A 144179-nucleotide genomic window follows, 5' to 3' on the forward strand; every position below is an offset into this window, starting at 1 on the left:
CTATTCAGGCCCCTTATCCTTACACAGAAATTTGATGGTTGGGTTTCATTTCTGTAAATAAGTCTCCTCAAGTTTTAATTGGGATTGTGTTGAATCTGTATTTCATTTTGGATAGAATTGACATTTTAATAGCATTCAGTCTTCCAGTCCACAAACAGGGAAAGTCCTCCCATTTATTTAGGTCTTCTTTGATTTCTTTAAGTAATATTTTGTAGAGTTCTGTGAGTAAGAAATTTATATCCTCATATTTATTCCAAATATTTGAATCCTTCGGTAGCTACTGTACATGTTTTTTCTTGATTTGCTCTTCAGATTGTTCTTTACTAGTGTATAGAAACACTGATGATTTTTGCATGTTTTGCTTATATTCCACCCCCTATTGAATTTGATTTTTAGCCCTACTAGCTTTATTGTTGTTTTTTCAAGATTTCCTTATATATAGGATAATGCCATCTGTAAATAGGGAAAGTTTTCTTTCTTCCTCTCCAGTTTTGATACATGTTATTTATTGTTCTTGCCTCATTGCTTGGGTTAGAACTTCCAGTCTATTGCTAAATAAAAGTGGTGGCAGTGGGCATCCTTGTCTTGTTCCTGATCTTAGAGGGAAAACTTTTGGCAATTTACTCAATTTTTTTTTAAATTGAGAAATATCCACACACGTACGGTCCAACCATGTTATAAAATTAATGGCTTACAATATCATCACATTGTTGTGTATTTTTCACCATGTTTAGAATATTTGTATCACTTCAGAAAAAGAAATAAAAAGGAAAAAAGAAACTCATTCATCCCTTATCCCTTGTCTCTCTCTCTCATGGGCCCACAATATTTCAGTCCACTCAATTTTTACCCTTCATCTTCTCTTATTATTTATTTATTTTTATCCTTTTTTTTTTTTTGCTCATCTTTCCATACCTTAGATGAAAGGAGCATTGAACACAAGGTTTTCACAATCACATAATCACACTGTAAAAGCTATGCAATTATTTAGTCGTCTTCAATAATCAAGGCTACTGGACATAGTTCAACAGTTTCAGGTGCTTTCCTCTAGCCACTTTGATACACCATAAACTAAAAAGGTATATCTATATAATGTGTAAGAATAACCTCTATGATAACCTCTCAACTCTCTTTGAAATCTCTTAGACACTGAGACTTTATTTTGTCTCATTTCTCCCTTACCCCCTTTTGGTCAAAAAGGCTTTTTCATTGATGTGATGCTTGGCCCTTGCTCATTTCAGGCAGACAGGTTCCATATTGCCAGGGACTCATGTCCCATATGTGGGAAGGGCACTGAGTTCACCTGCCAAGTTGGCTTAGAGAGAGTGAGACCACATCTGAGAAACAAGAGATTCTCTTAGGATGACTCTTAGGCTTAACTTCTCCTTTGTAGGAATGAGCTTCATACAGGCAAGCTCCAAGATTGAGGGCTTAGCTTATTGAATTGGTTGTCCCCACTGCTTGCAAGAATATCAGGAATTCCCCACATAGGAAAGTTGACTATTTCATCTTTTCTCCCCCATCTTTGCAATCCTTTTTTATTCTCTGTCCAAAGTATTCTGGGATATATTGGGGCATCACACTAACCTGGACAAACCAACAAAATCTCACACCTTATTCAAGATTCCATGTACTTATGGTGTTCAAGTAAACGGACTGTACAAGTTAAATTAGATAATATGCTACCCAAAATATAAATTTTGCAACAATTTTGCACCAAGTAAACATCTCTCCCTTTAGTCTCGCATAGAGTTTGAAGTTTGAAAATGTGGGTCATATCATCCCTTACCCAGTATTCTGGTAATACCTTAGTCGTATCTAGATGAGCTTTATTCATATCTCTAGATGAAGTCTGAACACTTTTTCAGCTTTTTAAATAGTTGCTGTATGGGGTGATGCTGACTTTCATAGCTTCAGTGCTCTAACTCTGAATCTCAGGTGTCATACAAATACCTGAGATATATACAAATAACCAGGTTATATACAAATAGCTCAGTATCTCAAAATTTAGCTATCTCAGTTACAATTAAATATGTGTGACTGCTATGAGAGCTTACAATCCAGGAACCTTTACAATAGGCCCCAACCTGATAACCCATTCTCTCAACTTCAATTCTGCCTTTGTATATTATAGCTAATCCATATGAGTGAGGCATGATAATATTTGTCTTTTTGTTTCTGAACTTTTATTCAGCATTCTGCCCTTAAGGCTTACCTAGGACATTCACCTAGTTGCGTGCCTCACAACTTCATTCCTTCTGGCAATCACTCAGTAGTCTGTGATATGTAAATACCACAGTTACCCCTTCTATTCCTCAGTTGTTGTACCCTTGACCACCTCCACCCATTGTGAATATCAAAAACTGTCACCATAAACACCAGTGTACAAATGTCCATTCCTGTCCCCACTCCCAGTTCTTCCAGATATATACCTAGCAACAGGTTTGCAGGATCATCTGAAAATCCCACCTGTAGCTTCTTATGGAACCACCACGCTGCTCTCCAGAGGGGCTGTACCTCTCATCTTCCCTAAGAAAAGTAGCACTTGTTTCTCTCTGTCCATTTTTAAGCAATTTTGTTCACACATCATACAATCCAATCTAAGCATATAGACTTGCCTTCACCACCATAATCTATATGAAGACATTTCCTTTTCTTCCACAAATAATCCATACTCCCTCCCCCATGCTCCCTGCCTGTTTGCATTTAGTTTTGGCATAATGCCTTTGTTGCATTCAGGGGAAGCATATTACAATGTTTTTGTTGGCTATAGGCCCTAATTTGCATTGATTGTACCTTTTCCTGTATACCATCCATTTTCAACCCCATACAATGTTGATGTTCATTTGTTTTCCCTCATGCATAAATGTTTTTATATTTGTACATTTAATCATGATCATTGCCCACTCTAGGCATTCCTATGTTATACTGTCTCAGTTTTTATCCTTAATATTTCCTTCATATGTGCCCTCAGTCCTTCTGCCTCAACCATACTCACATTCAGCTTTATTCAGTATACTTATATTATTGTGCTACCATCAGGTGTTATTGTGCTGTCCATTTCTGAATTTTTACAATTGTTCCTGTTGTACAGTCTGTATTCCTTCAGTGCCAAATGCCCAATTTCAATCCTCTTTCTCTCTCTTGATAACCTGTGTTCTTAATTTAACTCTCAAAGTTTGTTCATTAATATTAGTTCATATTAGTAAGACCATATAGTATTTGTCCTTTTGTTTCTGGCTAATTTCATCCAGCATAATGTCCTCAAATTTCATCCATGTTATTATATGCTTCATGACTTTGTTTGGTTTTACAGCTGCTTAGTATTCCATCATATGTATATCCACAGCTTGTTTAGTCACTCAACTGTTGATGGACATTTGGGCTGTTTCTATCTCTTGGCAATTGTAAATAATGTTGCGATAAACATTGCTATGCAAATGTGTGTTTGTGTCCTTATCTTCAGTTCTTCTGAATATATATATCAGCTCTAGTAGCTTTGCTGTAGATTTTTGGGGATTTTTGACATAGAGTATCATGTCATCTGCAAACAGTGAGAGTTTTCCTTCTTCCTTTCCAATTTAGATGTCTTTTATTTCTTGCTCTTGTCTAATTGCTCTGGGTATAACTTCCAACACAGTGTTGTATAACAATGGTGACAGTGGGCATCCTTGTCTTGTTCCCAATCTTAGAGGGAAAGCTTACATTCTTTCCCCATTGAGGATGATGTTAGCTATAGGTTTTTCATATATGCCCTTTGTCATGTTGAGGAAGTTCCCTTCTATTCCTGTCCTTCAAAGTGTTTTTATAAGACAGGATGTTGAATTTTGTCAAATGTCTTTTCTGCATCAATTGAGATGATCATGTTTTTTGTTTTGTTTTGTTTTGACTTATTGATATGATGTATTACATTAATTTTCTTGTGTTGTACCAAACGTTTATACCCAGAATAAATCCCACTTAGTCATGGCGTAAAATTCTTTTAAAGTGTGGCTGAATTCTATTTGTAATTATTTGTTAAGGATTTTTACATCTATATTCATTAAAGAGATTAATCTGTAAATTACTTTCCTTATATCTTTGTCTGGCTTTGGTATTAGGGTGATATTGGCTTCATAGAATGAGTTAGGATGCTTTCCCTCTTCTTCAAGAATTTGAGAAGAATTGGTACAAATTCTTTCTTAAATGATTGGTAGAATTCACATGTGAAGCCATCTGGTCCTAGACTTCTCTATCTCTGAGCTTCTTAATGACTGATTCAACCTCTTTAGTTGTGATTGGTTTGTTGAGGTCATCTATTTCTTCTTGAATCAATGTTGGCTGTTCATGCCTTTCTAGGAAGTTGCCCATTTCATCTACATTGTCTAGTTTATTAGCATATAGTTTCTCAACTTACCCCGTTCATTTCTGTAGGTGAGTGGGTATGTACCATCTTCCATTTCTGACTTTATTTATTTGCATCTTTTGTTTCTTTTGTTTTACAGGCTAGCTAAGTGGCATTGATTTTATTGATTTTCTCAAAGAACCAACTTCTGGTTTTGTTGAGTTTCCAGATTTTTTTCATATTCTCAATTTCTTTTATTTCTGTGGTGATCTTTGTAATTTCTTTCCTTTTGTTTGCTTTGGGGTTAGTTTGCTGTTATTTCTCTAGTTTTTCCAAGTGAGCAGTTAATTTCTCAATTTTGCTCTTTCTTCTTTTTTAATATAAACATTTAAAGCAATAACTTTCCCTCTCAGCACTGTCTTTGCTGCACCCCATACATTTCGATATGTTGTGTTTTCATTTTCATTTTCTTTAAGATATTTACTGATTTCTCTTGCAATTTCTTCCTTGACCCACTAGTTGTTTAAGGGCATATTGTTTAGCCTCCATATACTTGTGAAATTTCTGGCCCTTTGCCTGTTATTGATTTCCAGCTACATTCAAGATGATCCAAGAAAGTGATTTGTATAATTTTGATCTTCTTAAATTTATTGACACTTGTGGTCTATCCTTGAGAATGATCCCTGAGCACTTGAGAAAAATGTGTATCCTGCTGTTGTGGAGTGTAATGTTCTGTAAATGTTTGTAAAGTCTAGTTCATTTATTGTATTATTCACAATCTCTGTTTCCTTATTGATTCTCTCTCTAGATGTTCTGTCCATTTATGAGGGTGGGAAATTAAATTCTCCAGCTATTATGTAAGAGGTGTCTACTTCTATCTTCAGTGTTTGCCTCATGTATTTTGCTGCACTCTGGCTTGGTACCTAAATATTTGTGATTTGTTATGTCTTCTAGTTGAATTGTTCCTTTTATTAATACATAATATCCTTCTTTGTCTCTTTTAATTGTCTTACATTTGAAGTCTAATTTGTTAGATATTAGTATACTACCCCTACTCTTTTCTGATTGTTGTTTGAATCAAATGTCTTTTTCCAACCTTTCACGTCAACCTATTTTTGTCCTTGGGTCTAAATTGAGTCTACTGTAAATAGCATATAGATGATTTCTGTTTTTTAATCCATTCTGGCAGCCTACGTCTTTTGATTGAAGAGTTTAATCCATTAAATGTAAAGACAGTACTTTCTTCTAACATTTTGTCTTTTAGGTTTTATATGTAATATCTATGTTTTAAATTCTTTTTACCCTTACTGATAGTCTTCATTTCTACACTCTTCTCCAGACCTCTCTCTCCTGCCTTTCCCTATCTGCCTGTAGTGTTCCCTTTAATGTTTCTTCAAGAACTGGTCTCTTAGTCATAAATTATCTCAGTGACTTTCTGAAAATATTTTAATCTCCTCCTCATTTTTTTTTTTTTTTTTCTTTTTTGCATGAGCAGACACTGGGAATCAAGCCCGGGTCTCTGGCATGGCAAGCAAAAACTCTGCCTGCTGAGCCACTGTGGCCCACCTGCTTCCTCTCATTTTTGAAGGAAGTTTTTCTGGGTATAGAATTCTGTTCTAGTTTGCTAGCTGCTGGAATGCAATATACCAGAAACAGACTGGCTTTTAAAAAGGGGAATTTAATGCGTTGCTAGTTTACAGTTCTAAGGCTGAGAAAATGTCCCAATTAAAACAAGTCTAAAGAAATGTCCAATCAAAGGCATCTAGGGAAAGATACCTTGGTTCAAGAAGGCTGATGAAGTTCAGGGTTTCTCTCTCAAGTGAGAAGGCACATGGTGAACATAGTCAGGGCTTATCTTTCAGCTGGAAGGGCACAACTCTCCTGGCTTCTGGTTTCATGAAGCTCCCCGGGAGGTGTCTTCCTACTTCATCTCCAAAGGTCGCTGGCTGGTGGACTCTCTGCTTTGTAGTGTTGCTCTCTCTGAATCTCTCTGAATGTATTTCTCCAAAATGTTTCCTCTTTTATGGGACTTCAGAAACTAATCAAGGCCCACTCAAATGGGTGGAGACATGTCATCCCCTAATCCAGTTTAACAACCATTCTTAACTAAATCACGTCTACCAGGGAAATGATCTCATTACAGTTTCAAATATACAGTATTGAATAGGGATTATTCTACCTTTAAGAAATGGGATTTATATTAAAACATGGCTTTTCTTAGGGGGCATACTTCCTTTCAAACCAGCACAAATTCTTAGTTGGCAGTTTTTCTCTTTCAGAGTCTTATAGATATATCATACTACTGCCTTCTCACCTCCATGGGTTCTGCTGAAAAATCCACACATGCCAGTTGAGCTTCTCTTGTATGTGATGAATTGGTTTTTCTCTTTCTGCATTCAAAATTCTCTGTCTTTGACATTTGACAATATGCTTAGTAAGTGTCTTGGAGTATGTCTATTTGAATCTATTCTGTTTGGGGTATACAGGACTTCTTGGAACTGTAATTTTATGTCTTTCATAAGAGATGGGAGATTTTTATATAATTATTTCCTCAATTTGTCTTTCTCATCCTTTTCCCTTCTTTTCTCTTTCTGGGACACACTAAATATTTATATTCATGTGCTTCATGTTGTCATTCACTTCCCTGAGACCCTACTCTTGTTTTTCTATTCTGTTCCATATATTTTCTTTTTTCTATTCTGTTCCCTATATTTTCTTTTTTGTGTTCCCTATATTTTTCAGATGTCCAGTCATCTAGTTCACTAGTCCTTTCTTTTACTTCTTCAAATCTATTGTTGTAGGTTTCCATTGTTTTTTTTAATCTCTTCTATTGTGCCTTTCATTCCCATAGGTTTTGCAACTTGTTTTTTCAAACTTTTGAGATCGTCTTTATGTTTGCCCAGTGTGTTCTTTATGTCTTCCCTCAACACATTGATTTTATTTTTATGAGATTTTTTTCATGTCTTTTCAAATATCCTGAATTAGCTGCTTCATTTCCTGTATTTCATTTGAAGAGTTGGTTTGTTCCTTTGACTGGAACAATTTTTTTCAATTTTCCTAGTATGACCCATAATTTTTTGCTGGCATTTATACATTTGATTTTCTTAATTATTTTATCCTGGAGGTTGTATTAAGTCATTTACCTAGAATTTTCTTGATGGATGGTTTTGTTCTCTAACTGTTCTTTTTTATTATTATTATTAATTAAAGAAAAAAAAAGAAATTAAACCAACATTTAGAAATCATTCCATTCTACATATGCAATCAGTAATTCTTAACATCATCACATAGATGCATGATCATCATTTCTTAGTACATTTGCATCGATTTAGAAGAAGAACTAGCAAAAAAGCAGAAAAAGATATAGAATGTTAATATAGAGAAAAAAAATAAAAATAATAATAATAGTAAAAAAAAAAAGACAAACAAACAGACAGACAAAAAAAAAACCTATAGCTCAGATGCAGCTTCATTCAGTGTTTTAACATGATTACTTTACAATAAGGTATTATTGTGCTGTCCATTTTTGAGGTTTTGTATCTAGTCCTGTTGCACAGTCTGTATCCCTTCAGCTCCAATTACCCATTATCTTACCCTGTTTCTAACTCCTGCTGGACTCTGTTACCAATGACATACTCCAAGTTTATTCTCGAATGTCGGTTCACATCAGTGGGACCATACAGTATTTGTCCTTTAGTTTTTGGCTAAACTCACTCAGCATAATGTTCTCTAGGTCCATCCATGTTATTACATGCTTCATAAGTTTATTCTGTCTTAAAGCTGCATAATATTCCATCATATGTATATACCACAGTTTGTTTAGCCATCGTCTGTTGATGGACATTTTGGCTGTTTCCATCTCTTTGCAATTGTAAATAATGCTGCTATAAACATTGGTGTATAAATGTCCGTTTCTGTCTTTGCCCTTAAGTCCTTTGAGTAGATACTCAGCAATGGTGTTGCTGGGTCGTGTGGCAATTCTATATTCAGCTTTTTGAGGAACCACCAAACTGCCTTCCACAGTGGTTGCACCATTTGACATTCCCACCAACAGTGGATAAGTGTGCCTCTTTCTCCACATCCTCTCTAGCACTTGTCATTTCCTGTTTTGTTGATAATGGCCATTCTGGTGGGTGTGAGATGATATCTCATTGTGGTTTTGATTTGCATTTCTCTAATGGCCGGGGACATTGAGCATCTCTTCATGTACCTTTTGGCCATTTGTATTTCCTCTTCTGAGAGGTGTCTGTTCAAGTCTTTTTCCCATTTTGTAATTGGGTTGGCTGTCTTTTTGTTGTTGAGTTGGACAATCTCTTTATAAATTCTGGATACTAGACCTTTATCTGATATGTCGTTTCCAAATATTGTCTCCCATTGTGTAGGCTGTCTTTCTACTTTCTTGATGAAGTTCTTTGATGCACAAAAGTGTTTAATTTTGAGGAGCTCCCATTTATTTATTTCCTTCTTCAGTGCTCTTGCTTTAGGTTTAGGATCCATAAAACCACCTCCAATTGTAAGTTTCATAAGATATCTCCCGACATTTTCCTCTAACTGTTTTATGGTCTTAGACCTAATGTTTAGATCTTTGATCCATTTTGAGTTAACTTTTGTATAGGGTGTGAGATATGGGTCTTCTTTCATTCTTTTGCATATGGATATCCAGTTCTCTAGGCACCATTTATTGAAGAGACTGTTCTGTCCCAGGTGAATTGGCTTGACTGCCTTATCAAAGATCAAATGTCCATAGATGAGAAGGTCTATATCTGAGCACTCTATTCGATTCCATTGGTCAATATATCTATCTTTATGCCAAGACCATGCTGTTTTGACCACTGTGGCTTCATATTATGCCTTAAAGACAGGCGGCACGAGATCTCCAGCTTCGTTTTTTTTCCTCAAGATGTTTTTAGCAATTCGGGGCACACTGCCCTTCCAGATAAATTTGCTTATTGGTTTTTCTATTTATGAAAAATAAGTTGTTGGGATTTTGATTGGTATTGCACTGAATCTGTAAATCAATTTAGGTAGGATTGACATCTTAACTATATTTAGTCTTCCAATCCATGAACATGATATGTCTTTCCATCTATTTAGGTCTTCTGTAATTTCTTTTAACATTTTTTTGTAGTTTTCTTTATATAGGTTTTTTGTCTCTTTAGTTAAGTTTATTCCTAGGTATTTTATTCTTTTAGTTGCAATTGTAAATGGGATTCGTTTCTTGATTTCCCCCTCCGCTTGTTCATTGCTAGTGTATAGAACTGCTACAGATTTTTGAATGTTGATCTTGTAACCTGCTACTTTGCTGTAATCATTTATTAGCTCTAGTAGTTTTGTTGTGGATTTTTCCGGGTTTTCGACGTATAGTATCATATCATCTGCAAACAGTGATAGTTTTACTTCTTCCTTTCCAATTTTGATGCCTTGTATTTCTTTTTCTTGTCTAATTGCTCTGGCTAGAACCTCCAACACAATGTTGAATAATAGTGGTGATAATGGACATCCTTGTCTTGTTCCTGATCTTAGGGGGAAAGTTTTCAATTTTTCCCCATTGAGGATGATATTAGCTGTGGGTTTTTCATATATTCCCTCTATCATTTTAAGGAAGTTCCCTTGTATTCCTATCCTTTGAAGTGTTTTCAACAGGAAAGGATGTTGAATCTTGTCAAATGCCTTCTCTGCATCAATTGAGATGATCATGTGATTTTTCTGCTTTGATTTGTTGATATGGTGTATTACATTAATTGATTTTCTTATGTTGAAACATCCTTGCATACCTGGGATGAATCCTACTTGGTCATGATGTATAATTCTTTTAATGTGTTGTTGGATACGATTTGCTAGAATTTTATTGAGGATTTTTGCATCTATATTCATTAGAGAGATTGGTCTGTAGTTTTCTTTTTTTGTAATATCTTTGCCTGGTTTTGGTATGAGGGTGATGTTGGCTTCATAGAATGAATTAGGTAGTTTTCCCTCCACTTCAATTTTTTTGAAGAGTTTGAGGAGAGTTGGTACTAATTCTTTCTGGAATGTTTGATAGAATTCAGATGTGAAGCCGTCTGGTCCTGGACTTTTCTTTTTAGGAAGCTTTTGAATGACTAATTCAATTTCTTTACTTGTGATTGGTTTGTTGAGGTCATCTATGTCTTCTTGAGTCAAAGTTGGTTGTTCATGTCTTTCCAGGAACCCATCCATTTCATCTAAATTGTTGTATTTAATAGCATAAAGTTGTTCATAGTATCCTGTTATTACCTCCTTTATTTCTGTGAGGTCAGTAGTTATGTCTCCTTTTCCATTTCTGATCTTATTTATTTGCATCCTCTCTCTTCTTTTTGTCAGTCTTGCTAAGGGCCCATCAATCTTGTTGATTTTCTCATGGAGCCAACTTCTGGTCTTATTGATTTTCTCTATTGTTTCCATGTTTTCAATTTCATTTATTTCTGCTCTAATCTTTGTTATTTCTTTCCTTTTGCTTGCTTTGGGATTAGTTTGCTGTTCTTTCTCCAGTTCTTCCAAGTGGACAGTTAATTCCTGAATTTTTGCCTTTTCTTCTTTTCTGATATAGGCATTTAGGGCAATAAATTTCCCTCTTAGCACTGCCTTTGCTGCATCCCATAAGTTTTGATATGTTGTGTTTTCATTTTCATTCGCCTCGAGGTATTTACTAATTTCTCTTGCAATTTCTTCTTTGACCCACTCGTTGTTTAAGAATGTGTTGTTGAGCCTCCACCTATTTGTGAATTTTCTGGCACTCCGCCTATTATTGATTTCCGACTTCATTCCTTTATGATCCGAGAAAGTGTTGTGTATGATTTCAATCTTTTTAAATTTGTTAAGACTTGCTTTGTGACCCAGCATATGGTCTATCTTTGAGAATGATCCATGAGCACTTGAGAAAAAGGTGTATCCTGCTGTTGTGGGATTTAATGTCCTATAAATGTCTGTTAAGTCTAGCTCATTTATAGTAATATTCAGATTCTCTATGTCTTTATTGATGCTCTGTCTAGATGTTCTGTTCATTGATGAGAGTGGTGAATTGAAGTCTCCAACTATTATGGTATATGTGTCTATTTCCCTTTTCAGTGTTTGCAGTGCATTCCTCATGTATTTTGGGGCATTCTGGTTCGGTGCATAAATATTTATGATTGTTATGTCTTCTTGTTTAATTGTTCCTTTTATTAGTAGATAGTGTCCTTCTTTGTCTCTTTTAACTGTTTTATATTTGAAGTCTAATTTGTTGGATATTAGTATAGCTACTCCTGTTCTTTTCTGGTTGTTATTTGCATGAAATATCTTTTTCCAACCTTTCGCTTTCAACCTATGTTTATCTTTGGGTCTAAGATGTGTTTCCTGTAGACAGCATATATAAGGATCCTGTTTTTTAATCCATTCTACCAGTCTATGTCTTTTGATAGGGAAATTCAGTCCATTAACATTTAGTGTTATTACTGTTTGGATAATATTTTTCTCTACCATTTTGCCTTTTGTATTATATGTATCATATCTGACTTTCCTTCTTTCTACACTCTTCTCCATACCTCTCTCTTCTGTCTTTTTGTATCTGACTCTAGTGCTCCCTTTAGTATTTCTTGCAGAGCTGGTCTCTTGGTCACAAATTCTCTCAGTGACCTTTTGTCTGAGAATGTTTTAATTTCTCCCTCATTTTTGAAGGACAATTTTGCTGGATATAGGAGTCTTGTTTGGCAGTTTTCTCTTTTAGTAATTTGAATATATCATCCCACTGTCTTCTAGCTTCCATGGTTTCTGCTGAGAAATCTACACATAGTCTTATTGGGTTTCCCTTGTATGTGATGGATTGTTTTTCTCTTGCTGCTTTCAAGATCCTCTCTTTCTCTTTGACCTCTGACATTCTAACTAGTAAGTGTCTTGGAGAATGCCTATTTGGGTCTAATCTCTTTGGGGTGTGCTGCACTTCTTGGATCTGTAATTTTAGGTCTTTCATAAGAGTTGGGAAATTTTCAGTGATAATTTCTTCCATTAGTTTTTCTCCTCCTTTTCCCTTCTCTTCTCCTTCTGGGACACCCACAACACATATATTTGTGCGGTTCATATTGTCCTTCACTTCCCTTATCCCCTGTTCAAATTTTTCCATTCTTTTCCCTATAGTTTCTGTTTCTTTTTGGAATTCAGATGTTCCATCCTCCAAATCACTAATTCTATCTTCTTTCTCTTTAAATCTATCATTGTAGGTATTCGTTGTTTTTTCCATCTTTTCTACTTTATCCTTCACTTCCATAAGTTCTGTGATTTGTTTTTTCAGTTTTTCTATTTCTTCTTTTTGTTCAGCCCATGTCTTCTTCATGTCCTCAATCAATTTATCGATTTCGTTTTTGAAGAGGTTTTCCATTTCTGTTCGTATATTCAGCATTAGTTGTCTCAGCTCCTGTATCTCATTTGAACTATTGGTTTGTTCCTTTGACTGGGCCATATTTTCAATTTTCTGAGCGTGATCCGTTATCTTCTGCTGGCGTCTGGACATTTAGTCAGATTTCCCTGGGTGTTGGACCCAACAGGTTGAAAGATTTTTCTGTGAAATCTCTGGGTTCTGTTTTTCTTATCCTGCCCAGTAGGTGGCGCTCGTGGCACACGTTTGTCTGCGGGTCCCACCAATAAAAGGTGCTGTGGGTCCTTTATCTTTGGAAAACTCTCACCGTGGGGGAAGTTCGCCAGCCGAAGCGGCTTGGAAGAGTACCAGTCAGCCCAGGGATCCGAACACGGGGAGGGTTGCTGGCCACCGCAGCCTGGGAGAGCACCCGTCCGAATTTCCTAGTCAGCCTGGGGTACCAAGCGTCGCGGGAGGGTGCCAGCCTCCACGGCCCGGGAGAGTGCACCGTTCTCAACCGGACCGGGAAGTCACGTGTTTGGAAGAGACCCTGGTCACTGTTCTCTGCGGCCTGGGGATCTCCGATCCAATTCTCCCAGTTGGTCCGGGGGGGCGCGCGTGAGGGGGGCACCAGCTGCCACGGCTTGCGGGGACTACCTGTCCAATTCTCCCAGCTGGCCCGGGAAGTGGGAAGGGAGGGAGTCCGGCCGCTTGCCGCCCCATCCCGGGGAAACCTGCGCCCCTCGGCTATCTCACCGGAGCGGGTTCTCCCAGACAGTCAGCCGTTCCAGGGTGGGGTACTCTGTCTTTTTGATCTCTGTCGTGGCTCTGGGAGCTGTTCTGTATCGTTTCTACTCCCCTAGTAGCTGTTCTGGAGGAGGAACTAAGATCCGTGCATCTTACTAAGCCGCCATCTTCTCAGAATGACTTTTAAAAAGGGAAATTTAATGGGATGCTAGTTTACAGTTCCAAGGCCAAGAAAATGTCCCAATTACAACAAGTCTATAGAAATGTCCAATTTAAGGCATCCAGGAAAAGGTACCTTGGTTCAAGAAGGCCAACGATGGTCAACGTTTCTCTCTCAGCTGGAAGGGCACATGGTGAACATGGCGGCGTCTGCTGGCTTTCACGTGGCTCCACCAAAAAGCTCTAACTGTTCTTTGACATTCAGTTTAGCTTATTCTTGACCTCTACATAGGTTCTGTTGAACTGATCAGTATTGTTCAGTTCTTGTTTCTCTGTTTCATGCCCTGCCTGTATTGTTTTGAACAGGGTCTCTTCAGATATTATAAATCCTAGTCAGATTTTCTCAGCCAAGACAGTCCCATGTCTCAGGAGGAGAGAGTAGCCAGCATCAGTTTTCTTTGAGCGTGAGACCCAGCAGGCTTTCTCACTTTCCTTGAAGCCCCTAAACTCTGTGCTTTTCCTATCCTGCCCAGCTTGTGGTGTTTTTCTGCTGTGACATTTTTCTGTTTGTGGCATTTTTCTGCTTCTGGCCTTCCACCAGCTCAAAGTCATGTAATTCCTTTCATTTCAGCAGCCTCTCCCTGCCAGAGGTGTGGTTGAGTCAGAGGTGAGGCGGTAGGTGGGTTTTGGTTGCTTCTGTTTTCCAACTCCTGAATTCCTTAAAGGAGGAATTCCACTTGAGCTGGGCCCTGCCCCCTTTTTGGAGGAAGATATGCCTTTAGGAAACTAATGCCTTTAGGAAACTAACACCTTTCTCCTGACAGATACCTTGTCTCTTAGATATGCCTTAATTTCACCTTTGCCTGGGGCAGTGCTGGAGACTGAGAGAGCTTACATTTCTATCTAATGAGCTGTTAAGAAGTAAAAAAAAAAAAAAAGGCCTTTTCAGAGCCAGACACCTACTGCTCAGTTTGACCAATCAAGAACTTGAGTTGGCACCACCCTCCCCCTCTCTACGTGAGACATGACTCCCAGGGGTATGAACCTTCCTGGCAACGTGGGACAGAAATTCTAGAATAAGCTGAGACTCAGCATCAAGGGATTGAGAAAACCTCGACCAAAAGTGGAAACAGTGAAATGAGACAAAATAAAATTTCAATGGCTGTGAAATTTCAAACACAGTCCAGAGGCTATCCTAGAGGTTATTCTTATGCATTAAATAGATATCACACTTGTTAGTCAAGATGTAATAGAGAGGCTAGAGAGAACTGCCTGAAAATGTAGAGCTGTGTCCCAGTAGTCACGTTTCTTGAAGATGATTGTATAATGATATAGCTTTCACAATGTGACTGTGTGATTGTGAAAACCTTGTGTCTGATGCTTCTTTTATCTACCTTATCAATAGACAAGTAAAACATATGGAATAAAAATAAATAATAGGGAGAACCAATGTTAAAATAAACTTAGATTGAAATGCAAGTGATCAATGAAAGGGAGGGGTAAGGGGTATGGTATGTATGAATTTTTTTTCTGTTGTTTTTTTTTTTATTTCTTTTTCTGAATTGATACAAATGTTCTGGGAAATGATCATGATGATGAATATGCAACTATGTGATGATATTGGGAATTACTGATTATATATGTAGAATGGAATAATCATATCTTAAGAATGTTTCTGTTTCTTTCTGGTCATATTTTTTTAAAAATTTAAATAAATTTTTAAAAATTAAAAAAAAAAGTACTTGAGTTGGTACTTGGCTCTGTGTATCTCCAGGCTCTATATGCACCCTTTTCTTGGGGTCCAACCCTTTTCCAGTATTTTTTTGCTGTCTAACTCAAAAAGACTTTTTCTTCTTTTTTTTTTTTTTTTTTTTCTTTCAGCCCCATCGTATCTCCATTGGGACAAAACCTGCTAATTCCTTTAGTGTCTATTCCAGGTTTATCTGTGCTGAGGGCCTTTTTAGTAATCAAAATTTGTTAATTAATTCTGCAATTTGTGCTTGGTTGAGCAAAGCCCTTGCTACTACAAAAGTCTGTTTCTTTTTCTTGCAGGGAACCAGCCGGCTGTGCCCTTGTGGGAGGGGTGCTTGCCTGCATGGCTTGGGGGACTTACATTCTGTGTGGGATCTCAGCCATTCCACCTGGCCCTGACTAGTGTATTCCTTTTGTCCAGCCACTAATGCTCCCCATGCCATTGGTTTGTACCATTCCTGGCTATTAACTAGCTGCTCTGGCAGATGAACTAAATTCCATACCTCACTATGCTTCCATGTTGCCCCACCTCCAGTAATTTGCTTTTGAGTATTATATTGTCTGTGAGTTTTTTATGTATTCTTTATATTGTTGATGAAGTCCCCTTTTTAAATTTTCCTGAATGTTTTTTATCACAAAGCAGTGCTGGATTTAGTAAAATTCCTTTTTCTGCATCAGTTGAGATGAACAACTGGTTTTCCTCCTTCTTTCTATTAGTATGGGTATTGCATTAACTGCTTTTCTTATATTGAAGTACCCATGTATACCTGTGTAAATTCCACTCATTCACAGCACATAATTCTTTTAATGTGCTTTTGGATTCAGTTTGTTAGTATTTTGTTGAAAATTTTTGCATTTATATTAATTAGAGATATTGATCTATAATTTTCTTTTCTTGTAGTATCTTTATTTGATTTTGCCATTAGGGTGACTTTGGCCTCATAGAATGTGTTATTAAGTGTTCGCTCCTCTTCATATTTTTGGAAGAGTTTGAGAAGGACTGGTCTCAGTTACTTTTGGAATGATGAGTAAAATTCACTAGTGAAGACATCTGGTACAAGGCTTTTCTTCATTGGGAGAGTTTCGATTACTAATTTGGTAGCTTGGAATTTTATTTACATAGAAAATCATTTTCTTAAAGCTAATCTATTCCTGTTGGCATTTCCATTTGTTCAATAGTAACGTTTCCCCCTTTCATTTAATTTTAGTTTCCATCTGCTCTCTCTTTTTCTTATCAACCTACCTAAAGGTTTATCTATTTTAATGTGCTTTTCATAGAACCAGTTTTTGGTTTCATTGATTAGCTATATATTTTTTTAATTCTCTATTGCATTTATCTCCACCCTAATAATTTTTATTTCCTTCCTTCTTCTTGCTTTGGGTGTAGTTTGCTGTTCTTTACTAGATCCTCCAGTTGTGAGATTAGGTTTCTGATTTGAGATCTTTCTTCTTTTTTAACGCATGGGTTTAGAGCTATAAATTTCTCTCCCATCTCTGACATGGCTGCATCTGATAAGTTCTGATATATTGTGGTTTCATTTTCATTCACTTTAAGTTATTTCCCAATTACCCTTGTGATTTCATCTTTGACTCATTGGTTGTTTAGAGTGTTATATATTTTGCATATATTTTTAATATTTTCCGTTCTCCCTTTGTCACTGAGTTTAGCTTAATTTCTGCTGTTGTTGGAGAAAATAAATTGTTTGATTTCAATAGTTTTGAATTTCTTAAGCCTTATTTTGAGACCAAAATATAGTCTGTCCTGTTCTCTTTTATCTTATCTGTTTGAGCCCAGCCATGATCATTTTTTAAAAATCTTTATCTGGGTGTACAAAGTTTGGTCATCTTCATTGATGGTTCTAAATTTTTATCTTATTCCTTTGTATGCACCATCATTTCTTGTTTCTTTGTTTCTCTTGGAATCTTTTGTGGCACACTGCAGATTTTAATATTTTAAAGTGTTTGCTCTTGGATTTAATCTCTATGTTCTTTACATTTGTATCCAGCTAGTGTTATGATAGAGATTTCTTTAGTGCCTACAGTTAACAACAACAGAAAAAAAAGAAAAAAGACTTTTACCGTATTTGCCTCTTGGCTCTGTGTTGTCTGGTGTCTTCCTTCAGAGTATAGCTGTACTATTAGGAAAATCACCCCAAAGTAAAAGTGAAGTTCAGGAACCTCACTGTCTTTTTTTTTTTCTTCAAACTTTCTGTTGTCCTGTGTTTTGTTTGCTAGTACCCTTAGGCATTCCCCTATTTCTGGAAACCTGAATGCCCACCCCCACCCCAGACACTATGAAAGAGACTCCCTTCACCCCCATCCTGGGTGCTCTATTATAATTCTTAAGGCAGGTAATCCTTTATGCCAAACTAATTTGGCCTAGTTGTGCTTTACATTGCATTAGCTGTCTTCAATTTATTTCTCCCTGCAGGGAAAATTCTTATAGGGGGACCCAGAGACAATTTTCCTGATTCAATCTTTTAAGCTGCCATCAGACAGATTGGCAGTCACATATAGGCAATCAGCATGTCTATGGGGTAACTCTGCTGCATCTAGAACAGAGCCTGGGACCCACAGTGGGAACATAGGCTTACCCCACACTGTGCCTGTGAGGGGATGAGGAAGGGGCAGCAAGGGCCACAACCTTCTTCTAGCATTTTTTGTTTGTTTTGTTTTACGTGGGCTGGCACCAGGAATGGAACCCAGGTCTCTGGCATGGCAGGCAGGAACTCTGTCTGCTGAGCTACCATGGCCCTCCCCTTCTAGCATTTTTTAAAGCTAGGATTTCTTAGTTTGGCATTTGTCCAGTTACTGCAATACTTTTTTTTTTTTTTTAATTTCTAGGAAAATGGCTCTGCCATTTTTTTACTAGTTTTTCAAAGCATCTTTCACCGCCTCTTGGTTAACTGGACCAACATGTAATCTGCTTCTTCCTACTTTTTTTCTCATGTACCATTTTCTTCTAGTAAGCTTAGAGATGTTTGATTGAATGTATACTGTTTATTAATTGTTTTTAATTTTCTCATCCTGAGGAAGAAATAAGTGGCGTAAACGTGTTCAAAAAATCTCGTATTTTTTGGAAAATAATAATTGTACCAAAATATATTAGGTTTTTATAAATGAAGAATGTTTATTGTAATTGCTAGAGTAATCACTGAAAAAGAGTAAGAGATATAAATCTCACAAACTAGAACAAAGGTAAAAAGTACAGTAAGAAAATTATTTAAATGATCCAAAAGAAAGCTCTCTCTGTATTGTAAGTTATATGGTAAAACAAAAGCAAGAATTGTTCATCTAGCCTTGGTAAGGGTTTTACAAAAAATGAATCACTTTAATTCTCAGTGTATCTAATATTTTAAATTTCTACAAACTAAATAACAATAGTTTACCATTTTTATCTTCCCTATAAATTTACAACCAACAATCAGAAGTTTTTATGTTTAAAGGTCAAAATATTGACATTTTTAAATGTCACAGGAGAATCATATACTAGCCATTGAATATTAATATGGCTTTGCACAGTTTCAGCTTGCATGATCGTGTCTACAGCTTCACGTATAAGTAAATCTTCTTCCCTTCTTGCCACTGTAAATGTAAGGGGATTCTGCAAGGGTAGGAGATGTGCAAGTGCACCTGCCTCTCCTGTTTATGTTTCATGTGGTATGAGGCGCGCGAATTAAGAATGTCTTTTGTGTGGCATTGATTCTGACAAAAAGTATGTGTATTCCTTGCATCATATTTTTTCCCAAAATAACCTATTGACTCCATGAAATTAGTTACCAGTACTAACCATGTTTTCATTATATGGATAACAAGTTGACAATTCAGAAAAATCCATGCCTGTGCAGCAAATTCTTGGAGAGGGTTTAAAATTCTATACTACTGTTTGATGCATTGATGGCATTCAAAGTGGCATTATATGTATTCATATAAAAGCTACCAAATGCTAATATATTTACAATAATAATGTATTGCTTTGTTTATAATAAAGGTGTCTAAATGATTAGGTTGGAGCAACATTGCAGAGGGACTTAAATGTCAACTTGGAAAATGTGTACTTAATTTGGAAAAAGAATGACAAAAATTTTAGCAGTACTACTTAGAATATTAATGGCTGATACTTAATAAAACTTAATCTTTGCAAGGCACTCTTTTCAGCACTTGACATGCACTTATTAATTTTATTCTCATATTTATTAGGTGTTATTATTCCTATATTAGATATGAGGAAATTGGGCACAGAGTCTAAATGATCTGATCAAATATGCACAGCTAGGTGTGACAATGCTGGAATTTAAACTCAGGCTGTTTGGTCTAGAGTATGTGCTCTTGGTACTATATCTTGTCATGACCTATCACTAAAGTACATCATGCAATCTCTAATCCTCTCCAGTACACTATCCTAGGTCATCTTCAGAAGATAGTTTATAGGCAGAGATTATAAGTATATGATAGTTGAGAAATATTTTAGTTTTGTATGATCTAGGAGATTATAATCAATTTTAAATTGAAAGATCATCAGAGCAAGATATAATGACATAACTGGAAAAAAGAAGAATATCACTTTTTCTCACTTTTATTTCCAATAGTTATAATCAAATAAGATGTTATTGCTTGAAATATTTCTTTCAACATAAGAATGAGCATAATTGCATTTTCGTTAGTTTTTATTTGTCCTATTTTGATTTACCAGTGTTATCCATTCTTCTATTAGCCATTCTTATTTTCTTTCATTTTCTTCCAGTGCCTTGGCTAAATGCCTGCAATTGAAAATAAAATTCAAATGTCATTTAGAGTCCAGCTTCCCCTGAGAAACCCCAGACCTACCAGCCTGCTGGTGTACCAGTCATGAACTCCCAGAGGCCAGGCTGCATCACATTTGGTGGCCCATAGGACACTAGCATCTGATTTTTAGGAAGACTGACTCCTTGAACACCTTTAAAAGAAAAGTACAGTTTCAGAAAAGTTCTGTTATCTTATTGGTATTAAAATGCCCAAATTTAAAAAAAAAGTATAATTTCAGCAAAGTACTATTATCTTATTGGTATAAAATATTCAAATTGTCTTAATTTTGAAGAAACCCACAACCCATATCTCCACTGACCAACATAAACAAATGTGCTGGGTTTGATGTACTTTCTGTGGGTTTTCTGAATTATGGAGATGTAACTGCTGTGCAATCATTTATATTCTCAGTGATCATGCAATAGAGAAGAGTAGACATTTTCTTTACCATTTGGCAAGTTAATGACAGCATGCCAGAGATCAATAAAGTTCACTTTTTTTCAGATTAAAAAAAGAGAAAGATGCATCTCATTGTTTTAAAATGACTGTGGCTACCTTACAATGAAAAAAAAATTAACTGAAAGCACCGCAGGCTAGTGAGCGAAGCTCTTCTTTAGATGCCTCAGGGAAACAAAGAACGTGATGTGTCCTCTTATGAAAACCTCGACAATGTTGAGAAGACATTTAAAAATGTTTCTTGGGAAACTAAGAATAACATTCAAATGCTATGCGCATGATATCTGGATGCAATACTTTAAAGAAAGGAACATGTAATCCTTTCTAAGGATAGGTCACCTCTGCCTGAATGTGGTAAAAATTACTCAGTTCTGATCTGGAAGCTGAGCTTCTAGTGGGAGTTGACTGCTCCAGAGACTGGCAGACAGAGGATAGTGGACAAGGGATGTTAAAATTTCAGTGACCTTACTCTGTGACGGGCCCTGGCAGTACCACACAGGACATACTCTGTTCGTCTCACTTGTTTCTAATTTAGAAAAAGGACACTGTTTGGCTTGCGTATGGTTAGGTCTGGGATTTTCTTATAGGTACTTGCACTCTTTCTCCCTTTTAACTGAGTTACCATCTAGTTTATTTGATCTCCATTTTATTTTTCACTTTTAAATGAGGACTAGAAAGTGGCATCTGCAGTGATGTTATGAGGCCACTCCATGCTCCAGCCAGCAAAGCAGGAGAGGGACTGTCCCTTTTTCCCAATGTATGGAATCTTCCTGAACCTCTAGGAAGATTTCCTAAGCTAGTTATATAAATTCCTAAACTTGAACTCCACCATTTTTGTTTAAAGTTACTCATCTAAGTGTGTGTTCATACAATGAATAATTATTTGTGGAGTAACTAAAATGGACAGGACACTTTTGGTGCTCAGACAACAGCAATAAACAAGATAGGCCAAATAAATGATTTAGAAATGACTGTATTAACTTTTGGGGGATTTAAAGTCTACTTCTTATCCATAATTTATTTACTTTATAATTTCATCATGAGAATCAATATTTATTTCCATTTCTATTCTAAGACAATGAAATATTCATTATTTATTTTTTTACTTACAATATTAGTGAATGTCTTAGTATATATTTCTCCAAGGTTGGTAGCCATGTAGACTATGAACTCAATGTTTAATAAAAAATAATATTTAAGCATCATGGTGAAAACTAGGCTATTTATTTCATTTGTGAGATCCACAGGTTTTTTTTTTACATGTCCTTTTATATAATGTCAACTGTCTTCAGTTACTATAGATACAGTTTGTAATGAGAGATTACAAGTGGAAAAAAAATCAAAACTATGAATAAGTATCAGGAAAATAAAGTACAGGTAAAGACTGAGGAAGTACAACCAAGCAGGACAGTGGTTCTCTCTGGAAGAGGAGCTTCAGAGAGGCATGAATTTGAAAGAGGCCTTCAGCAATTCCTACAGATACTTAAAATGTTAAAACCCTAAACGATAACAGCCTGTATATCTTTTGTTAAATATGGCTGACATGGATACAGGTGTTTGTTATATTATTCCTTATGGTTTTAAAATAATTTTATTCACACTTTTACAGTTTACTCCTTACCTGGAACCATTAAAACAACAAGAAACACAAAATTTTATTGTCAGTGATTAACATCTGTAAATCTAAAAGCTATTTGGTAAGCAGTCAGTTTTCATTTTTCTTTTATTTCCCATGCCATGTACCAACTTGCAGAGAATCTCTAATGTGAATATTAAACAGCAATGGATTTATTTAAAACACTCCCTTTGTCTTAAACACCACCCCTTCCCCCAGGCCATGATTAACATACATATAATTTAGTGTATTGTTTTCCTTCTCCTAAAAATCTAAGGAAAATTGTTTCATTTAACTTTTGACCTTTACGTCTTAAAACTTTTAATGCGCAAGAATCTGGCTGCAATCTGCTATCATGAGATTCATCCCACCACATTGTTTTGAATGAGACTGTATAGCCAGGCAGCCTTAAACCTCTAAAATATGTTCTACCCTAGGCTGCAAGGCCCCAATTTACTAAGAGTGCATGACATATGAAAAAGTTGTAACCATTACTGGAATTCAGGTTAACATAAAGGAAGATATACCTCCATACCTCAATTCAATGAAATCCTCACTTTCTGCTCTCTGGTTTAGCAAAGTGAAAACTCGGCTGTATTTATGTTTAGGTCAAGATCACACTGCATTAATGACGGACTTGGGATTCAAGCACTGACAAAGTAGGGAGCAGCAAGGGTGCCTTCAAGCCAGTCGGACAGAATTTCCACTTAATACTGAAATAGATTTATTTTTTAAGAGATGCTGGCTTGTCATCCATTTTCATTTGTTGAGTACATATCACATTTCCTCATCTAAGCAAGTATCACTGACATTCAATATGAAGAAATGAGATACTTCCCCTGTCTTCCAAAATTAGAAAACATGAGAGCCTGGAGTAAGACCCTGCTGTCTAATTACACAACCTCTGATGGATGGGCTGTGTCATTCCCAGATTACTGATGGTATGGAGCTCTTTGGAGTAGACTCACTACAAAGATTTACAACAAGCCAAGTTCTCAATCTGTTTGGAAGATTGTTGGATTGTGCAATAATCAGTTTTCTTTTTTCATTATATGACACTTTGATTTTTCAAAATATACGTGAGAATAATATTGTATATCATACTTACACATATTTGAAGAGAAACCAGGAAGATTGTGCTTTCTCTTTCATCTTGCATACTCTTATTTTATTTGCATAAAAACCTAGCCTAGCATAGATTAAAAATTGGTTGCTTCATAGGTATTAAAAATGTCTTTTTTTTCTTTTTGGCTACAATTCTTTCTGCAGCCTTCTCTTACTCTTTCCTCCATTGTTAGCTTGTCTATCTTGTTCTTCCTTTTCTTTTTATGATGTTATTAATTTCTGGCATAGAACAAATAGCCTTCAGGTCTTTTTTTTACCCAGAGTTCTGTAATTTCATTTTTGTGTGTGTGTTCAAGTGTTCATCCCCTACAAGCAATTACAAATGCTCTGCCAGCACCAAGTAATTACATGCTTTTACTGATTACTTGGTAATTATTCCTGACATTACTAAGTTCTTTCAAATATTAATGTGTACCATTCTTGGAATTTATGACAGCAAAAGATTTGATCATATTTTTGAAAGAGAAAGAAATGTACGTTGAAAAGTATTTGTGCTCCATTTTCTCCATTTGTTCATGAAAAAGGAATAAGTGCATGTGTAGCTAATGTGATGTGCAGAAGATAAAATGATTCCTCACTGAAAGTAAGTGATCTTGATTTTTGCAAAGAACAATGCTAGTCATGGATAAAGACTTTTGAAGCCAGCAGATTTATCACATTTTTATTGATTGATTCATTTGACAAATATTTATGGGATGCTTACCATATGGCAGGAAGAGTGCTATAATCTAGGGATTCATTGATAAAGGGAAAAAAAAGTTGGATCTCCCTCTCTTTGCTGCTTTCAGATTGTTTACCATTGTTGACCAGATAGTCAAATGAATAGAGTATTGAAGTTGTAACTTTGATAAGGACTGTGAAGGGGTGGCACATGGTGCCAGGATACATAGTATGAAGGGTTTACCTTGTCTGTTTTAAGGGGAAGGAAAGAAAATTGATGAATGATTCAATATTTAAAGGATGCACTGGGAATAAATTTGCAAAGAGAATTGTGGGCAAAGACTGATTTTTGAGAAGGAAAGCTGCAAGGTAGAGTGCAGAGAGTGAGACTGAGTCTGAAGCAAGATCCAAGAGAGACAAGCCCATACTGGGCCATACCCTAAATTAAAATTATTCACAGAAGTTTAATGAGACATCTTTTCAAGCTTTTAAACAGGCTGGAAATATGATCAGATTTGAAAGTGCCTGGCTGGAGATCTAGGAAGAGAACTGAAGAACCTATTGCAGTACTTTAGGTGAAGGTTAATAAGGGAAATTACAATGATAATAGTGGAGAAGGAAAGATGCGTAAGAATTTAGAAATAATAAGACGGGACTTAGTAAAATGGAAAGGGAGGTGAAAGAATGTTAAGAATATCTTCTAGATTACTGACTTGCACAACTGGATATTTAATACATTGGAAGAGATTGGATTTTGGGTGAAAGATCGTGATTTCCCTAAGTGTGTCTTTGAGTGTGTTCAGTTTGAAAGTACTTAGGACTTCCCAAGCAGAGTCAGATAAACAGTTGACTATATAAACTAGACTACAGGTGGAAATTTGAGCCAATCTTTGCTTAACAAATGTTTAATGAATGAAGAAAGAAGCACTTGTTTGAATTAATCAAGCATAAAAGTAGAGGTAAGTCCTATTTTGGTCTTGTGACCCTGAACCTTTTTCACTATGCCATGCTGCTACATCTTGACATTTTATTTTTATGAGAGAGCTCTTCAACAGCTCTTAATTAGACTCATTGACAGTTATATCAAATTTATCCTGAGATAATAAATGCTTTCAGTGACCCATCCAGATCCCCGGGCTGCTCTAAGTATTGACTGGTAGGTCTTATAAATCATCCTTTCCATAGAGTCTCTCTTCATCAAGTAAAGCCAGCTCACCTGGGAGCTCTGCCTACCCGGTAGCCTTCAGACAATGACTGACTCGTATAAGGTACAAAAGGCTAGAGTCTTTCCAGGACAAATTTGCTGTGTAGTTTATACTCCAGAGATGTCAAGCTATTTAGATCCTGTTGAAGCTAAAGAAAACCTGAGATTGCATTCTTGTTTAGGCCCTTTCCAGTTCCCTCACTCCCTTTCAGATTTTTTGCTAAAAGAGCAATCCCTCATGTTCCTATGCTGTGTTACACTCACCCTCAAACTGAGTGGCTTGGAAATAATAACAGCAATTATTTTGCTCACAATTGAAATATGGACATGGCTCCATGGAGACAGCTTGCTTCTGTACTACTCATATGTAATTCAGGTGTCAGAAATCATCTTGAGACTCGATGGCTGATGCTGGCTATACTCAAACAGCTGCAAGCTGGAACAGGTGGGGCCCTTTGGTCATCTCTCCCTATTTCTAATAGTCCTTCTATATAATCCCACCAGTGGCTTCAGGGAAGCTGGCCTTCCTATCTGTTAACTGAACAGTCTGAAGACCTGTGTCTCGAGACAGAGAGTCAGGAAGAAGCTCTATCCTTCTCAAGGTTTAGCTTTAGAAGTCACACAACCATACTCTGTTGGTGGAAGCTGTCAAACCCACTTAGGGGTAAGAAATTACCTTCACTTTTTGTGAGGGGCTGTGGTAAGGTTTTGAAAGAACATATGGAAATGGACCTATTGCTGTGACAACTTCTGGAAAACACAATTTGCCACACTTCAATAAATCACATTCACCTGGATTCCTGTCTAAGGTTCTGCTTCCAAGGAACCTAATGAAAGACACCAGGAAAGTGAGTTGGACTCATATCCTTCTCATATTTTGGTGTGGACAGTTTCTAACTATTTCTAAAACCATTTTTAATAGTATTCATTGTTTCATTAATTATGCATTTCACGTAAACTTCTGTTAATATAATCTTAGTGTTTTTAATATGTCTGTTCACTCTGTAGATAGTACCAGTGGAAATGTATCAATCAAGAATATATTCTCTTGCATCGTTATGCATTTCATTTGGAATTTTCAAGAAATAACTCTTTCATTAGGTATTTCTGATTTCTTATAGAAAACATCATAATATGTCAGATAAAGTTTTTTTTCTGTTAGATTTTATCCAGTCCTTAAGATTTGGAAAATGAAATTTTATTATCTGGTATCAATGGAATTCCATTAAATTTAGTAATTTTTTTCTTCTCAAACTGGCATACTGTATAGTTTAGAAAAGGATAAAGATAAAGGATATTTATTCTTCAAGCATTAAATTGAGATAAAATACAGTGAATCTGCTTGAACTATTTTATTCCAATAAGGAGTAAGAGAGAGTGGAAAATAATAAAAGCCCTCTTAAAGCCACTGGAGAGTTCCTGAATTTTGGGTTAAGGTAGGTTTGGGCAGTCATTGCAAAAGACGAAGGTAGAGGGATGAGTGATTTCGTTGGATGACTCACACGAGAGACTGAAAAACAGAACGCTGTGTCCAAGGCCTTGTTCCTTTCTCTTAGGGACAGCTGTAGAACTCTGGGAGTAAAACTGAGCGGCAAGTGCAGAGCTCTGGCCATTCTAGATTGGAAAATTTATTTATGGGAGTACCAAGCACTGTTGTTGGTGTGGCTGCTTTATCCTTTGAATTTATAGCTGGGTCATTAACGATTATATTCTAAGCCTGATTTTGCTTTTCTGTGTTTTACTGTTGTAAAACAAGCTATTTTCATACAGTATACATGTAAGTAATCTTTCAGCTCTACAATCTGGAGCAACACAAGTTGTTGATGTTAATTACCCCTCTGCCACCTGTGTTTTCAGTGAAAGGCTTTGCCAACTGACTTAGGTTTAATTTTTGTTATGATTAGAAGTTCTGAGAAAGATTTTTTAAATATGTAATTTGAGTGCTGAGATAAAATATTTAATTGAAAATATTTCTCAATGGGCACTATGGGCTGATCCCACTGTTAGGCAATTTATATAAACAAATTCTCACATATGCACAATGAGCCTAATACTTTCAGAAGTCAATAAATGAAAAAACTGAGAAAAATTAAGTTTCCTTCACTAGGTAAAAGAGAAAGTAAATTTTAAAAGCTGAGATTTTGACCCACGACTCTGACTCAAAAACTTATGCTTATTATGCTATTGCTAGAATTCAAATTGAAGAAAATGATCAACAAATTCTTGAACAAATGCTTGAGAAATTCTAAACAATATGATTTAGGAAAATGAATTGGTTTTATCTGGAGCCTATTAATACTTTTGGTTCTATTATCTCTTGCATTTAATTGAAAAGCTCTATATTATTTTCTTAGCATTTTGTGCTCTCAAATAAGAACATGGTGTTTGTAAGCAAAATAATAACTATAAATAAATTTCCAGGAAGTTTTTAAGTTGTTTTACCTTCTGTTGGATTGATACTAAGTTAGTAGTGAATCTTTACACTTTAGTTCCCATATGTTCTGTCTTTCATATGTTGTAAATCAATTATAATTTTATATCAAGCATTTAAATAAAATATTAGAAGACATTAGATTAAGCCTTGTGAATTTAATAAACCTATGAGTTATAAATAACCATTCTTTAATTGTTTGGTAAATTAATACTAAGTTTGCGACATTATTTTGCTCTGAACTCAAATTTTACATAATTCTCTAACCTAATGATTTGAATAATTGAGTTGTAATAAAAAAAAGTTTCCAAACTAATAAAATTAACAGGCTATGTTAAGAACAAGACCCGTATAATATTGCTCAGCAATCATTTTTCATAAACTTGAAATTCTGCTAGCTAATAGTTGGATATAGAATAACACCTTTGAAGTTGATGTTGACATGTCTAAACTGCAGTCATCTCAATTCCTAACAGTTTTTGTGCAGTATCTTTGTTTTCTGCACAGAGAGCATATTCTTGAACTCATCTATAATGACATTTACATAGAGTAACTATCAACATGATCTTATGAACATTTTTCCATCTGAAATTGCCCGAAAATTGTGAAATAGATTACTTGCTTCTGATCTGTTGCAGTCAATCAATCTCTCTCTCTCTTAACATTTCTATTAAAGCTTCTTCACATCCCATATATACCACTAATATCTACTAAATGAGGGCACTTTTTTTTTTTTTTTGCCTGACTTAAACTTCTGTATCTTAATGATAGGTATCAACTATACTAAGTGTCTCTGCATATCTATTTTAGATGCTGGAGTTGAATCTTTGAATTGGTTAGCTGTAGAGGGGATGAGACCTCAATCTAAATATAAACTCCCCCCAAATCCTGGATGACTGCTATGCATAGGGGAGACCCCTGGGGAATGGTGAAAAAGCAGACCAAAGCACAAGAATATACTAAATGTGAAGGAGTTATAATGAGATTTTCTTGTTCATATCTTTTTTGACTCGGTGCATTCATCTATCCATATGGCACTTAAGCAGCAGAGAGTGGGAGATTTTCACAACCATACTGGGGTGAGAAAAATGGCTGGAAATTTAGGAGGAGCCCCCAGAAGAATTGAAATACAGAGAAGGTGATTGCACAATTTTGAGTGTGAACTGCCAAATCCTGGAAAATTATAAAACATGCAGGCCCAGGAAGACCACCCGTGTCTGAGATAAATGAACAGCTATAGGGGTTAAGGCTGAACAGAGACATAAGCTGCTGTACCAACGCACAGGAGACACAGTTACAACTTAAGACTGGGCAAAACATCTACCTACTAGAACAGGACAATTTACTGAACAAACAAATGACAAGCAGTACTTGTTAGTATTTCCTTTCCCTTAAAGGATGGATTAATGGCACAGAATGAGGAAAGAAAATGTGAAAGAGTTTCAGTGAAACAGGAGTTAGAAAGAGAATTGTCTGAACCTGTAATTATAGATTCAGAATAAGAGAATATAGAAATTGGGGAAAGATAGAATTTGAGTAGGTAATAGTTGAGACTTTCTCTGAAATGAGGAAGCCAAATCTGAGATCTGGAGAGTAGAGTAACTATAATTAAGAACTCTCTTCCAGGTTTTCTTGGTTCCCTACACCCACCTAGGACCTCTCCGCTTCTCTGCCGATGGCAGGGGTCCCAGGACTCACCTACTCTTCTCAGGCTCTGGAAGTGCCCCCAGCCAGGGAAACAATCTCCCATCTTCTGGTCACCTGGGAAGGGCTTGCCCCCCTTTAGACTTTGGTTCCTTTACATTGCTTTGCAACCGTGGTTCCTGATAACTTTTAAAAATCAAATTTTTAATTATCTAATTTGCTCATTGCTATAATGTTAAGTCATAAACTTTTACAAGTTAACTGGAGGCAAAAGTTCTATTTGTTATGTATTAGCCATACCTTTTCTGTATATATGAAATGCTTCATAATAAAAGAGATCCAAGTAGACATTAGCTACTTTTGCAGGGTTTCAGAAAAACAAGGGATTTGTAGTATCACAGAGATTAGAATTTAATGCCATAAAATGTCTAGGTGTGTGCTATGATTGTTAGCGTCTATCTCTTAAGGAGACACTACTTTCCCTATCCATTTTCTTCTATTCGCTATTTCTTTTAAAATCTAAAATGTTATTTATTTGGGAGAAATTTATTTACCATTCATTGGTAATAACAGGGAAAAGTAAATACTGAGGGAATTTAAAAACTGAAAATTTTTATGGTAAATAAATATCAACTCATAGTAACTGAGAGCTCTGATATTTATATCATTCTGCATTCCATGGAGGAAATTATGTGTTAACCTAACACCTGTGAATTTAGGGGCGACAAAATTTTCCAAACCAAAGCCTTTCGTTTTATCAAAGATCTATTTTATAGCATTATGTATAATGTATATATTTTAGACTTTTAAGAGATATTATTTATAGTTCTCTACCCTTTCTGTGGAATTTCGATCAGAATGCTTAGTTGCTTTTTTAGTATTTTTCTGAATACTTTTGTCGAAAGGGTTCCCACTGATTTATAAGACCAACTCAATTCTTTAGCATAATTGGCAAGAATCTCTGTTATTAGACTTCTTACTCACACCCCAAATTTAACCCCTAAATTTCTATTGATTGCATTCTATTTATAAGTTGTTTTAGTTTTTTATATATTCCAGGGTCATTTCCACCTCAAAGACTCCATGCACACTAATTCCATTGCCTCAGAGGCTCTTGCCATCATCTGTGCCTATTCAGCGCTGATGGATTTTTCAGTTCTCAAGGTCAATTTCACTTTCCTCGTGTCAAGATCAAATCTTTCTGTTAAGCATTCGTATTACGCACTGTACTTGTTTTACTTTTTACTTGGTAATATTATCAACATTATTATCTCTTTAGGCATTTTTGATTTATTATCTCTCTTCTCCGTTGGATGGTAGCAGAAGAACAGACAAAATATCTGAATGTTCATAATTGCCCCAGGCCTTGTATCCAGTAGATGCTCAACAAATACTGATTTAAAGAATGCCTGAAGGAACCAACCTAATTATTTTTCTTGCATTTGAACAGGCAATATTATCTCTGGGTGTCATGGTATAGATTTTAAATTGCCGTCTTCCCTTCAGCTGATTAGGAAATATTAAATAGATTTTTCTGAGTTACCTATTTTTAAATAATTTGAAATGGAAAGGAGTATCACTAACGATTCACTACATAACATACGTTTCACTAGAATTTTTAGTCACAAGTTTTCTTTCTCTTATTAACCCATATAAAATAAGTGAACGGTGAGAAAACAAATGTATTAATTTTCATTATCTCAATGTAGATCTAAAGGATGATTTAGACTCAGTATGTATTGCTTGTATTAATGTTAGTATAATAAAAGGCCATTATAATTTTATTGCTGCCACATAACTGCACAGTCTTAGTGGTTGTTGAATGGGAAGAGAATTGGAGACAGAGAATTTGGATGAGATTATAAAAATATATTACATATATATATGATTTTTTTCCCCTAAGGTTTTGATTTTTCTGGAAACTGACAAAAAACTTCACTAAAATGAAATTATTCAGATGGTCTTTTTCACATACTTTAAGTGATAGTGTAAATTGCTATTATGTTGCTAGAAAGAAATGTCTATCAATAGCATTTTCATTATTTTATGTAGTAATTTAAATTTTTAATAATGTTGTGGACATAACTAGATATACCCAAAGAGAAATGTGTCCAAGTAGTTTCACTGCAATACCTTAAATAGTCTAAAACTTAGAAATATAATAAATGTCCATTAATTTGGAAATGGTTATATAAAATTGCTATATCCCTACAATGTAATAGTAAGCATTCACTGAAAAAGTAACATTTAAGGTTATTTAGATATTCTTAGAGGATATAGATTTGGAAAATGATGTTGGCATAATGCTAAATGAAAGCTGATACAAAATGGTAGATCACAAACGTAACGTAAATTAAAATTCATATTTTCTGCACACATACAAATATACAGTATAATGCTAAATAAATAAAACAATATATGTATGCTGGTTTGAAAGGAAGTATGCCCCCTAGAAAAGCCATGTTTTGATCAAAATCCTATTTCATAAAGGTAAAATAATCCCTATTCAATGCTGTATGTTTGAAACTGTAATCACATCATCTCCCTGGATGATGTGATTTAGTCAAGAGTGGCTGTTAAACTGGATTAGGTGATGACATGTCTCCACCCATTTGGGTGGGTCTTGATTGGTTTATTGGAGTCCTATAAAAGAAGAAACATTTTGGAGAAAGAAAGAGATTCGGAGAGAGCAGAGAATGCTGCAGCACCACGAAGCAAAGAGTCCACGAGCCAGCAACCTTTGGAGATGAAGAAGGAAAATGCCTCCCGGGGAGCTTCATGAAACCGGAAGCCAGGCGAGAAAGCTCGCAGATGATGCCGTTTTCGCCATGTGCCCTTCCAGCTGAGAGAGAAGCCCTGACTCTATTCGTCATGTGCCTTCTCGCTTGAGAGAGAAACCCTGAACTTCATCGGCCTTCTTGAACCAAGGTATCTTTCCCTGGATGGATGCCTTTGATTGGACAATTCTATAGACTTCCTTTAATTGGGACATTTTCTCAGCCTTAGAACTGTAAACTAGCAAGTGATTAAATTCCCCTTTTAAAAAGTCATTCTGATTCTAGTATATTGCATTCCAGCAACTAGCAAACTAGAACAATGTGCAATAGTGTAACAATTTAAAATAAAGGTATGTTATACATCACACTTATACAAACAAGCACACAGTTGGAGAAAAAGGAGAAGAAATACATCAAATGTTATCTTTTTTCTACGTATGGAATTATGGGTGATTTTTCTTCTCTTCATGCTTCTCTGTATTTTCTAAAAACAATTATATGAATTGAAGATTGCATATGTATTGCTTTTATAATGAGAGGACATATTATTTATAAAGTTATCTCACTAACTGAAACTTTGTAGATTTAGCAATGAAGGCATCGGTGTGATTATTCCTGATTGCAACGCTGTTTGGTTTCATTTTATATTAACTACGCCTTGTATTTGCACTGTCAGTGGATAGAAATCTATATATTGTGTTATTTTGTAAATGTGTACTGCACCAAGAGGTTTAAGTCATTTCCTTTTTTTTAAGTTTATCTTTATAGTTTTCCTCCTTACACAATGTGTTCCGATATAGATAGATTGAAAAAAGGAATAACATCATCACTATTCTATTTCTCATGAAGTAGGAAATGATGAGTAATCCATACATTGATTTTTATATGTGAGGTCTTCAAAGACAACTGCATCTTGATTATCCTTTGAGAGTTATATTTTTCCTTTGAGATTTTATCCTGACAGAAAGATACTTGAAAATTGAAATTTTATGTTAATGTCATATATCTGGAATTTGAATGTCTTGATTTACAAAGGTTTTGTAGACTCAAATACCATTTTTAAAAAATTTCCTTTCATTAAGAACTTTTGCGAGTAGAAGAAAATAACATTTGTCAGCAAATAGAGTTAATCAGTATACAGAAATTACTGAGTCATATTATATGTTGGTATTGAAATACTCAGCTTCTTGACAATGTTTTTCTTTTTGCTTTCCGCATGGGCAGGCACCGGGAATCAAACCCGGGTCTCCATCATGGCAGGCGAGAACTCTGCCACTGAGCCGCCATCGCACCGCCCTTGACAATATTTTGCTTTTCATATATTCATAGGAATGTGTTTGCTCTGGAAAACTACAGATCGATGGGTAAGATTTCTGACTTTACAGACGAGTGGTAAACAGAGCAGTCTTTCTACTTTTAAACAATGTCATAAGAATATGTGATGATATTAAATTTCTTCTAAAGTACAGAATCAAATTATTTCTAGCATTTAGACCTTGGTAAATGTTAAGCTCACTTTTTCCTCAGAATATTCTCCTTGCGTGGCATCTGTTGTACTGCTTTCTCTGCATTTTTCTCCCTGTTCCTCTGACAGCTCCTTAATGGCCTCCTGCTGGTAGTAGTAGGAGAAACAATGGAAAGGAGTTGAGCCAAGCCAAGCAGGATGAAAATAAACTTTGTTTCCTCTGTTAACCTTTCCACCACAAGCCTTATCACAGTTTCAGGTGTACAACTAATATTAGAGTAGGCACCAATGGTGCAATGGAATTATACATCTACCACTGGGTGGTAACCCTAGCTCACATATGCCTATATAGCTTTTCACATTTGATTAGGATAGCAGGCAATATGGTGAACTATGCTTCTCTGTTTCTGTGATTATCACCCTGTGGACTGTATTCTTTCAGGCAAGGGACTGTGACATATGCATCATCATATTTGCACTGTTCAGCTATGTAAATGAACAAATGCAGGATAGAAATAAAACGGGGGTCTGCTAATACCCAATCAATGAACATCTTGATCCCACACTGTGGAAGCATTATAGATAAATATATTACAATATAACTCTGTAGTTTGGAAGAACTGGTTTAAAAAAACTATGCTTTTCTGTGTCTTAAGTGTTCATAAGTGAATCATCAGGGCTATGGAATAAAAAGGAGAGGTACAGGCTTGTCTACATCATTTTTCCATTTCAACAGGAACAACTTTCAGTCTTACACTCTTATTTTAAATGTATATGCTTCCGAATGGATTTATGACTTCTGCGTGAATTGTAGAAGACTGCAAAGAGTATCCCTTCCTTCATTTTAGCTACAACAGCTGAAAAATCTGTAACTCTGTGGTTTTCTTGTACTGGAGAACTGAAGTAACAGAGCAACAAAATAACTAAAATTTAAGGAACAAAAGGTGCCTCCAAGAAGAGCCTGGGCATGTGCACTTGATTACCTGACAGTGTCAGAGGCTGCCGAGACTTGTTAGAATAATTTTACTGATATTATTAATGGATTTGTAAAGGCCAAGTGTGGGCTAGCCAGAGAGCATAGAACCTCTGGGCTGAGAATACACAGGAGGACTTTGCTCCCTCCGTAGGCTTTTCTCCACAGATGTTACCAGGTTCTCACAAAAATCATTGGCAAGAGTCTTGAGGATGGCTTCCTCGTGATGCGTGGTCAGGGTGGGGGACAACAGCCACTGGGAGAAAATGAACCCTTTTCCCCATTCCTTCTCTCCTGGCTCTCCTCTGGAGTGAAAAGCAAACGCTGTAATACTTAATATAGACCCACATCAACTGGGAGAAGGTAACGGAAAATGAAAACCCTCTGTCCTCTGCTAAGGACAAGGATACAAATGGGCAAAGACCTACACCTGGGGTGGGCTAGCGCTCTGAGAAGGCTCTACCCCCAAGGTGCGGGAACAAAGTGCCTGCCTAGGAAGGAGGACTCATCAGAGCCAAGTTGAGCCCACCTGCCCTGTCCCTCACGTTCAGGCTAAAATGGCACAAGTGGTGCAAACTGCCAAGGGAAGGTGGACAGCATGGTCATGGACCCTTCTGAAGCGCAGCACAAGGGGAGATAGAAAGCTGAAGGTAGAGCAGACATTGAGAAAAAGCCTCTTGCAAAATACCCTTTCACTTAAAAACAAGGGAACACTAAAAGAAATGCGAAGCACGTGGTCCATAGTAACACGAATCCCAAATCCAGAGAAACTTTTTGACTGTTTTGATTCAGTGTCCTATCCAAAAGCCTGAGTAAGGTGCTCTAGATTAGGCAGACCATCATAATTCACTTAAAAAGTAAATACTGGGGGTGCAAGGGTAGTTCAGAGGTAGAATTCTCAACAGCCATGCGGGAGACCCCAGTTTGATTCCTGTCCGTGTACTTTCCCAAAAACAAACAAAGAAACAAAAAATAAAAATTCAACAAATGGCACTGCAATAACGGGAATAACGGGGTACTCACATGGAAAAATAATGAAATGTGAACCCCGTCATACAGCATACAAAAAAAAAAAGGAAATACTATGCGGTTTCCCAGATCTTGATAATTACCCCTGGATGATCTGATTAAAGACAGGTCAAATCCTTATTCAAACATAGTCTGTATCAGAAGTGAAGAAATGGAATTTCTCTGTTTATATATGGGAAAACGAAAAATGAAGAAGAAAAAAAAGTCAATTGATTATCCCATTAAACATATTCTTCATCTTTTTAATTTTAATTTCTAGCATTTAAATTTCATTATTTCTTGTAGTTTGCATCTCTCTTCTAAAATTCCCCATCTAATCTTGCATCTTGTCTACCATTTTTGCCACAGCCTTTATCTTATTAACCATAGTTATTTTTCTGTCTGATTTTTCTAGCAAGTATCTCCTAGCTTAGTGTGGCTCTGTTGATTGCTTTGTTGCTCATTCATATGTTGTTGGATATTTTTCTTGTTTTTATCTAGGCCTCTTAATTTTTGTTGCAAACTGGACATCTTGATAGGACAGATTCAAGAATCCTTTATCAGGACAAATTTAATAAATACAGATATTAAAAATACAATAATATCTCATCCTACTCTGGGTTTATGAGGCCTCAATATTTGACTCACTATGAAAAGAATGAAGAAAAGTCTTAGTTTAAAGTATAACATGTTGTGTACATGGGAAGAAAATTAGATTAGGCCTCTTAGCTGTTTATTTCCAAAGCATTATATGTTACAATTTACAAAGCCATTTGATCCATTCTGAAAACATTCTAGCAGCATATTTTTATTTTAAATATTTTTAAAATTTATTTTTTAATTGGCATATAACAAAATAAATGTTTGTACATTTCTAGGAAGTGTGACCAATGCATAAAGTCATGTATCTTCCACCGCAATGAAGATACAAAACACTCATGTAACTACCACACACACATACAATTCCTTTGGTAATGCCTCTACTTTAATCCCTGATCTCAGCAATAAGTGATCTATGCTCCTTGCCTATAAGTTTGCCTTTTCCAGAAAGTTATATAAATGGAATTGCAACCTTTTGGGCCTGGATTTTTTTCAATTGGCATAATATTGGTGAGATTCATCCATGTCATTCTGCAAACCAATAGTTTGTTCTATTGTATTTCTGAATGATATTGTATGGATATATCACATTTGGTTTTTACATTTCCCAGAGAAAGGGCATTTGGTTCTTCCCAGGTTTGGATGTTTGTGAATAAAGCTGCTATAAACATTCATATGTAGGCATTTGTGTGAATGTAAATATTCCTTTCTTTTAGGTAAATATTTAGGAAGGGGATTGCTGGATATTATGATCAGTGCAAGTTTAACTTTATAAGAAATTGCCAAGTTGTTTTTTTTTTTCCCAGAGAGAAAAATCAAATTACGTGAAACAACATGAAAGCAGCAGAAACTGATAAAGCATCCAAGGACAGTACTTGTTGAGGAACTTGGTAGAGATGGAGTAGATACCTACTCCTAGGTATTTATCATGGAAGGTCTAGTGTAGTTGCCGCTCAAAAGTGGAAATATCTGGTTTGCCTCTACAGGTCTTTAGTTACATGGTGAATAATATCTTTGATTGAATTAAAGATAAGTTTTAGGGGTGGACATGTTTTTCTCCTTACAGTATGAGGGATAATTGAAGTTTAAAATGGTCACATGAATATCATATTGACAATGCCTCTCTTTCCATTTTTCAAGTTCAAACTAGGGAGAATTTAATCAACTGAATTGAGTGTACTTCTAGTCTAATAGGTTAATCTCTATAATGCAAGGTCTTTTTGGTTCAACCAGGCAAGACAGAGCAAATATTAAAAAAAAAAAAATTGAGGTCAAGACCTCAATTTTTGCATGTAGACCTTTTAAAACATACTATGCAACATAATATTTTAACTTCTAATTTTAAAATAGAAGGATTGAAATTATGATGTTGACCCTACTGAGTTAGAGTAAAAGCTCATGATCTGGCCGAGTGCTAGCAATTATGTCAATAAATTGACAGAGAATTGTATAGTTATAAATTGATTAAAATAAGTCATTTTAAATAATCCCAGGAAATATTGTTTTATCAATGTCAAATAATTCAGTTTATTGTAATTATAAATTATTAGAGGAGAATGCCAGGGATTATATTGAATCAATGTTTTAGATTTGCCTTTGACTTGTTAATTATATTGTTATTGTCTAATATGGTAAATTATAATAGTATTTAACTTCATCATTTTGCTGTGCTCAAAGCCAGCTGAGCATCAAAATTGTAGTTCCTCATGATATAATTATTCAAATAGGACCACAAAATATTTTGAAGTAGACAAACAGGAGATTACAGATCTCTCACCCAGTGTAAGATACTATAGCTCCTGATATCTTTGAATGGTGTTTTGTTTCATAACACACATGAGAAAACATAGTTTTCCCTACTTGGCATATCCATTCTTTCAAAAGATAATGTCTTAAACAGTCTCTGACAACTCTTTGACCTATAAATGTAAGCACGTTCTAGCCCAGTCTCCTAGGCCTCTGGATGATATCTATGAATTAACTGTTATTTCTCTAGTTACTTTCGTTCCTGCTCTCTTTTGTCCTACCTCGTTGATTTCTATGTGACCATTACTCAGAAGCCCTATTTAGGTCATATAGCACAAAGAACAACACCTTCCTTTAAATAATAACAGCATAGTAAAAGAATAAGGGAAATAATGTACACAGTCAAAAAAAATCACCTGAAGAGCAGAATATAGACTGAAAGGCTGACTATGAAATAAGGGGGCAGTGCTTGGACTTGGGCTATATCCTTCTTTTGTAGTCCAGATTGTGTATTGGGCCCAATTACATTGGGAATAAACCTTTGCTAAGGACTCTTGTCTGTCATGGTACTATTTTTTCCTTTCTTCTTGAAACAACTTAGTTAGGGGTTCAAGTCATCTCTTCTCAACTATATTTTTTTGCTGCCTTTAAGAGAGGGCATCCTATTAGCTAGAGCTCAACTATTCTTACGAAAGCTACCCTGTGTGCAGAATGGCCAAAGATGGCCACAACTCATTCCTAGAATGGAAACATCTGCATATTTATTTGGAAGATGATTAAAAGCAAAAGGCTGTTTTATGGTTGGTGGATAGTAAATACATGGTACATGTGATGCTGTGACCTCTCCATCCGTGAGCTCTTTCGAATCTGGATCTAGAGGCAGCCTATGAACCTCTACTAGGCCAATGTGGGAAGCCTGTTGGTTGGAGTTGACACATAAGGGTAGACTTACCAAGGAATCATCATACCTCTTATTCTTAAGTTGATAAGTTATTATTATTTTTGCTGTTTTATTGTTAGTGCTAGAAGTTTGAAAAGAAAGTTATAAAAAGTTAGCCTTAAATTTTTAAGTAATATATTATCCCATTCCATATCCTGATAATAAAAACCAAATTGTTAGGTAATAATCACCTGTATAGATTCATCATTACCTACTTAAATAGTTTAGAAAACAGATTTGTATTAAAACTTATTCAGTAGAATTTTCAACTATACTTCCCAGAGAAGACATCTCTAGAAAAACCATTGCTTAAAGAACTAAATAATGAATGTATGTTAAAATAGTATTGGGCAATGATCCTGGGCTCGGGAAAAATGTGGTCTATATTCCCAAATGACCAAGATATATATAGTTCTGACTTGGCCTTGTATATAAAGTACAAGGAAGAAATGGAAATTACCATAAAGTCCAAAAAGTATATGTTCCCATTAATCACACAGTTTGGAAATGTATCCTAATTATTGGATATATCTTAATTATGACTGGAAATGTATCTTACTGGAAACAGCAATTGTTAGTAACATGGTTTTATATTACCATATAACATATCAATCCTAAATGAAGGCTTACATAATATATTGTCATGTTTTTGTGGATTTACTCAGTTCAGTTGGGCAATTTTCACTTGGTTTCTTATATCATTGTAGTCAGATGGCAGCTGGGACTGGAATTACTTGAACACAGGACTGGGCTAGAAGTTCATGTTGGCTCTTCACGCACATGCTTTGCTCCTCAGCTGGGATTCTTGGAAGAGCTTGAGTTAGAGTCTAAGCATCTCTTTATCTTTGGATGACTCCCACCTGTGTCCAGCATGGTCTTTCTCACAGTTTGGTGATTGCAAGATAATTGGACTTACATGTGGCTGGTTTTCCCAAGAGTTTGTTCCAAGAGGTCCAAGAGGAAGCTACTAGGTTTCTTGTGACCTAGTCTTGGAAGGAAGAATCACATTCACTGTAATTCGCTTGCCAAAATCCAGTTAAAGAGACAGCAGAGATGTAAAGGAAGGAGGCTATATAAGAATGTGGATACCAGAAAGTGTGCTTCATCAGGGGCCCATCTTTAAGACTTAGCTAACACATCTCTTTAGAGTGTTGTGCTGGGGTAGAGAATGTTTAAGAAGAAAGATATCATATTAGAAAGGTAAGGACTTTGTTTATAACTGATTTTTTGAATAGAAAAATTCATAATAATTAGTGAATTCAAACTAAAATTTAAATCTTGAGTGTTCCACTGTATACATTATCATAAATTACATTTCATAAATCACAGAAATTTAAATAGAAATGTCTTTGTACTGAAACACTGAGGTTTTCATACTTAATATTCATAACAAAAACAACACATTTACTGTATATTTTATCCCAGCACAGAATAAGGAATTTAGTAGATATTAAATGCTTGTAGAATAAAACTCTAAAAAGAAATTAATCAGTATGAACAAAAATGATACTTTGTCCAATATAAGTCTGAGGTGCTAAATATTTTAATATAGTTTTTATCAAATTGTTTAATCCTTTGTGAAATGTGGTTGTACTTAAGATAAAAGGCAACTGTCTTCAGAAGGTATTAAGAGTCTTTATTATTGAATTGTCTAGTAACATATAATATAATTGAATGGATTTTTCTACCTATATAGTAGCCTCCATTATCCTCTTATTTGTATAATTGGGGTGATATCATATCACATTATTATTTTATATCTATTGAAGCCTAATTGTAATTTCAAATCCATAGTGAATTGAGAATATATCTTTCACCCAGTGTGTTTATATTCTAATGTGTTTTTCTTTTATGCTTGGTTGTTCAGTACTGTAGAGTAGGAATTAAATTCTGCAGCCATTCACAATAATTATTACAAAATATGAGGGACAGATAGTATATAATCAGTGTACCATGACTTCTGAGCTGAGTCTCCAAACTCAAAAACATTAGGACAAAGCTTATAAAACCAGGGACCAAATGATGGGTTGAAATTGGTATTTGTTTGGTTTGTGTGAGAGAGTGTGAGTCTGTGTCTGTCTCTCTTGTATTCCTTCTTTCTGTGTGTGTGTGTGTGTGTGTGTGTGTGTGTGTGTGTGTGTGAGTGAATTTTGGAATGCAAGCTGCAAGAGGACATGCAGAAAATGACTTTTTTTTTTAATCCATGACCTCTAGGGCTATTCAGCCTGAATTTAGAAGAAGTAAACACAGTTTGGTTTTGTTAAATTATATAGATACATAGATAAGTAATTGGAAATTGTTGTTTAGTAAATATCAATGGTAAAATAAATTCTTAATTTAATTATATGAGCCTATTAATTTTCTGAATTTGTGCAAGATTAATAGTATTTTATTCTTTAAAGTTTGATAGAATTTACCTGTAAATCCATGTGGATATGCAGATGTCTTTTTTTGTGAATGGTTTTTATCATGAATTCATTATCTTTTAAGATAGGGCTATTTGTACTTTTAATTTTTTCTTGAATCAGTATTTGTAAAATACATTTTTCAAGTAACCTCTCATTTCATCTAAGTCTTAAAATTTTTGTCAAATAGTTGATCATAATATTTTCTTACTATTCTTTCATTCTTTCATGCCATACACTGATAATTTGTGTTTTCTATTTTTTTTCCTTATAGTTATGCTAGATTTAATCAGTTTTATCAATTGCTTAAAAGGACATACATTTGGCTTTGTTAACCTTCTTTATTGTTTTCTTTCTATTTCATCATCTTCTGCTCTTTAGTATTGTTTTCTTTCTCCTCAGTGTGGTGTGAATATGTTCTCCTTTTTCTAGCTTCTTAAGGTGGAAACTTTGTAGATACTTGTCTTTAAATGGTTCATCTTCTTAAGAATATTTAGAATTAATTTTTTTCTTCTAAACTCTGCTTTAGCAGTATATCACAAATTTACAAATTTTATATTTATTTTGAAAAACGATTTTCATTTTCCTTTTGATCTCTTCTTTAACCCGTTATTACTTAGAAATGTGTGGAATGTGTTGTTCCGTCATCAATGTGGAGAAAGGTTCTAAATATTGTGTTCTTACTGACATCTGATTTAACACTATTGCAGTCACAGAATATAGTATTTAAGATTTCAGTCTTTTGAAATCTATTGAGTATTTTATCCAATGTGTGTATTATCTTGATGAAAGTTTTATGTGCACTTTTAAATATCATCATTTCTTCAATTATCAGTTATAGTGTTTTGTAATGTCACTTGGTCAAAACGTTTAATTGTGTTCTTTATAGTTTTTAAAATTCTGCCTAGTTTAAAAAGTAGTTTTCTATTATTATCATTTCAACCTATCCATATCTTTCTATTTAATGCTCATCTTCAAATATACACAGCATATAGTTGGATCTTCTTTAAAAAGAAAAAATAGAACCCCTAAATGGCATCTAACATTTAATTGAAGTTTTTAGTCAAGTTACATTTAATGTAATTATTGGTAATTCTGGATTTATGTTGATCATCCATCAATTTGTTCTGATTTGTAGTCTATATTTTGTGCCCTTTTATGATTAAGTGAATCATTATTTTTTAATGTCTCATTTTATTTATTCTTTTAATATATTGGCTTTGATATTTTTTAATGGTTGCTATATGGCCAACAATATGCCTTAACTCATTAAAACTTTCTAGTTTTCTGCTTCTGATCAAGATCATGCAAGGGCTGGATTTTCCATAAAAAGAATTAAAAAAAAATGGAACAAAGTATATGAAGCAGTGATTTTCAACACAGTGGACATCAGGCACCAAGGGAGAGTAATTCCTGAGAGACAAAGGGAAACAAATCAAAACAAACTGATGAGAGCTCTACAATTGCAATTGCAGCCTTCTTAATAGTTTTCAGGGCATATGTAGGGACAAGGAACAGAGACAGAAAGGAAGATTGCCTGACCTAAAGATGTGAAGGGTCTAGGAAAACCAAAACAGTAAGCATCCTCAAGACAGAGTAGAAGAGGAGGAAACTACACAGAGAAGAACTCTGGACCTCTATAGAGTCCTCCTGGAATATTTAAGAATGTCTCTCTCTTTCTTTTAGCTATAAATCTTTTATTTTTTATGCTTGTTTATTATTGCAAAATAAGATACAAAAGCAATAAATATACATGTTTGCATGTGTATATGTGTGTGAGACAACTGCACAAGTCCAGAGAAAGAGTCATCAAAAGGCTTAGAGGGAATAGAACTCATCACTAACAGTGAGCTGGTGTTATTCAGTTTCCACCAGTATTCATAATTCATGGCATGTAAGGTAGAATAGAAAAGTCTTGTATGGAAAATGGAATTCTGTGTTGAACCATCAATATTATGCTTCCTGTGTGGAAGCCAGGGTTTACCTTGCCTACCTCTTGAAAGTAATGCAGTGACTAACCCGTTAGGATGACCATAAATTGAGATTTGTTTAATGGGAACCCTGGGAGACATTGTTGTGGTAAATGTGGCAAGTTGGCCTAATTGTGATTCTTGGAGTCCTGTTGATAGTAGTCTTAATTAAAATGATATTGGCTAGATTTGGTCCCAACCTCTTGTCACTCAGAATGATCAGAATGGTTGTTGGAAGTGTGTGCATGGGAATCTAAGATTGTATAGAAACAAGAAGTGGATTTCTTATGAAGAAGCACTGACTGCTTTTGATCCAGTCCATATTTTCAAGCATGTTTGAATAGCAAAGAGCCTTGGAAGACCGACATAGTATTAAATTCTGAGGCAGAGGGAAATTTGTTTCCAGATGAGTATAATTGAAGATAATGTCTTCTGCTAAGGCAAATATTTTGCAGTTTTGCTAACAGCCCCTGAATAATTTGGGGGATTTCTTAAGCTCAGATTTTTTATCTGTGACTCAAAATCCACTCACTGTGGGGGATGCATCCATGGGCGCTGTTCCTCTTTGCCTTCAAGGACTTGGTGATCGGGGGATCGCTGTGAACATGAAAGTCATGCTACCTGCTGTAATGCAACGAAGTCCTTTGCCTGGGAATCAAGGATCTTTTTCTTCTTTGCCAGCATCTATGAAATTATGGTAGAGTAACTTGTTAACTTGTAGATGGAGAAGTTCTAAGTTCTTTACAATTCTTGGAAGCTCGGCCCTTCTTTCAGAAAGCTAAAGCTGCATTTTCATTGGCTGCTTGCTTCCATTTTTGCCAAGGAAAACCTAGCCATTATTTTGTTAATGGTAAAACTATTGAGACCATAAAATGATAATTGACTGTAAGGAGTTTGGGGATGGGGAGGAGATGAAAAGGTAAAGCACAAGGGGAGTTTTGTTCAATAAAACTATTCTATATGAGACTGTAATAATAGATGCGTAGCATTTTGCATGGCATTCGAAATTTCAAAACCCATAGAACTTTAAAGCTCACCTTTCCTGTCATAATGTATGTAGATTAAAAAAAAATCATTAAGGTAATCAGGGGATTCTGGGAAATAATGAAGAATGTGACAGCATAATCTAACTGTATTACACATTTATGAAATAACCTCCCTGAAGAGTGTGAGGGACAAAGTTATCTAAACTAAGTAACTTGGGTAATGAGTGGAGCCTAAGACTGAAGACAAATGCATTGTACTCTAGATAGCGAAATTGTTTCCCACGCAGGTATGGGTTAAAAATTCTGAAACCATTATATATGTATACTGGAATAGAATAATTAAAGTACTGAACATCAGGGGAGTCAGGTTTCTCACTTTTGATGTAGGGATTTACAAATAAACAAGGGAAGAGGGCTAGTATGATCCTTGTAGGAATCGATGACAGATGAAAACATCAGTATGAATTCATGTCTAGCTTAATATAGCTAAAGACAGTTGCATGTAGAAACATTTATATATGCGTGCATGCATACACACACACATGCGAGTTAGTATACACACATTATCTCTGCGCTCTGTTGGTTTAGATGGCCTAAAGGAAGTGACACTCCAGGAACAACAAAAACACATGGCACTAATATCTATATTTATAATATCATTCGCCACTAAAAGCAACCAGGGATCCTTAGAGAAATGCTGGTTCTATGACTGGGTCAGGAAATATACAAGATGAATCTGAAGATTCTTGTAGTGCCAGAAGTAAAGAAGTGTTAAAAAACATAAAAATAAAAACCGCCACATTAAAAAGACCCTGGTCCTCAGGGGTCAACTGAAAGAACTCCCAGTGGCTAAAGTTGGAAGAATTTAAGCAGAAAAATAAATAAGGTAATTTATGATTATGATCAAAGTAGAAAATAATTATCCATGTGTCCAAACTAATATAAATAAATTATCAAACACATTAATTAATAGGAGAGAAGGGACAAATCTCCCATGCAGAACAATTTGAAATAATTTGTGTAAATAATCTACCCTCGAAGAAGGAGAGCATAACTCCCCACACCTTTAGTGTGTGCTATGCATGGTGGATTTCTTCCAAGGGAAGCATTATGGAAAGGTAGAAAAATGAAAGCTCATCATGAAGAAACCTGAGAAATGTTACCCCAACCAGATCAAGACCACTGTCAACAGTGTTACGTCATGCTGATAATAGTAACCCTTAGTATGATGTGAGGAAAATGGAAGTTTACCTCTGTAGTTTCCTTTCAATAGCCCATAACCCAAATCTTAAAATGAGAAAAATATCAGACAATCCAAATAATGGGACATCCTAAAAAAATATCTGCCCAGTACTCCTCAAAATTCTCAAGGTCATCAAAAAGTAGAAAAACCTGAGAAACTGCCAGAGCCAACATAGACTAAGGAATCATTATAACTAAGCATAATGCAGTATCCTGAATGATATCCCAGAACAGAAAAAGCACAATAGATAAAAACTGAGGAAATCTGAATGAATTATGGACTTTAGTTAATAATAATATATCAATATTAGTTCGTTAATGATAAGAAATTACTATATTTGTGTAAGAGGGTAAAAATAGGGAAACTGGGTAGAGGGTATATTGAAACCCACCATACTATCATCTCAATTTTCGATGAATTTAAAATGGTTCTAAAAATAAAATTAAAAACAAAACAAAACAAAACTGTGAGCTTGTATATGATTCGGTAGTCATTTGTTAACTCTTATCTTCTCTGTTATAACTCTACCTTCTCCTTTATCATTCTCCCAATCCTTAGGGGTATGTGAGCTCTATGAGTTATAATTTTTCATGTTGGAAAGGGCTGTCATTAATATTGGATAAGATGATGGAAGTAGTTTATGTTCTTGGAGAGCCTGGCCCTGCTGGATTTCAGGACTCATCTGGCCTAGGAACTCATCTGGATGCTGTAGGTTTCTGGAAAGTAATCACAGTGCATGGGAACTTTGTTGAATCTCAGATAGAACCCTAGGTGTTCTTTGGGTTTGGCAGGAATGGTTTTGTTTGAGGTTTGGCAAGCTCTAATAAATAGCAATATCTAACTGAAGTTTGCATAAGAGTGGCCACTTTGAGTTAATTTTCTTGAAGGTGTAAAGTAAGGTCCTCTTTCATTCTTTTGGCTAATGGTATCCAGTTCTCCCATGCCCATTTATTGAAAAGACCATTTTGTCCCAAATCAATGGATTTTGGAGCCTTGTCAAGATCAATTGATCATAGATTTGGTGATCTATTTCTGTACTTTTGATACAATTTCCATTGGCTAGTACTTCTATTTTTGTAGCAGTACCATACTATTTTGACCATTCTGGCTTTGTAATAAGCTTTAAAATCATGTGTTAATCCTCCCACTTCATTTTCTTTTTTAGGGTATATGAGGTCTCTTTCCCTTCCAAATGAATATGATAAGTAGCTTTTCCAAGTCTTCAAAGGTGGTTGTTGGAATTTTCATTGATATTGTATTAAGTCTGTAGATCAATTTCAGTAGAATTGGCATCTTAACTATGTTTAACCTTCCTTTCCATGAGAAGGGAATGGCTTTCCACCTATTTAAATCTTCTTTGACTCTTTTTAGCAATGTTATGTAGTTTTCTGTGTATAGGCCCTTTACATCCCTCATTAAGTTTATTCCTAGATATGTAGTTCTTTTAGCTGCTGTTTTGAATGGAGGTTTTCCTTAATTGTCTCCTCTATTAGACATTGCATCTGTATAAAATTTTACTGATTTTTGACAATTAATGCTCTATCCCGCCAATTTGCTGACTTTGTTATTAGCTAAAGAAGCTTGGCAGAAATTTCTCAGGATTTTCCAAATATAGTTTTATTTCATCTGCAAATAATAAAAGTTTTACATCCTCTCTTCTGATTTAGATGCCTTTTATTTTTTTTTCCTGCCTGATTGCTCGAGTAATATCTCCAATTCAATGTTGAAAAATATTGGTAACAGAGGACATCCTTGTCTCATTCCTGATCTTAGTTTCTTATCATTGAGTATGATGCTGGCTATGTGTTTTCATATATACCATTTATTATATTGAAGAAGTTTCCTATGATTCCTACTTTCTGAAGTGCTTTAATCAGAAAAGGATGCTGAATTTTGTTGAATGCTTTTTCTGCATCAATCAGGATGATTATGTGATTTTTCCCTTTAGATTTGTTAATGTGCTGTAATACATTGATTGATTTTTTGTTGTTGTTGAAGCAACTTTGCATTCCTGATATAAACTCCACTTGGTCATGGTGTATGATTTTTTTAATGTGTCATTGGGTTCAATTTGTTAGTATTTCTTGAGAATTTTCACTTCTATATTAATTAAGGAGATTGGCTCTTTTCCTTTTTGTCTTTATGTGATCGGGTATTAAAGTGATGTTAGTTACATAAAATTAGTTGGGTAGTGTTCCTTTTCTGCAAATTTCTAGAAGAGTTTGAGCAGGATTGGTGTTAGTTTTTTTTGGAATGTTTGATGGAATGATGCTGTGAAGCGATTTGAACCTGGGCTTTTCTCTGTAGGAAGATTTGTAATGACTGATTAAATCTCTTGTGATTGGTTTGCTGAGATTTTCTATTTCTCCTTGAGCCAGAGTAGCTTTTTCATGCATTCCCAGGATTTTCTCCATTTCATCAAAGTTGTCTAGTTTGTTGGCATATAGTTGCTCATAGTATCTTATTATGATATTTTTTTCAGGGTCATAGTTATGACCCTTCTCTTATGTCTGATTTTTTACTTTCATCCTTTCTCTTATTTTCTTTCTCAGCATAACAAGGGATCCATCAATTTTACTGATTTTCTAAAAGAGCCAACTTCTGGATTTATTGATTCTTTCTATTGCTTTTTTCTCTCCAATTCATTTAATTCTGCTTTAATCTTTTTTATTTATCTTCTTTTATTTGCTTTAGAATTAGTTTCCTATTCTTTCTTCAGTTCCTTCAGATGAGCTGCTAAGTCCTCAATTTTGCTCTTTCTTCTTTTTTTTTTTAATATAAGTACTTAGGGCAATGAATTTCCCTCTAAGTACTGTCTTTGCTGCTTCCCAAAAGTTATGTCATATTCTCATTTTTGTTCATATCTAGATAGTTACTGATTTCTCTAGCAATTTCTTCTTTGACCCACTGGTTGTTTAAGAGTGTATTATTTAATCTCAGTATATTTGTGAAAGTTTTGGTTCTTCAGTAGTTATTGATTTTAATATTCATTCCATTGTGAAAAAGTGCTTTGAATAATTTCAATCATTTTAAATTTATAATGATCAGTTATGTGCTCCAGCATCTATCCTGGGAAACATTCCATGACTACTAGAGAAGAATATATACCCTGGTGTTTTGGGGTGTAATGATCTATATATGCCTGTTAGGTTTGATTCATTTATCATATTGGTTAAGTTCTCTATTTCCTTGTTGATCCTCTGGCTGGTTGTTTTATTTATGGAGGTGAGTGGTGTATTGAAGTCTTCCACTATTATTTTCAAAACATCTATTGCTCCCTTCAGTTATGCCAATGTCTGTCTCATGTATTTTGGAGCTTCTTGTTTGAAAGTGTAAACATTTATGATTGTCATTTCTTATTGGTGAATTATCCCCTCTGCTGGTTTGAAACTGCCTTGTACCCAGAAAAGCCAAGTTCTTTAATCCTTATTCAATATTGCTAGGTGGGATATTTTAATTGTTTCCATGGAGAATTAACCCACCCATTCAAGGTGGGATGCTTACTGAAACCATTTAAGGAAACCATTTTGGAAAAAGCTTCAGAGCCAACAGAGCTCACACAGACAGAAAGCTTTGGAAATGCAGAAGGAAAATGCTACCTAAGAAGCCTTATGAAATGAGGGGAGAAAGCTAGCAGATGATAGCTTGTGCCTTCCCAGCTGGTATAGAAACCCCAAACTTCATTGGTTTTCCTGTGACAAGGTATCGTTTTCTTCATGCCTTAGTTTGGACATTTTCACAGCTTTAGAACTGAAAATGTGAAACATAATAAATCCCCCATTTAAAAAGCCATTCTGTTTCTGGTGTAATGCATTCCAGTAGCTTAACAAACTAAAACAGTCCCTTTTGGTAATATGCAGTGCCCTTTTTTCTCTCTTATGATTTCTTTACTTTTAAAATCTATTTTGTTTAATATTAGTATAGCTATTCCTGCTTTCTTTTCATTACAGCTTGCATGGAATATCTTTTCCAACCTTTCTCTTTGAATCTATTTGTATCTTTGGCTCTGAGATGAGTCTCTTGTAAGCAGCATATAGATGGAGCACATTTCTTAATATATTCTGCCAATCTGTATCTTTTAATTGTTGAATATAGTCCATTACCATTCAGTGTTATTACTGTAAGGGCAATTGTTGAATCTACCATATTATCCTTTGGGTTTTATTTGTCACATCTATATATTATTTTCCTTCTTAGTTTTTTATCCTTTAATATACCCTTACTGGTAATCTTCAATTTTGTGCATTCCTCCAGACCTCCCTCTCCTGTTTATTTTGTTTGTTGTTTTAAGCTGACAGAATTCCCTTCAGTATTTCTTCTAGATTTGGTCTTTTGTTGACAAATTCTCTCAGCCTTTCTCTGTAAATTTTAATTTCTTCCTCACCTTTTAAAAATATATTTCTTGAACTTTATATTCTTTGGTAATAGGTAATAAATGTTTCACAGACAGTAAACCTTTCTTTTTAAAAGTGTTTAAAAATATTTTTATTGAGAAATCTTCATACACATACAGTCCATACATTGTATACAATCAATGGCTCACAATATCATTACATAGTTGTGAATTCATCACTATAATCATTTTTAGAACATTTGCAGAATGTTCTAGAAAAAGAAATAAAAGGAAATAAAATAAAAAGAAATTAAAAAACCCATGCATTTCATATCAATTACCCCTCCCTCTCCTTGACCACTAATATTTTAATCTACCCACTTTTTAAAAAACTTTATCCCCATTATTTTAAAATTTTTTACCCTTATTTTTTTAATCATCTGTTCATCCCCTGGATAATATGGGCGTCAGGCACATAATTTCACAATTATGCTGTCACACTGTAAAAGCTGTACAGTTATACAATCATATTCAATAATCAAGCCTATTGGAACACAGCTCAACAGTTTCAGGTACTTCCCTCCACCCACTCTAATATACCATACACTAAAAAGAGATACCTATATAATACCTAAAAATAACCTCCAGGATAACTTCTAGACTCTGTTTCAAATCCCTCAGCTACTGAAACTTTATTTTGTTTCATTTCTCTTTCCCCTTTTGGTCAAGAAAGCTTTCTTAATCCTATAATGCCAGGTCCCTGCTCATCCTAGGAGTCCTGTCATACATTGGCAGGGAGAGTCACACCCCTGGAAGTCATGTCCTACATAGGGAAGAGGGCAATGAGTTGACCTACTAAGTTGAGTTGGAGAGAGAGGCCACATCTGAGCAACAAAAGAGGTTCTCTGAGGGTGACTCTTAGGCATAATTTTAATTTTGTTTAGCTTCTCCTTTGCAGGAAAAAGTTTCATAGGGGTAAATTCCAAGATTCAGAGCTTACCCTATTGAATTACCCTATTGAATTGTCTCCACTGCTTGTGAGAAAGAATATTGGAAATTCCCCAGATGAGGAAGTTGAATATTTTCTCCTTTCTCCCCAGTCCCCCCAGAGGACCTTGCAAATACATTTTTATTTTTGGTCCAAATTACTCTTGAATATTCTCACTCACTTTTGAAGGGAAATTGGATTGGGTACAGAATTCTTGGCTGGAAATCTTTGTCTTTCAGGATTGTGGATATATCATACCACTGCCTTCTCACTTCCATGGTGCCTGTTGATTAGTTCAAACTCAGTCTTATGTGGTTTCCCTTATATACAGTGGATGACTTTTCTCTTGCTGATTTCAAGATTTTCTGTTTCTCTTCAGTATTTCACAGACTTATTAGAAAGTGTCTTGGTGTATGTCTATTTAGATTTATACTATTTGGGGTTTGTTGGTCTGCTTTGATTTGCATATTTGATCTTTTACAAGGGTTGGAAAATTTTCCCCCATTATCTCCTCAACTAATCTTCCTAACCCTCTACTCATCCCCATCTGAAACACTGATGATTCTTATATTTGCATGCCTCATGCCATTCATCATTTCCCTGAGTTCATATTTCTCCATCTTTTTGCCATTTTTTCTTTTGTACATTTGAAATCACTTGTCCTTTCCTCTAGTGCACTTATTCTTTATATTTTTTATTTGGTCTACAGTATCTTTCATCTATGTTATGTCTGCCATTTTTCTATTTATTTTTATCAAATTCTTCCTTAATGCTCTTCTAGTGTCTTCTTGATTTCCTTCATCATTGGTCAACCCATTGAATTTATTTAGTAGGGTTGTACGAACACCTTGATTAGTTGTTCCCAAGTTTGTGTCTCCTCTAATGTTTTAATTTGGTCTTTAGGCTGGGCTATATCTGTCTGAATCTTCATATGCTTTCGATTTTCTTTTGCTTTCAAGGCATTTAATTATTTGATAGGTTTACTTTGGAAGTTGATTTACCTTAGTTGTCTACAGTTTTGTATTTGAGGAATGGACATTGGGCAGGGTGCAGAGCATGGGGCAGGGTGCCACAGCATGGCAGTGAGCCATTGCATAGGGCTAGATGCAGGGAAAGGGTGCTATGGTGGTGCCCAGGAGCATTGGTTTTGCAGGCTGTGGAGTTTGGGGGTGTGACAGGGGAACCATGGGGTTGGGTGCAGTTCGGGCAAGCCTCAAAGCACAGGGGCAGGGCACAGCACAGGGGACACAGAAGCAGGGTATGATGGGAAGTGGGTTGCAGCAGCTGTGCAGTTACCTGGGGCATGGGTATTTGGGCATGGGTGCATAGAGTTAAGAATGGTCAGAGTGTGAGTGTATGCATGCCTGGGGCAGAGGTGGGAAACAGGGGGTGGGTGGTGGTAGCACAGGTGCTCATGTCATGGTTGGGGTGGTGAAGCAGGAGTGATTGGGGCACTTTGGGGTGTGGCTTGAGTCCATGGGCATGAGGGGTTTGGGGTGCATGGATGTGATGCATTCAGGGTGTACAGCTTGGCTTCCTTGTTCCCTGTCTCCCTGCCTGTGCACTTCTGAAGGCTCTGACCCTCCATTTGGAAGGGGGTGCATTAGGTTATTTGCACTAGCCGGATGGTCTTCAGATTTCTGCATCTCAGTTCCTGAGATTTTTCATCCAGGACCTCCCTATATAGTGTACAAGACCCTCTCAGCTCACTTGTACCCTGTAATCACTGTCCCAGTCACTTTTCTGCCACTTCTCTAGCTGTTTCTTGGGGCAGGGGTGAACTCAGCCTATCTTATTGTACCATCTTTCCAGAAGTCTCCATTTACTTTTGAAATAACTCCTACTAGGGAAGGACTTCTACTGTTGTGCTATTTGGTCTTTGTAAGTCTTATACCTTTTTTGTCCATCAATTTTTCCATTAATGCTTTTTTAATATTTATTTGATTTTTTGTAATGTAACCATTTTAGATCCTTCTCATTTTCTACTGCATATATTTTTCAGGTGTTTTCACTTTGTTTACCATGGATCTTTAATTTAGCACCCTAAATCTATAACAATTGTGTCTGATTTGTTATCCAGTTAACTTCAATAGCATAAATAGTGTTTCTATACCACTTGCCCCCCCACCTTTATGTTGTACTTTTTACAAATCATATCTTTATGCATTATCTATCTAAAACTATAGTTTTATCATTACCTGTTATGCATTTGTATTTTAGAAATTATAAGAAGTTAAATGTGAAATTACATACCCAAAAATGCATATGTACTGACAAATATAATTACTCATGTGGTTACCTTTATTAGAGATCTTTATTTCTCCATGCTGTATTGAACCACTGTCTAGTGTCCTATCCTTTCAGTCTGATAAACTCACTATAGTGTTGCTTACAGTGCAGGCCTAGTGGTTAAAAACTCCTCTCTGCTTTTGTTCATCCAGAAATGCCTCAATCTCTCCTTCATTTTTGAAAGACAATCTTGTTGGGTGCTATAAAGTCTTTGTTTTTTCATTGTTTCCTTTCAGCAACAATGTTCTGTTTATGGATAGCATTTTGGGATGTCTTACACTGCCATCTTGGGTGACCAGATGTCTAGATCTCATTTTAAAAAATATATTGGACAGGGAGGTGTAGGAAAATTGGAATGTGGGACGATTGATTAGTGGTATTGCATTGCTCCAGGTAGAAATCATAGAAAATTGTTCCCATTGTAGAAATGGAAATGGAGAGAGCGAATGTTTGCATAGATTCAGGTGAAGTAAAATAAATAGGATTTGTTAATGGATTAAGTATCAGATACTATTATAAGGCAGTGAGGGAGATATTAATGACAAAACCAAGTTTTCTAGCTTATATACCGCATTAATGATATTATCATTTACTTAAAAAAGAAAACAGGAAAATGAGCACATCTATTCCAACTTATACTTTAGATCTTGATGCAAATGCTTCTAAGCACCCCTTCAGAAATAGAAATCTGGCTTAGCTTAATATAGTACTTACTGTAATTTCTATTCAAGCAAATATCCATGTGTCAAAGGCATGCAGATTTTATTCAATGTCTGGTCTCCTTGCCTGATGTGTTGTACGATCTTAAGAAACATGTCATGAATAATTAATCTGTCTTTATGTAAAAGGTAAACTGAAAATGGTGTCTTGTGAATTCTGAGTGAATTTGCTGGTTTTTGCAGATTTGTTATTGGTCTTCATATACAGCTTTTTACTTTTCCTACCAAGCACTCACACAATTCCCAAACTCTTTCGTGTCCTTATCTTGCCATTAGCATTGCTTTTTTGGCACACAGTACTTGGTTGTTGTTGTTGTTGTTGTTGTTGTTTTTTTAATAATTTAGCTTCCCACTGAATTATCAAACATTTTATATATAAGAAGCTCCTATTTCGATCTTCACTTACTTCTATTACATGTCATTGCTATTTGTTTTTCTTTTGTTATTAGAACACTTTTTATAACCTGTTAAAATATTTGTCTTTTATTTTAAGCAGGTGTATTCCATTATATTAGTAGATTACAAAATAGAATTTAATATAATATTAAAGCAAACATTCTACCAAAATATATATTAACGACAAGTTACAAAAATATGCAATCCTGATTTTTGAATCTTCAATCCTAATTTTGAATTTCTATTTTACCCAAAATATTTTATAGTTTAAAGAAAATATTTTAACTGCTATTTTAAAGAGAAATTATATTCCTACTAGAATATAATTGTTGATGGAAGTAACATTTAAATTCATATACATATTGAGATACCAGTGTGATGAATTGTGAGTGCTAAAATAAATTAAAAAATCTTGATATTGCATAAAATTTTGATCCATTTTATATTTTCATGCCTGAATTTTACAATGAAATCAGTATTTTAAGAAGTTTAATGAAATCAGTTAGTCTATAAAATGATTAGGACTGGCTTGAGACAATAGTTTTTAAAGGAAAAATGTATTTGAGAGGAATTTGGCATTCAAATACATTCTATTTGGTAATTGAAAAGGGGAAGAAGCTAGAAAAATGAACAAAATTACCTGCCCATTGTGTTAAATGGGACTAAAAAATACATTAAGGTGTCATCTGAAATAGAGGAGTCAAATGAAGTAGAGTTTTAGACTAATGCAAGGATGAACATATTCAGCTGTATGTTCAAAACATAGGAGTAGAATTTGGGAAAGCAGTTTAGTATTAGGGTTTCATCAATAGCTAAACTACTTGGGTAGAACAATCTTATAGTACCATAGAGTTATTTAGCTTGTTTTTGAGCATCAAATAATTACAGTCATATGATATGAAATTTTTTGCATCTGACTTCTTTATATAAACATTGTTTTTCATGAATACATTCATGTTTTTGAAAGTAAGAGTGCATTGATTATTCTCATTGTTTTGCTTGTATTATTTATTGTGATCATGAAGCACAGTTATTTGCTCTTCCTACTGTTGATGGACATTTGAGTTTTCTATAATTTCAAGTAATTACAAGTAATGCTGCTATAAACATTTTATAGGTTTTTTGCTGAGTATATTTATACATTTCTTTTATTTTTCTTTATTAGAGAAGTAATGGGTTTACACAAAACAGTCCTGCTTTTTGTAAAATATACAATCTCCATACACTATCCCAAAACCATCAACTTGCACTGGTGTGGAACACTTGTTGTAATTGATAAAATCATATTTTATAATTATATTATTAGTTAGAGTTCAGGTTTAACCTAGTGTTCACTGTTTGTGAAGTGAAACTCAGTGGGTGATTTTTTAAAAAATTTATGTTGTTACCATATAAAAGCTTGCATTTCCCCTTTTAATCATATTTGGATAAATATTTCAGTGATTTCATTCACAATTTTGTGCTGCCATCTCTACCATCCATTACCAAAACATTTTCATCATTCCAAATGGGAACCCTGGACATTTAAAGACTCAACTTCTCAATTCTTATCCCAATCCTGTCCCCTGATAACCTACATTCTAGATTCTGAGTTTATGGGTTTGTTTATTCTAATTGTCTCAAATCAGTGAGATCATACAATATTTGTCCATTTGCATCTGGCTTAACTCAACATGATATCTTCAAAGTTTCTCCATGTTATCACATACATCAGGATTTCATTTCTTTTTACAACTAAATAATATTCTGTTGCATGTGTATACTCCATTTTAATTATCCATTCATCAGTTGGTAAACACTTGAGTTGCTTTCCTACTTTGGTAATTGTGAATAATTCCACTATGAATATCAGTGTGCAAATATCTGTTCAAGATATATCTGTTTCAGTTATTTTGGGTATATATACCAAGTACTGGGATTACCACTCATATGGTAGTTCTATATTTAGTTTTCTGAAGAACTTCCAAACCACCATCCACAGTGGCTGCACATTTTACATTGCCATCAGCAATGAATGAATGTTCCAACTTATTGTATCCTCTTGAACACTTTTAATAGCAGCCATTCTAATCAGTGCGAAATGGTATCTCATTTTGGTTTTGATTTGCATTTCCCTGATGGTTAATGATGTTGAGCATCTTTTCATGTTGTTTCTGGCCATTTGTATATCTTCTTTAGAGAGGTCTGTTCAAGTCTTTTGACCATTTTTTTTAATTGGATTATTTGTCCTTCTGTTAAGTTGATGGATTCCTTTATAAATTCTACAGATTAATTCTTTATCATAGATATGATTTCCAGATATTTTCCCCCATTACATAGGTTATGGTTTTACTTTCATCATAAAGTGAGTTGAGGAACAAGAGATTTTAGTTTTGATGAGATTCTATTTATCTATTTATTTTTTATTTTTTTGTTGATATACATTTCTAATCCATACATACCCAGGTGTAGAAATCCACGTCAAAAAATTATACAAGCATTCTACTTTCATAATGATAGTCAAAACATTTTTTCCACAAAATTTGTACAAATGTATTTATACTGCTACCAGCAGTTTATGAGATTTTTAAATTCTACCTCTTTACAAAGTCTTGGTTTTATCTGTCCTTTTCATATCTGTCCATTCATATTATGCCACGGATATAGTGGTATTGCTTGTGGATTTGATTGTTTTTCTCTTAATGACTTATGAAGTTGGGTAGATTTTCTTTGCTTTTTTTTGCTTGTTTGTTTTGTTTTTTTGGCTTTTACCTGCACTATTGAGTTGTCTGTCTCTTTTCTTTCTGATTTATTAAGTCTCTTTTTTATATTCTGTAATCAATACTTTGATACATGTAATGTGAATGTGGTAGTCTGAATCTGTATGTACCCCAGCAAAACATGTCCTTAAATTTAATCCATTCCAGTAAGTGTAAACCATTGTAAGTAGGACCTTTTGACAAAGTTACTTCGGTTAGGGTTTGTCCCACCTCAACAGGGTGGAACTTACTTCTATTACTGGAGTCCTTTGTAAGAGAATGAAATTCAGACATAGAGAAAAAAAAGCCCCAGGATGCAAGAAGTTGAAACTGATCCTGGAAGAGAAGGAAGAGACCAGAAAGCACCGCTGTGGTCCTTGCTAATTGATAGAGGAATGAAGGATCACCAGCAGCCAGCCTCAGCACATTCTTTAGGGAGGAAGCATTGTCATAATGGTGCCTCATTTGGACATTTTTCTTACTTCAAAACTGTTAGCAAAATATTCCCATTGTTTACCCTGAGTCATTTCATGCTATCTGCTTAAGCAGCTAAGGAAAGTAAAACAGTGAATATCTTCTTCCACTCTATGGTTTATATAATATAATGTCTCTTTATCCTTCTATCAAAAATTAGCTATAACCCAAACCCAAAACCCTGGTCATAAAGTCACCAGAAGAGTTATAATCAAATTAATCCATTATTTTAATAACTTTGGTATAAAGTAATAAATGTTTGAAGGTTGAGAAAGATGATTTGGGGGAGTAGAAAGAAGCAAGACACATCAAAGCATATATAGAGTCATCAGAAAAGAGTTTTTACTTAAAGTCATAAACTGAAACTTAAAAGTAGGGAAACTTTCAAAATCTGAGAATGTTTACTAGCATCAAAAGTTGCAGAAGGATAATGAATATAAGTATTTAGAAACTACTTAATTTGTCTTCTAAGAGGGAATTAGCTGGAACAATAAACCACACTCATTGAGTCAGAAATGAGGGAATTCACACTAAGAATATGTGCTTCTTTTTCAAGAAGTTTGTAAAAGAAGAAAGGGTAGCATGAAAAGCAGCTGATGTTACTATCTTGATTTCCTTTTAAACAAAGTTGTTTTGATGAGAATATTCTTTTATTTTTCAAATTGTTGCATGTGCATTATTTTTTCTAAGCAGTGTTCTTCATGGTACAATGTATATTAATGTTTTCTGCATGCTCCAGGGACAGTGGAAGAGTAGTTTCCTTATACCCTTCAGAGATACGAAATGATATTTATATTTAACATTGTTAAATTCAATGATATTTAATCTATTCTGTGCCTGCATTATGACATGTCTGAGTGACATTTTCAAACATTCCTTGGCCTGGAAACATGTGAGTAATATCCTCTACCATTCCGAACCATTTATAGCTCCCCGCTGCTCTTAGGAAGGATATGAGCATTCTTCAAATGCATACAAACTTCTGTGCAATATGATACTTATCTTTTTCTTAAACAGTTTTCCTGGCCTTGACTTTTTTTCTCTACTTCTTAAGCAAATCCTGCTCTTTCCTGTTGCAGTCACATTAGTGTCTCCTTGAATCCACCTTCCTCCCTTACCTCCACTCCTGGTGAACTCCTAGATACTTTCGTATCTCATCTCAGAGAAATGTTCTCTGACAGCAGAAGATGGGAAGTGTATTCCAGGCTACTACATGACAAGGAATTTCTCCTCCATTGTATTTATCATATGTGTAATTTCAACCTTATTTATGTGATTAACATATGTTCTACCACTCCACCTCTTTTCCTATCCTCCCCCACCCCCACCCCCAAATAGTTTGGATAGAAACCCCTTGAGGGCAAAGTCTCACTTCTCCTTCACAGTTGCTCACTCAGCTGCTAGTATCCTTCCTGTAGCCTTTCTTCAAAGTTTAGTACATGCTAATAATAGACTATGAATGTAAAACATACAAGTGTAGAATTCAATATATTAAAAAAAGCTAGTCATTTCCTCTAAAAACAAAATCACCATTATCTGTTTCTATAATCTATATGCTAGAACATAAGAAGAAAATTTAAATGTTCCTAGATAGAATATATATAGCACAAATAATGATCTAAGCAATAATTTGGTAATAAAATGCTATATTACATCCAGAAAGGGCAGAAAGTAAGGAGAGGTCTTGAGGGAGAGAGGAAACTTGGAGGAAGGTGAAAAATAAATTTGGGAACAGATTTAACTAGAAGTAACATTTCTTTCCTTTTTATGTTATTCAATGTGACTATTTCTTTTGTAAAGAACTGAGTGGGCTCTTTTTAGTTATCTTTTTTCAGTTAGTGTTTTATATCTATCATCTTTCTTGATCTTTGTTTTAAACATTTTTATTGCCTATTATTTCTAATTTCTCATTGTGAATCCATGTTTTTGTTTTCTACTGTTAGCATCTCTCCTTAGTTCTTTTGGTCTGCTTGTTTTAATATCTAAGTCCTTCTATTCTAATATGTTTGCCACGTGCGGCATCTGAAATCCATTTTCTATTTTCCTTTTGAGATGTTCTTACTCCTTAGGTGTGTCCTTATTTTGGCTGTGAGCTTATGTTTGTTGCGTCTACAAACTATTTTGTCAGTACGTATGCTGGAAGGGCCAAAGGCTGAAGGTATATCTGTGTTATTCTGGGTAGTTTAAAAAGGGATGATTGAATGAGTCTTATGATAGAAAGTCACAGGCATCACTTATCAGAGTTAATCACTCCCATTTTGTATCAGCATCAAGATACTTTTGTGCTCAGTGCATCAGCTTTTGATGCTCAAGGAGAAGGATCTTTGCAGGAGGCATTCTAGATTGTTATCCACCAGTCATGGAAATTTGGAAGCAGGAGTCGGCAGATAATCCAAAGGTTAGCTGTTCTTACCTGTTTTCTCTACAACTCTATACCCATAGCTTTTAAGCCACCCTGACAACCCCATTTTCAGTGATCTGGGCCTTGCCAAAATGTTAAAGGAGAACCAGTAATGTTTTTTTACCAAGGCAAAGAAAGCAAGAGCAAGTAAATTTAAACCACATTAGAGAAAAAAAGAATCTCATTTCCTTTGTCTGCTACCTTTTGGGATTTTGTTTTCCTTCAGGGTTTTCTCTATGATTGCTCCTGGTGGGGAGAGCCTGCAAAGTGGGCAAATCCACTCTCTTGGCAGCAACCTGAACTGGGTAATTCTCAAGAATGCTTTTCACACCCTCAAATTGTTGTGCATGGTTTTTTTGGCAACGTGCAGGACCGAATATAATCAATTAAATAAAATAATGTAGGTCAAATCAGTAGAAGGAAGAGTCAAGTCCAGCCTTTTTCAAATAATTGTTTTGTTTTGCTTCCAAGGTAGTCTGGCATGATTAAAAGGAAATAGGCTTTTCAAGCATATGTATGCAATAAAATTTTATTATAAATGCAGAAGTAGAATGTCAAAACCATACTACATTAACAAATTAAGGGGATCTTGTGTACTAGTTGCCCTTTATGGCTACGGAGATGCTGAGCCGTTTGTTTTATAACAGATATTCTCAATATGCAGTTTGCATGTTTCTTTTGTTTTTTTTTTCCTTTTCCTATATATTCCTTCCCAAACACAACCTTTGTTGTTGTTTTTTTTCCTTTCTAGATGGAGTTTGTCAAATTAAATCTTTGAATTGAAAAAGCTCACTTTAACAAGAAACTTTGCTTTTTTAGCCTGAGTAACTCTAGGTCAATTTGTTAAATAAAAGGGCATGCTGACCTGTTAACATCAGTTACTATGTCTTCCAAAGTAAAGGTATTGCTATCCCTTGGTTTCCTCAAATCTACCAACGTATAAAGGTAATTGGGAGTTAGGAGTATTTCTTATGATACCTGCATATGGATAGTACACAGATAAATTTAGATGCCATTCAGGAACTGTAAGAACATTCTAGAATAATTGAAAGACTACAGAATATAAATCGACTTATTGCTCATATTCATAATACAGGAACTATTTATATAAGTTCCTTTGAGTTTAATGAATGAATCAGAACGCTGTGAACACTAAGTTGTTCAATTTTTAAATAATATTTCACACACATTTTTCTGAATTTGATATAACTACATGAATATTTTGTTGTCAAATCCATATTTTAAAGATTTTTAAAATATTAATGCATAAATTCAATAAAACACTTAATTTTTGCTTCTTAAATGAAATGAATATCCTATTCTATTTTTTAATTTTATTTTTCTTCATGTTATTCTCCAACTTATTTACAGGCTAAGTTCTAATCATGACATCATAAATTGGGGATTTGAAATTCAGAGTGCATTCTCACAGAAAACAATAAATTTTAAGGTAATTATGTTCCCAGGTTACTCTCAAAGTATATTTAACCCACAATGGGTATTGCTCATGCCACTATAGAAAATAAACCACTGAAGATAAAACTGTTTTATTTCTTGGATAAATATATTCATAAATCCATCTTGGATTATTAATACCTCACAACAAAGTCTCCCACATATCATCTATTCAAAACATTTTCAAGTTATCAAATCACCCTGAGTTTCATAAAGTCATTGGATAAAAGAAAAAAAGAAAGAAGAGAGAGAGAAAAAGTGAGAGGGCATTTAATGCAAATTAGGTTTGTTTTATAGATAGACTTATGAACCAAGAACAATATCTCTTGTTTTCTTTTTTATTCTCAATGTCTAGAACAGAGTTTAGCCAAATGAATGGTAACTAGAATGATTCAAGAGTTCCTCAGTTAAAACCTTAATCAAATTAATGTGTTCGGTTTAAAACCTCAAACCACAAAGAAGGGTTTATAGTGGAAAGCAACAGTCTCCTGGTCCACTTGCTCTGAACTGCAGAGACTATCACATATAAATCTTTCAGTCATTGTTTTTGGTAAAGTCCTTTATATATCTAAGTAATATATTTTATTGTTTCTTAAAATTAATTTTGGGCTGGATTTACTGATTTCCCATTATGAAGCTAAGGATACGGTTCATTGTAGCATCCCACCTCTGTCCCCCTCCCCCCCATCAAGCCTGTCTAGTAGAGTCACATCATCGCTCTTGACTCCATCAGTGGATAGCACCTTTTGGTTTCGTGTTTGGAAGATGAGTGCCTCTGGCTTCCATTCTGCTTTTATCCTATACTTCTAGCTCAAAATCTCAAACCTCTTATCTTTTGCATCTTTCCTTTCACAATGCCAAATTTGGTAACATTTTCTTCCATAGTTTGTCTGGAAGTTGTCTCTATTATTGCCAATCTTTAAGTAGTGTTGAATTATGTATAATCCTTTATTACAGGACCAAATGACAGTTTTGTTGGTATTTTCTTTCTGCTACAGCTCTATTTCCTGGAGGGTTTTTTTTTTTAATACATTAAAAAAATTGTACCCCTTTTGATGGTCATCTCTTACAAATTTTCACTTCAAACAGTTCTTTTAGATATATTACCCCTAAGCCTCAAAGAATGTATAATTAATGAGATAAGAGAAATTGGTTGGTAGATGGAAATATTAGGTCCAGGAAGGTGACGATGGTAGATATTATGTTTGATTGTGCTAAAGGAAAGAACCATTGAAGATATGAATATAGATATTAAAAAATAAAAATGGGTTATTTACAGGAGCAAGATCCAGTGCACAAGGAAAGGTTTATTTTGATGATGGAATAAGTTGATTGATAGGAAACACTTATAACAGTGCCTGTCACCACAGAAATGGCCATTTGGTGTCTATTTTCATTATTACATTTTTCAGTCTCATTCTAGATTTTGGTTTCTTTCATGTGTCATTGTTATTTACCACTCTGTTGCTTTTCTTCAACCACTTATTTGTCCAGTCTAATTTCTGGTCATTCAATTCTTGTTCTCTGCATTTTTTTAAGCCAGCATTTGATGTGTCACAGGCAATCCTAACAGAGATTGCAAAGTCAAAGAGGGCTTTCCCTTTTCAGGAGGCCAAACAGATACACGCCATTACATAAACATTCTCAAACTATTTCAGAGGTAGGTTTAAATTTTTGAGCCAGGAACTCTCTGGAAGTTACATTTCTTCCAATAAAACTGGGAGATAGGATTTTGATTTCATTGCAAAGAAATGAATTCCTTCTCTGAGGAGACCTTCTTTTGTGATGAAATTTGTAAGAAACTTGGTCAACCTTTACAATAAGGTACATTCATAAACGCTCTGTGAATGTTTGCACAAAGAAAAAGAGAAATTACAGTTCCAGGTTTTATAAAATAAATGGAAGAGAGGTTAGAAGGAAAAGGAGGTCTCTTCCCCTACTGTGAAGAGGGAGAATTAACCCCTTTATTGTTATTATTACTATTATTATTTTATTTGTATCTGCCCCTACATAAAGGGCAAGATAGGATTTCATTGGCCTTTGATTTTATTACTATGTTCCTATTTTAGAGATATAAAATCTAAATCACAGAGCAATGATTTTCTAAAGTCATAAAAGTAGGAAACTGTGTAACTGAAAATTCTAAACTTGTGTACATGCCTCAAAATTATGTAGAAGCTACTTTGCAACAGTTGAATGACATGGGTATCAATAAAAGAGGCACTGCTTTCATTACATTCCCTAAATCGTGGAAATCCTTCAAACATTTTTGAATATATTTTGTATCAAGCATACATCAGAGTACAAAAATAAAAAATAAAAAGATGTTAGCTTTGTCCCATCTGCTAAGTCATAGTCAGTAATAAATGAGGGCTTTCATATATAAATAATGCTCAGGTCAAAGAAAAAATATAACAATTTCTTGTTATATCCTGGGCATTCACAATTCAAGAACTCTTCAGTATGGGAACATCCTTCTTTCTATTATGTAATTAGGTATCTTAATAGTAAATTACTGTGGAATGTACCTTTAATCTTAGGCCACTGTACTTAAGCTGTTGCTTGCCAGGGAACTGATTGTGCTGAATGTACTATCTGCCAGCATTCCTCAAACCAGTATTGATTGGTGGTTTCCAAATATGTTGGTATTTTCCAAGGCAGACACATGAGCAATTGAAATTGTAGCTGCTACACATTTGGCATTGCACACAATTGTGATTTGACCAAATGGGCAGAAACATACCAAAGCTGTTCAATAATTTGAATTTAGAGAGGAAAACCATTAGAGCTTCTGCCCAACAGCATACCATCTAAATTCCTTTTTTCAGATTATTGCATACTGATGGAAAACTCTTCTACTAAAAAGCAACCCCCCAATTGAATCAGTCCTCATTCAGTCAAAGCGGCAGCTGAATAAATAGGAAGGGTAATGCCTCTGACTGTCTGAATTAATTCACATTTTTCTAATAATTACATTCAACTTGTTTTATATGTATGAATGTTTGATTCAGAATACCTGAAAGCCTATTACAGGTGTGTGAGATGGAACACAGTCATGCTTCAAAGACTATGGAATCATAAAAATTACAGTAAATTTCGTAAGTTTTTCAAAGGTCAGGAACAACCTGAAAGTTGCATGAAACAGGCAAAGCCATAGGAATTTGTAATGATCTCTCAGTCAATAAAATGAAAATCATGAAGTGCTTACATTTTTACTCTTCCATATGGATATCATTTTGACAAGTTTCAAACAATATACAAGGAGATTTCACTGGGGCTAGATATGCAGAGCTGGTTTTAGAACATAAACAATATCTGCAGAAAACAATAGGATAATGTGCTTTAGGCAGCCCGTGTGGTGGAAAAAGCATGCATTCTTTAGACAGGCAAGCTGGGATTTAATCCCAGCCTAGCCATAACCTGGGTATGTGGCACTCAGAAAGTCATTTAAATTCTTAGAGCTACATTTTCCCATCTCTGTGTAACAGAATGCTTGTGAGGATATAAAGAGATAACATGTATAAAAGTCCCTACCACATCAACTGGAATAAATGGTATTTTCATTGATCCAATAAGAATTTTATATTTATTTTTATGTTTATAGATATGGCAATGTTGGTAATATTTGTCTTGACCTTTCCAAATCTCTCAGTGCTTATAACAGTAAGTGGATTTTAATCTTACAATTTATTGTAAGAATTCAAAGGTCACAGTCTACCTGAAACTGTGGTCATTGTTTCTAACATTTAAAATACATATAACTGAATTAGAAATTTTAGTTCCAAATATCACTAAACTCCAATTCAGTCAGTAGAGACCAAACTAATCCAATCAAAATACCCATTTAAATGTATTTTATATGTTTAAATTAACCACATCTTCTTTAATAAGAAGCCAAAATAGGGCATTTGCACGTGCTCTGATATCTTTTCATATGGAATAAAGGCCCAAACCCCAGATCATGTGCATTAAAATATCTGGGTCTGCCTGAGAAAAATGTTTTTACTACTTATACTACAACTGAGAAGTTAGGATTTAGGAGATGATTATGATTACTGAATCAATATATAGATATTCCTTTTTATTTTCTGGTATATTAGAATAGACAGAGGGAAATACCCCAAATTCCTGAACTGTAATCCAGCTGCCATGATCTCTGATAATAGTTTATAACCATATAGTCTTTATCCTGTGACTGTAAAACCGTGTGACTGACTGTCCCTTATACTACTTTATCCTGTTTTGTAACTTCAGAGTTTTAAATTCACTGAAGGCAGCCCATAGCATTGATTAATGAAGGGCCTTGAATCAGTTCAGAACTATCCCACCCCAATTCCAAAACTATCTTGATAGACCAAGCTGCATCTCCAAAATGTCCTCTCTGACATGGGCAGTAGGTTAAACTTTAACCTGTAAGTAACCTATATCTCATTCTAATACTAAAATTCATGCTTATCATCATATTAAGGCCACCATTTTCTTTACAGTAGGTTCTGTGACTAAGCATGTAATCAATCTGTGCATGCTCAATAATTAGATCACCTCTAACCTCGTCATCTGGAGCCATTGTGTTCATTTTCCTAAAACCTGCCCGTCTTTTGACATCAGAATTACTGTAGTTTGGGAAGACAGAATTTTAAGCCAGTAGTCCATCTTATCTACTGCTTCATGCTTCGCAATGACTCTTCCTCTCTTTGAAACACTGGTGTCTCAGGAATTGGTCATTTGAGCACATCAGGCAGAGAACCCATGGCTTTTGATCCACATCAACACCTTCTACATAAATTTGAAGGTTGGTGTTTGATCCTGTAAGAAATTACATCATTGCCAGCTGGCATCTGGTTTTCAGAGCTTAATCTGTTTGCAGCTTTGGTAGAATTTTGTTTCTTTATTTGCCATGACATTAAAATAAATCCATTAAAACTTGGCTGAATCTGACTTATTCATTCTCACTTTTAATAGCAGCAGGGTAATGTCAATACCAGACAATTCATGCTGTTTAGGAGTCAAGAAGCATACAGAGATTTGCTCTGAGCTACTTGCCTGCTGGGAGACCATGATGCAAAAAGCATCATCAGGTACACCAGCAGGACCACTGGATGGAACATGTTTTGACACTAAAAAACAAATTTTAAAAGTAAACAATGTGTCTGGAATTACAGGTACTAGAAATCTTTCATTTTGCTTTGTTATTTTTCCTTTGCTTAATTTGTATTACATGCAGTGAAAATAAAATGCATGCATCTATGTATCCCCTCTACTGCACTGAAAGTATGGAATACTCTTCATCAACAAAAAGTGTTAGCATGTAATTAGACTTTACAAACAATGAGAATTTATGACAAACTGATAATCTTACAGAGGTCTAAGACCAAAGGGATAACACTGTCAAAAAGCCTGTTGAGAAAATAATGCAAAGAGAGTTTTCAATGAAAGTTTTGGGTGTACAGTCTTTGTAAGAGACATAGATTTCACTGTAAGAAGTTTTCTGAATTAACCTTGAGGCTGTCAATACTATTTCAATGAAGACTCAACCCCTAGTCAATTTTTGTCAATGTTGTCCATCAATAAGGTCCTAACATGACTTTTTAGAACTAAAAAGCATAGCTGACCTGAGTTATGTAGCAAGCAAAAATTCAGTAAAGATAATGCAATATCTTTGCAACTACTTTTATCAGGGACTTTGACTTTACTTTTAGGCTACTATTATTAAACTCTGAGCTGTCTATGGAAGCTGAAACCTCCCAGGTACCAACGTGTTTGAATGAAAAGAATAGATTCCTGGGCTTGTTGAATAACCATTTTCAGTTTTGCTATTTGGTTTTTCCCTAGTTAATTCTTTCCTGATCAAGGTCCTCCCTTTCTCCCTTTCCATTTTAGTCAGGCACCCCCTTCTGGTTCCTTGCCTTTCTGTTCTTGTCCACTGTAATCTGATGTTGTGACACTGTCTCTCTCAGTAGATGAAGACCTGTATCCCCTACCCCCAGCTCAGGGCCAGAAATCTACTAGGAGCTAATAAATGTTTGAAAAAAGAATGAGTGAGTGGGCAAGTAGCAAGTAAACTACCATATTAAATGCTTATTTTTCTTTCAACATGAAAATCAAACTGTAAAGTTAAAAAGCCCTCCTGAACCCTCTCTTTCTTTGTTAACCTCGTGATTCTAATTGTTTACCAAATAATCAGAAGAAGCTCAAAGTAATTCATTAAAAAAAAAAAGACAAAAAACAGTGAAAGATACGAGCCTTATTTTACTTCTCTTTTCTGTAGAATTCTTGTGTTTAGCTTCATCCAACCTGATCTGGTCCTTTGGCCAGGATTTTATTAAACCACTTTGCCAATCTTTCATATGACAGCTTAGGAAAAAATTTTCAGCACTGCTCCAGTGATGGAGCAACAAAATATTGGATTCATATTCCCTACGGCAGATGGTAGCACACTGCCTCGGGGACTGTTTGCACATATTCCACTGACTTTGTGTTTTAAGCACCTGACATGGTAATTAATGTGGCATTATGAAAATGCCCTCCTTACCATTTGTTTTGAGTTGTTCCAGATCAGTTTGCAATGCGCCCCTTGCATTTTAAATGATTCTTCAAGTATGGATTAGGCTTTTTGTTTGTTTATTTAATTTTTTTTTTTTAATAATGTCTAGAGTTGGAGAACAGAGATCCTCCAAATCAGTTGGGTCTTTAAAAGGAAAATAATCTTTTTCTGTAATAGGCTGAGAAAAACCTGTATTTCTTAACATTTTCTAATGAAAGACGGCACAATCAGTGGGCTGTGGTGCCAGGATGACTGACTGAGTTCATTAATCTGAGAGCTGGTTATTCTTACACGTTCTCCAAGTCTTAGCCCACTTCCCCCAAAATATTTAGAATTAGATGAAGAATTCATTACTGACATTAAGTATAGTTAAACCCATTTAACAATATATCATTGAGTGTTAAAAATAATGGAAATTAAATGGTTCTTGTCAAAACAGGTTTTATAAAAGGATATTTTCTGAACTACTTGCTTCAGTTTTCTTGTCATTTTTATTAAAAAAAAGTAATTCAAAAAATCTAGTCAGTCAAATTAGTTTTCCACATCATGACTGTGAAATATTAAACTTTACTAAGTTGCATGATGGATTTAGAAGTTCTAAAACTATTACAGTTCTAAAACTATTACTCCTATATATATATATGTAATCTGAAGAATGGCAGGAAAAACAGAACAAATATTTCTTTTTATTTCCTTTACTTTTTAGTTTACTGCAACAATTTATATCTGTTACTTTTCTACATTTTCTGTTTTTTTGTTCTCATTATTGCCTACTTTTCTAATAAAGACAAAAGAATTAAAAGAATGTAAATGGGTATAGCTGTTGAATACTTATGAATATGAAGTCTTTTTTTAAACAATGATGTCTTTCTCCATTCTTAGTCATTTACTATCAGTGAAATATGTTTTCCCCTCACGTCAACTGAATTTTTTTATTAGTGCTACACATATATTTATATACAATAAAAGTGCTCCCTAAAGAATGGCATATGGAAGAAAATGGTCCTGTGGAAGAAAAGTTTAGTTGATACTTAAATAAGCTAATTTTGTTTTAGTTATGTATTTATTTTTTTATCTTTTAAAGCAGTTTTATTCACCCATGATACAGTCCATCAAATATGTGCAGTCAATGGATCTCAGTATTATAACAGTCATGCTTTCATCACCACAATCAATTTTAGAACATTTGCATTGCTCGAAAAAAAAAAAATTCTCCATACTTCTTAAACCCCCATATTATTGACACTTAGTTTGGGTGTGCTACCTTTCTTACAATTGGTAGGAGAAAATTAAAATAGTACTGTTAACTGTAGTCCGTGGTTTGCATTAGGTGTATTTTGGCCCACATACCACGTCATTCTAATTCATGGAGAACATTTTAAAATGCGTGCTGTTAGCCACCTTCTTTGTCCACCACAAAGTTCATTATGTTATACAGTCCCTTGTTAAATCCTTTAGCCTTCCTTCTAAGGAACTACAGGACCCTAAACTTCCCCTTTCTACCACAATCACACGTGATTCAGTGCTGTTAAATACACCCACAACAATGTGCTGCCATCACATCTATCCGTTTCCAAACATTTCTAATCAACTTTATTAAAAATTCTGCACAAATTAAGCATCCACTCCCCATTCTCTATCCTCATTCTGTATGCTGGTAGCCTATATTCTAGTTAGTAATTCCATGAGTTTGCACACTATATTTACTTCATGTTAGATAATGCAGTATTTGTTCTTTTGCATTGGCTGAATTCACACAATATGATATCTTCAGGGTTTATCCATGGTGTGGCATGTATCCAAACTGCATTTCCTTTCATGGCTGAAAAATATTCCATTCTATGTACATACTTCATTCTGTTTATCCACTCATTGGTTGATGGACACTTGGGTTACTTCCATCTTTTGGCAATTGTGAATAATGCTACTATGAACATTGGTATGCAGATGTCTGTTCAAGTCCCTGCTTTCAAGTTTTTTGGGTTTATACCTAAAGTGGGATTGCCCACGCATACAGTAAGTATATACTTAGCTTTCTGAGGAAAGCTGTCATCCACAGCAGCTACACTATTTTACACTGTCACCAGCAATGAAAATGTTTATCAATTTCTACATCCTCTCCAACACTTGTAGTTTAATGTTGTTGTTGTTTTTAATATCAGCCATTTTAATAGGTGTGACATGCTATCTTATTGTGATTTTGATTTGCTTTTACTCAAAGACTAATGATACTGAGTAATGTTTGTAGTTTTCTCTCTACAAGTTCTTTACATCCTTGGATAGATTTATTCCTAGATATTTGATTGTTTTAATTGCTACTATGAATGGAATGTTTTTGGCCACTTGTATACCTTCTTTGGAGGAATGTCTGTTCAAATCTTTTACCCATTTTGTAATTGGATTGTTTGTCTTTTAATTGTTTAACTGTAAGATGTATTAGTATATTCTGGATCTTAAATGCTTATTGGACATGTATTTTCCAAATGTTTTTTCCCACTGTGTGGGTTGTCATTTTACTTTCATGATAAAGTCTTCTGAGAAACAGAAGTGTTTTGTTTTGTTTCTTTTTTCTTCATGAGGCTCTGTTTATCTATTTTATCTTTTGTTACTTGTGCTTTGGGTGCAAAGTCTAAAGAAACCGTTGTCTAACACAGGGTCTTCAAGTTGCTTCTCTATGTTTTCTTCTAGGAGTTTATCATTTTAACTCTTATATTAGGGTCTGTGATACATTTTGAGTTGATTGTTGTATATGATGTGATCTAGGGTATCCTCCTTTTTTCTACAAATGGCAGATCCAGTTTTTCCAGCACCATTTATTATTATTATTATTATTATATTTTTTTACATGGGCAGGCACTGGGAATCGAACCCGGGTCCTCAGGCATGGCAGGCAAGCACTCTTACCTGCTGAGCCACCGTGGCCCGCCCCAGCACCATTTATTAAGGATAACATTAGTTCCCAATCGAGTGGTTTTTGCCACCTTATTAAAAGCCATAAATGTATAAATGTGAGGGTTGATATCTGAACTCTGAATTCATTTCTATTGGTGTATATGTCTATTCTTGTGCCAGTTCCATGCTATTTTTTTTGTCATGGGAAGGCTCTGAGAATTGAACTTAGGTCTCCAGCATGACAGGCAATAATTCTGCCACTGAGCCACCATTGCTCACCCTCCATGCTATTTTAATTACTGTGGCTATGTAATATGGTTTATGATTGGGAAGTGTCAGTCTTCCACTTCATTCTTTCTTTTTTCATGACAGCTATTTGGGGCCATTTACCCTTCTATATAAATCGGATGATTGACTTTTCCATTTCTATAAAGAAGGTTGATGAAATTTTGATTGGGATTGCATTGAATCTGTAAATTGCTTTGGGTGGAGTTGACATCTTACTGATATTTAGTTTTTCAATCAATGAATACTAAATTCCCTTCCATTTATTTAGGTCTTCTCTAAGTTCTTTTAGTAATGTTTTTTAGTTTTCTCTGTACAAATTCTTTACATCCTTGGATAGATTTATTCCTAGATATTTGATTCCTTTCAATTGCTACTATGAATGGAATTTTTTTCTTGATTTCTTCCAATTGTCCATTGCCTGTTGTTTTGATTTGCTAATGCTGCTGGACTGCAATGTGCCAGAAATGGAGTGGCTTTATAAGGGGAATTTATTAGGTTGCAAGTTTACAGTTCTAAGGCCATAAAAATGTCCAAACTAAGGCATCCAGAGAGAGAGATACCTTGACTAAAGGAAGGCCGATGTCTGGCACATGGGAAGGCACATGGCTGGCATCTGTTTATCCTGGTTCCTGGTTCCATGCTTCCAGCTTCTGATGACAGTGGTTTCCTCTCTAAATGTCTGTGAGTGTTCACTTTTGTGTGTGTGTTCTGGGACACAACTTTGAGTTCTGGCTTGCTTAGCCTCCCTTGGGAAGGCACATGATTGCATCTGCTGGGTTCTGCATCTTCAGACCTCTGGTCTAGGCACCTAGTCTCTCTGTTGACACTCCAACCATCTTGAATGTCTGTAACTCTTTCAGCTCTGAAGCAACTGTTCTCCAAGTATCTGCATCTGAGGTTTCTCCAAAATGTTTCCCCTTTTGAAGGACTCTAGTAAACTAATCAAGACCCACCTTGAATGAATGAGGTCACACATCCTTTTAATCAAAATGACCACACCCACAATTAGATGTGATACATCTCCATGGAAGTAATCTAACCAGAAGTTCACACTCACAATTGAGTAGGTCAATCTCCATGGAAACAATCTAATCAAAGGTTTCCACCAGAAACAATAGGTCTGGCCCCACAAGATTAGATCAGGATTAAAATGTGACTTTTCTGGGGTATTACATAATAGTTTCAAACCAGCACAGATGTGTATAGAAGCAGTACTGATTTTTCCATGATGGCCTTGTTCCCTGCTACTTTGCTGATTAATTTATTACCTCTAGTAGCTTTGTTGTGGATTTTTCAGGATTTTCTGCGTATTGGATCATATCATCTGCAAATAGAAAAGATTTGACTTCTTCCTTTCTAATTTGGATGCCTTTTACTTCTTTTTTTTGCCTAATTGTTCTGGCAAGAACTTCTAGTACAGTGTTGAAAAACAGTGATGTGAGTGGGCTTCCTTGTCTTGTTCCTGATATCAGAGGGAAAGCTTTCAGTCTTTTGCCATTGAGTAGGATGCTAACAGTGGAATTTTTAGACATTTTCTTTATCATGTTGAAGAAGTTTCCTTCCATTCCTAAAGTTCTCATGGTATTTATCAGGAACAAGTGTTGTATTTTGTCAAATGCCTTTTCAATTCAAATGACTATGTGTTTTTGCCCCTTTATTCAGTTTATGTGGTATATTCTATTGATTTTTTTTTTTACGTTGAACCAATGTTGCATGCCAGGTATAAATCCTACTTAATCATGGTGTATAATTCTTTTAATCTGCCTTTGGATTCCATTTGCTAGTATTTTGTTGAGGATTTTTTACATTTACATTTACAGTCATAAGAAATATTGGTCTGTGATATCTTTATGTGGCTTAGATATGAGAGTGATGTTGGCCTCCTAGAGTGAATTAGGGAATGTTCTCTCCTCTTCAATTTTTTTTTTTTAACAGTTTTACTAGAATTAGTATTAAGTCTTCCTGGAATGCTTGGTAGATTTCCCCTGTGAAGCCATCTGGTCCTGGGCTTTTTCTTTGTTGCGAAGTTTTTGATTACTGATTCAATCTCTTTACCAGTAATTGATTTGCTGAGATCTTCTATTCCTTCCTGAATCAGTATAGGTAGTTTATCTTTCTAAGAATTTGTCCATTTCATCTAGGTTACTTTTGGACATGTAGTTCATAGTAGCCTCTGATAGTCTTTTTTTTTCAGCCTAGTCGTTAGTAATGTTCCCTTTTTCATTTCTGTTTCTGATTTTTTATATGCTTTTTTCATTTTTCTTTATGAGTCTAGCTAAAGCTAGCTCAATTTTATTGATATTTTCAAAGAAACAGCTTTTAATTTTATGGATTGACTACTTTTCACATTTCATTTATCACTGCTCTTATCTTTTTTATTCCTTCTGTCTGCTCACTTTGGTTTTAGTTTGTTCTTTTTTTTCCTAGTTCTTCCAGCTTTGTGGTTAGGTCTCTGATTTGAAGTCGTTCCTCTTTTCTAATGTAAACATGTACAACTGTAAATTTCCCTCTCAGCCCTGCCTTTGCTGCATTCCATATGTTTTATGTTTTCGTTTCATTTTCATTCACCTCAAGGTATTTCCAAATTTCCCTTCTGAATTTCTCTTTAACCTGTTGATTGTTTAAGATTATGCTGTTTAATTTCTACATTTTTGTGAATTTTCACTTTATCCCTCTGTTATTGAATTTTGGCTTCATTTGGTTGTGGTCAGAGAATATACAATGTAGGATAACAGTATATTTGAATTTTTTGAGACTTGTTTTGTGAATCAATATATCATCTACCCTGGAGAATGATCCATGTGCTCTTGAGAAGAATGTGTATTTTGTTTTTGTTGGGTGCAGTATTCTATATATGTCTGTTAGGTCTACTTGGTTTAGTGCATCATTAAAATCCTTTATTTCCTTACTGATCTTCTTACTAGATATCCTACCCATTATTGAGAGTGGTGTGTTAAATTCTAATATTAATGTAAAGCCATCACTTTCTACCTTAAATCTGTCAGTACTTGGTTCATATATTTTGAGACTCTGCTGTTTGTTGCTTATATATTTGTAACGGTAACACCTTGTTGTTAAATTGTCCCCTTTATCAGTATATAATGACCATCTTCTTCCCTTGTAACTTTTTTAATTTAAAGTCTATTTTATACAATATTAATATAGGTACTCTATCTCTATTTTGGTTACTACTTGCAATGATATATATTTTCCCATCCTCTCACCTTCAACCTATGTGTGTCTTTAATTTTAACATGATTTTATTGCAAATAGCATATATTTAGGGTCATGCTTTTTATCCATTCTGCCAATCTCTCTCTCTATCTCTTTTTTTTTTGACTGCAGAAATTAATTCATTAACATTTAAAGTCATAACTGATATACAGGTCTTTCTTCTGCCATATATACATTTTTGTTTTAGTATGCCATATGGTGGGGTCACATTTCATTCTTCTTCCATGTGAGTGTCCCATTATTGCAGCACCATTTTTTTTTATTTAGCCTTTGAAAATCTTAAAACTTTTTTGGCACTCGCTTCTGTTTAAATCTACTCATATTTATCTGATTTTTTAAAAATATTGAACCATATTGAGCATCTTCTCACTTTTATCTAGATATATTTTTCATCTATTTTCCTTTTAGCTACCATAGGGTTAAAATTTAACATCCTAAATATATAACACTCATATTTTGTTTGATAGCAACTTAGCTTCAATAGCATGCACATATACTTTTCCTAACCTCCTCGCACCCCCACCATATCTTTTGTAGTTATCACTTTTATCTTTTTACATTGTATGTCCAAAAACCTAGAGCTGTCATTACTTTTTATGCACTTGCATTTAGCACCTGTAGGAAGTGAGAACTGAAGTTACATACCAAACAATAAAATATAATAATGCTGGCATTTATAACTACCGAAATGGTTACCTTTCCTGTAGTTTTTATTTCTTTATGCTGCTTTGAACCATGGTCTAGTGTCTTTTTCTTTCAGTCTATAGAACTCACTTTAGCTTTCCTTGTAAGGCTAGTCTAGTGGTGATGAATTCGCTCAGCTTTTGTTTAGGAAGGTTTTAATCTCTCCCTTCTTTTTTTTTTTTTTTTTTTTTTTTGGCATGGCAGTCTCCAAGAATCAAACTTCTCCCTCATTTTTAAGAGAGTCTCACCAAATATGTCATTCTTAGCTGGCAATTGTTTTCCTTTGGCATTTTAAGCTGTTGCATTCTTGCCTCCATGGTTTCTGATGAGAAATCAGCGCTCAATCTAATTTGGACTCCCTTATTATATAACATGTAGCTTTTCTCTGGCAGCTTTCAGAACTCTCTCCTGGTCCTTTGCATTTGATAATGTAATCATTATATGACAGCATGTATTTTTTTTTTCATGTTTATCTTGTTTGATATTTTCTGAGATCTCTTCGATGTGCATATTCACATCTTCTGCTAAGTTAGGAAGTTTTCTGTCATTATTTCTTTGATTATTCCTTCAGCCCCTTTCTTTCATCTCCTTCTGTGATTCTGTTCATGCATATATTGGTGTGTCTGATGGTGTCCCATAGCTGTCTTAGGCTATTTTCACTATTAATGTTTCTGTTTTCTTTCTGCTCCTTGGCCTGACACATTTCAATGGTCTCATCTTCAAGTTCACTGATTCTTTCTTCTGTCAGCAACAATCTGCTCTTAAAACCCTTCTGGGAATTTTTCATTTCAGTTAACATGGTTTTCAACTCTAGTAATCTAGTTTAGTTCCTTTTAAAGTTTTCTAGTCTCTCATGTTCATTCATTGTTTTCGTGATATCCTTTACTTTTTCTCTGTGCTTCCCTCTATTTCCTTGAGTTTTTCAAGATCATTTTTTAAAAAGGTGTTGCTCCGTATGTCTATGCTCTCATCTCCTTCATTGGTGTTTTCTGTATTTCTGTCCTTTCTCTGGATAGGCCATCATTTCCTATTTATTTGTTCATCTTGTACTCTTTTTTGCACACTGTATATTTTAATATTCTAAAATGTTAACTCTGCAATTTGCTCCCTGGGATGTCTGTTTTGTTTCATTTTTTAAATCAGCTGTCGATTTAGACACATTAGTCCTTCTATCAGGGAGGTCTGCCTCAGGTGGATGCATTGTGCTGAGTTTTCCCAGCCTTTCTGGGTTTCTCTCGTATCCTAAACTTGTACTTGTTAGTTGTTTTGGAATTCCCTAGTTACAGGAATTTGGTTGAACCCTCTTTTTCCCAAAGGCAGACTTCCCTCTCCTGGATATTTAACACAGACAGACCTTTGTCCCCAGCTGTCAGCCTTTATATTTTTTACACTTCTTTACTTGTTTCAGCTGCTTCCCTGTCAGGAAGGAGAGTCACCCCGTAGAGGACCTCCCAGGTCAGCTGACCCCGGCCCAAACAGGGACAGGGACCCACAAAGGTGGTGCAGACTGTCTCCACAATTCCCTGCGAAAAGCTGGGCTTCCCTGCCCTGCCTGAAAAATATAGCCCTTCTGCTTCCCCTGTGCCAGGAGGAAGCACAGTGTGTTTAAATCTTTAAATCTCTGCCAATTCTTCCTCTTTCCAGATAAACTTGAAACAATGACTGTCCTCAGAGCTGGAAACCAGTAATCTGAATTCGCTAACTAAAAGCTATTATCAGCGGTCTGCTGTACCCACACCTATCTTTGGGGGAAGAGGATTTATACAGCCCTTCATGTCACCAGCAATTAGCCTTGGAACTTGAATCCCTGGCAGCCTGCAGTAAGAGCAGCTGAAGGTACTGGTTGTCCTTGCACAGAGAACAATTTACAGTTCTTTCCTGTAACTTATCTCCTTAACTTTTCTCCCTCTTCCTCTCACTCTTCCCTGGATGCTGTGCAGTGTTCTTCTGGCCTCTGGTATTTTAAAATAGTTTTTTCAGACAGTCCCTTTCTGTTTAAGGGTTGTTTTCATGGAAAGACTGAGTCCTGGAGCTAGCTACTCCACCATCTTCCTTGGCAGACAGACCTTTCTTGTTTCTGATTTCTCTTCACTGTCACAGAATCTATTTGCATTTAAATATATTTGTAGGCAATGACCATGAGCTAATTTTTAGGAAACACTTTTTCGTTGTATAACAATACTCAAATGTTACAAAATATGTGATGATGATGGAAGAAGGGCTGATGTTTGAGAAACAAACTACCCTGTCTGTGACCTGGGGCTCTGTGATGCTACAATTCATCTACACAAATTTGTAAACTCCCCTAGGTGATTATTAATAGTTATTAGCAAAACACTTGCAGTTTCATTTCTGATACTAAGAAATTGTTTACTCTTAGATAAATTTACCATATAGTTTGAAATGCTTTCAAATTAAATGTTTATTAAGAACAAGTATAGGTCATAAGTCCTCTTGGTTTGGAAGGGACAAAAGTTAATTATAGAGTGATTTTTCCCTAGAAGTGTCATAGTCTGGAAGTGTAGAAAAATCTGTCGGCAGGTAATTAGTAGACAGTTAAAATATATGATAGTTAGTAAAATAAGTTTACTAACAGATTTTTCTTAGAAAGATGATGTGCTATGAATGAAGAAGTTGGGAGATACTTAGTAGAGGAAGTAAAATCTAAAGAGATGTTTTAGAGCTAATCAAGAAGGAAAGGAGGGAGGATTTTCTAGGCAGAAGACCCAGCTTTCAGCATTTGCCCAGGAAGCTGAGAGGTGGAATACAAAGCATGTTTGGGGGGCAAAGATAAGCATGGAGTTGCTTTCTGTTATACAAAATAGGTGAACTACACCAATTGAAATTCTGTTCTGAAAAATCTTTTATGCATTGCAAAGTACTTGAGATTTTAGGTTAGGTTAGCTTTTTCTTAGCACCATTTATATTTTTCCATTCCTTTTCCTCATTTTTAGTTTTTATATTTTAATATGTCTCTGTTTGCTTTTTTTTATAATTCAGTCTCAAAGTCTCTGACTTATATTTATGGAATGATTTATCAATTTGGACTTATTTGTGTCATATTTTAAAACAGGTTTATGGAATATAATTGGCATACAATAAATTTCACAAATTTAGAACATGTAATTTTATAAATTTTCCAATATGCATATGCCCTCAAAATTACCAAAACAATCAATATATCCAGCATTCCAAAAGTTTTCTCACGTTGCTTTAGAACCTCTCCCTCCTGTATCTCAACCCCCACTGGCCACTATAGACTATTTTGCAGTTTCTGAAAATGCTACATCAGTGGAATCCTATGCAAAACCTTCTTGCTCTCTGTCTCTTTTCTTCCACCAAAATTATTCTGGGATTGTCCATATTCCCTGAATCAATAGTTCATTCCTCTTTATTTCCAAGGACTGTTGCACAATATGCATGCCCCACGATGTGCTCATCCGTGCACCTGTTGGTGGAGAGGCGAATAAAGCCATTATGAGCATTTGAAGATTCATATGCTTTCCTTTTTCTTGGGAAATTTGTACAAGTGGCATGCCTGGGACACTTCTTGAAATTGTCGAAACATTTTCCAAAGGGATTTGACAACTTCACATTCCCCCAGACAGTGAATGAGCATAGTGGTCCTCCACATCCTCAGTGTAGTCTTTTCAATATTAGACTTTCTAAAGCATGGTTGATGGTTGTTTTACTCTTGTTAACATTTGAGGTTTCTCTATGCATTCTGATTGACAGTTGGGTTTTTTTTTTTTGCATTTCTTTATTTTTATTTTTTTTAAATACTTTTATTGATAAAACAACATACAAGCACAAACATTCTTAACGTACAAATATTCAATACATGATGTACAATCAGTGGTTCACCATATCATCACATAGTAATACATTCATCACCATTATTATTTTTAGATCAGTTGCATCACTCCAGAAAAGGAAATTAAAAGAAAAAAAAAAACTCATATTACCATATCCCTTACCCCTCCCTCTCTCTCATTGACTACTAGTATTTCCATCTACCCAATATATTTTAACCTTTGTTCCCCCATTATTTGTTTTTTTTAATTTATATTTGCTATACTTCTGTCCGTACCCTAGAAAAGGAAACAACAGACAAGGTTTTCACAATCACACAGTCACGTTGTAAATGTTATTTATTATACAATCATCTTCAAGAAACAAGGCTACTGGAGAACAGCTCTACAGTTTCAGGTACTTCCTTTTAGAGACTCAAATATACCATAAACTGAAAAGGGATATCTATATAATGCATAAGAATAACCTCCAGGATAACCTCTCAACTCTAAAATCTTTCAGCATCTGACACTTTATTTTGTCTCATTTCTGTTTTTCCCCTTTCAGTCGAGGTTTCCTCAATCCCTTGATGCTGAGTCCCAGCTCATACTAGGATTTCTGTCCCACGTTGCCAGGGAGGTTTACACCCCTGGGAGTCATGTCCCATGTAGAGAGGGGGAGAGCACTGAGTTCATTTGCCAGGTTGACTGAGAGAGAGAGGTCACATCTGAGCAACAAAAGATGTTCTCTGGGGATGACAGACCTAATTTTAAGTAGGCTTAGCCTATTCTTTGAGGGGATAAGTTTCATGGAAACAAACCCCAAGATCGAAGACTTGGCCTATTGATGTGGTTGTCTTACTGCTTGTGAGAATATTAGGAAATCTCCAAATGGAAAGGTTGAATTTTTCCCCTTTCTCCCATTCCCGCAAGGGGACTTTGCAAATAATTCTTTATTCATTGTTCAAATCACCCTGGGATTTATCAGGGCATCACACTAATCTGGACAAACCTACAAAATCTCATGCCCTCTTCAAGGTTCCATGTATTTACGGTGTTCAATTAAACTGTCCATGTACGTTAAATTAGGAAATGCCCTAGTCATAATATAAGTTTTGTACCAAATAAACGTTATTTGCTTTAGTCTCACACAGAAGTTGAAGTTTTAAAATATGAGTGACCATCTATTTTCAACACTCTGCAATATTAACATTCCTTTGTTCTTCCTCATGCAAAAACATTTTTTAATTTGTACATTTAGTGAGATGAGCCAGAAACAAAAAGACAAATACTGTATGGTCTCATTGATACAGAAGTTTTTTTTTCCCCAAGTTTTTCCCAATGTGTAATTTGTCTTTTCATTCTTCGACCAATGTCTTTCAATGTGGAGACATTTAGTTTTTAATTTTGATGAATTCACATTCATCAAACATGTCTTTTTTTTCTGTCTCCAACCTTGCCATGGACTCTACTTAAATATATTATACCATTTGCAGTTGGCCTTCAGCTTTCTGCTTCTCTATTTATTTTTTATTTACTTATTTTTTCTTCCTGTGTTTCATTGTACATAGTTACTGCTGATAGTTGCTCTGTTCTCCTGCAATCTTCCCTTGATCTTCTGTTAATCCCACACATCCAGTGTATTTTTAATTTATGAACTAAATTTCATCTAAGAAGAATGGTTTGTTTCTTTCTTAGATCTTCTCTGTCTCCACCTATGAATATATAGCATACAGTTATTATGTCTGTCTTAGTATTTATGTCTGCTAGTTCTAACACCTGTGTCAGCTCTGGGTTACTTTTGATGATTGATTTTTCTCCTCATTGTGGGTTGTATTTTTCTGCTTCTTTGCATGCTTGGTAAGTTTTTAGTAGGTGGCAAACATTATAAAATTTACCTTGTTAGGTATTTTTTCTTCCTATAAATATTTTATTAAACTTTCAACTTTCTAGCCCACTTTTCCTAAGATTTTAGTTCCCAGTGGATTTTTAAATCAATTGATAGGAAATCGTGGCAAGTCAGCCTTAAGTTAATTATATAAACTTCACAGTAAACATTCTAAATTTTCTTAAATAAAATGCATAAAATATTTTTCAAAGTATTCTGATCTTTTCATCAGGTCGATTGAAGAAACTTAACACTGATTATGTGCAACTGTTTTTTGCATATTTCTTTGACAAATATTTGGTACATTTTTTCAAGGTATGCTAACAAAATGAAAATTAAGTCCAATAGAAAAAAAAGCATTGAAAATGCATGAGTAAGAACTGAGATTTTGAAGGGAGTATTACATGTGTCACTATTCCCTGAGGCTGCTTGTCCTAAATCAGTTAGTATATGAGCCACAGATGGATCACATAGACATTGAGTTCAGGGGAATACTGGGATTGAAATTTTGACAAGCTATTATCAAACAATGTATCCATCAAGGGAATCATCACCATTACACATTTGCACCTTCAATTTTGGGGAAGAAAATATATTGCATCATGATTAAGATGAAGTGCCATTATAATGAATGAATGCAACTTCTAAGTTTTTTTACTCTTTTAACATTGTGGGTACTGTCCAAGGGTGTGGGTAGGTGTGAAAGATGGCAAGCCAAACCATTTGCTAAGGGACAATATTTGCTGACTACAGAAGGTGTTTTCTTTTCCACCAAATTTACACTGTGCCCTTGAATGAAAGGGTGCCATTTTCTCTATGATTATGCAGTTATTTGCAATTAGGTTTACGAATCATACAGGTGATGAATCCACAAACCAAGTGAACCCAGAAAGATCTCTGTGTTTTTAAAATATGATGTGTCTAGTAATTGTCCTTTTTTTCAGTTAACAATCAAAAAGAAAGTGAAATACTTGAAATTTTTCTCCTGCCTAACCCATATTGGAAATTTAGTATTTTAGTCAGTATAGCCTCCAGATTTTCAGCATGATATATAGCAACACCCACAAAATTCATTTCTTCCAGGGTAGAATTGACATCCCAATATGTATATACTGATTCTCTTCTCTTTTGTTTTTGTTATGCTTTCTGCTTACCTCATGAACTAATTTTATATTAAGATAATCAATAACTAAAAATTGCTTGAATGTGGACTCACTGAATGTGGAGGTAAAATGTTTGAATTATAGGGTTGCTTTAAAACACGTCCTATGACTCTAAAATGATGGATTTACAGAGGTGGTATTATATAATGGTAAGAACAATTACAAAGATAGAAATTAGTTCTAATGGTCCAACAGTGAACTTGTTATTTAACCTTGAAAATAGCATAAATTCTCTAAATGTCATTTCTATGAGGATCTTAGGCATCTCTGAACTGAAAGTTATCCAAACCAATCTGACAATGAAACATGAAAAAAATAACTATGAGCTTCATTCTATTTCTTCTTTCTCTCTCAAATAAAAGTAATTCAAGCCTATGAAGTCTCAAGTGATGAACTTAAAATGTCATAAAAATTCTTTAGATTGTTTTAAGGTTATAGTCACCCTATTTCTGCTCATATTTTATGCATGTTGTCTCCTGCAACTAATGCCTATTCTATTAAATTGTAATCCATTTAGGCAAATTGCTGTTGCCAGTGCATTAAACAGATGCCACAAATGTCAACATATTCCACCTAGGATTTGTGCAAGATTTCAGATTTTAAAAATTGCCTTTCCCCCGTTAAATTATGACCCATTTTTTCCTTGATGTTGTCTCTCTCTGGACCCATAATTTTGTACTTTGTCTATGACTATGGCTGGATTTAGTCTTCATTCTGGTAGCTTCCTAAGATTTGGCACTAGCTTCCTTTATAGCATGTTTGAATTCACTTGCCGCTCTGAACCTAGCATCTTCAGTTGTCTTAGGTAACGTATAGCTCAAAGTTCCTTGAAACCCCACCCCTAAAGAACTTCATATGGTACATTTGTGTGCCAGCCCTGGACCTGTCCAGACTGATAGGGAATTAAAAAAAAAAACTTGAATTTTTAATTTCATGATTTCCATAATTTTATAACCCTGGAGAAAAGAACTTTATCCATTGCCTCCTAGAGAAACATACCCTGAACTCATTTCACATCCCTACACACCTATTAACTCAAAGTCAAAGTTATATAAGTGTACTTACATTAGGAAAATAAATCATGTGTTTGCATTTCCTGTTTAATGTTCTTCCCCGTAATACATATTTTTTCATTCATTTGAGTGTTTCTAAGAAAAGGGAGACTGTAGGAGACTTAGATAACATTCTGATAAAAGTTTCAGGAGAATCAGACAAAGTTTCTGATAACAGCCGAGATTCAACTGTGTTTAGACATAAAATTTTGTGAAATTGGAAATAGGGTGCTTTCAATATTGTGGTGCTCACCTAGATATTATAAATCTTATTTTTAGTTATATCATGCCCAATAAAATTATTTTATTCCTCTGTTATTGTCATGTTAAAGTACCTGGACGTAATAGCAGAAACAACATCATAATGAAAATAAAGTTCATATAAAATATATCAATATATCAAATGGAAGGTAAATGTAAAACTCAACTTGATTGATAGGATAAATTGCTGGGTATCATAAATGGTAGAAATGAATAAAACTCATTTCACATTATATTTTGATAGGAAATAAAATATAAGAAAGCTTTAATTCCCAGATCATCAGTGACAAAACTCCTTTGTATCCACATGATTATATTTTAATCTTTTATTCAAAAGCTTCACACTACTTCCTCCCATCATCAGTTCATTACTTTCTCTTTTATACTGTGTCATGGAATGAAGAAGGAAGTAGGCAGAAGTGGGTGCCTGCAAGTCAGTGGGAGAAAGGAATAATACATCGTTTTCACTTCATTGAAGTTTTCTAATTCTAGAATTGATTTCACATTTTAAAGTTCACCTGAATTCAAGCAGAACCAAAACAATTACAAATATAGAAGCCTAGATATTTGAAAACAAGATCTATTTGCTTTGTACATGTAGGCATTCATCCAGTTACTTCAGTATATGAACAGAGCTCATATACAATAACTGACATATGCATTTTTGGCAAATGCTTTATTTTGCCTAGAAGCATGCTACATTATCATGCTTTCCATTGAACCTAAATAATGTAGCAGAAAATATAATCATTTTATAAATAGCTAACAGTTATATCTCTGTACTAATTTCTACTGACTGCTCTGTAGAATCACTTCCCATCCCAATACCTGAAAGGTAGTCATCACCCATGATAAGAGTTCAGTCTGTTTCTACCTTCTTTAAATGTTCTCATTTCATTTATCAAGGCATATTTACCTTAATGCTTGAATCTCAACTTTAATTCAAAGCCCTCTTTCCCCTAGTGTAAGCTAAAGCTGATTCTCCAGTAGGCTGAGGGCAGGGAGTTGCACTCACAGTCACTTTCCATTTTCCCTGTACTCACTCCACTGTGGTTGTGGTTGGGAGAAAAGTGTGGAGAATGATCTTTCCATCATTGAATATCACCAGTGAGCCCTTGCTTTCCCCTCTGTTTGTCCTTGGACCTATATGGGTTTTTTCTTCTTGGGAAATCCTCACCAGTGTGTGTGGCGCTCAGTTGGACCAAGACAACTTAATTCCGAACCTCTTTAACAAGATTCCACTTCACACAAGGACAACTGTGTAATCTTATTTCTTCTTTCAGTTCCTTCGTGCCTCCTTTGCCCCATCTCCAAGTCCCAGCAGCATCAGATACTTTGCCAGTTCAGTGACTTGTTATAATTTATTGAGATATTTATAAACACTTGATTAGCAGACATGATTGGGTATTGATAGTGGTACCCCAAATCCGCTTGGAAGATCTGATTTCCAAGAATATGTCCCCCACCTCCACATGGAAGGGAGAAGGAACAGAGGTTTATACTTACTAATTCTTAGTTTATTTAAATTCTAGCAAAGGCTGCTTTACCCTCTCCTTCCCAATCCACTTTTTGGTTGTTATTGAGAGACTGAAGAGAAGATGGATGAAATAGCACATTTAGTTAAGTCCTACTAGGTCTTAGCTGAAACCTCAGCCAAAAGTTCTTTGAACATGATTATGGAATAAATAAGCACACTGCCAATTCTCAAATAAAATAGTTGCTAGATATAGTGATATTACTCTCATGGTCAACTTATCACACGGGTGAAATTAGTACTGGTCCAGTTGGGCTAGACAATGTTTGTGAGTAATGATCCTCTTATATGAACCTTCATGTCTATAGCTCTTTGGGCAATCTGGACAAACAGTATTTTGAAAAATCTTTGCTTATTAGGAAATAATGGGTTTGACATCATTTCTAGATTGGTATTTGATGAGTGAATGTTTAATTATCATGCCTTTATGCACTGTAGGCATTTTATATTTATATAGGATAACAGAACGCTAATTAGCTTGAAAATCTACAGAAATTGTCATCAAATAATGGGAAATTCCCTGAGGATACAATTTTAAGAAGCAGAGTTTTGAAGCAATTCACTAAGACTGGCAAAGCCAAAATCACAGCATATGCAATGAAGTACGCCTTTGTGACACGACTGCTCTTGAAAAGGAAACGTGTACCACTGGCCATTAGTTAAATAACAACCATTTTTAAACACACACGTACACTCACATACCATATCTGATATGTGATAACAATAGTCAGAATTACAGCACAAACATAAACTTCTATTTTTCACATACATGTTGTATCTCCTGATTGTTGAATAGATCATGTAAGTTTATTTGGTTGCAAGCAATATAAACCATTCGTATTACCTAAAAAAACCACTTTTTGAAAGATTGAATGCTTTCCAAAATTGAAGAAAACTCATAAACCAGAAGAAATCAGCTCCACAAGACAACATAGGAACTAAGCAGTTGTGCAGTTGTGTAGAATTAGGACCACAGAGTGTGGTGTTACCTCAGTGCATTCACAGGAAGTGAAGTTGCTTCACAGATATTATTTTTTAATGTGTACTCAGTTCAGTTTCTCATGGATGAACAACAGTAACCAAACTCAACAGGCACAATATGTTATCAATAATGCTGGTTTGCTGACTCACAATCAAATTAAATTAAAAGTATTATCATTCTGCTAATCAGCTCATTCAATATAAATCTCTTCAAAATCAAGCCATATTCACAGGGACATTGCCTGACATAGTTTTAATAGTTTTGAGTCAAGCATCATTTACAATGAGTAGCTCTTCCACTTCCTAATTGTATCACCTGTGGCAAATTTCTTTCTTTTTTTTTTTTTTTGCATGGGCAGACACTGGAAATCAAACCTGGGTCTCTGGCCTGGCAGGTGAGAACTCTGCCTGCTGAGTCACCATACCTGCCCTATAACATGGAGATAATATCAACAGTTCTCTGATCGAGTTTCATGGGAATTACATGCAGTATTGTACAAGAATCACGTGTCTTAGTATCTGGTTGGAAAAGAAAAGGTTAGTAGCTGATATCACCCATCCTTCCTGCTCTAGAGATACTTGGGAAATAAAACCCAGGTAAATCTTTTTATTTGCATGCTTATCCAAACTATTGATGGTATGTACTAGCTGAAAGACAATGAAGAGTCCTTATCTACAGTTTATTTTTAACAGGATATATACCTGTATTTTCTGATGCCTTATGGAAAACATATCAGAAACTTATTGGTGCGAGTCCATTGGAAAAATTGATTGCCTTCTATATAAACATTTGGAATAAGTAATAGAAATGTTGTATGGTCAAATGTCCTCCTTTTTTGTGTGTTTCTGTGCATGAATCACTTAGAGAACTCATGTGTTAAAAGTATGATGAGACATGCTCTCATGTGGCATTAGGACCCAGATCCAGAGAGTTATGTTGGTGGCCCAGATTTCACCCAGTTTCTCCTATGTTTTATGATTACTATATCATTGGGATTGTTGGAAATTTTGATACTGGTAAAATTTTTTATTCTTATGTTTCTATTATGACAGTTTGATCTTTGTGTTATCTCAGCCATCAGAAAGATGCAAATCAAAAAGGTAATGAAATGTAACTTCACTCATTGATGATGACTAGAATCAAAATTATTTAACATCAAATGTTGACAAAAATGTGGAAAAATTGGGACCCTTACTCACTGCTAGGTCGCAGTGGAAAAGGGTGCAGTCATTTTGGAAAGCAGTCTGGCAAGTTCTTCCAACAGTAAATATAAAGTTGCTAAATGAACCAGCTTTTCCTAGTTTTTACCCAGGATCAATGATAACACCACATCACATATGTCCGTGCAATGCAATATTATTTGTAAAAAGGGGAATGAAGTTCTGATACATGCAACGTGGATAAAACTTGGAAACATTATGTAAGTGAAGAAAGCCAGTCACAAAAGGACACAATGTAATGTTCCATATATATGAAATGTCCAGAATAGGCACATTTATAGAGAAAATAGTAGATTGGTGATTGCTTGGGATGAGGGAGATTGGAGAAAAGTTCTTTATGGGGTGATAAAAATGTTCTAAAATGCGATTGTGGTGATGGTCGCACAACTCTGCGAGTATACTAAAAAGCTGTAAATTGTACACTTGAAATGGGTGCATTTTATGGCATGTGTATTTTGTCTCAGTAAGAGGTTAAATAATAAAAAGAATGGGATGAACAAAGGAAACTGACAGCATTTCCACTATGGAGGTGAGAGTATATTACCAATGCATGGGGGTGAGAACACATTATCAGACCCCCACCCACTACTTCATTTGCCTGACAAAGTTTACTTTAATTAGCCTATTTTGGAAAAAAACACATCAAATTATGATTATCATGGTACAGAACAGAAGGTGTTTTAAAGGGGGCTGCTGGTGGTGAATGCACCTCCTCATTTAAAGCTCTAAAATCTGAGGAAGTTTGACTGCAGGCCCAAGATATGCTTGCACCACATGCAATGACTGCAAAAACTCTTTAGGATAGCTAAATATCTGTGCTCAATGGGCATTCTGCATTGGCACTTGAGAGATTCCCTGAAGTAAAACTGTGAGAATATGGAATGTGGCGATGGGGGTGGAGAAGATGGAGATGCCAGGGTGGAAGGAATTAAGATGAGGGTTAAGTTATGAACTGGGATGCGTGACTTGAGTGTGAGATTGTGGGGATGTTCTACGGTCTTGCTGCTTTTACCTGAATGCACACCTAGGATAGATATTATCCCTGAATGGGGTATTTTGCTCCGACCCTTTTCACAGAAAATATCAACTCAAGTCTCTCATCTCTAGTTTGAATTAATCATGAAAATCAAGAATCTTTGGAATTGGCCAATCTCCCCTTCATTGTCAGCTTTAAGCAATATTTAATCAAAATACAGAATTGCTGGAGGACAGAGTGACTATGGATGAATTGGGAGTTTCTATTACAAAATCTACATGGTTAGTGGTCCTGGGCAGAGGTTTTTAAGTTCATGGATGTTGACGAATGAAACAAGGTGTTTCCTCCAATTACTTAAGTGTCTGATACAGGATGTGCAACAGGCCAAGGGAGACTGATAAGCCATTATAGACCTGCTTAGCGTCTTCTTTTCAATAGGAATTTTGGAATACAGCCAGAACAATTTGCATTCTGGTGGACTGGATTCCGGTATGTGTTTTCTGTAATGTCAAGGGATATTTGAAGTCGCTGGTCCATTGCCATAATCTAATAAGGCAGAACTTGGTCTTGACAAGTAAGTTAGAGAAATGTATTGATGATATCATGATAACCGACTTCTCAGAGAAAGAAGCACACACAGCACTGAGGACTGTTGCCACTTACAGGATAAATAGATGCTTTCTGATAAATAAACTTAAATTCAAGCTCTGGGAAATTCTTGGAGCAACCATGGACGTTCTTCAAACCCAGAAATAAGTTTTTCTCACTGACCCCGCCACAAAGCAAGAATCTCAGTGAGTGGCAAGATGTTCAGACTATGAGAAAAATCACATTTTCATTAAGGAATTCTTTTGATCCCTCTTCACAAGGCACCACGAAGGTATCTGAATTTGAACAGAAGCTGAGCAAAAACAAGAATATTAAGTTTTAACAAGATCTGTGGCTCAGAGTCATTCTAGTTCCTTATGAACTGTCTGTTCATAGGATGTTAGCAACAGCTGCAAACAATGTACACAGGCCTGCAACTTACACAGAAATCAAATAAGGCTGCCAGCAGAGAGTTCTTGGGGTGTGTACTCAAAAGCTGCTTAATGTAGCTCATTAGGGCTCATTTGGAAGAAAATTGCTAGCTTCTCACCAGGCGGTCGTCAGTACTCTTGCCACACTGAAGAATATTAGAAAATTCTTAGGTCAAAACTAGTGAGCCCTTCTAGTTGATGTCAGGGACACATTAGAATGGAGAGAGACAGCAGCCCAGTAAAATTTACTCATGAAGTAAAAGTAGTATTTTCAAGAGTATAATCTGAAGAGAAGTTTCGTTTACATAGTCTGTTCCAGCAAGTTGGTTCCCCTGGTATGGATAATTATGTAGACCTCCTTGCCCTCATTCCTTTGTGGTAGGTAAATCATGCCTGGTTCTCTGATAAGTCCTGGATCGAAAGTCCATTGTCATTTGTAAATCAGCAGCATATGCTAAGAAGATGGTAAAATTGATAAAGGAAGGTGAGGGCAAGTCAGCAGGGTGGTCAGAAAAACTGAATGAGATTTACCCCATGGCCTTGTGGGAATTTGGGCATTTACAGAATCTTAGGCCACAGCCAATGGTATTAGTCAAAAACCAGACAAACGAGCCTGAGGTGACAAGAAAACTTTTTTGAAAATGTGTACTCAGTAATGGAAATTTTTGTGAAAAATTTGGAGTTTTAAAGTGAATCGTGTATACAATCACCCAAAAGCCAATTTTTCAGTTCAGAAAGGAATTGGCATATTAAAGCAGAAATTTTGGAGCCACAGGGCTAGGTACCTGGGCTTAAGAAATAAGTGGGCACGCAGTTTATCAGGCCTGCACCAGTGAGTTTAGAGGTTAATACAGTCTCCCTTGCACCTGCTTTAACCACTAATATAATAAAAAAGCGAAACAGAGCAAAACAAAAAAACCTCTGTCTGTATCAATGGGAAAAGGGTTCACTTGGAAACGACTCTTGGTAAAATTTCCTGAGTCCATAAGCCAATGTATAGTTGGTAATTGCTTTATATTGCATCTCTACCAGAAGCCCTGGAGAAAGGTGCTATCAGGTTTTAACTGGAATGAAGACTTATTCTACCCTAGGTGTTTAGCCTATAAGAGAAGGAAATTTAGAGTGTGCAATTGAAAGATTGAAAAAGTTCTCTGTATAAAGATCTGAACTACCTGTATATAGTTCTTCTGATTTAATTACCTACTTTAATGCTGCTAATTTTTTTAAATAGGCAAGAAAACATAATATTACATGGAAATACTATATTTAACACATTCAGAGAAATGTCCTCAATGAAATTTAGAAAGGGCAAGTGAAACACCTGTTAAAATATCAAGCTATGGGTCAGATTGGAAAGTTTAGCTTTCATGAGAGTGTCCTGGAGTGATTACAAGGTGAGGAATTATAGGGATTTCCACTAGAAGTTTTTCTGGGATCAGTACATGTTCCTAAATGTACATTGGGGTTTGAATGCTGATTTCATGGCATGTAACAAAATTTCATGACATGTAACAAAATTAGGAAAATCTACAAGTGTGGTCCCATTATCAAGAAGCAGGGAAGGTTCTGTGAACTGGCTGAGCCCAGGACTATTGTATTTGCCCGAGGATTGGACTGAGGTGAAGGCTAAGCTTGGCTTCATTAATCTTTGGTCCTAGCAGCCCAACAAAATTGGTTGGTCCAACACTTTTAAGCAGTATATCTTGGCCAGAAAAATCTAACTGTTGGGGCGGCTGACAGTCAAACAAATGATAAATGTAAACAAACCCTCATAAGTGGTTCATGTGATGGGAGGCAGTCATGCTGTTTTGAGAGCATCTCAGACAAAGACAATGATCCCCTCCCCTCACTGTCTCTCAGATCTGGTGCTAACACCAGTGCTGAGGGAAATTTTGGCATCTCTTTATTCCAGATAATAGGAACTGGAGTTCTTCTCATTTGTGAGCTTCTGCCTAAAAACTACACCTGCATTACATGCAGAAAGCAGTGATGATTCAAACATTGCAGCTACCTAGTGGTTCATGGTATAAATGCTAAAATCACTACTTCTGCTTTTTTTTTTCTTTAGTAAATGACAACCAATAGTAAAAAGAATAGTAAAAAGCACAGCTTTTGTATTCTGGGTACATAAAACCAAAATGGCATGGTATTAATAGAGCTGTCTAAGAATGATGAGATATAGGTGCCCATATAGGATATGGCAGAACCTGATTTGCTACTTCATAGGTACCAAATATGAGTGTGTGTGAAGTGCACTTAATGTAAGCTGAAATGGAACCCTCAAAGGAGGATAATTTGTGTATGATATGCTGGATGGATATTTTCAATGACTCCCTTTCAGAGGTATGCCAAGGATATTTATGGGAAGCTTACTGGCACACCCAGATAGAGCTAAATTTGAGGATAGAATAGTCTCAATTGGCAGTTTATGAGGCATTTAGTATTTTTGAATGCCTCCCATTTTTTATCTGAATTACCCAAAGCCTTATTAATGTTCGGTGGCAAAAACATAAGAAATGACTTGATCAGTGCTGATCCTAATATAATAGATATTCTGTAGGAATTTGGAGCGGTAGCCCTGATGTACAGAATCAGGATAGAATAACATTCTTGAAAGCTTATCACAGTGAGGGACCTTGTAAAATAAATAGGGATACTAGGGGCTGCTGTCTTCCAGGACTCTGGCCAGGGTAGCCTATCAGCCAGGAAGAGCAGTGAAGCTAAAGGCAAAAGGATTTCAGGAATGATTAATCTGATAGAACAACATACAAATCAACAATACTGGGAAAGGATTTGTCCCCTACTAGAGGAAGGATTTCTGGATATTTTAATCATGGGGAATCTGATGTTTCAGTGTCCAGGAATGCTAGAGGGCCAGGCTAGCGGGGTGCATTTATTGGAAGACACGGTCAATATTACTTGAAGGAGAGCTGTACTGGACAGTGGGAACCTAATCCTTGTTCTCTAAAAGTTTGGCAGCCAGAGATGAAAAAAAGAAACAAACCCAGATCTTGTCTTCCCCAAGTGCCACTTCTTGCTTAATTTCCATGTACTGGGGTGACAGCTAATAGAATTGTATCAGTGTTAAAATTTTCTGATTTTGAGAATTACACTGGGACTGTGTAAGAAATTATTCTTAATCTTAAAATAATTAAAATAATATTAAACTTAAAATAATTACTCTGAATTACAATAAGGGAAATGGCAACTTTCTCATAAATGTTTCAGAAAAAATTTATATTATTCATATACAAATATTTAGAGAGATATATCTGTTGTAGGTAGGTAGATAGATCGATAGAATGGTAACACAAATGGGACAAAATGTAAAGCATCATTGAATATGGCTAATGGATGAGTGGAAATTTCCTACAGTGGTCTTTTCTGTAAGTTTAAATTAAGTCAAATTTATAAGGTCACCAAAAACAAGGTTAGGAACTCATGACCAAATAGACTTCATTTCACCACAAATGTGTACAATATGATGAAAGTAATCACATCATCATCTATTACGATGCAAACAAAAATTTGATAAAATTGAATCCCCATTCCTGATTTTAAAACTTCTTACAAATCTTGTATTAGAGGATGTTTATTCAATGTGATAGACACATACAAAGTCCCTACAGTTAAACATCAGTACTTGTGCTGGTTTGAAAGGATGTATGTCCCCTAGAAAAGCCATGTTTTAATTTAAATACAATTTCATAAAGGCAGAATAATCCCTATTCAATACTGTATGTTTGAAACTGTAATCAGAGCATCTCCCTGGGGATGTCAGGTTACATATAACAAGAGTGTTTGTTAAACTGGATTAGGTGACGACATGTCTCCACCCATTTGGGTGGGTCTTGATTAGTTTTAATGGAATCCTATAAAAGAGGAAACATTTTGGAGAAAGCTGGAGATTCTGAGAGAGCAGAGAATGACATAGCCATGAGAAGCAGAGAGTCCACCAGCTAGCGACCTTTAGAGATGAAGAAGGAAAACGCCTCCTGGGGAGCTTCATGAAACAGGAAGCCAGGAGAGAAAGCTAGTAGATGACGCCATGTTCACCATGTGACCTTCCAGCTGAAAGAGAAGCCCTGACTGTGTTCACCATGTGCCTTCTCACTTTAGAGAGAGACACTGAACTTCATCGGCTTTCTTGAACCAAGGTATCTTTCCCTGGATGCCTGTGATTGGACATTTCTATAGACTTCTATGGACATTTTCTCAGCCTTAGAACTGTAAACTAGCAACTTATTAAGTCCCCCCTTTTAAAAGCCGTTCTGTATCTGGTATATTGCATTCTGGCAGTTAGCAAACTAGAAAAGTACTTAATGGTAATAAATTAAAAGTATCTTCTAAAGTTGGGAAATCAAAAGTAATATTCTCTATCACCACACATATTAAACCTTGTGCTATTAAATCTTTGATATAATTTAAGAATTTTTCAAACTTGTGATATGTGGAAAAGAAGATGCATAAATCACATATGCCCTAATTGTATGCAGAAGATTTGTAGGAGTCTACAGAAACCATTTCAAATTAAAAATAAATACAAAAATGTTTTAGCATGTAAGGTCAATATTCAAAATGCTAGTGTATTTTTATATAACAAGAGCAAACACACAATATAAAAAAATTGAGTATCACCATTTATGATATCATCAAAAATAAATGAAGGGGATGCAAGTTTAGTTCAGTGGTAGAATTTCTGCCTGCCATGTGGGAGACCCAAGTTCGACTACCAGCCCATGCATTTCCTAAACAAAGAAACAAGGAAACAGATGAAAAACCAAACAAACAAAAATTAGAAAATATTGCTGCAATAAGGGGATACTCATGGAAAAATAATGAATGTGATCCCTGCCATACAGCATACAAAAATAAATAAAATACATAGAAATGCATTTTTAAAAAAGACACAAAAACCTGCACAAATAGATGATAAAATATTGTGGGAAATTAAAGGATTGAAGGATATATCATATTAATGAATTTGAGGCTTAATATAATTAAGGCCCCAATTTTATCCAATTATATAGATTCAGTGTAATTGCAATCAACAGTCCCATTCAGAGATTTTTCAAAAGTTACAAGCTGATTTTTAAAGTTAAATAAAAACAGAACCACAAATAACCAAGTCCACTCCTAAAAAGAACTATGCAGAGGAATTAAACATTCAGGTATCGCATGGTGCAACAGTGTTAAGCGGCAAAATTCTCGTCTGTCATGAGTGAGACCCGGGTTTGATTTCCGGTGCCTGCCTATGAACAACAACAACAAAAAAATTCAGGTATCTAGGTGTATTGTGACATAGCAATTAAGGCAAGGTAGTATTGATACCAGTAGAGATTGATAATTTAATGGAACAAATAGAGCCTAAAAAGAAAAATATATATATATCCCTTGGTTTATAGTAAAGTTGGTACTAATTGAAATGGATAAAAGTTCAGTTTGTAATAATTGTTTCTTAATTAATTAAATATCGTATGGAAAATATTAAATAAAAAGAATCCCCATCTAAAGCCTCAATTCTTAGCTCTGAAAAATAAATGTAGTGAAAATGTGAAGGGTAAAACAAAATGTTTCTTAAGAAGATACAGAAAGATACATTTCTGACTTAGAAAAAGTTACAGATGCTTTAAACAGGAAACAAACACCTTTATCTCTAAAGTTAAATTGGATTTCCTTAGAATTAATTGATATTAAAAGATTCAAAGAATGTGGTGAAAATGCCAGCCACAAATGAGGATCTGTATGTCTGTTAAAGGATTCATATCCAAATGACATCAGAATTTCTCCTAAAATCATAACAAAAAAAATTGAAGGTCTCCCATAAAACCAAACCAAAACAAAAGACAATCCAATGGAAAAATTGGCAACGGAACTTAAACAGGCATTTCACCAAGGATAGCCAAATGGCCAGTTAAAATATGACAGATGCTCAAAGTAATTAATAATTAGTAAACACAAATATTTGGTGAGATTCCACAGTAAATTTGCTAGAATTGCTAACATTAAAAAACAAAACAAAAAATAAGCAGCGACAAAAACAAAAGGATTTTAAATTGGTATGGCTATGTTTGAAAACTGGCAAAAACCTCCTAAACCTGAACAGATTCACACAACACCCAAATAATTCCACTCTTACTTGAATACCTAACAGAGATTGACTAAAAATGTTTGCAAAACATGTTTACTAAAAGAAAAATACAAACAAGTTCAGCTTGTAAATGTGAGCTGACAGATGTGTGCTACTGTGTGTGTTTGCTGTTTTAAGTTTTAGAGTAATTTGTTATGCAACAAAAAATAACTAATAGAACAGTCTTCCACTTCCTAAAAATGGCTTAGGTATTTCCCCTAGGCAGCAGAAAGTTTACACTCTTGCTACATGATTTGTCCTACTGTTATGTGTTTGAAGGCAGAGACCCTTTAATGACTTTTTAGTTACATTTGATCTATTAGTTTACATGGGTTATCAATAATGCAGAGTAGAAAGAAGAAAACAAAAAATTCCTTCTTTGTATTTCTTCTGTTGTGGAAAGAGAATATGGATTTCAAGGTGTTTATTTATTATGATTAAGCTCATTTGCATCCATGAAGATATTATGGACATCATCATTGTGAGTAAATATTAAAACATTTATAAAATAAGTGAGAAATTCTAAGTGCTTAGAAACCACAGTGAAGCAACACTAAATGTCCATGTTTGTATATGTATATATACTTCCTCTTAAGACAGAAAATCAATCACGTGCAAAAGTGAAAGAGCAAAAAATATCTTCCACTAAAAGACACAAGATCATTAATAGGGAGAAATTATAAATTTAATCAGTAACAACCTTTACATGTATTTTCACACTTTATAATTGTCAAATTAGAAGAAGCACACATAAAATATTATATATTCAAATGAAAAGGCAGTTTAAAAAGATACATTCATCACAGATGACAAATTTAGAAAATTTTATTTATTTTTTGCTAGTAAGAGAACCAGTCACTGGATCCATGCATTCATATACATATACACACATATACTTACACACACACATACATACATACATAAAAGTACACTGGGATAAATCAGATTTCAACTAAAATAATCAAAACAGCCAAGCTTCAGTAGGTAAAGGAGCCAGTATAGACCTGGAAATTATTTAGGTAATTGTAGACAGTCTCTTTTTTCAGTGATGTTTTTGAATGACCCACCTCCATGAGCTTTCAGTCTGTCCCTGATGGACAGTGTGCTGTGACATTCATTCCCATGAGGACAACACGGAGGTGGGAGTGTGGTTTCCCAGTGGAAAACTGGGAGGACCTTATGGAAAGAAGGGGAAGAGAATCTAGGCCAACAAAAGCACCAGATGTCCAGGCACTCATACAAAAAAACATACACACATTTGCTCCCAAAGGTTCAAATTATCGATCAAGTTTAACAGCAGACTGTAGACTTATGAGGTTTAATAATTAGGAACGTAGATTTTATGGTCAATCCTGGGCTCAAATCGATACCTTTTACACTCGCCTCATTTGTGACTTCTTAAGCTTCAGTTTACTTATCTTTAAGTGGGAAAATGTGGATAATAATGTACCTTTATCATAAGGATTTCTATGAAATGAAGTTAAAACAAAATTGGTATGCTCAGAGTATTGCCTAGTTTGTAGTAAGCACTTTGCATATATTATTAAAGATGGAAATGGCAATGGATGATAATGCAGATGATGATTTTGATGGATTTTGGTCAATGGATATGCAAAACATTATATTCAATATATATATTCAATATATATTTTATTCATGTATACACATACACACACTAAAACCAGTACACAAGCTGCAAAATCCATCCACAGTACCAACAAAATGCTTGTCATGTGTAACTATATTCCTAATTTTCAGTTACCATAACTGAGATGTAGAGTTTATGCAACAATATGGAATCAATGAGGGCAGAGGAGAGATGCACATATGTTTGTGGCACAAATATCTGCTTTCAGTAACATTTCTCCATTATAACAAAAAATATAAAATAAATTTCCAACCTTTGGTAGCCTTTTAGGACAGTTAGCTAGATTTAGAGTTAAATAAGGTAAAAAGATGAACAGAATGAAACTGGATTTAGCAGCAAACAGTCAAAACAACATTGGCATTTCAGATTATCAAATGCATAGGAGGAAAAGACAGAAAAATTTAGGAAGTTAATATCTAGTCTGAAGAAAGGTCATTTGCTGCAACAAAGTAATTTGCTACCAAAAGCAAACTGAATCACTCTGCAAAATACCCATGTTTTACACGTCAATATCTTCTGTCTGCAAACCAAACTGTTTAAAGTTTAAGGGAAAGTCAGATCCTTCCCTTGCATTCAGTTCAACCTGGTCATTGCCTGCACATCCATTCCTTCATTTTTCCTGATGGAAATGAACCTTTTTTAGTTTTGGAAAGCTTGCAGAGTTGAGGATGACTGAGATGCTACACTAGAAAGAGAAGGGTGACACAGTGTTCTGCATATTAAGTAGCCTGGTTTCAGAGTCACATGATACTCCAGAGAGGAATCCTCTGACATGAGGAGGACACTGACAGGGTGAAAAAGATCAAAACTAGCTAACCAGAGTAAGGAAATAAAGGAATTTGGACTTTGTATCTGTGAAACGTGAGCTGACACTATAAGGAAAAAAAAATCCAAAAAATAAAAAAGAGCTCTTGGAAAAAAATGTGATAGCAGAAATAAAAAATAAATAAATAAAATCAATGAAAGCTTTGGAAAATAAAGTTGAGGAAATATCTCTCACAGCAGCACAATGTGGGTTAGATCTTGTGTAAAATAAAAGAGAATTAGGTAATCCAACAAGCTGAATATCTGTTTCAAAAAGAACAGAGGAAAGAGAAATATATTTTCAAAATGAAAAAAAAATACAAGATAATTTCTTATATCTAAAATTCTGTGTCTCCATATCGAAAAAACCCGGATTAATCAATATCAAGGCATGCCATTTTCTTCTTTCAGAGCACCAGGGATAAAGCTAAGATACTAAAAGCTTCAAGATAGAAAATAGAATAGCATCAGGAATTTTAAAGACTTCATAATAGCAACAGAGAAAGCTTGAAAAGCAATGGTCATGAAATACTAAGTGAAAATTATTCCCAATCCTGAATTATTTAACCAAACAGGATATATAAGTGTAACATAACATTCTTTCTGATGGCAATTTAAAATCTCAAAAAGTTGGTTTCTCATGTGCCCTTCCTTAAGAAATTGCTTAAATTTTTTATGCATTGAAATAAAGGAGAAAACCAAGAAATGTGTTTGAATCTGAAAGCTTCCCAAATGTGATATAGCAGAAATGGAAAGGCTTTTAAAAAGCAGAATTTAGTAAATTGCAAGTTTACACGTCCTAAAGACATGAAAATGTCCAAATTAAAGCAAGGCTATAGAAACGTTCAATCCAACAATCAATCCGCAGCAGCACCCCACTTTTGGTACCAAATATGTTCTAGTTTGCTAGCTGCCAGAATGCAACACACTGGAGACAAATTGGCTTTTAATAAAAGGGGATTTATTTTGTTGGTTCTTCAGAGGAAAGGCAGCTAACTTTCCACTGAGGTTCTTTCTTACGTGGAAGGCACAAGATGGTCTCTGCTGGTCTTCTCTCCAGGCCCCGGGGTTCCAACAACTTTCCCCGGGGTGACTTCTTTCTGCATCTCCAAAGGCCTGAGCTGAGCTGCTAGTGCTGAGATGAGGAATGCGGAGGTGCTTAGCTGTACTACGTTGCGATCTCTCATTTAAGCACCAGCCAATTAAGTCAAATGTCACTCATTGCAGCAGACATGCCTCCTAGCTGACTGCAGATGTAATTAGCAACAGATGAGGTTCACGTACCATTGGCTCATGTCCACAGCAACAAGATTAGGTATGCTCACCTGGCCAAGTTGACAACTGAATCTAACTAACACACAAGGCATCCAGGGAAAGATACCTCTGTTCAAGAAGGTCAATGACGTTCAAGGTTTCTCTCTCAACTGTAAAGACACATGGTGAACATTATGACATCTGCTAGCTTTTTCTCCAGGCTTTTAGTTTCAGGAAGCTTCCCTAGGGGCATTTTCCTTCTTTATCTCCAAAGGTCTCTCGCTGTGTGGACTCTCAAGCTTTTTCCAAAATGATGCCCTCTTAAAGGGCTGCAGTAAGCAATCCCACCTTGAATGAGTGGAGTTTCTCAATGGAAACTGTCTAATCAAAAGTTACCATCCACAGTTGGGTGGGTCATATCTCCATGGATGCAATCAAAAGTCTCCCACCCAGCAGTACTGAATAAGGATTAAGGAACTTGGCTTTTCTGGGGTGCACAACAGATTCATACTGGCACAGCATGTAAAGCTGTGAGATCCAGGAAACAATTCCAACATAAGAGAGCAACAAGGCAAATTTCAGAAATGAAGATGGAAATGGACTTAATGGCAGAGCTAGAGAGCCGCAGTACAGAATGGAGCTGGAGTACTGGGGCTTCAAGAAGTATCTATCTAAAACAAAAACACCAACTCAATGATAAATTGCTAATGAGGCTAAGTAAAGTTATGTACCTCTGGGAGAATTTTCAGGTAATTTGGAAAAATAAGAAATTTAAGGATGAATAAAAAAAGCAAATAAAATCAAAACAAAAATAATTATCTTTAGGGAAAATAATGAATAAAAGTCCAAGAAAGTTAATAATCATTGTTTGCTTTGTGGCTAAATTGTGATTAATATTTACATAGTCATAATAATGTAAATGCTGAATATTCATAGTTCATCAATGTGTTATATCTATTTTGAAAATATAAAATGATGGGCAAATATGGTACATGAAGGCAGGTACGTGAGATTAGTCCACAATTCAATATCAGCAGACATATTTTTTAACTTTTTATTGTATAATGTATCACATATACAAAGCAAAGAAATAAAAAATCAGTAGTTCCCAAAGGATCTCTCAACAAGTAATTACAGTTAGAGGAAAGGTCCCAGAGTTTGTCATGGGCTAACATGTGATCCTCTCAGGTTTTTCCTTCTAGCTGCTCCAGAATATGGGAGGCTAGAAGGCATAAATATTCTTTTATCTTCACAATCAACTTTTTAATTTTTTTGTGAAAAATAACATATATGCAAAGCAATAAATTTCAAAGCATAGCACCACACTTAGTTGTAGAGCATATTTCGGAGTTTGACATGGGTTACAATTCCACAACTTTAGGTTTTTACTTCTAGCTGCTCTAAGATACTGGAGACTAAAAGAGATATCAATTTAATGATTCAGCAATCATATTCATTTGTTAAATCCTATCTTCTCTGTATAACTATACCATCAGCTTTGATCTTTTTATCCCTCTCTTTAGGGGTGTTTGGACTATGGCCATTCTAACTTTTTCATGTTGGAAGGGTATGTCAATGATTTGGGGTAAGGAGAAAGAACAATCTGATTAATATTAATTATAATCAGCAGATATTAATTAAAAGTGGCAACAATAGCTTATCACAAATATCATAGTGAGTAGCAGAAAAAACAGCTAAATAGTTAATTATTGTGTTGGTAGAGCAAAAGATTGCTCTATTATCATTTGACCTTCTAAACTGTGTGCACATTACTTAGTGTATTCATTGGAATTCTCCAGGGAAACAGAACCAGCAGCATATATATAAATATAAATATTATGATATCATACAAATTGGCTCACACAGCTGTGCAAATGGGCAAGTCTAAATTCCATAGGGCAGGTTGCGAGCTGGGAACCCCAATGAAGGTTTTTGATTAATTCCCCAAGAGAAGCTGGCTGGCTTAGGTAGAGGTGGGAATTCTCCCATCTGACTGCTGAAATCTTCACTTCTCCTTTAGCCTTCAACTATTTCAATGAGACTTCTCTTATTGTTGAAGGCAATATCCTTAATTGATTGTAGATATAATCACTAATAGATGCAATCAACTTGCTGATGACTTAAGTCCACAAAATACCCTCACAATAATAATCAGTCCAGTGCTTGCTTGACCCATCAACTGGACAACATAACTTGGGCAAGGTAACACATGAACTTAACCATCACACTTGGATAAAAAGCAGAAAAAAAGAAAAAAAAGAAAAGCCAACTTTCAGGTTCTCAAAATCATCTGTCACCATTTCAGTGTAAACTTTTACATTTTCCTCAACTTTTCTCCTATGACCAGTTTTCAAAAAAGCTCCTTCTTCTAGTTTCTCTCTGTAGATGCTTTGCAGTTTCTTCTTACCCAAGTTTCTCAAGGACTTTCTCAAAATGAGATATATCTAATTCAAATTCAGTACAAAAGTATGGTAGCATTGTTTCCCGCCCAGTTCTTCACAAATTCTTACTGTTGATAATCTATCAAGAAGATGAAGGAGATTGGTAGTCTCCTCTAAATTCTGCCTCTTTTAAAAACACAGAACAAATCCACAGATTAAAATAGCAACAACAGAAAGAACAAAACTCTGGAAACTTCTACTACAATTTGAGGAACAAATATTTCTGGGACCCATACAATTACAACTGCATTCAAATGACAGCTTTGGAATTGACTATATTGTAAACATGATGTCCATGATGAAATTCTGACCCATCAGCTCCCCTCTTCCCATGACTGATCAGTTGGACCATATGTTGATAGTACCCATCAATTTCTACATTAGGATTATTTGCTGTAGCTCAACTTTCTATCTACTCGAAGAAAATATCTGTATTTTAAGAACCATTTGCCATTTTATTCATCTTAGATTTTCTCACAACCCTAGTGACCTTGTTCTATGAATTGTTTCTTCTTTCTCTTTTCTTGAAATAAACTTCTATTTTAGCTTTTACTTTTTTCTCATGAATATGATCATGTTATTCCTTTGATACACACAATTTTCAATTTTTTTGTAGCCCATAGGCTACAATGTTTCACTCTCTGTTTTCCTTAAAGCCACATATTAAAATGTTTCTTATAGTATTGTTGGTAGGCCCACTGCAGTAGGCTTACTGGATGATAATGGTAAAATGAAGACCTTGGATCCCTGCTAATTTCAGTTATGGGGTGGGAGACTGGAAATAAGCAACTTTAGCTCACGCTGCTAAATTTAAGAATCATTGACAATGTGTTTCGTCTCCAATTTTCATCATTCTAGGTGGGTTTTTGCACATAAATCCCTGGTAAATCTTCTCTTCAAAGAGGAAGAATGGTAGAGGATAAGGAAAAGGGTTAGATTAAATATTGAACATATAAAGGGTGGAAAGCTCTGCACTCAGTATTTTTAAATATGCTATATTATTTAGAATCTTTTAAAGTTCAAGAATTATTTCCTCACCCATGTTTCTGAGTTTCCCAATTGTCTTGCTTTTCATTAACATTTGATATTTTTGTTCAGCATCTCATTAAATAAGGAATGCTGTGTATAGTTTTAATACTCTGAGCTCTGGAGTTAGAGGGTATGAATTTCACGTTAGTTTTTATTTTGCCAACTTAAGTTAGTCAAAATCTCCATGCCTTGGTTTCTTCATTTGTAAAATAGTGAAGATAATATTACCTCCTTCAAAGGGATGAGCCTTAAATGACTTCGTAAGGGGAGAGTGCATAGAAGAGAACCTGGTCTATAGCCAATACTCAGTATATGCTGACTTTTATTTTACTTAAACTCTCTTTATGTGGGTTCTGGGGATTTTTCATATCGTCTGTCCTAGAGGTATTAAAATTTTTCAGTTTGTATAAAAATTTAGACTATGTAGAATAGATGGGAATTATTTTATGACATTACAGAACTGTAGGTAGGAGTTGTGCCCCATCACAAGGAAGGCCTAAAAGATCGAAATATTCACCTTTGTAATAGTCATAAATTATGATTTTGTAATTTGTCTGAAGGGTTTGCCTTGCGAATCACTCATTGTTGTTATGATGATTTGGTCTTGTACGATAGGTTTCTACTGGCTTAAGGCAGCACAAATATCTCAGTTATTTCAAAAATAAGCATTAGGATAATAATAGAGTAAAAAATCCATCCATGACATTTTTTTTCCATATTAATCTCTAAGCATCACCTGATATTTTGGTTTGTTAAAGTAGACAGAATGCAATATATCTGAAATAGGTGGGCTTTTACAATGGGGATTTATTAACTTATGATTTATAGTTTGTAGACCTTGAAAATGTCTACTTAAGTCATCAACGAGATTATACCTGGACTCTGAAGAAAGGCTGCTGGCATCTGGGACACCTCTGTCACATGGGAAGACACATGGCTGGCATCTGCTGGTCCTCCGTTCTTGTGTTTCATTGTTTTCAGCTTCTAGTTCCAGTGGCTTCCTCTTTGTATCCTGCAGGTCTTCCCTTAGCTTCTCCAGGGCTTTGCCTTCTAAACTCTCACCTCTTTTTCTGTCCTTTATCTTCTCATAAAGGACTCCAGGAAAAGGATTAAGACTCTCCTTGAGTGGAGTAGGCCACATCTCAATTGAAACAACCTAACCAAATGGCTCCACCCACAACAGGTCTGCCCCATGGAAACAGATTAAAAGAGCATTGCCCTTTTCTGGATACGTAGCAGCTTCACCCCAACACACCAGGTATAACTTACTTAGGAGCACTGACCACGCTTGGTAAAAATCAATTAATTTGAAGCATGTAAGAATAAATTAACATTTCCCTATTGAATTTGATTTTTCTCTCTGCAGTTAGCTACCTTATAAGCTTGCTGGCAAAAATACAATGTCAACATCCCTTTCATGCCATGCAGACTTGCACATAAAGAAAATTCCTTCATTATTCATTTTCCACTTTCACATTTTATAGATATTCTACATATAACATTTTCATTAAAAATAGCACATTGCTTATTATTGATTAACTTGTTTCTTTCTTGTAGTCTGCCAGCATTCACTTCCTTCTACCCTCCCTTCCCTTTCTCCATCTTTTATTTTTTCCTACAAAAATAGTGAAGATATTTATAACTTTTCAAACAATATAGCAGCATCTAAGGTAAAAATGAACTCCACAAAACCCTCAATTTTATGCTAAAGGCGTACGAATCAGGCCTTTAAAAGACTGGGTACATTTTGTTCAGTTTGGCTATATGCTCCTTATTGATTGCAATTTCATTTCTTTGAGTAATTTCTAGTGCTTTGTTGTGGGGGCATCTCTGTGGCGATCAGTGTTTAGTTGACTTACCTTACACAGCCACAATTTATGTTACAAATATAAATGTAACAAGTATACAGCATACTGGGTCTACCTCTCAAATGCTCATCTCTGCCCTCTTCTTCAGGTCACGATGACATTATTAAAAACTATCTAAGATGAGCTCACTTACTGTTGTTGAGACATTGACCCTTCTGACACAGGCATAGAAAACTCAACAGTTTTGGTAATTTTATTATCAGCAATAGCTTTAGCAAAGCATTAGCAATCTCTGAAGCCAAAGGAGCTCCTGATTACCATGTCAATAGCTGTGTATTTTCCACATTTAAGGATTACATCATCTGCTTCAGAGATAGCCTAATACCTTAAGTACAGGTCCCAACCAATTTAAATATCTGTTGCCCTATCATTTCCCATAAATTGAAATTTATTTTCTACCTTGAGAAATAAGATCCAATATACATATATCTATCTATATCTCAAAGTATGATGAAGTGGAAGTGGGTCTGCTGTAGGGAATCTGATCAAAGACTTTTGCATTGGTAATGGTGGTGGAAAATTTTAATTGCCTAGAGGTAATTTGTGTGTGTGTTGGTGGTTTGAATTAGTTTTAGGATGTTATTTAAGGATGTTAATAACATTTAGGATGTTATTTGCTATTGCAAAACAGATTTCAGCTATGAGCCTTGTCTAAATTTATTTTTGTTTTTCACTCATTTAAATAGCACTTGTCAAAAATAACAGTCAACACAAAAATAAAATACATTTGCGTTGTTGGCTGATGTCTCTAGCAGCGAGACAACAAAGTGATTATGCTAGGGCCATAATTTTGACAATTTTGCAGTGTCTTCTATAATTACTCTGAGATTCAAACACTATTTTACTTAGCAATGTAATAAAGTGGAAGAACTTAGTTTATTGCTTATTAATATAATGTCTAAAGGAACATTAAATATAGATTTATATTTAATGAACATTTAAATATAGATTATAGGTCAGAGCATGATACTATTTATTTTGTTTTTACCTTAAGGAACAAGGAATAAATGAATAAAATATGTTTACTAATATATAGCTGCTAGACTGAAATATGTTAGTTTAAAGAGCATGTACTTTTAAAAATAAGAATAAACAATTTCCAGATGGGTTGGTAACTTTCAATTCAAGTTTGAATTAATATTACAAATATGTCTTAATAAGCGAATTAGCATAGAACCATCAAAGTGAGATCATCTGAGATATTGATTTTACTTGCAGGATTTTTTATAAAGTCAATGAAAGGAAACTACCAAACAAAAACCACTTATTTCAGCATTTCCATAGGAACCGAGGATGTGTGTGTGTTTTTTCAGGGGACTAGATAGGAATTTTCTTTGTTAAAGTATTTGGCAATTTTATATCCTTTAAATCAGGACACTCTAAGTTGAGAATAAACTAAATGTTATTTACTGTCATTTTTCTTATTCTTGATGAACATTTTTGACATTTATTTGCCAGGATATTCCTTTGAATTCAAAGTTTCCATTTTTAAATATATTTTGGTTGCTTTAATCTTTCTTCTTCCTACCATTTCCAAATGTTGTACATCTCTCCATGAAAATCTAACAAATTTTGCACGAGAGGATGATCTCATCTAGCAAAATGGCCTTAACTTGATCTGATTCATGCTTAATAACTGGCCCATTATGATTCCCAAATATATACTGATATATTGAATTCTATTCTAAGGTTATCTCCTTACAACATGAGTATAGTGGTTTGGAGCTATTTATGCAAGGAAACCTTTTCTTAAACATAATCCATTCCTGCGTTGTGAACTCACTGTAAGTAAGCCCTTTTGATGAGGTAACTTCAGGTAAAATGTGGCCCAACTGTGTTAGGATGATTTTTAATCCTATTACTGGAGCCTTTTATTAGTAGAATGAAATTCAGACTGATGGAGAGAGAAAGTCACAGAAATCAATATGCTGAAGGTGAACAGAGCCTAGAAGAGAAGGTATAGGCCAGAAGAGACATTGCTACATGACAGGTACATTGCTATGTGACAGAGGAGCCAAGGACAGCAGGTTGTGACAGTCAGCCCCAGAATTCCAGACTTGTGGAAGAAAGCATCGCCTTCATGATACCTTGATTTGGACTTCCCCTACCCTCAGAGCCAATAAATTCCCTGCTTAAGCCAACCCATTGTATGGTATTTGCTTTAGCAATGAGAGAATTAAATCAGTGAGTAATTTTATTTTCTTCCTTAATGAAGTAATACAAATGTTTCAGTTTGCTAAATCTCATGGAATGCAATATACTAGAAATGGGTTGGCTTTTAAAATGGGAATTTATTAACTTACAATTGATGATTCTTAGGTTGCAAAAATGTACAACTCAAGGCATCAATAGATGATACCTGGACTCTGAAGATAAGCTGCCAACATCTGGGACACCTCTCTGACATGGGAAGGCAGATAGATGCCTGCCGTCTGCTGATCCTTCTCTCCTGGGTTTCATTGCTTTCAGCTTCTGGCTTCAGTGACTTCCTTTCAGCTTCCGTGAGGCTTTTCTAAGAGGTTCTTTCTTAATCTCTTAGATTCTCTGTGGCTTTTATCCTCTTAAAAGGACTCAGGAAAAAGATTTAACTTCAGGGATGTCTGTTACTTCCCAGTTGAAATAACCTAATCAAAAGGTCCCACCTACAATGGGTCTGAACCAACAGGAGTGGATTAAAATAAAATGTTCTCTTCTGGGCTACATATAGTCTCCAAACTACCACAACACATTCATGTTTGTTTGTTTGTTTTAATTTCTTGCTTTTCATTTACAAAGTGCTAAAGTAATATTCTTAGAGATCATATGTAAAATGGGCCAATCTAGGAAAATCCAGGACTAAGAATCCAGGATTACTAGTAGAACTAGATATTGTTAAGAAATTTAAACATAGCTGACTTGTCTAAACATTAAACTCCTGTTCTTTTCATATATGGAGGAAAGTACAAGAGGAAGGATATATAGTACACATACATCTTCAGAAAAAATGGAAATAGAGAGCAAGAGGGAAACCAATATCACAGGAATTGCTATTGGTGGAAACAGTGGCAGGCAGGTCCCGGGCTGAGGGGTGAAATTGTGTGGAGGAAGGTAAGATCATTTGTTAACCAGGAACCATTGCTGTGAGCTGTTCAGAGATGTAAGGGATATTTGTAACTGGGCAAATTGTCAATTTGACACTAGGAGACAGGGACACGTGGATCCATCCACTAATATCACCAAGGTCTGTGCAGAGCTGTGAAGTCAGTGGGCCTTTGGATTAGATGCTCATAAAGGCACTTTCCAATGCTGAGATTTATTATTCAAAATCCTGTAGTTTTACAGAAATCTATATTGCAATTTCAAGGACCAGGACTTGTCTAAGATCAAGGTCATATGCATGGCATGGGGACTGGACCTTGGAGGTTAGGAAGGTGAAACTGCTGTGATAGCACACCCAGGTGATTTTGGTCAAGGTCTTTGGGGAAGTGAAAGAAGAGATGATGGACAGACAGAGAGACAGGCTGGTATTACTGGGAATGATAATTATAGATAAATATGACAGAAACACATGGTATTTTCCTTTCTTACCGTTTTTCATTTTCATTAAAATAAGCTCATTACATTTTGTTGCAACAGCCCACAAGGTTCTAGCTAAAATATCATTCGTAAGGAAAAGTTATCTAAAATAAGTTATTGACATAATTTTTTAAAGGGCAGTCATGCAATTGAGACAATTCTTTTCTCCTTTTCTTTGGTAGGCCCTTGGGGAAAATGACCTGAGAAGATCATTAGCACTATTTTCCTCTATGAGAACATATCACTCTAAATCAAATTACATCAGCAATTATTTTTGAATCAGGGAACTTCTATATATGAATAGGCACTTAAATTTCACCCCTCTCTGTGCTGACCTTCCTTAGTCCATTTACTGTGGTATGTTCCTATATCCTGTGTGTTTACATAGCCTCCTAGTATAAAACCAAGCAACACGATTCCTCAACAGAATTATCTCACAACCACAAAGACTCTGAAGAGAGGTTGAGGGACTCTTCTGATTTTGTCTGGTTAAATGCATTTGCAGTCATCCTGTCAGATTTCTTTGGTTGCTGAATTTCCATAGGAATCCAATTCCATCCTCACAGGTCATGGTGTTTATTCAAGTAATTGTGAAAAAAATACTAAGTTGTTCATAATCTTGAAAACCTAACAATAAGCAAAATATTATCAGCTTATCATTTTGATGAGGTTGGTTTCACTCAAGCTATTCTGGCTCCTCTTGGTGCTGTGCTGTAATGGCCAGTCTTGGTAAGGGAGGAAATGCATTAAATGGGAGAAGGAGCATCAAGGAAAATTTGAGTCTGTCCCACTGAGCTCATTTTGACCTACTACACTCTCCCTCTGCATGAGCGAATTACTTTTCAGCTGAGGAAACCCCAGTGCCCATTTACTAATTACCTTGACATATACACATTCCACCATTTACCTCTGCATGTGACCACTATCTGAAACCAAAAGGAGCTATTTGGGATTGAAAGAAGTAAGGGACCATGCCATCAAGAAGAATATAGCAAATTTTCTTCCTGTGAGAAACAGGAGGAATTACTCCAAGCCTGCTTTCAGCAGCTGTGACTGCAGATATTACTTTCAAAAGAGTGCTTGGTTTCAGCTGGATATGACCAAAGGAAAATGATTTTTTTTTTTTTTTTTTTTTTTTTAAAGAGAGAGGGAGGAAGGGAAGGAAAGACAGAGAAGGAAGGAAGGATGGAAGGAAGAAAGGGAAACATCTTTAAACATTTTCTTGTTTTATTATATTTTGTTTGTTTGTTTGTTTTTTACATGGGCTGGGGCCGGGAATCGAACCGAGGTCCTCCGGCACGGCAGGCAAGCACTCTTGCCCGCTGAGCCACCGCGGCCCGCCCGGAAAATGATTTTTAAATCAAATAACAACAGGGCATAGAAAATCTTTCCATCTGCTAGATCTTGAAGCACTATAATTTTAGAGCATGGTAACATCTTCAGTGCTGATGAGAACAGTCCCTTATAATCAGGTGCCAGATAGAATTTCACATACCAGTTTAAGAAGAGGTCAAATAAAGTGTCACAGATATGAAAGAGATACAAAATTTGGTCATCCAAGTTATTGGAAGCTCTAACCAATTCAGAGTTTTATTTCTCAACTATAATTTATTCTTAACTTTTCATGGAATGAAGTTTATGATTATGAGTAAACCTTGTTTTTTTCCCACCCTGCTGTTTGTCTGTGAATGGAATCAAGAATGAATGATTAAAATTATATATGAATCTGTTATTTTGCTCTATTAGCAGTTCTATTCAATATGTATTTTTCTGATTGACTTCCATGTCAGTGAAAACTGTTGAGCACTACAGTATGTAAGGCTCATTGTCAGGGCTGTTGATCATCACTCTTATCATGGGGTACCAGTTAAACTAAATTCCTGTTGGGATTTAATGCTTCCTGGTCCCTTTGCCCTATTTTGTCTAATCTCAGGGCTTATCGTTCTCATTATTGACATCCTCATTCATTTATTGTTCACCTCACAAACATATATGACAGGCCACTGGTCATTGGCATATTGTAATTATTCTGCAGATATTATGAATGAATTAATTCATAAATTAATCATCTCTATCCTGAAGGCAGTAAGGGTGGCTGTGCCAGGACCCAAGGGGTCCTTTTCCCTGTACCCTTCCTCAAAAGATGGGGAGAAATTGTCTACTCAGGGAAACCAGGAATGGGCTCGACATTTCAGCTTTCTCTGTGACAGGCCGTTCACCACTTTATAGCAACACTTCCAACAACCTTGCCAGACATTTTCTTTATCAATTGAGCTCTATCACTACAGTTATGCACCAGAAAAGGGAAAGAAAAGGTTATGTCAAAAACAAATATGACTGCAAACATTAATAACTCCTATTTAGTGAATACTTGGCATTTGCCGGGCACGGTTCTCAACCGTTTATTCAATCCACATCAAAATCCTAACAGGGCGATGCGACAGTGGCTCAGTGGCAGAACTCTCGCCTGCCATGCCAGAGACCGGGGTTCGATTCTTGGTGCTTGCCCATGCAAAAAAATCCTAGCAAATAGGTCCTATATTTTCTCATACAAGAGTAAAATACAGAAGCAGAGATTAAACTAAAATTTGTTATGAGTTTTAGATTTTTTATGTACAAGTTAAACTGTTGAATAAAAAAGGTAGACATTTTCAAAGATTATATATCAGATAACATTGGCTATATTTCCATCACATATATCAACCTAAACTGGCATATTTAAATGGCAAAGCATTATTTTTTTCTTTTGTAAACCATCCCACCAGTTGAATTTTTCAGGTTATTTATAGTATGTTTGGATGAGACCACAGTATGATGCTTTTCTAGCTGTTCTATAATTATTAACTCAAGTGAGTTAAGAAATGGGATGATTCATCTGGCTTTTTCAGCTTCAACTGCAGCCAGTTTGCGGAGCTGTCATGGCCCTCAGGTCCCAGGCCTGCTTTCCAACTCATCTTTCTTTCAAGTGATTTTGGAATCTGATCAGAACAGATGAGCTGAGATACCAGATACAATGGAAAACAGGTTCTTATATAAAAATGTGTATCCTGAGGTATTTCATGCATTTTTCAAAATGAAATTTGTTTTACAACTGAAATTCTGTAAGTTGTTTCCTAAATATAAATAACAAGAGTAATAAGATGAGATGAAATGCATTTTCATAAGGAAAGTAGGTTGATGTCAATTTTCATTTCTGTTTTTTTCTTTTTCATTCACCTTCCAAAAATGTCAGCTGTTACCCCATATTCTGGCCTTCTACTTCTTTCCTCAAGTGTTGTTCTCATCCTAATATGTGTACGAATGCACTGTATGAGTGCGCTAGATATCCTCTTAAAATAACTCAATCACAAGGAAGAGGTTATTAGAGGTCATAGGCACGTCTTTTAGAAATCTAGAAAAAGCCATATCTTTCTGCCAAGACGAGGCTAAGGCAGACCAATTGCTTACCACCGCCATACGCCCATCACTCTAGGGGGCCCCAGAATTGAGGAAGCGCCTCCCACACACCGCACCAGACCAGCTCTCCGTCCGAGCATCCAGTCCATCTGCCCAACAGGCATCTTTGACTTACAAAAAGTTCCAAGCACCGTTCTTTTATTGCCAGATATATTCCTTCTATACCATCTTGATAAACTATTAATAAGATTTGAAGGTACTTTATTTCATAATCCTGTAATAATGTTAAATTCCTTCATCACTACATTCCTCAGTCACAGGTGATTTTATGACTTATGGGGCAATCTATATTAAATGGTTTCCCCAATATTTGAAATACTCAAGGAGAAGAAAGTTAATTTTTTCACATACTTTGATAATAGGCCAGAAACTCACCTCAGATCTAAACATATTACTGCTAAAGAAACCAGAGTCATTATATATATATATTTATATATTTAAAATTTAAAAATATATATATTTAATATTTCATATATTAAATACTATGTTAATTATATTTAATATATTAATTTAATCACATTATTTTACATTATATATGTAATCTACAATATATATTGTTACCTATATGTTATCAATTTATTATAAGGTATAATATTATATTATGCATAATTAATAACTATTATATTAAACATAATTGTATTATGTGTAATAGATATGATTGTCATATTATGTTAACCTAATAAACATTATTTCCAATATTATCTATATACTTACACATTTTACCAAACAGATATATATATTGGTGAGATAGAATAGAATAGAATCAAATAAAATAGAATAGATGCAAAATACTTGAAATATATATTTATTGCACTGGCCTTTTCAGGAAAAACATGAGTTAGATCTGAGGTGAATTTATATATATATTTATGTTTGTGAATATATATATACGTATAATAAATATGCCTATATTAATTAACATGTAAAACTATAATATCATAAAATACAACATATGGATATTTATATATATTTATATATGATAGTCAAAAATATTTAAATTACGGAAAATATTTCATTCAGAGAAAAAGCTTATATAAATACCCAATATTGGAAATAAGTAAACATCTCCTTTTCCCCTCCTAGCAGCTAAAGAAACAAAATAGGGCCCAGGAGATTATGAGAAAAAAAGAAATTTTTAATATAGACTGGATATAAATAAATTGAAAAAAAATTCATGTGATCTCATGGGAAAAAGTAAAATTTCTATGTTCTCATTTCTATTTGTAACGACTACTGCAGAAAATGATAGAATGATAATTGTTACATTCATGTGAAGAAGTTACAGACAAAGTGTATTTTCAAAGTTTCTAGCATTCCTAAACAGAAACTTTTTTTTTTTGAGGAAAACATGAGTGGCCATTTTGGTCTTAAGTAGAAGAATTCCAGGAAAATCCAGGGTTAGTTTTTTTTTTTTTAACATGGGCGGGCACCGGGAATCGAACCCTGAGTCCTCTGGCATGGCAGGTGAGCATTCTTGCCTGCTGAGCCACCATGGCCCGCCCAAAGGGTTAGTTTTGATGGGAGGGTCAAAGACAAGGGTTTGATGGGACAATTACTATACATGAAGGATAGAAATGTGTCTGATTTTCTTGTAGACTTGAGAAAAAAAGTACTTTTTCTCTTTCCTTTTTTTTATAAAAAATAATCTGGGAGGAGCCATTTTCTAGGGAAAACAGTCTCTAAAATGAATACGATAATGAGTTATAGCCACATCACAGGCAAGATAACTAAAATCAGTGAGAAGATCCATTAGGCACCCAGACTTGTATTTATAGTGCTCTGAAAATTGGGTTGTATCTACATGCAGGAGGAAGGAGTAGGGGTAATGATCAGAAGCACTAAAGAGATCTTGGGTTTTTAAATGAGATTCTAGAGGTAAACAAAGCTAAACTATATACAATTCAGAAGAGGAGGAGAGTAAAATACCAGGAGAATGCAAGACCTTCCTCCACCATTATCAGTCCTTGGAAAAATTGGAGATAGCACTGGACTCTCCACAATAACATATGGTAGATAATTAAGTATAAGCACAAAAATTAATACTTTTTTACCCACTGGTCTGGGGATGCAAGGAGTGAGAACTCCAATCATGCAGAGTCCAGAATTTCAGGGACAGAAAGCCAAACAAACCCTGATGAGTCATCGGGAGTAGTCAACATCATACCAGGGAAATTGACTCTGCACAGCAGGAGGAGGTGAAACCACTTTTACTCAATGAGGTCTAGATTTATGTACAGTGACACTGGTCTTAGTAGGTCACTTAGTATGGTCATCAAGGGATCAGACCCTTGGGAATAAAGGATTTGGTCAAACCACCATCCATTTATGCCAACAAGAGCAGCCAAGCTAATGGTGGAGAAAAAATTAAAATAGGTAGTGGAGGAAAAAGAAAATGAATCCAAGTTTTGGCCTTGACACAAACTATAGCAAGAAGGGCTATAGGTCATCCTACCCAACATTCCATTTATAAATTTTCATCAGCAAAAAAGAGCCACAAAAGCCATAGAGGAGATGCACCTGAACATGTGTGGAGAATGGAGGCTGTGTGGTGCAGTGATGGGCTGTGGCAGTCTTAGAACTGAACCTCTCACATGTCCATCAGGAGAAGTGGCTTCAGGGAGCACAGGAGACTGACAGCCCAAGGGCATTCCTGCCAAGTCAAGGTCATGCCCCCACCCAGTCTCCCTGGGCTACTAAGAACCCATGACTAAGGACTGCATGGCCCACCAGTGTTGGCTTGTTCCGGCAGGAGGCAGGACTCCTCCCTTTAGTTTCACAAACTAAAATTTGTATTTTAGTTTATTGCTTTTGTTTTTTTCTAGTTCTATTGAGTATAAACTCCTTTTGGTCTTAGAATCTTTACCTTTCTCTGGAGTTTGTGTCATGTAGATTCTTGGTCTAACAAATAGTTGGGGGCACCATGTAGAACCTTTCCTCAAGAAACATACCCAACATTGTCATTTCTTCATATCTCCCTCAGTCCAGACAATCTTTTAGAACCTTTATTAATCAGAATAAACTACACAAGTCTCCAAACATTCATGACTTAAAGGAAAAATGATTTTTTCTTGTGTGTTTTAAATATCAACCATGGTATGCAGGAGACAAGCTTTCCATAGCTGCTCACAGATCCAGCATGAAGGCCTCATTTCTCTGAAAAGGCACCATCTGCTTCGTAGACTTCATAGTTTCCAGTAGAAGAAAGCACTAGAGGGTTGTAAGCTACTTTTTTTTTCCTTTAATGTTTCAGTCTTTTAGTGACACATGTCATTTTGACTCAGAGATTATTGGATGGAATGAGTCCTTGGTCATGGCTAAGTGCAAACACGCTTGGAAATGCAAGGGGAATATCTGGTGAGCAGTGCTCTTGCTTCCAGGAACTTGATACCACTCAGCTGATGCTTTTGGAACAGAAAGACTTTTTCTTTGTTTTTCTGCTGCTAATACAACTTTCCTGATGGAAAATATGTTTAGCTGCTTGAATCACAGAAAGAGCAATGGATACAAAAAATGTAATGAGAAAAATATTTGGTTAAATCTCAACATAGTAAACCAATATATGCTTAATAGGATATTATATTGGAATATATGAATAAGGCACTAAGAAATAAGCGACATCTATGTGTGTGTAATTTGAGTTAGATTACACTGGAGAACTTGGAAAAAAGAAAAAAAAACTTAAAACTAGTTATATGACTTCACACATTTAACTTACATTAAGAGTTAAAATATTTGAAAGGAAATATCTTTTGAGATGGCTAAGCCATGAATTCCAACAGTCTTCAGGTTGGGGGCAGGGGGCAGTCAATTTGAAGGGGGTATGTTTTCAGTTCAACTCAAGTCAGGGGAGAAATGATTCAGTTCATAGAATTTAATGAAATTTCTCCTTAGGCAATTGGGTGAGTGGCTTCATAATTCATGCCTAGGAATGAAGAGTGAGAACTAATTTTCTAACTGCTTGGTAGTAGAGTGAAATAAATTAGATACAGTCAGTGGATAGGCATTTAGAATCACTTCCTCTGAGGTGTGAGTGGTCTGTAAGTGGAGAGAAAGGAAGATATGATACTTGGATGGCCAGAAGGGTAAATTGCTTGCTGTTCTCCAATATCATTTTCCCTCTCTTCCATAGCATTAGATCTTTCATCTAGTCACTAGTCGCCCAAAATAAATAAATGTATTTCCAAGCCTTCTTTGTGACTGGGTATGACCATGTGACTAAGTTTTGGCCAATAAGATATAAGTAGAAGGGTTGTGTGGCTGCCTCGGGAATTCTTCCTTAAGAGTTGATACACTCTTTGACATCTTCTTCTGCCCTCTCATCATCGTGTTGCTGGCTTCAATTTTACATCAATAGTGCCCTCTTTGTCTCTTATGCCACATTGGCATGGAGCCAATAATTTAGAAAGCTGAATGATATGCCAAGGATAGAGGAGAGTGAATCAGTCCCAAAGTGTCTTCCTAAGTCTCAGAGTATCACAGGTCAGTAGCAGCACTGTCCCATTTCAGTATGGGGTGCTGAAGTTGAATGAATCCACCGAGGAATGTCATGGCATCACAAATGCATGCCATAGACAAATCAATGTGCAGACAGGTGGAATGGAGAAACTGCAAAGGGCTCTAACAGCAACATGTGACAATGACTGAAGACCATATGAAGTGATATACATCACAGAACATACCACTAAGTTGTGGATGAAACGTCTGTTCCAAAGCGTTGATCCTACACATACTTACAGGGATAAGGTAAGAAACAAGCAAAAAACATGTACTGGCGAAAGGAAATTCTGAAGTAACTAAATGTAATAGGGAACTGAAGCAAAATTAAGTTCTATAGTTGATAACTGAATTTTTTCTTTTAAACCTGACCCTTTGATCCATGATTATTTTATGGGTTTCATTGTTCCAGAAAACTAGAATTGCCCACTGACAGAATAATCAAATCGAGGCTTCTGTTCATATTGACCCATATGGGAAATCTTAAAATTGAAAAATGATCTTGACTGGATTGTGGATCTTTTGGTGAGTCACCCAAGTCACCTACATTTACACTTATAGCAGAAAGCAGAAACCAAATTCTCACACAGTGAAAAATGGTATGCGATTGGCTGTGAGCTTCCAGTATGTAAGAAGACTGAAGAAAGTGATGGGTGTTTTTCTGAAACACAATCAATTGATCTTTTCAAATAGACCAAGTCAATGTATTCCTAATACAGTCTACATTAAATATCCTTTTGTTTTTTTTGGGTTTTTTTGGCCATCCTGGTTCAACAAAGACAAGATTATCTTCTTCTTTTTATTTTTTATTTTTTATTAATTAAAGAAAAAAAAGAAATTAACCCAACATTTAGAAATCATTCTATTCTACATATGCAATCAGTAATTCTTAATATCATCACATAGATGCATGATCATCATTTCTTAGTACATTTTCTTCTTTTTAATTAACTGGATTGTTTTCTTTCTGAATTGTATTTATTAAGTAAATTACTTTTTATCTTACAGAATGATTTTGCTAACATAAGTCCATGTATTGAATATACTAATCTTAACACTATTTTGACCATTTCTGTCTTAGGCTTTGTCTTTTTGGCCATATAATTCAATTGAATGCTTGATTATTAGAGATTTTATGATTATGTTATCACTGTTGTCTTTCCTTCTAGAGATTTAGACTTTAGCAATGAAAGATTATTTGCCCTAAATTTTAGGGAAAAAAAATAAAACCCACTGCATCCAAAAATTTTCATTTTTTGTTAATACAGTACTTATTTCTATTTGATTTCAAGGTAGCATTAGAACTAGCAGCCTTAATAAAGAAATCACTTTGTGAAGAATGACATCTAAATTTAAAACATTATAAATATAATCTGATCATGAATAATGCTCAATAATTTCCTGGTTATATCATTTCTTATTATGTTCTCATCTGTATACAACTTTGTGTCACACACAAGCCTATTTCCTCTGGAAACTTGTATAAATTTCTTTAATCAAATGCATTCATGAAACAAGCAACACAAAGGCCACTGTGTTTTAATTATAATTCATTTTATCAATAAAAGATTAAAAACTGCTTCTATTTTGATGACTGACAGGAAAAAAGTATAACCCATACATTAATGGTCTTCAGAAGACTTTCTTAATGTCATATAGTAACACTAAGAAAATATGATTCATTTGTATTTTACCAGTAGACTTTGAATCTTGCATTCACTTTGAGTAACCTGAAATATTTACAGAGTACCGTTTCTGAAATATCATTTAGCATCTTAAATAGTCTATGTTCATTACTAACATAAGTGGAGAGATTTGGGGTGTTGAAGTATGTCTTAAACTATATGATTTTAAAAAGAACTGTAATTGCAGCTGACTAATAGATGACAGAAATAGACATGTACATCTGTGTTCTATAAAAGTCATAATTCTACATATATTTTCAAAACAAAATGTGTTATACAATGCCTTTTACCGCAATTTTTAAAAAGATATTTTAAAGGGCTTTAAAAAACATTTCAGAATGTCACTTTTTTGGCAAGGGAGAGGGTGACATACATCTGAGGAAAGTGAATGAAAATTATTGTGCCAGCTTTCCTGTTAAAAAAAATTTGATACTTTCTGTCATATCCATGAATACTTATTAAATATATAGAATTTTGACTTCACTCTCCATTGTATGTTTTAAGGCAAAGTACCTTATTCAAAATGCAAAATACATGAAATGATTTCACAATTATTATGAAAATTTTAAAATCCAGCAGAAAAGCTTAAGAACAATTTCATCACAAAGAGTTTTAGATAAATAACACTGTCAGTAGACTGAAAAGATCCAGGTACATGATCAAATCCTTTGTCCATCCTACCAATATTTACTAAACACTTACTTGATGCTGTGGCTCTCAGAGGGAACAGAAAATATGTGGTCTAAGTCACACAGATCAGTGGACAGATCAGATAATAAACAAATACTTTCTTACTGTCTCCTCGCTAGCAATAGGATGCTTTGAATCATGGGCAGGAATGTAGGATTCTATATGCATTTCTGGGGCTTGTCAATATTGATTATGTTCTCATAGTTTTATGAGGTAAAATTTAACCCAGGCCATAACAGAGAAGATTATTATCAGGTTAGTGGAAATTCTTTACAATGGATTTTGGTCCTTTAGTTGTGCGGGTTCTCTAGGAAGGAGACTCCAAGGAAGAGCCCTTGGGATCAGTGCCCCTGGAAGGGAAGCAGGGCAAACAGGAAAAGGAAGAAAGGGAATTTATACCTAGGATGCCAGCCCGATTAGGACCTCAGTTGAATCCCCTATAGGGAATTCTAGAGTTACAATGACTCTGCAGTGTTGTTCAGAGTTGGGCTAAGACCAAGTTTTTAAGACCCCCATCTTGTTGCTACATGAGATCACTTATGGGATGTGGGATATCTGGAGAAAGGGTGTGAATCTGAGTGAGGTAGGGCATTTGCAGCTGAGTTAGGCATGGATGGGGCTAGCTGAAGGCTTTCTGCAGTTGCGGCAACCTGAGCTTCACTGAAAAAGGATCTGAGTGTCTCATTAGAGCCTTCTCCATTGCCTATTGTTGGTAAAAGACCTCTGTGAAGTCTGAAAACCTTTGAGGATTGATATTACTCAAACCCAGTATTTCCTTCATTCTTTTATATTGGAAGATCGTAGCCTATCCAACAACATTCTTCAGTGTCATTGTGATTCTTTTCCAGCTTTCTGCTTGAATTACAAGTTACCCAGCTGACTCTCACCAAATGACCCACAATCCAATCAAGATCACTTTTATTTTATTCTATAATCTTACCAAATGCTATTGCAGTGTTCTATGCTATTTCAAAGAAAACTAAAGAATCACAAACAAAAGTTGTTTTTATATCAGAAGTAATCAGCATTAAGCCATGTTTATTTTATCAGAAAAGATTATACAGAAAATATGTAATTTTGCCATGCGAAAGTATCTATATGAGCTCGGTGGCTTGAAATAATGTTAAAATAAATTGTTTCTATATGAGAGGCTAAAATTAAATGAGTGATGGAAGTAGCTGTATGTTCTATCTATTCATTAAGATCCTTCTTTCATTTTCAGTTCTATTTATTTCTGTTTATCAGGCAATTGCTATTTACCAAACCATTTACCATTCATGAAATTACCAATAATTTGAGCTCTTTGTTAAATAATTTCAATAACTATATGTATTAGTGAATGTACATTTAATTGTGTTTTACACATATGAAAATATCTCTCTAGAAAGCCTTCCATATGGATTTTTACAAAGAGCTTAAGTTATTGACAATAAATTGCCTAACAGGAAAATAGTTCTGAACGTTTTCTCTCTGCAGGCCTGTTAGTATACTTTGATAGGCTTACTCTGCAAGAAATATTTTTATTTAGAGAAGTGCACATGATTAAATGACTCCACCTTTCCCAATTAACAACTGTAACTGAGTATAGTCTCCTAATATGGGCCTTTCGTATCTGACAGTCACACTGACGTTTATATCTTCTGCATAAATATCAAGTAAGGGCAGCTTAGTTCTTAAAATCCATGGCAGCTGTTTGCCTCAAAGTGCTGTGCAATCTAAGAGAAAGTTTAAAAATAAAATATACTGGTTCTGTCCTTTTAAATGGGAAAGATTTGCATAGTTTAAAATCATCATATTATTCACAATAGATTTTTCATATTCCAAACTTTTAAAAAGTGTTCATCTTACATCTTGAGACTATAAAATTCCCTTCTTTCCCTAATTTTTATCTTCTAAGGACTTCTATAATTTTGTTTATATTCACTTTTCTGAATTATACTATTTTAGAGACATTTTAATAGATAATACTTTGTGTTTTTTAAATTTATAATTAATACATGAATTATTTATCGCCAAAAAACATCTAACAATACAGAAGCAACAATGTAAAAAATTTTTTTCATCCTTTTCCCAGCCATCCCACTGTTAAGAACTTGAGTTTTGCTTTTTCTCAGCTCTTTTCTTATGTTTTCATATGTTTCACTCTAGTTCATTTTTGCTTACATAAATTGGCTCATTTCCAATTGGGACATAGCAAAAATTGTTAATGATTTATCTAGTGATGGACATTAAAGATGTTTCCTAAGTTTTGCTATTATAAACAAGGCTTCAATTCACACTTGAACGAAAAGTTCTTTTCTTCATGTACCAGTATTTCTATAGAACCAATTCATAAATATGAAATTCCTGGGTCAAATGCTGTGCCATTTCCCCCATAACATCTAAAAATGATTAAAGCTATTTGTAGACCAAATCAGAGTCTGAATAAATCTTTTTCCTCAAAACTTTGAATGAAATTATTGCTTTTCAGTATTTTACACTTTGAAAATATACTATTTTTGTGTAATTTTATTCATCCTCATTTTAGAGGTTTGGTATATTTCACATTTTCATTTGCCATTTTTTCTTGTGTTAATTGCTTGTTTATGTACCATGACCATTTAAAAAATTTGGGTTGTTTGTCTCATTTATTTGTGTGAATTAATTATGTGTTCTGTTGATTAATGCCATGTAATTCATGTAGCAAATGTTTGCAATAGCATGTCATTTATCAGTTCTTCTGAAGAACTGATATTTTTCTTCAGAATAATATTTTTGTTATTTTTTCCAAATTTTTTTTTAGTTTATGTACTTAATTCTGTCAGTATTGTGCTCTATGTCTTCTAGTTTATCCCATGTTTAGAAAGATCTGCCCAATATTAGCTTCATCACAATGATTTTAAATTTCAAATTGTTATATGCTAATTTTCTAAATATATTATATTTGCCTTGTTTTTCCAGTTTATTTTGATTTAATGTTTTAGTTGCTGATTCTTGTTCTAATAAAATATCATCTAAATTAGTTTTACTTGATGATCTTTTGCTTCATTTAAAGGATAAAAATATTATTTTATAACTATCCAATGGAAAAAGATATTAAAGAGCTATGCCATTTTTCACATAAATAAAAAGATTGAAGTGTGTAAAGTAATAATAGGTGGTCAATTGACTTATTAAAACTAGACCTAAAAATTCTCAAGATCAAGTTTTAACAGAATGTAGAAAAGAATTTTCTACTCTTCCCTCCACATTCAACCTTAATGCATTCAAAAACATTGAGTAAATAAGTAATGGTAGTTAAAGGGTATGTTTTTTTATATCTATGCATATAGATGTGATTTTCGTTGTTTGGCAAGACATTATTTTCCAATTAATTGATTGCCTGACCAATATAAGCAAAATTCTGAATCTTTCTAGTGGATGCGTCAAAACATTTTACCTTATGTTGTTTTTCAATAATTCCCATAAAGTTTTTCCTTATTAGCAATGACTTGACAATAAGCTTCACTATAATTTGATTAATGAATTTCTTGCATTTTTAGGTAAATATTTGGTTTTACAATAGAGGAACATAAAGAGAAGATATTCTGTGATTCGAAGCTGGAAACTGTTAATAAAACAACTCCTAAAATTCTCCCCATATGCAATTTTGAACTCCTGATGAAATAAAATGAAAAACTGAAGAAAAGGGAAATCCCTGGTGGGTAAAAAATGAGTCAAATATAACACTGATTTTTGAATGAAAGTGTAGACTTCTGTAATTTATATTGTTTATTCAAACCAGGAATGAGCTAACATAAAACAATTCAATATAATTAAAAATTTGTTGTATACTTGGTGTAGATGTAGAAATGAGCTTGTAATATAATATAAATGGATGTAGAAATGAGCTTGTAATATAATCATGTGGCATAGGGCAAACATGCAACCAACTAACTATAAAAATAGACACTAAAATAATGGTACAAGTAAGCATGGAAGATACGCTAAGTCTCACCAATAATTATTTGACTTGTTAGTGGAACTTGATAATTATTTAATTCTTATAGGTAAGAAAAAAAGTCATTAGGACAGTTCATCCAGTCATACCTGTACGTTAAAGATCAGTCATTGAGGTTGACAGCTGATGGTGTGATAGATAGAGTATTTTGAAAATGAGGGGTTGAATCTTGGTTCCCCAATGGAATACCCACATAAACTTGGGAAATTTATTTTTTAAATAGTGGAACTTTAGTTTTTCCACAGCTAAAATTAGGCTTCATGGTAATTTTGAAGTTTAAAGAAAATATATAAAATGTCTTTGATTTTTCACCCCACCAGAATAATTGCTCATGAGGTCATGGCATTGTTCTCTCTGTTTTGCCCTTACTTCTGGAGCTCTGGTGTGGGATCCTGGATCTAAAAATCACAACTCATTTTTCTGTGTGCCCCCCTCTTACTGCTTGCTGTCTCTACTTAGTTTCTTGGCTCTCCCACAGCTTAACTCACTTAAATCTTTCAAAGTTCATCTGGCTGGTAGTTACTGTTTTGTTAGGGCGCCCAAGTGGAGGTTTCTGAGAAGGTTTTTCAAGTTTTATAGCTCCCAAGTCGACTGGATGATGAAAGCTGGGTTCTCTACCTCCCTATATATCCTTTAAGTTTCCTTTCTCAGAAGCTGCAGAAAGTAGAGGGAGGTGGGTCACTAGAAGACAAAAGAACTGTGGCCATTTCACTCAATGCGGGGGAGAAAGAGCAGAATATCTAGTTAAGAAAAGAGAATTATTTCACATAAAATTAATTATATCTGGACCGACAGCACAATAAAGGATTCACATTTAATTCATGCCACCCCTTAATTGAACTCAAGACAATCAACAGTTTAATATTGTTATCCATGGGATACACACAAAAAGATCAGAAAAGCATTGCTCTCTGCATATAATTTGTCGAATATGTCACCAATAACTACAGTGATATTCATTTAATAATTTACAGCTTTCTCAGTATGTTAAAAGAAAAAAAATCATGTGACTTTGATTTCTGTCCCTTTAATTTACTTTACCACCTCATCACTATTTCAGTTTGTTCAAATCCTTCCAAGTCTTATAAGTGAAAGTGGATATTCTGATGTATCTCTAGAAATTAGAAGCTTTAGAAATCAATCTCTAGTCTTCAAACCTTTAAAATTCTTCATAATAGGTACGTTTGTAGGCTACTTTGAGTCAACTAATATAGCATTCACAAATTTCCAGATAGATCAGTGTTTAAAAGATGAAATCACAAAAGAATTAAAGGCATAGATGAACGTTTGTATATACCTCTGATTATTTGTTTCTGCTTATAAACCTGCAATAGTCCACTCATCTACTATAATGTCAAGTTCAAATCCCAAGTGTGGTATATGAGGCTCTTAAACTCTTTCTGTTTACTCTCTTTCTCTTCTCTTGAGTTTGTCTTCAAGATCTGCACATGTGTATGCTGCATCCAATTAAATTCTCTTTCATACCTCTTCTGCAGAATTCTCACATTATGCTGTAGTTATGTTTTGTTATCCCAACTCTTTAAAGGAAAGCAGCATATCTTTGTTTCTATTTTGTTTCAGTTGTTTTTTTTTTTTTATTTTCTCCTCCAAGTTTCTAATTGATAATAGAGGCTTGAAACATGTTTGGAATGATTTTTTTCATGTCATGAACAAAGTAGGTTTTTCCAAAAATTCTACCTTTGCTATCATGTTGGTGCAAATAAAATATATGTTTGCCAATCTGTAGAGAGATATTGAACATGACTTCTGCTCTAGTAAAAATAGTCAGAGAATAGAGCAAAAGAACTGAAGATAAAAAGTGATCCTGTACCCTAGGTTGTAAAATCAGCAGAAAATTAGTCTATACAAAAGTCAAAAATTATAATAAAGGTGGTTATTTAAAGGCGCATTGTATTATTCAGTCACTGGCTTAATGGGAATTCTGTGACTTTCCCTTCCCTACTCCATAACTAACCGAGTGGTGGGGACACTTGCAAAGACACTTGTAAAATTTGGAGCTGATTACAAAAGGGAAAAACACAGTCAATCTGCAGGTGGATGTACACTGAACTGCTGAACTTTTAGGCCCTCCCCTTTTTATTGTCAGAGGAAATTGACAAAGGGCATCTTGCAAGACCTTGACAAATGTTTCCAGGTATTCTTGTTTCTTCTCTGGATATTTCCAAAGGTAGTAGATTTGCAAATTGTTTCAAGCAGAACAAATGACCAACTGTAGTGTGGTGTGGTGTGTTTCGGAAAACAGGATGCCCTTCTTATCCGCATTATCACCATGTGATTGTGAAAACTTTGTGTCTGATGCTCTTTTTATCTAGGGTATGGACAGATGACTAACAAAAAATAAGGATAAAAATAAGTAAGTAATAGGGGGAGATAAAGGGTAAAAATTGGGTAGATTGAAATACTGTGTGTCAGTGTGAGGGAGGGGTGAGGAGTATGGGATATATGAGTTTGTTTTTTATTCTTTTTCTGGAGTGATGCATATGTTCTAAAAATGGTCATGGTGAAGAATACACAACTATGTGATGACATTGTGAGCCATTGATTTTATAATATGGCTGGACTTTATGTGTGTGGATATTTCTCAGTAAAAATAATTAAAAATGAATCCCATGATACAGTTTCTGAAACAGGCAATGTTAAAGAATAAGAGAGAATTAAAGGATGCAGAGATACTACAGGGGGCTTGAGCTACCTAAACCTAATTTTCTGGCTTTTGTAACTTTTTCTTAAAGTGCTTTTTTAACAAATCAAATAAATTCTCAGATTCCATGAGTGAGTAAGCTATTTCCCAGTGTGCTTTTGGTATATCACCTGGAAAATACATAAATATTTCAGATCATTTGGGCATTAAAACAGGCCTATACCAGACTAATACATTATTTCAAGACACATTACTCCCCTGGGCTATGCTATAGCAAACCAGTGTATTTCATCTATAATGGCCAGGCATTAAACACATGACAATTAAGATCTATTGCCAAGAAAGTTGCTGATAAGACATTCTAAGTGAGTTTTCTGTTTAGTTTTAGACTATTGAACTGTGTACAGATCTTACGTATCAAAGCCTAATGTAATTGAGTAATATTGTATCAACTTTCGGCAATGGTATGATAATTTGCATAAATAGATATAGATATAAATGGCAGTTCTGTATGTAGGAATAAATACACTGTAATGCATGATTTTACAATTGTCTTCTATGCCAGGTTTAATGTAAGATTGCATAAATTCAAATCTTTAGGAACCCAATCCAATGCCTAGAATCATTACCATGGTAGAGCCAATGAATATAAACTACATGGGATAATATACAGTGTTTTTACTCTTATCGGTATAATTCCCATGTTTGCAAAATAAGAATGAAATCAATGAATAACATAACTAAGGCAGTATGGTGAAAGCATTGCCCAACATTGGCCCCAAATGTATGTACACCTTGGAATCTGTGGGTCAAAAATGAATGCAACATCCAAAGAAAAGCTGATGAAGAATGAAGGATAATGCCATTGATAAATTATCGAATTCTAGTAGATGATAGTAAGCTGGTGAATATTCAATAAAAAAAAAAAAAGCAAATGTTTCCAAAATGTTTCCAAAGCTTTACTCAGCGCAAAATGAGTACAAATCATGTAAGCCTCCACCTGATCTGTGTAAGCCTTCTTGGACAGATGGCCATTGAATCGTATCTGTCTCAGTCCGAGTGTTTGAATCGCTTATGCACTGTCAAGATTTCATTCACTTATAAATATCATGGATAGAATTTCTCAAGCATGTAGACCTCAGAGTCTGTAGCACCTATGAATTATTATTGAAAAAAGAATTTAAGGCAAAATTTCTACCAAATATGAACGAAAGTTGTAAGAGTCACAGTAAAAAAGAGACAGTGGTGGTCTTTTAATCCATTTAACTGAAGGCAGAAACAACTTTAATAATAATGTGGAAATTGTACATATAGAATAGAATGTAAAAATAACATAAATCAGGAATGTATAACATAACCAGGCTAATGCAAAGCATATGGCAGAAGTGCAATAAAAATTTGTTGAGTGAATGAAAAACCCGAATGAACAAAACAACAGAAATCTGGATGTACCAAGCAAGTGACAGTGGGAAGGGATCCAAGTATTCTAATATTCTAATTTCTTATAGTAACTAGTAAATAATTTGGAAATATGAATTTAAAGGAATGCTCATTGGTGTTAACCATTTAGAGTTTTCCATGAGTATATTCCTCATTTATTAATTATTGTTACTTTGAATTCTTATTGTGAATAAATGCTTTTGACAAAGCTCAAATTTTTCTTCAGTTTTACTTTTTTCCTCTTCTCTTTTAGGTGAGTACAATCAGAACCCATATATTTATTCAATAGTATATGAAGTGTGGTCCAATTTTTAGTAAAATTATTTCTATCCATTCTTTTATATGTTTAAATTTATAAAGATAAGTGGAGTGTTGGTTAGCCTTGTTTCTGTGCAGGTGAGGAGAGAATGTTAGGTGACTTCTTTACTTCTTTCTTTTGCTTTCCTGTATATCTTGGTTGATTTTTCATAATAAGCTTGCACTATTTTTTAAAAAGTTGTGCTTGATGTTATGATGTGGAATATTTTTTTTCTTCTTTGACAGAAATGATTTTATAAATATCATATTATATAAATATCTTTTAGCTGAAAAAAATACGATATTAGACATTTAATGGCAAATGAATGAATAAAACCCTTTTATTCCTTTTCATATAAAAATCCAAGTTTTCCATTTCATTTGATGTCACATTTAGAAGTGAGCAAAAGTATAAATAATGAGAATATAATACACGGTAATCCAAACAAAATGCTCTGAACTATTTGGGAGATTGACAATATTATCCCTTTAAATTTTAAAGTGAATCAGTATAATTTGACTAAATCTAGTATAAAAAAAGGAATCACTTTGGTTTTTATATTTCTGTAATAGGAAATGTCTGCCTTGGCTGTGAATTTTAAAACAATCATTTTAGTATCAGGTGGTACTATGGGGTACTAGGTATTTATGACTAAACATACAGTAGGCACAATGGATTTAACAATAAATAATCTACTTCTAGTGCCTTGTACAGTGACATAAACTAATCTGAGGTTGGCAACTTTTTCTGTGCAGGGCCAGATAGAATCTGCCTTTTGCATAGGAACTCAGGCTTTACCAATGTGGGAGGAAAGCAAACTTAGATAAGGTGTAAAGAAAGAGGCATAGCTGTGTTCCAGAAAATTTTAATTTCCAAAGATTAACAGGCATCAGGCCAGATTCGGCCTGAAGCCATAGTTTTGGGTTATCCTTGACATATGCTAATAGTTAATGCTTTTTTTTTTTCATTATGGCTAGCAATCTAGCACTTTCCCATCCCCAGCATTGCTTTGATATTTGATAGAATGAGTACAAATCTAGCACATGTATCCTAGAGATATGTAGTTAAAAATTAATATTCAAAAAATGATTTAGCTCCTTTAAAAAAATGCGCCTACATGCTTTATTTCCCTATTGCCTTGATTTCTTAAGTTTTACTTTCTTCAACATATGACTCATATATATTCACAAATCATTCGTTTGTTTATTCTGATACCTTTAAGACAAAATAAAATAAGAGTTATAAAAGATCTAGGCTGTTTTACCAGGACTTACTCCAAGGAGTATTATTTCCATTTTACAGGTGATGAAACTGAGACCCAGTGCAATTTACGTGGCATACTTAACTAATGGCCCTTACTGCCTTAGTAAATGGCAGAGCCAATAGCTGAATCCGAATAGTCTGACCCAAGACGCTTCCATTTTTGTCTTACCACTGATGGGATCCTAACGCAAAACATCAAAATAAGAAAATAAAAGCCATTTTATTAAAATGTATTCTTATGTAAGAATAGCAAATTCCAGTTATTTTATTCAATATCCTAATCATATCCTTTAGATATTTTAAAAAGTTGTTTCTATGAAAATGATGTCTTAGTATTTTAGTTTAAGCACTGTAACTCTGCCTGAGGAGGTAGGTTCTGATTTTGTAAGACAAAAAGCCATCTGTCTTCCTAATTCTATTCTAATGAGATTTAAAAAGTAACTAATGTAATTAACACCTGAGTATTATTGACCACACTAGTTTAGATTTTAGTATTAAGTATGAGAATATTCAAATAATATATTTCAGTTATTCTGACATATACATACTGTGAAAAAAATAATAGGGTAATATATGATGCAAAAAAAGTGGGCTAGTTAACCTAAAAAAGGTCTTAAAAAGGAACAAAATAGACAACTTGTAACATTTTGATGTTACAAATGGATTTTGAGAAACTTACCATACCAACATCTGATGAACTATCAATTCTGTGTTTGAGGGGAGAAGAAACAAATATATCTGACAGACTAGAACTACTACCAATAACCTGCCTCCTAAAATCTGTTTTCACACACACCTGATTTGATCAAACTGAGCATGCTTACAAGACATATAATTCCTTATTTAAACAGAGTGACTTACTTAAGGAATAACTAATCTAAATCTATAAATCTTTAATTGTAAAAGCTTATCTCTCAACAAAGAACATTCTACAACCTTCCAACACATCTCTCAACAAAGAACATTCTAACAACCTTCAAACACATATGGTAAACTTCCTTTCAACAGATTTTTTGCTTAATTTTATTTACAGTTCTTTTCCTTGGACATTTTTGCTGAAGTTGTCAAATCTTTATTTTATGATAAAAGTTTTATCTCTTTGTTGTAGTATACAAAGCCATTTCAAATGCAATGTTTTATTCATTTCTGAAAGTCCAAAACTCTTTAGAATTTCTGAGGTTTTTCTGTTTTTCTTCTTTTGGTATTTGGCAGCTGCAGAGCTCCAGCGAATGATTCTGTCCCATTCCCTCTCCCTCCTTTTCACAGCTTATTTCACCCCTTGCCAAACTCTTACCCACCTTCTTTCCGTTCAGAGAATCTCACTTCCAAATGGGATTTCAGACTGACAGGGGGAAAAAGGAAAATGTATTACTTAAGGTTGTTTTTCACTTTAAAGACTTTTTAGTGAGATCCTTTCTTTTAAGAAAGGAGAAAATGGCAAAGGTGACAGGTTTTGACTATACATTTGAAAATATCGGTTTCTGTTAGGAATGAATTTAATCTTACCCATTTTTACTTTAGAACTAGGCAATACTGGGTAATGCTTGGTCCTTGTGCATATTTATTCAGTATCTTTATTTTTTTTACATTTTTTAAAAACTTTTTTTAGGTAATTAAAAAAATTAACAAACAAAACATTAAGATATCATTCCATTCTACATATACAATCAGTAATTCTTCGTATCATCACATAGTTGCATATTCATCATTTCTTAGTCGATTTAGAAAAAGAAATAAAAAGACAACAGAAAAAGAAATAAAATGATAATAGAGGAAAAAAAGACTATACATACCATACCCCTTACCCCTCACTTTCATTTACCACTAGCATTTCAACTGAATTTATTTTAATATTTGTTCCCCCTATTATTTATTTTTATTCCATATGTTCTACTCTTCTTTTGATATAGTAGCTAAAAGGAGCATCAGACATAAGATTTTCACATTCACAGAGTCTCATTGTGAAAGCTATATCATTGTTCAATCATCATCAAGAACATGGCTACTGGAACACAGCTCTACATTTTCAGGCAGTTCCCTCCAGCCTCTCCACTACATCTTGAACAACAAGGTGATATCTACTTAATGCGTAAGAATAACCTCCAGGATAATCTCTGGACTCTGTTTGGAATCTCTCAGCCATTGACACTTCGTCTGATTTCACTCTTCCCCCTTTTGGTCGAGAAGGTTCTCTCAATCCCTTGATGTTAATTCTCAGCTCATTCTAGGGTTTTTCTCAGTCCCTTGATGCTGAGTCTCAGCTCATTCCAGGATCTCTGTCCCACGTTGCCAGGAAGGTCCACACCCCTGGGAGTCATGTCCCATGCAGAGAGGGGGAGGGTGGTGAGACTGCTCGTCGTGTTGGCCTTATTCAGTATCTTTTTAACATGAAATATTTTAGTTAGAAAACTTAATTCTATATAATACTGTAAAAAGATGTAACTTGGAATTTAGATTTTAACTTAATATAATTGGGATATTCTGAAATTCAGTGATATTTGGTAGGTGTGTTGCATTTTCTGTTTAATTTGAAATAAAAATGTCTAGAATGGTTTAATTCTTCAGAGCAGGGAACACTCTAGTGAAGTGTATATAGCTTTGCCATTCTCTTTAGATAGAGAAGATATAAGGGTATAAGCATCTCTCAGCTTTGTTCATTTCTTATATTTTGGTGAACTGCTGTGAAAAAAAATCTAGCATTTAAGGAAAGCCCCAAAAAACAGATTTATAGAGCTACAGTACTCAAATTCAATTTTGTGAGAAATTATTCAAATTATTAATATTTTTTACATTTGCATATCTGAAATATCACCTACACTTGATATTTTTTGTTTATTTTCCTCCCTCTCTTTGTCCCTTCCTTCTTCCCGGAAACCCCTCTTTCCTTCCTCCCTTTCCTTTCCCATCTCCCTTCCTTCCTTCCTACATACCCATGCACTTATCTATCTTTCAAGTAGCTATGGGTTGAATGCAAGTCTGTGAATATTTGGATTTATAGCCATCATGGCAAGAATTCCCAAAGAGGACACATTAAAACTGACTGTTTGTGAAAGAAATCAATGTATTGCTTGCAAAACTGATTTTAAGGGACTTTAAACATTTTTCCTAATCCATAAGGATCATGAGAAATTGTATATTCAGGGCAACATTTGTTGCTTCTGTTTGTTCTTGCAGTTCTCAGAGGGGATTTCAGAGTACTGTATGGTTTCAGTACTTCTGGACTGATTAATCATTGAGTTCATTGCACAGGTGATAACACAATTAAACTGGTGTTCTAATCCACTGCTGATGGTAAGCAATTCAATGCAAACTACTTAGGATGGAAAGTCGAGTGGCAGGAGCCATTAAGATGCTGCCCTTTGACATAAATAATCATTTACCTAAGCATTAATCCTATAGGAATAAATCAGAAAACCTAAATTATTTAACATAGTTTAATATATTAACATCGTTTTTTAAACTTAAGGAAAGACTGAAACATTCACCATCCAAGGAATCATTTGTTATATTATTATAATTAATTGTGCAATCTCTAAAACCATGTTTATAAAAATGCAAATTATTAAACAAATGTGAAGCCAAATACTAAAATTGAAAGTTGAGTATACCGTTATTATAATTATAAATGTATAATCCAAAAGACAATTAAAAATGAAAATTTATACGAGGAGAAAGTGCATATTTAAAAATACATATACATTAAAATATTGTAGATAAATTTCTTAATAAGAGCATTTGAGAATAAAGCAATATATATTTTTTAAAGCCAGCAAAACAGCACTGAGAAGAACAACTATGACTTACCAGTTATTAGTACCATGTTAATTTCCAGAAAGTAAAAATGGCAGACAAAATCAAGTATGCATTTAGCTTCATGTAGAAAACTTGTAACATTTTCCACATTCCTCTCTGCCAGTGAGACAGCTGACAGGATCCTCAGAGAGAAATTTGGTCTGTGGATTTGCATTTTGAGACCACTGCTGAGGAAATACTGCTCTACAAAAGAGAGAGGGAGTGGTACGGAATAAGGGTCAGAACTAAGACTTTAGAAAAGCTAAACAAACTGCTCAAATCTCCTAATTAATAAGTGAAGGAACAGATATTACTCTTGACAAACAGTGCCATCTAGGCAGATATTCCATGTTAGATGACTAGTTGAAAGGCAAAAAATATAGAGAGATGGTTATCATTAATCATCCTCTGTTTCAGTGGATACATTGAAATTAAGAAAGATGCAAAATTGTATCGGATTATTAAGTAAAAAATTTAAAAGGAAAATGGAGGATGCATACAAAATAGCTCTGATTTACTCTTTTGGAAATTTCTGCTTCTCAGGACAGTTTACCTACCACTTCTTTTAAATCTTTTTTTTTTTTTTATTAATTAAAAAAATTAACTAACACAACAATAGAAATCAATCCATTCTACATATGCAATCAGTAATTCTTAATATCATCACATAGGTGTATGGTCATCATTTCTCAGTACATATGCATCGATTTAGAGAAAGAAATAGCACTACAACAGAAAAAGAAATAAAGTGATAACACAGAGAGAAAACACAAATAAAAATAAAAAGTACAAAAATATATAAGAGAAAAAAAACAAACAAACAAAAAAACTATAGATCAGATGCAGCTTCATTCAGCGTTCCAAGATAATTACATTACAATTAGGCAGTATTGTGCTGACCATTTTTTTTTTTTTTTAGACGTCATACCATTCTACATATGCAATCAGTAATTCTTAACATCATCACATAGATGCATGATCATCGTTTCTTAGTACATTTGCATCGGTTTAGAAGAGCTAGCATTATAACAGAAAAAGATATAGAATGTTAATATAGAGAAAAAAATAAAAGTAATAATAATAAGAACAAAACAAACAAAACAAAACAAAACAAAAACCTATCGCTCGGATGCAGCTTCGTTCAGTATTTTAACATGATTACTTTACAATTAGGTATTATTGTGCTGTCCATTTTTGAGTTTTTGTATCTAGTCCTATTGCACCATCTGTATTCCATCAGCTCCGATTACCCATTATCTTACCCTGTTTCTAACTCCTGCTGAACTCTGTTACCAATGACATATTCCAAGTTTATTCTCGAGTGTCGATTCACATCATTGGGACCATACAGTATTTGTCTTTTAGCTTTTGGCTAGACTCACTCAGCATAATGTTTTCTAGGTCCATCCATGTTATTACATGCTTCATAAGTTTATTCTGTCTTAACGCTGCATAATATTCCATCGTACGTATATACCACAGTTTGTTTAGCCACTCGTCTGTTGATGGACATTTTGGCTGTTTCCATCTCTTTGCAATTGTAAATAACGCTGCTATAAACATTGGTGTGCAAATGTCTGTTTGAGTTTTTGCCCTTAATTCCTTTGAGTAGATTCCCAGCAATGGTATTGCTGGATCGTATGGCAATTCTATATTCAGCTTTTTGAGGAACCGCCAAACTGCTTTCCACAGTGGTTGCACCATTTGACATTCCCACCAACAGTGGATAAGTGTGCCTCTTTCTCCGCATCCTCTCCAGCACTTGTCATTTTCTGTTTTGTTGATAATGGCCATTCTGGTGGGTGTGAGATGATATCTCATTGTGGTTTTGATTTGCATTTCTCTAATGGCCAGGGACATTGAGCATCTCTTCATGTGTCTTTTGGCCATTTGTATTTCCTCCTCTGAGAGGTGTCTATTCAAGTCTTTTTCCCATTTTGTAATTGGGTTGGCTATCTTTTTGTTGTTGAGTTGAACAATCTCATTATAAATTCTGGATACTAGACCTTTATCTGATATGTCGTTTCCAAATATTGATTCCCATTGTGTAGGCTGTCTTTCTACTTTCTTGATGAAGTTCTTTGATGCACAAAAGTGTTTAATTTTGAGGAGTTCCCATTTATTTATTTCCTTCTTCAGTGCTCTTGCTTTAGGTGTAAGGTCCATAAAACCGCCTCCAATTGTAAGATTCATAAGATATCTCCCTACATTTTCCTCTAACTGTTCTATGGTCTTAGACCTAATGTTTAGATCTTTGATCCATTTTGAGTTAACTTTTGTATAGGGTGTGAGATATGGGTCTTCTTTCATTCTTTTGCATATGGATATCCAGTTCTCTAGGCACCATTTATTGAAGAGACTGTTCTGTCCCAGGTGAGTTGGCTTGACTCCCTTATCAAAGATCAAATGACCATAGATGAGAGGGTCTATATCTGAGCACTCTATTCGATTCCATTGGTCGATATATCTATCTTTATGCCAATACCATGCTGTTTTGACCACTGTGGCTTCATAATATGCCTTAAAGTCTGGCAGCGCAAGACCTCCAGCTTCGTTTTTTTTCCTCAAGATGTTTTTAGCAATTCGGGGCACCCTGCCCTTCCAGATAAATTTGCTTATTGGTTTTTCTATTTCTGAAAAATAAGTTGTTGGGATTTTGATTGGTATTGCATTGAATCTGTAAATCAATTTAGGTAGGATTGACATCTTAACTATATTTAGTCTTCCAATCCATGAACACGGTATGCCCTTCCATCTGTTTAGGTCTTCTGTGATTTCTTTTAGCAGTTTTTTGTAGTTTTCTTTGTATAGGTCTTTTGTCTCTTTAGTTAAATTTATTCCTAGGTATTTTATTCTTTTAGTTGCAATTGTAAATGGGATTCGTTTCTTGATTTCCCCCTCCGCTTGTTCATTGCTAGTGTATAGAAATGCTACAGATTTTTGAATGTTGATCTTGTAACCTGCTACTTTGCTGTAATTATTTATTAGCTCTAGTAGTTTTGTTGTGGATTTTTCCGGGTTTTCGATGTATAGTATCATATCGTCTGCAAACAGTGATAGTTTTACTTCTTCCTTTCCAATTTTGATGCCTTGTATTTCTTTTTCTTGTCTAATTGCTCTGGCTAGAACCTCCAACACAATGTTGAATAATAGTGGTGATAGTGGACATCCTTGTCTTGTTCCTGATCTTAGGGGGAACGTTTTCAATTTTTCCCCATTAAGGATGATATTAGCTGTGGGTTTTTCATATATTCCCTCTATCATTTTAAGGAAGTTCCCTTGTATTCCTATCCTTTGAAATGTTTTCAACAGGAAAGGATGTTGAATCTTGTCAAATGCCTTCTCTGCATCAATTGAGATGATCATGTGATTTTTCTGCTTTAATTTGTTGATATGGTGTATTACATTAATTGATTTTCTTATGTTGAACCATCCTTGCATACCTGGGATGAATCCTACTTGATCATGATGAATAATTCTTTTAATGTGTTGTTGGATACGATTTGCTAGAATTTTATTGAGGATTTTTGCATCAATATTCATTAGAGAGATCAGCCTGTAGTTTTCTTTTCTTGCAATATCTTTGCCTGGTTTTGGTATGAGGGTAATGTTGACTTCATAGAATGAGTTAGGTAGTTTTCCCTCCACTTCGATTTTTTTGAAGAGTTTGAGGAGAGTTGGTACTAATTCTTTCTGGAATGTTTGATAGAATTCACATGTGAAGCTGTCTGGTCCTGGACTTTTCTTTTTAGGAAGCTTTTGAATGACTGCTTCGATTTCTTTACTTGTGATTGGTTTGTTGAGATCATCTATCTCTTCTTGAGTCAAAGTTGGTTGTTCATGTCTTTCCAGGAACCCGTCCATTTCCTCTAAATTGTTGTATTTATTAGCGTAAAGTTGTTCATAGTATCCTGTTATTACCTCCTTTATTTCTGTGAGGTCAGTAGTTATGTCTCCTCTTCCATTTCTGATCTTATTTATTTGCATCCTCTCTCTTCTTCTTTTTGTCAATCTTGCTAAGGGCCCATCAATCTTATTGATTTTCTCATAGAACCAACTTCTGGCCTTATTGATTTTCTCTATTGTTTTCATGTTTTCAATTTCATTTATTTGTGCTCTAATCTTTGTTATTTCTTTCCTTTTGCTTGCTTTGGGGTTAGCTTGCTGTTCTTTCTCCAGTTCTTCCAAATGGATAGTTAATTCCTGAATTTTTGCCTTTTCTTCTTTTCTGATATAGGCATTTAGAGCAATAAATTTCCCTCTTAGCACTGCCTTTGCTGCGTCCCATAAGTTTTGATATGTTGTGTTTTCATTTTCATTCGCCTCGAGGTATTTGCTAATTTCTCTAGCAATTTCTTCTTTGACCCACTCGTTGTTTAGGAGTGTGTTGTTGAGCCTCCACGTATTTGTGAATTTTCTGGCACTCTGCCTATTATTGATTTCCAACATCATTCCTTTATGGTCCGAGAAAGTGTTGTGTAAGATTTCAATCTTTTTAAATTTGTTAAGACTTGCTTTGTGACCCAGCATATGGTCTATTTTTGAGAATGATCCATGAGCACTTGAGAAAAAGGTGTATCCTGCTGTTGTGGGATGTAATGTCCTATAAATGTCTATTAAGTCTAGTTCATTTATAGTAATATTCAGATTCTCTATTTCTTTGTTGATCTTCTGTCTAGATGTTCTGTCCCTTGATGAGAGTGGTGAGTTGAAGTCTCCAACTATTATAGTATATGAGTCTATTTCCCTTTTCAGTGTTTGCAGTGTATTCCTCACGTATTTTAGGGCATTCTGGTTCGGTGCGTAAATATTTATGATTGTTATGTCTTCTTGTTTAATTGTTCCTTTTAATAGTATATAGTGTCCTTCTTTGTCTCTTTTAACTGCTTTACATTTGAAGTCTAATTTGTTGGATATTAGTATAGCCACTCCTGCTCTTTTCTGGTTGTTATTTGCATGAAATATCTTTTCCCAACCTTTCACTTTCAACCTATGTTTATCTTTGGGTCTAAGATGTGTTTCCTGTAGACAGCATATAGAAGGATCCTGTTTTTTAATCCATTCTGCCAATCTATGTCTTTTGATTGGGGAATTCAGTCCATTGACATTTAGTGTTATTACTGTTTGGATAATATTTTCCTCTAACATTTTGCCTTTTGTATTATATATATCATATCTGATTTTCCTTCTTTCTACACTCTTTTCCATATCTCTCTCTTCTGTCTTTTTGTATCTGACTCTAATGCTCCCTTTAGTATTTCTTGCAGAGCTGGTCTCTTGGTCACGAATTCTTTCAGTGACTTTTTGTCTGAGAATGTTTTAATTTCTCCCTCATTTTTGAAGGATAATTTTGCTGGATATAGGAGTCTTGGTTGGCAGTTTTTCTCTTTTAGTATTTTAAATATATCATCCCACTGTCTTCTAGCTTCCATGGTTTCTGCTGAGAAATCTACACATAGTCTTATTGGGTTTCCCTTGTATGTGATGGATTGTTTTTCTCTTGCTGCTTTCAAGATCCTCTCTTTCTCATTGACCTCTGACATTCTAACTAGTAAGTGTCTTGGAGAACGCCTATTTGGGTCTAATCTCTTTGGGGTGCGCTGCACTTCTTGGATCTGTAATTTTAGGTCTTTCATAAGAGTTGGGAAATTTTCAGTGAAAATTTCTTCCATTAGTTTTTCTCCTCCTTTTCCCTTCTCTTCTCCTTCTGGGACACCCACAACACGTATATTTGTGCGGTTCATATTGTCCTTGAGTTCCCTGATACCCTGTTCAAATTTCTCCATTCTTTTCCCTATAGTTTCTGTTTCTTTTTGGAATTCAGATGTTCCATCCTCCAAATCACTAATTCTATCTTCTGTCTCTTTAAATCTATCATTGTAGCTATCCATTATTTTTTCTATGTTTGCTACTTTATCCTTCACTTCCATAAGTTCTGCGATTTGTTTTTTCAGTTTTTCTATTTCTTCTTTATGTTCAGCCCATGTCCTCTTCATGTCCTCCCTCAATTTATCGATTTCATTTTTGAAGAGGTTTTCCATTTCTGTTCGTATATTCAGGATTAGTTGTCTCAGCTCTTGTGTCTCATTTGAGCTATTGGTTTGTTCCTTTGACTGGGCCATATTCTCAATCTTTTGAGCGTGGACAGTTATCTTCTGCTGCTGGCGTCTGGGCATTTATTCAGATTTCTCTGGGTGTTGGACCCAGCAAGGTTGTAAGATTTTTCTGTGAAATCTCTGGGATCTGTTTTTCTTATCTTGCCCAGTACGTGGCGCACGTGGCACACGTTTGTCTCAAGTGTTTGGAATGGGTCTCCCCCAGTCACCGATCTCCGTGGCCTGGGGCTTTCGGATCCAAATCTCTCCGTTGGTTCAGGGGCCGCGCGTGGTGGGGGCGTCAGCTGCCGCGGCTTGAGGGGACCCTGTGGCTGGTTGTGGGCCACAGCGGGCCTGGAGGATTCCCCACCGGACCAGGAAGCCTCCCGTGGGGGGGGGGCTTCCGCGGCTTGGATAGCCCTCCTATCTGAGACTCGTATCCGCGGACTCGAAGTAGAGACTCGAAGCCGCCCGCAAAAGAGGGGTGCCACCTGCCTCGGCTTGGGAAACTTGCTTCTCCAATACTCTCAGCCGGCCCGGAAAGGGGGGAGGGAGTAGCTCGGACCACCGCAGCTGCCGCTGATCGGGAGATCGCACGCCGCTCGGGGGTCTCACTGCAGCCGAGTCTCGCAGTCAGTCTAGCCAGCCCAGACTTTGGATAGCCCTCTGATCCGGGACTCGTAGCCGCGGACTTAAAGCCGAGACTCGAAGCCGCCCGCAAAAGTGTGGCGCCGGCCGCCTTGGCTGGGAAGCTTGTCTCTCCGAGTCTCTCAGCCAGCCCCGGAAGGAGGGAGGGATTAGCTCGGACCGCCGCAGCTGCGGCCGCTCGGGGGTCTCGCCGCAGCCAAGACTCGGAATCAGACTTGCCAGCCCAGACTTTGGATAGCCCTCTGGTCCGAGACTTGTAGTCGCGGACTCGAAGCCGCCCGCAAAAGTGTGGCGCCGGCCGCCTTGGCTGGGAAGCTTGTCTCTCCGAGTCTCTCAGTCAGCCCCGGAAGGAGGGAGGGATTAGCTCGGACCGCCGCAGCTGCGGCTGCTCGGGAAATCGCCCGCCGCTCAGGGATCTCACTCACCGCAGCTGAGTTTCGCAGTCAGACTAGCCAGCCCAGACTTGGTTACGCTGTGTGTCCATTCCCTGCTGTAGCCCCGGGAGTTGTTTTGTACTGTTTCTATTCACCTATTAGTTGATTTGGAGTCGGAGGAACTAAGACGCATGTACCTTACTAAGACGCCATCTTGGATCCCCACTTCTTTTAAATCTTATTGGCTAAGGATATATATTAACTTCATGAACTTCAACTCAAACTTTTTTTATTTCCAAAAAAAAATGAAAGTTCAAGCAAAAATCAATATACTCTGAAAATTGTCTGCGTTCTTGGTGAATTTCATTTCAATATGCCAGCACAGGTCTATATACCTGGGCTTGCATTTTGTGAAACAGGTAGTTTTCACATAATTTATATAAAATGCCTAAAAAATTAAAATGTCTGCCTTTTGGGTTGGGAGAATATCAGGTTTATATATTGTATATATTTTGTGACTAGTTAAAACATTCTTCAGAGTTAATAGAGTTGCATAAATGAATACAATCCAGAGCTATTCCTGTATAGCTCTGGAGGCAAACAAAAATTTCTCTTTGAGCTGTATTTGGCTTACATTTTCTTATCAGCCGTATAGCATAATATTGTTTTATGGATTATAGTCAGAAAAAAAACACAAAAACAACTTTGAATAATGTGAAAACAATTCATCTTTATTTAGGAAGCTGAGAACATTAAGCACTCTCAAAATAAGATATGTACCACATATATTCATTACTGAATATTCATTGATGATTATGTTAATAAAATATATTTTATGAAAAAGTCAATTTTTTTTTACTGCTTAAGATATCGCTGATGAGGAGAGGGAATGAATGTTTATTATTCTAAACACTTTGAGCTCCAATAGGACCTACATAAGTAGAAGAAGCTTGAGAGAAGCCACTCAGTGTTTATGGTAGTAAAATTGAACCTATTTTGGTCTCTTCATAGTGACACAATGAATCCTGGATAGATTTTTTACCCTCAATAATGAGACAAGTCAATTAAATCCTAAATTTCCACTTATAAGGAGAGCTATATCTAAGCTTACATAGTAATTACTACTTCTAATACTTTGGAATAAGTATTTATACCAATCAACTTTCACCAGGCTTTGGTGCAGAAATAAACAATCCTGTATCTCAAGGGATTTGAACAAACAGATTCATTTATTGCTCACATCTTCTGTTGACTTGGGGCAGCTGAGGCACTTTCTCTACCGTGTTCTCAATTCTGGGGCATAGACTGAAGAAGTGGGCCCTGTGGGATGTGCTGGCAGATGGGACAAAGAACAGTGACAGAATCATGGCTCTTTAAGTGTCTCTTAGGGAAATCACATTACATTTTCCCATTGCCAAGGATAAGTCACAAGGCCAAGCCTGACATTAATGGTATATAAAATATTTCCCTCAAATGGGAGGTAGGCACTTCTAGTCACATGTGTTGGGTTGATATAAATATCATCCTTTTACAGATGAGCAAGAAATTAGGACCAGTAATACAGTCTACCAAGGGCTGTTCTCTTGTCCACAAATATTTATCTCCTGAGTATGTGTCATTGCATGCATCTGCTCCCTTATCACAAGATTGGATTAAGTTTAAAATAACATGGCTTTTCTGGAGTATATATTAGTTTCAAACCAGCACACCATGTGACATAGGAAGTCTTTAACATATCCGAAAAGGGATAGCTTTCTCTGTAGTATCACTGAAATGCTTTTTATGTGTCTCTACTAGGAAACATTGTTCTGATAAATATCTTTATATGACTTTTATTGTTTAGTTTATTTGTACAAGTAATACATTATCACCTGCTCATTGAAAAAAACTCAACAATACAACACTATGAAAAGTAAGAGAGACTCCATTTACCTCCCCTTCTCTAGCCAATGAATTTACTCTCTCTAGAATAATCATTATTACTATCTCCAGTTCCTACTTAATTTTGTCTCCAACTGCTTACCACAACCCCTCAATATTAATTGCAATATTAACTGCAAATCAATTGGGTTGTAACTTGTTAATTTACTTTTGTGTGTGTGTGTGATGGGCAGGTTTTGAGAACTGAACATGGGTCTCCACAATGATTTACTTTTAATTACTTTTCTCACTTTTCAGTAGGCTTTGGAAAATTTCTAAGTAAGAAATTCTTCTCCAAAACATGCTATGGTTTCATTATAGTTGATTTTAACAATTTCTTATAAACACACATAGTTTTTAAATTGTTCCTTTCACAGGTTATGCTGTAATAAATATTGTTTTACATATTGTAATTGTCTACATGCAAATCAGTTTCAGTCACTAAATATTGATTTCTTAGAGGAAGGAACTGTGTTTTGTTCATTTTCAGCATGAATACAAATTACATGTGTATAACTTGATGAATGCTAGGTGACTCCTTTAAACTTTGAAAATTCAAGAACATAATCCAATAAATAAGAATTTTTATGATTTATTATGGCTATATAAACAATATCATGGATTACTTTCTCTCAAAACCCACCAAAAACAGTGAAAGAAAACTTAAAATACAGGGAAAATATTCAATAATAATGAAAGAAGGAAATCGCTACAAGTTTAAGCATCATGGGAATTTTACTAAGAGATATTTTGAAGCCTTGACTGAAATTCGGGGACATGTTTCCTTGAACTTTAGTCAGAATATATTTCCCCCTCTGCCCCCACAAAACTAAATCATTAAATGCACAGTTCAATAGTATCTCCTACGTGTAAAATAGTGTGGTAGGCAATGGGGATAGAACGGTTATCAAAACATATACAATCTTTCTCTTATAGAGTATAAAAGGTACATTTGACATGTTAAATGAAATGACAAGATTCCTTGAAAAACACAAAAAATAACATAAGAAAAAAAAACAAAAAATCTGAAATGCCCCAGCTCCATTGGTATTGTACACATAATTAAGACCCTCAATTGATACAAAAACAAACAAAAACAGTTCAGGCAGAGAGTTTACCTGCTGAATTCTTCCAGACATTTAAGGAAAGATAATACAAAAAATCCAAAGCTATTAACAAACTAGGATAAGAATGGAAACTTTTCAACTCGAAAGCATGTTTATGAAGTCCTATAGCTAAAATCATACTTAATGAGGAAGTCATCAATGCTTTCCTCTTTGTTCAGCTTTTAGACCAAAAGGGTCCCCATTATTACTTCCATTAGTGGACATAGTGCAATCATGGAAGAGAAATATAAGGCACAAGGATTGTAAAGGACAAGTAAAATTAACATATTTGCAAATTTATGTGATTATGTCCATAATTATCCAGAAGAATTTATGAACATTACAGATTTAATATGTAAAATTAACAGTTGCTGTATTCAAGAAATATATATAGCGCATGCATTTAAAAATATTAGCAACATGAAATTATTAAATAAAACTAAATAAATAATAATGACAAAAATTACAATAATACTAGCAATTATCGAATATATTAGAATGGCTAAGGAATGATGTTCAAAATACAATTCTATAAACTTTAAAACCTTGCTGAGAGATTAAAGGCCTAGACAAATGGAGAGATATAGCGTGGTGTGGCATAAATGATATTGATAACATGTCTATATATTTAAAATAACTCCAACAAAAAAAATCTCAGGAAAATACTTTTAATTATCAACTTTTTTGGGGAAATTGGCAGTGTTTCTAAAATGTAAATGGAAAAGCAAAGGGTTTAGATTGGCCATGGGAACTTGGAAAATGATCAATCTTTTTAAATGTACAATAATCAACATAGTGCATTATTGGTACCACGTTAGAAAAATAGATCAGTTGAAAAGAATAAAGAGTCCAGAAATAGTCCTATGTATATATAGTCACCTGAGGCTGACAAAAGCACTGCTAAGACCAGTGGGATAAATATGAGCATTTTAAGAATTTGAGATGAATAAAATGGGTTTATATAGGGAAAAATTAACTTTATGCAAAACTGTACAAAAATTAAGTTTCAGTGGTCATAGGCCTAAATTTGAAAAGTAAAAATTAAAACTTCTGGAAAAAAACCTGCAAAATATTTTCATATTTTTATTATGTATGATTTTATAAAAATATTTTATCATGACAATCTGTGCGCAACACATATTTTCACACTTTAACCAGTATCATGTGCACAATGCAATGATAACAATTGCATTCATGAATTCATAATATTGTGCTACCAATATCATCATCCATTACCACAAGTTTCTCATCAGACAGCAACTCTGCACTCATCAAGCAATAATGCCACCCCAAGTTACATAGAACAGAATAGTAACCATAGAAATGGGATTGAGAAACTGGAATTTGTTAAAATTAAAAACCGATGTTCATTGAAATATAAAAGATTAAAAGTTTTAAAATGCCAGTCACATCTCAGGGAAATATAGTTTATATATATATATATCTACTAAAGATGCCGTAATGAACATTTGAAGAGCAACTACAAATAAGTAAGGTCAAGAAAGGTAAATCAACATAGTTGTTTAGAAGTCATTCATGTATATTTCTGTAAAAATCCATGAAGCTGTATGCTTAAGATATGTACACTTTTGCCATATCTAAGTTATATCTCACTAAAATAGAAAAGATACTTTCAAAGGAATAAATTAATTTTTTCTTTGTATGTTGATTGGAACAACCTTATGATCAATCTAAAACATAAAAGCTGTGCTAATTTTGTCCACAGACCACATGCCTTCTGAATATATAATCCTTTGTATCCTACTGTAGATTCTATAAACACATATATTTTTTATGCTGTCCTTCAAATGCTTACACTATTTAAGAATATGTTTTTGCCATGACAGTCAACAACTTTTCTTTGTTTATCATTAATTAAATGGTTACTTATTTAAAGCAAATCTTAGTAGTCTAAAGACAATGATGTGGAAATAAAGTGACAAATGCAAAGCCAATCGATTGAGAAAATTATCACATATTTAAACTTCTTGTCGAAACAAGAAGCACATTTTATTAATTTTGAAAAGAAAAGGAAGAATCTATTTCAATTACTTTTATTTAGAAATAATTTTCACTTCTGCTTATTTCTCATCTCAATTATTTTCACATCTATTCAAGTACAACCCCTCTATATTTCTACCTGCATTTACATAGAAAATATTTACTTGAAAAACTTAAAGAGAAAAGAGGAAAAATATCATTGACAATACATTCTTTTCCCTTTAAACATAAATATTTAGACATGTCTATTTGTCTGGAATTTAAGATTCTGTAGCCTGTACACTGAAATATACTTTACAGGGCCACTTTCCTCTTAAATTTTGGGTACTGTGTTGTATGTTTGCATAAACAATTCACCTACTTTGTAGAAAACTTTAAAAATAGAGAATTAAACAGGATAAATCTTGACACCCCCAAAAGGTTTTCATGATTAAGCAAATAAGTGTATATTATTTGGAATAAGAAATACATTATAAATTTGGGGAAATAGTCACAATTTCTCAGATTGAAAGTTCTGATCCAACAGAAGTGAAGAGTTTGTGTAAATCTGTGGGCAGAGGAAAAGCCTAATCAAGGGTGTTTGTAAAAACAGCTCTTTGAACATAGTCCAAGCTTTGCTGAGGAATAATTACAATTATCAAGGAAGTTAATTGATAATACTTGAATGAGATTGGGGATTTGAAGAAGGATGGTGAGGCTAAAGATGTAGTTATCATGTTGGCAATAGAATTTACAGATATTGGATGTGATTATAAATGGTTGAATAGGAAGAGAAAGATTTATATCCTTTCAAAGTTTTGAAATTTCAACTCTAGGTGAAAGGCCAGTGCTTAGTCCCTAGAGTTATTAATGTTTCACAAATAGATG

At 35.0% G+C, this 144179-nt stretch overlaps 1 long non-coding RNA gene across 1 annotated transcript; it reads left to right on the top strand.

Annotated features, from left to right (window-relative positions):
• Positions 1-25551: 25551 nt before the first annotated feature.
• On the top strand, positions 25552-85980 carry LOC143662530 (uncharacterized). Its single transcript, XR_013165390.1, has 3 exons — positions 25552-25616; positions 76439-76630; positions 85824-85980. It is a non-coding gene; the product is annotated as an uncharacterized LOC143662530 (long non-coding RNA).
• Positions 85981-144179: the final 58199 nt, after the last annotated feature.

This window comes from Tamandua tetradactyla, chromosome 18 (genome assembly GCF_023851605.1).
Source record: "Tamandua tetradactyla isolate mTamTet1 chromosome 18, mTamTet1.pri, whole genome shotgun sequence".
NCBI classification, from domain to species: domain Eukaryota; kingdom Metazoa; phylum Chordata; class Mammalia; order Pilosa; family Myrmecophagidae; genus Tamandua; species Tamandua tetradactyla.